Source organism: Spinacia oleracea, chromosome 4 (genome assembly GCF_020520425.1).
Source record: "Spinacia oleracea cultivar Varoflay chromosome 4, BTI_SOV_V1, whole genome shotgun sequence".
NCBI classification, from domain to species: Eukaryota; Viridiplantae; Streptophyta; class Magnoliopsida; order Caryophyllales; family Amaranthaceae; genus Spinacia; species Spinacia oleracea.
This window is the reverse complement of record NC_079490.1, coordinates 165938928-166052378: the sequence shown is the minus strand read 5'-3', so window position 1 is coordinate 166052378 and position 113451 is coordinate 165938928. Positions and strand designations below refer to the sequence as shown.

The 113451-nt window shown below is 37.5% G+C and overlaps 9 protein-coding genes and 2 long non-coding RNA genes across 19 annotated transcripts; 3 read left to right on the top strand and 8 right to left on the bottom strand.

The window, feature by feature from the left end:
- Nucleotides 1–343: 343 nt before the first annotated feature.
- LOC110806236 (uncharacterized) lies at nucleotides 344–1828 on the bottom strand. Its single transcript, XM_056842243.1, has 4 exons — nucleotides 1194–1828; nucleotides 1054–1113; nucleotides 843–968; nucleotides 344–737 (listed from the first exon to the last, which is right to left on the bottom strand). The coding sequence occupies exons 1-4, from the start codon at nucleotides 1201–1203 to the stop codon at nucleotides 622–624; spliced, it is 312 nt and encodes a 103-aa protein (XP_056698221.1). The 5' UTR covers nucleotides 1204–1828; the 3' UTR covers nucleotides 344–621.
- Nucleotides 1829–23224: 21396 nt separating this feature from the next.
- Nucleotides 23225–48348, top strand: LOC110806245 (uncharacterized). 4 transcript variants are annotated; one of them, XR_008932156.1, is made up of 4 exons: nucleotides 23225–23305; nucleotides 23596–23741; nucleotides 43746–43925; nucleotides 48202–48348. It is a non-coding gene; the product is annotated as an uncharacterized lncRNA (long non-coding RNA). The 4 variants fall into 4 exon arrangements; XR_008932157.1 differs by lacking the exon at nucleotides 48202–48348 and adding an exon at nucleotides 44738–44939; XR_002538252.2 differs by lacking the exon at nucleotides 48202–48348 and adding an exon at nucleotides 44342–44718.
- LOC110806244 (probable LRR receptor-like serine/threonine-protein kinase At3g47570) lies at nucleotides 32873–42024 on the bottom strand. Its single transcript, XM_056842242.1, has 4 exons — nucleotides 39914–42024; nucleotides 34041–34627; nucleotides 33569–33943; nucleotides 32873–33348 (listed from the first exon to the last, which is right to left on the bottom strand). Exons 1-4 carry the CDS (start codon nucleotides 41545–41547, stop codon nucleotides 33335–33337), a joined length of 2610 nt encoding a protein of 869 aa, XP_056698220.1. The 5' UTR covers nucleotides 41548–42024; the 3' UTR covers nucleotides 32873–33334.
- LOC110806242 (LRR receptor-like serine/threonine-protein kinase EFR) lies at nucleotides 44103–48540 on the bottom strand. Of its 2 annotated transcripts, XM_056842241.1 has the most exons (4): nucleotides 48252–48539; nucleotides 45801–46931; nucleotides 44796–45182; nucleotides 44132–44335 (listed from the first exon to the last, which is right to left on the bottom strand). In XM_056842241.1, exons 1-4 carry the CDS (start codon nucleotides 48526–48528, stop codon nucleotides 44322–44324), a joined length of 1809 nt encoding a protein of 602 aa, XP_056698219.1. In that variant the 5' UTR covers nucleotides 48529–48539; the 3' UTR covers nucleotides 44132–44321. The 2 variants fall into 2 exon arrangements, with proteins under 2 accessions (XP_021867577.2, XP_056698219.1); XM_022011885.2 differs by having other exon boundaries at nucleotides 44103–44335; nucleotides 45801–48540.
- Nucleotides 48541–51427: 2887 nt separating this feature from the next.
- Nucleotides 51428–59895, bottom strand: LOC110806252 (protein TIC 62, chloroplastic). Of its 2 annotated transcripts, none has more exons than XM_056842240.1 (17): nucleotides 59627–59893; nucleotides 58784–58901; nucleotides 58617–58689; nucleotides 58268–58316; nucleotides 57953–58129; nucleotides 57240–57321; nucleotides 57055–57127; nucleotides 56863–56973; nucleotides 56483–56635; nucleotides 55549–55653; nucleotides 55315–55451; nucleotides 55037–55222; nucleotides 54789–54962; nucleotides 54154–54354; nucleotides 53518–53715; nucleotides 52523–52720; nucleotides 51428–51739 (listed from the first exon to the last, which is right to left on the bottom strand). In XM_056842240.1, the coding sequence occupies exons 1-17, from the start codon at nucleotides 59838–59840 to the stop codon at nucleotides 51685–51687; spliced, it is 2304 nt and encodes a 767-aa protein (XP_056698218.1). In that variant the 5' UTR covers nucleotides 59841–59893; the 3' UTR covers nucleotides 51428–51684. The 2 variants fall into 2 exon arrangements, 1 of the variants encoding a protein (XP_056698218.1); XR_008932155.1 differs by lacking the exon at nucleotides 51428–51739 and adding an exon at nucleotides 52857–52943 and having other exon boundaries at nucleotides 52582–52720; nucleotides 59627–59895.
- A 1824-nt stretch (nucleotides 59896–61719) lies between these two features.
- Nucleotides 61720–66118, top strand: LOC110806255 (4-hydroxy-3-methylbut-2-enyl diphosphate reductase, chloroplastic). The gene is made up of 10 exons (XM_022011896.2): nucleotides 61720–62108; nucleotides 62646–62842; nucleotides 63707–63886; nucleotides 63995–64126; nucleotides 64222–64296; nucleotides 64400–64505; nucleotides 64589–64683; nucleotides 65029–65214; nucleotides 65537–65623; nucleotides 65920–66118. Exons 1-10 carry the CDS (start codon nucleotides 61838–61840, stop codon nucleotides 65995–65997), a joined length of 1407 nt encoding a protein of 468 aa, XP_021867588.2. The 5' UTR covers nucleotides 61720–61837; the 3' UTR covers nucleotides 65998–66118.
- Nucleotides 66119–68350: 2232 nt separating this feature from the next.
- LOC110806253 (cytochrome c biogenesis protein CCS1, chloroplastic) lies at nucleotides 68351–74016 on the bottom strand. Its single transcript, XM_022011895.2, has 8 exons — nucleotides 73467–74016; nucleotides 72437–72656; nucleotides 72239–72350; nucleotides 71369–71641; nucleotides 70506–70771; nucleotides 70083–70239; nucleotides 69903–69986; nucleotides 68351–68890 (listed from the first exon to the last, which is right to left on the bottom strand). The coding sequence occupies exons 1-8, from the start codon at nucleotides 73867–73869 to the stop codon at nucleotides 68735–68737; spliced, it is 1671 nt and encodes a 556-aa protein (XP_021867587.1). The 5' UTR covers nucleotides 73870–74016; the 3' UTR covers nucleotides 68351–68734.
- A 1861-nt stretch (nucleotides 74017–75877) lies between these two features.
- On the bottom strand, nucleotides 75878–77093 carry LOC130471893 (uncharacterized). Its single transcript, XR_008932154.1, has 2 exons — nucleotides 76521–77093; nucleotides 75878–76200 (listed from the first exon to the last, which is right to left on the bottom strand). It is a non-coding gene; the product is annotated as an uncharacterized lncRNA (long non-coding RNA).
- Nucleotides 77094–77421: 328 nt separating this feature from the next.
- Nucleotides 77422–88895, bottom strand: LOC110806240 (uncharacterized). Its single transcript, XM_022011881.2, has 22 exons — nucleotides 88644–88895; nucleotides 88180–88514; nucleotides 87195–87298; nucleotides 86959–87027; nucleotides 86774–86834; nucleotides 86340–86479; nucleotides 85026–85215; nucleotides 84647–84708; nucleotides 84430–84518; nucleotides 83158–83230; nucleotides 82902–82961; nucleotides 82526–82672; nucleotides 82399–82437; nucleotides 82242–82279; nucleotides 81513–81599; nucleotides 80882–81047; nucleotides 80474–80551; nucleotides 79839–79975; nucleotides 79685–79758; nucleotides 79188–79257; nucleotides 78625–78690; nucleotides 77422–77857 (listed from the first exon to the last, which is right to left on the bottom strand). Exons 1-22 carry the CDS (start codon nucleotides 88701–88703, stop codon nucleotides 77723–77725), a joined length of 2280 nt encoding a protein of 759 aa, XP_021867573.1. The 5' UTR covers nucleotides 88704–88895; the 3' UTR covers nucleotides 77422–77722.
- A 4119-nt stretch (nucleotides 88896–93014) lies between these two features.
- On the top strand, nucleotides 93015–96803 carry LOC110806248 (probable 1-acyl-sn-glycerol-3-phosphate acyltransferase 5). 3 transcript variants are annotated; one of them, XM_022011887.2, is made up of 4 exons: nucleotides 93015–93337; nucleotides 94362–95154; nucleotides 95652–95782; nucleotides 96219–96803. In XM_022011887.2, exons 2-4 carry the CDS (start codon nucleotides 94583–94585, stop codon nucleotides 96671–96673), a joined length of 1158 nt encoding a protein of 385 aa, XP_021867579.2. In that variant the 5' UTR covers nucleotides 93015–93337; nucleotides 94362–94582; the 3' UTR covers nucleotides 96674–96803. The 3 variants fall into 3 exon arrangements, with proteins under 3 accessions (XP_021867579.2, XP_021867581.2, XP_021867580.2); XM_022011889.2 differs by lacking the exon at nucleotides 93015–93337 and adding an exon at nucleotides 93364–93544; XM_022011888.2 differs by lacking the exon at nucleotides 93015–93337 and adding an exon at nucleotides 93882–94035.
- A 1950-nt stretch (nucleotides 96804–98753) lies between these two features.
- LOC110806250 (UPF0496 protein At4g34320) lies at nucleotides 98754–103398 on the bottom strand. 2 transcript variants are annotated; one of them, XM_056842237.1, is made up of 2 exons: nucleotides 103247–103398; nucleotides 98754–100080 (listed from the first exon to the last, which is right to left on the bottom strand). In XM_056842237.1, the coding sequence occupies exon 2, from the start codon at nucleotides 100046–100048 to the stop codon at nucleotides 98936–98938; it is 1113 nt and encodes a 370-aa protein (XP_056698215.1). In that variant the 5' UTR covers nucleotides 100049–100080; nucleotides 103247–103398; the 3' UTR covers nucleotides 98754–98935. The 2 variants fall into 2 exon arrangements, with proteins under 2 accessions (XP_056698215.1, XP_021867582.2); XM_022011890.2 differs by lacking the exon at nucleotides 103247–103398 and adding an exon at nucleotides 100174–100616.
- Between the last annotated feature and the right edge of the window lie 10053 nt (nucleotides 103399–113451).

Below are 113451 nucleotides of genomic sequence, written 5' to 3'. Positions count from 1 at the left end.
TTGATCCTAAAGGTAAAAAACTTTGAACATATTGGAGAAGCTTTAAACATGATAGGGAAATTTTTTGAACATAATTGATAAAAACTTTGAACATGAGGAAAAACTATGAATAATTGTATGAGATAAACACAGAAAAAACTTTTTCTCATTATAATTGTATGAGATAAACTTTCAAATTCTGAATGTATATTAAGCCATACACAATTGAACAAATAACTTTAAGAAAAAGAACATTTATAGTACATGCATAATGCAGTTAGATTTTTGAAGTCTATAACATATTGAAAATATAAGTATAGACTTAAGATCATTTACCTTGCCATGAATGCAGAAAATTCTTCACTAGCCTTGTCAGACTTTGCCTCAACTATGTCTACTTCACCGCTAGGAAGACCATATATCTTTTTCACGTCCTCAAATTCTATCAGAATTTTCTCATTCTTTGGCAGATAAAGATATTGGTTGTTTTCCTCAAAGTTGTTACACAGCCATGTAACAAATTGTTGGGATGAAGTAGGTAGCTGAAAATCTAGCAATGCTCCTAGACCAATATTCCGAACGGCCTCCTTCTTCTGTTCATTCATCATGGAAATGAAAGTGATGAATTTTTCATGTCCTCCTCTAACTCCAGTTTTTTCTTCCTCTTCTTCTTCTACTTTCTCCTTGTAAATAGCGATTGTTTTCTTTGCTTTCTTTCTTGCAGGAACTTCTTTGGTAATCATCGCCAAAGGGGAAGCCTGCCGTTCCACAATTAAAGCTGATTAACAAAACCAAAAATTAATGCAGGAATAATAAGAATAAAAATAAATTACATAGATTCATTCAAGTATTTTTATTTTTACCGTTTTCTGAATTGTGAATATCATCATTTTCATTCTCTTCCTTCACTTCACAATCCTCATCAGTTATTTTCCTCTTTCTTTTCTTTTCAGCAGGTAGGTTTTCTTTTGGTGTTGTTCTTTTTGATGCTGGAAAAGGAACACATATAAGTAAGTTTTAATAACAATCCTAGAATTTTTAATCTTATGGAAAACAAATAAATTTTAGTCTTACCTATTTTTTGTCTTTGTTTTTCGAACATAAGCAACCTATCCTTCACCGGTACTGTTTGCTCTGTTAGAGAAGAACATAGAATTAAGAAGTTTTGATAAATATGTAATACAATGTTTAACATTTTATTATACTAAGTATACCTTTTTTCATCTTTTTTTGTTCTTTCACTTCTTCTTCTTCCCATTCTCCGTCTTCCTCATCTTCCTCATCTTCTTCCTCTTCTTCCTCATTTTTCTCTTCCTCCTCTCATTCCTCCTCTTCGTTATCTCCCTCTAATTCCTCTTCTTCTTGAACCTCTTCTTCTTGTTCCTTTCTTTTTTTCAAACTATCTTTCATTTTCCTTTTCCCTTGAACTATGACTTTTGCAAGTCCTTTGAATAGAACAAAATAGTAAAATTGTTTGAACATATGACCAAAAAACTTTGAATAATTGTAAATTTTAACATATGTCCAAAAAATTTGAACATATGATAAAAAACTTGGAACATAATGCAGAAAACTTTGAACTTAATATAGAAAAATTTTGAACATGATGGAGAAAAACTTTGTACATATAACCAAAAACTTTGAATAACTGTATGAGATAAAAACAGAAAGAATTTTTATCCAAACAAACATAACATTTTATGATAACCAAATGAACATTCCATGAAAAAACTTTGAACAATGTTAAATGTAAAACCTGTTTTCTGTTCATCTCTCACTTCTTCAGTATCATTTTTCTTGTTTCTTTTCATTGCAGTCCTAAGAGGAAGAATTCTTCCTTTAACAGATGCTTTTTTCTCAACTCCTGTAAAAAAGATTACAATGTATTTAATATATTAACATTTTATCAAATACCTTAGATTATTGTTTAACATTTTTTTTTGTATATATATTTACCTTTTTGCTTTTTTGTTTTTATGATCTCAACATCCACAGGCTCATCCTCATCTTCTTTCTCAACCCCTTTCCTTTTCTTTGGAGTATTTGTTACTTTGGAAGTAACTTCAGAAACATCTACATTAATAACAAATACTAAGTACAACTTACATAATAATATATTTGAACATTGATTGAAATAAGATTGAACAATGTAAATAGTTACCTTTGCCATCAAATTCTTCTTTGCTAACTATTTCAGCACAAACATTTTCTTGCACTTTCACCATTGATCTTGTACTTCTTCTCGGATTGTATGAATCTGATATGTTGTGCAACTTATTTTGTAGTGCTTCATCAATAGTTATATTTTGAATGGTCTTCTTCTTGTTAGCTGTTGTCTTCCTTCCTTTTTTTGTGCCATTACCACCATTGGTTGGATCTTCACTCTCTGAAGCATTTACATTTTCAACCACCTTGGCAATTGCTTTTGTGGCATCATCATCTTCTTTTTTCTTTCTCTCAGCTTCTTTTTTCATTCTCTCATCTTCTTTCTGCTCAGCTTCTCTTTGGGCTTCTGCAGCAGCTGCAGATGCCTTTTCCTCAGCCTGTCTTTTGGCTTCTGCTTCAGCTGCAGATGCCTTTTCCTCAGCCAATCTTCGGGCTTCTGCATCAGCTGCAGATGCCTTTTCCTCAGCCACTCTTTTGGCTTCTGCATCAGCTGCAGATGCCTTTTCCTCAGCCACTCTTTTGGCTTCCTTCTCAGCTGCAGATGCCTTTTCCTCAGCGATTTTTTTGGCTTCTACATCAGCTGCAGGTGCCCTTTTCTCAGCTTCTATTTGTGCTGCTACGGCAGGTGTAGCTATCCTTTCCTCAGCTTCTTTGATGGCCTTTGCAGCAGCTGCAGCTACCATTTCTGCAGCCTTTTTTTTGTTGTTCTGCTTTATGCTCTTTGCTAAAAGTTGTTTCACTAACATGTTGCCCCTGATAAACAAAGTACAAAAAAATTCAATAAATTAAACCAAAAAAGTGTGATCATATATATGAAAACGTATGAACAATATCATTTAAATATAAACTTACAAATAAACAATAAAGAAAGAGCTGTTCAATAATAAAGAATAAACCATAAAAAATAAAGAACAAACAATTCCAAATGAATGAACAAACAATGAAACAATTATGAACAAATATGCAGAAGAAAATGAATTGTAAAAAAAAAAGCAAAATTGTACCTATTTTTTGTAGCAATCTTTTTTTGTACCAAAGATTTTGAAGGATCTTCTTGATCTACTTCACTGTTATTTGAATAATATATTGTTAATATACATGCTATTTTATATAAAATTAAGAACGATTCAACTAAATTGAAAATTCATATTATTTTTTACCTTGATGTTTTTTGAACTTCAGGCTGGGATTTTGATGAAGTTTTCTCATCTCCTTCACTGTAATTTGAATAGTAAGGTGTAAACGTACAAGTCATTTTATATAAAATTAATAAAAAATTATTCAAAAAGGTAAAAAATGGACATTATATTATACCTCAATGGTTTTTGAACTTCTGTCTCAGAAGTTGTAGATGCCTTCCCATCTCCTTCACTGTATTTTTTATTAATATGATGTTAATGGACACATTATATTATATAATATTAAAAACCATTCAAATTTAATAAAAAATTGATATTATCTTATACCTTAATACTTTCTGAACCTCTGGCTGGGATTCAGTTGGTCTTCGCTTAAATTTGAGTATTAACCTTTTTGGTTGTTCTCTAGATTTTATAAATGTATAACTAATGAGTGTCCAGAGCAAAATACAGTTTGAAGAAATGAATATTTTATGAAAACAAAATGAACATTTAACATTAAAACAGTTATCATGAGTTTTAATATTAAAAAGGACTGAAGAAATGAACAAAAGTTCAAACATTGAAATTATGAATATAGGAGTTGAAATAATTGAACATTTCTAAACCAAACTTAGTATATCAGAGTAAACGAACATTTTATAAAAAGGAATTGAATATTTTACCAAAATGAATTGAACATTTTTCGTAGATGAGTGTAGATTTAAAATTTTACGATAGAAAAATTGAATATTAGTACAAAGAACATTTCCATTATGAATATAATACTAGAAATAATTCATAGTATATTCCAAAACAAAACTCAGTAACAAAATATATTCCAGAAAAAATTGAACATTTTATAAAAAGAAAATGAATATTTAATCAAAATATATTGAACATTTTATAAAAAGAAAATGAATATTTTATCAAAATATATTGAACATTTTGCAGACAGACAATTATCATGAGTTCTGGACTTAGTTTTTTGGACATAGGAATGAACAAATGTTCAAATCATTTTAATTATATATATAACATTCGAAATAATTCAGTATTCCTAAAGAAAACTCAGTAGACCAAAAAGGATATCCAGTTTGGAATATATGAACATTTTTCAAAAAGATATTGAATATTCTGCTATAATCAATTAAACATTTTTCATAAGATAGTTATCATGAGTTCTCGACTTAATTTATTTTACAGAGGAATGAACAAAACTCAGTAGACCAAAATGAATATCTAGCTTAAACAATATGAACATTTTACACATAAAATGAACATCTAACATAAGGATAGAAAAACTCAACAAAAGTTCATCACATTTACATTATTATAATAATATTTGAAATAATTGACATTCCCAATCCAAATTTTAATCATCAATAAGATTATTCTTAAATCTCTATGAATATGAACAATGTATCATTATTTTGTATTTGTATTGTATCAAATGTCTAAAACGGCACATTCGTAAATTAAATAGAAATAGATATAAAAACATAAAAATTACTTACTGGACTGTGTCTATTTGCTTTTCAGTTTCAATTTCATTCTCAATTTCGTATTGTCCAGTTCTGTGACCAAAAAACCAATAGTTAGGGTTTGGTAAAATCATTACGCAACGAAAATGAACATTAAATTAAAAATGATTGAACATTAACATAAAATTGATTGAACATATGTAAATTAAAATGAATTTTATCTACGAAAACTTAAAATAACTTACTCCGTCATGTCTGATTGCTTTTCAGTGCCGATTTTTGGCTCTTCACTAGATCTTCCAGTACTATAGCAAAAAAATCAGAAGTTAGGGTTTGTTAACATCATAAACCAAAAAAATTGACCATTATAATGAAAAATACTGAAAATAACTAAATTAAACAGATATTTAAGTAATAAAACAGTTGCATGTACGAAATCTGAAATTAAATTACATACGTTTCTTTTTTTTCTTTCGGCATCTTCGTTTTTCTGAAATAGAACGAAAATAAGCAAAATTAGATTTCATATTTAGTTCGAAAATAAAATCGAAACATCAGAATCATTTCTAATTACTTACTTTTTTCTTTTCGTTGGATTTTGTAGCTTGTTCATGTCAATTTCATCTCGAACATCCATTTTTCTCCTTTTTTTCACCAAAAAGAAGGCACATATTTCTTCTCTTGATATTTTCTGCAAATTCAGCTTTATTAATGAAGATTAGTAGCGGTTTGAAGAGAGAGAAAGTAAACTGAGGTGGTTGCATGAAGTTTAATGGCGGTTTTAGGAGAGAGAAAGCAATCGACGTAGATGAGTGGGCGGAGGAGAGAGAAAAATTTTTGCGTGCTGAGAATTTGAACGGTTTTCAAAATGATTTTCTTCTTTTTTTATTGTATTTATAGGCGATTCCTGCGCGAAATTATTACCCTCACGTGCCATTTTTTTAAAAAAAAATTATCTACCCCGCGCGTGGGATTCACGCGCCTAACAATGGCAGGGGTACAGCCAACTTGGCTGTACCTGGGTATTTTACGAAAAACGACGCTGCGCGTCGTTTTGGGCAGGGGTACAACCATCTTGGCTGTACATGGGTATAGCAATTAGGGGTATGTATATCTAGGGTTCCAGTATGTTTAGAAAACTATAGTTGTGTTAGTTTAGGAATATAATAGAATCCTTAAACATACTAGAGTTATGTTATAGTTTCCTATATAAACTAATGATGTAACCGATTATGATTAAGTCTAAGCTATATTATTGCCAATCAATATTATTCCTCTGTAGTTTAACATGGTATCAGAGCTATCCATAATTTTGGATTGATCCTGTATTTCCGCAAAAAGTTTCCAGCCGGTAGGTATTAGTTAAAACCCACCGCCCGTATTTGTTAACCTCTCCAGCATTTTTCATTGATTAGGATCTAGGTGGTGTTTTGTTTTCTTTGGTCATGGCTTCAGTAATTTTCTGTTCATAACACCAATGTATAGGATCAGAATTTTGTAGAAGCGTGTTGTATTATTGGTGAAGTACTGGTTTCTCCCCTCTCTCCTACTCTATACCTCCAAGATCATACCTGTTTCTGCGAAGAAAATGCTAAGTGTGAAAATAGGGGAAGCCTCTTCAACCAGGCTGTCGTTTTCCTCCAATCGGTTGTGGTTTGTCCTACAAAAACGGCAAACGTAAACTGGCTTGGGGCGGTTCCCGAGAAAACCCTCTCCGACGCTCAAGTCAGTTCTTGTAGAGAGAGAAAGTAGTGAGAGAGTCAGTGTGGGAATAATTGCATACCTGAGTAATGATTAGGTGAAGCATATTTATAGTAATGCCGGATGGCATTATTAGTAAATATAGGCAAGTGTAGGGGTATGGACTCTTGGACCTGTAGGGGGCTGAGATATGGACCCCTAACTTCTGGTCTGAGCCCATCAAGAGGTTTGTGTTTGAGGGTATTTCAGTAATTCCCCTATGAGGGTATTTTGGTAATTTTGTGTAGAAAGTGGGTCCCACAGGGGGCCCGAACAATACCCAAAAAAACCCCAAAAAGAATACTTTGCGTTGGGGCAAGCCTGGGCTGTCGCTTTCTCCTTGCGGGTCTTTGCGTACTGGGCTTTTGCTTTAAAGCAGCAGGTGCGCGGGCCCCGAGAGATGTGGCTGTTGTTTTTCGTGTGCCTTGGGCGCAACAAAGGCGTGCCTCACACTCGACAAATGACAGCCGTATGCGCGCTAAGCTCACATGGGTTGGCTTGGCTGACGATTTCCGCGGGTGAGGATCACGGATTGGCGTGGCTGCCATTTTCCCGGTCAAGGCGAGCGGTTTGGTTCTTGGTGACGCGCTCGCATCCCGTTTCGGGCGTGGCTGCTCTTGCCAAGGCCGTATGGCTGTTACTTTTGGTGCGTTGGGGCGTGCGCGCCCAGCTCACATGAGGCGGGCTTAACTCATCGTTGGCGGTTGTTTTTTAGTTGTTGTTGCGTGATGATGTTGCGTGATGACGGGGCGGGCTTAACTCACACGCCAAGCTCATGAGTGTCATTTGAACGGTCCGAGCCCCATGTTTGGCGGGCGTGTGTCGCGTAAGGCGTGGCTGTTGATTTGGGTGAGTCAAGCCCCAACAACTTAGGATTTTCACTAAGTATGGAAGCGTCTTCGTGTTCATGACCTTTCGGGCGTTGGTTGTTGTTTATTCACCCAAGGGAGGTGCCTATGGGCAGTTGTGGCCTTCGTCGTGCGATGTGTGCCGAGAGTGGGCATGGCTAGGCCCAACACCCATGTGGGCTTGGCTGTTGTGTTGCCTTCGGCTGCAGGTAGAGCGTTGGGGATTGGCGAGATGCGGGCGAGTTAGGCAGAGCGTGGCTGCTCTTCGTTTTTTCAAGGAGCGGGCGTGGCTGCTTTCGTGGGAGCGTGCAAGGTGGGGAACCCAGAAGTCACCATGGCTGCTCTCGTGGCCCCACGCGTGGCTTGGTTGTTGCTTTCGGTGGTGTGCGCGATCGTGAGGGAGCCCGTTATGGCTGGCACGCGGATGAGGCCACCGCGTGGCTTGGCTGTTGTTTTCAGTGGGGTGCCCGACCGTGAGTGAGCTTGTCATGGCTTTTGTTTTTGCTCGGTGCGCTAGCCACTTCCCGACTTGGCCCAAGCCTTAAGGAACTTAGATTTTTCTAAATAAGGGGCCTCAACATGTACTGTGCATCTGGGCAAGAGGTGCCGACTTGTGGATGAGCGGGTATGGTCGAGCGTGAGTGGCGTCGTTGCGCACGAGAGCGTGCCAAGCCCCATTTCTTGCCTGGCGTGGCTGCTCCTTTATCGGCGTGGCTGCTCCTTTTTTTTTTTTGCGTAGGAAAGGCTGAACATGGCGTGGCTGCTCCTTTCTCCGGGCGTGGCTGCTGCTGTCTTTTTTTTTTTTTTTTTTTTGCGTAGGGAAGGCTGAACATGGCGTGGCTGCTCCTTTCTCCGGGCGTGGCTGCTTTTTTTTTTTTTTTTTTTTGGCGAAGGCTGGCGGAGGAAGGGCATGCCAGGCCTGGCTGTTACTTTCTCGGCGTGGCTGCTCCTTTTTTTTTTTTCGCCGTATGTACGTGGGTAGGATGATGGCTGATGCTTTCTCTTGGCGTGGCTGTTGTTTTGTCGCCCGATGTCGGGTGCGGTGCGTGAGAGAGAGTCGCACATGATGGTGCCATGGCTTCTACTTTCCGCACATGATGGTGTCAAGGCTTCTAGTTATGGTACCATGGCTTCTCTTTGCCGCACATGATGGTGTCGTGGCTTTTACTTATGGTGCCATGGCTTCTACTTGCCGCACATGATGGTGCCAAGGCTTCTACTTATGGTGCAATGGCTTCTCCTTGCCGCACATGATGGTGTCGTGGCTTTTACTCGCCGCACATGATGGTGCCATGGCTTCTACTTATGGTGTCATGGCTTCTCCTTGCCGCACATGATGGTGCCAAGGCTTCTACTTATGGTGTCATGGCTTCTCCTTGCCGCACATGATGGTGTCATGGCTTCTACTTATGGTTCCATGGCTTCTACTTGCCGCACATGATGGTGCCAAGGCCTCTACTTATGGTGCCATGGCTTCTCCTTGCCGCACATGATGGTGTCGTGGCTTTTACTCGCCGCACATGATTGTGCCATGGCTTCTGCTTCTACTTGTTATACACATGACGGTGCCATGGCTTCTACTTATGGTGCCATGGCTTCTACTTATGGTGCCATGGCTTCTACTTTCCGCACATGACTTAGATAAATTTTGATAAGTATGGGAATGGGTTGTTGTTCTCCAAAGGAGCTAATGAGCCCCATGCTTGGACGAACGACGATGCGCCATTCTTGAAAATGACTTAGATTATTTTGCTAAGTATGAGAATGGGCTTCTGTTCTCCAAAGGGACTAATGAGCTCCATGTTTGGGCGAACGAAGATGCACCATTCTTGAAAATGACTTAGATTATTTTGCTAAGTATGAAGATGGGCTGATGTTCTCCAAAGGGACTAATGAGCCCCATGCTTGGGCGAACGATGATGCGCCATTCTTGAAAATGACTTAGATAAATTTTGCTAAGTATGGGAATGGGCTGTTGTTCTCCAAAGGAGCTAATGAGCCCCATGTTTGGGCGAACGACGATGCGCCATTATTGAAAATGACTTAGATATTTTTGCTAAGTATGGGAATGGGTTGTTGTTCTCCAAAGGGACTAATGAGCCCCATGCTTGGGCGAACGATGATGCACCATTCTTGAAAATGACTTTAATTATTTTGCTAAGTATGGGAATGGGTTGTTGTTCTCCAAAGGGTCTAATGAGCCCCATGCTTGGGCGAACGATGATGTGCCATTCTTGAAAATGACTTAGATTATTTCACTAAGTATGAGTTCATGTGCTTGAACTTGGCTTGTCTTTTCCTTTTGACGTGTGCTGCGCTTGCATGGACAACGTTTGGCTTCTACTTACAACATTCTAGAAACGAAATTTGCTAAGTAATATTACTGGTCGAGCTCTTTACTATTGCCATGAAGATATAAAGCTTTGTTTACAATGATGGGATGTTATTTAGCCTATGGCGGGCTTACATGTATCTTACCCCCACTTTCATCATTGAAAACTATGGCTGTGAGCTATAAAACTAAGTACTTTTGAGGAAGGGAGAAATTCTTAGGAGATTGAACATAAAACCTTCTAAGGTTGTCGGCGTTCCATGGGCGAGGGAGGGGCTTCTGGCTTGGCTTTCTTGGCCAGTGGATGGGGGGTACTTGTCCCTCTCTTTAGGCTGTTAACATAGCATCACCTGCCCACTTGTTGATCCCCAAAGATTTTTTCCACGGAGCCATCTTCCAACTCAAACTGCATGAGAAGTTGGTACACAGAGATTGCGGCTTTTATTTTGCTTAGTAGAGGTCGGCCTAAGATGATGTTGTATGGTAGGGAGATGTCCATGACAAGAAAGTCTACCAACAACCGTCTTCCCTTGTTTTTAGGACCCAATCTTACAGGTAGCTTGATGGTGCCTTGAGGATGGACGGCTTGACCTCCAAATCCAGTGAGTGGCTGGGAGATGGTTTTCAAATCATCTTTGGAATACTTGAGCCCTTCTAGACACTTTAGAGTAATGATGTCGGCGGATGATCCACTATCCACTAACACTCGCCCTACCGTTGAGTTAGCGACTTTCATCTCGATGATCAGCGGATCGTCATGGGACTCTTGAATTGGATGGCTAGTGTTCCCACCAAATGTCATCACCGGGGCTATTTGAGAAGCCGATGCCACTTTTAGGACTTGATGTTCCAGTGCCCATAAGCTATCCTTCGCCTTGCTCACAGACCCTCCTGTTGCCAAGCCTCCGGCTATCACTCCAATGTAGTCTCCTGTATCATCACTAAGGGACTCCTTTTCTTTGGCTTTTGCTTTTGGGGGAGGATTCTTCCTTAAGTAATTATTCAGCTTGCCCTTGTCAGCCAAGTGATCCAGTGCTTTTTTCAGCTCCTTACAGTTCTTTGTGGTGTGCCCGCACTCGTGGTGAAACTCACACCAAAGTGACTTGTCTCGCTTTGCTTCGGGCATACGGATTGCAGGCGGCTTAGGGAGGATGTATTTTCCTTTGAGATCAAGGTAAATCTCCCGCCCATTGCGGTTGTACCTCGGATCCTCACCATGGTCATCAACCATTACCGACTTTTTGAGGGAGGGCTGAGTTTGGTCGTGGCTGCCGCTAGGTCTTGGCTTTTGTTTTTGCCTTGTTCCACTCTCACCACCCCAATTGATCTTACAAATATATGTGGCTTGAATGTGCATTTGGGCCTTCTCCATTGCTTCCTCGAGGTTGGACACCCCGGACTTGACCAATTCAAACTTGAAGTCATCTGGTTGAAGACCTGCCAAGAGGGCTGCGAACTTGGTTTCGTCCTTGAGATTGTGTATCTTTAGGACTTCTTCATTGAATCTTTTAATATAATTGCGAAGGGTCTCCGTCTCTCCCTGTCTGACTGCCATTAAGTTGACACTTGTCCTTTGTGAAGGAAATAATGCCCTTGGTCCAAGTATGCATTCTATGTTAAGTCTAATAAATGCGGTTCAGTATTAATTAACAAGTTAATAATTCAGTGAGATCAAGTGAGCTGAATGCCTAGCTAGAGGCCGCTTCAGTTCAAGTGGAATTAATGATATTAATCCACAGCTTACTCTTGACTGAACCCGTAGGGTCACACAAATAGTACGTAAACGGATCAAGTATTTAATGGCATTAAATACTCCATCTATGGATATTCGGAATCGACGGATCTTGGTTTCAGTGGGAGCTGAGATCGTCACAGGCAAGAAATGAATACTCCGGAAACGATGATATTGCCGGAAACGGAAATATGGATCGTATCGGAAATATAAATATTATCCAAGTCGTAGATGTTGCCGGAAACGGAAACATGGTACGTATCGGAAAATATTATCGGAAATGGAAATATTGCCGAAATCGGAAATATTGCCGGAAACGGAAATATTGTCAGAAACGGAAATATTATCGGAATCGGAAAATAATTCCGGAAACGGAAATATTAAATATTTGTTCAAAACGGAAATTAATTCCGGAATCGGAAATATTAAATGTTGTTCGTATCGGAAATGAATTCCGGAATCGGGAATTTAATCGGAAGCGTATCGTACGAATTAGCATCGGACGAGGCCCGCTAGACGAAGGCCCAGCACGAAGCCAGGCCATCGCCCAGCAAGCCGCACGCAACGCACGCCTCGACCAGGCCCAGCGCAAGGCCAGGCCCAGCCAAGGGCGCGCGCGCGCACGCAGCACCGCACATGGGCTGTGCGCTTGTCGTGGGCCGCAAGGCCTGCGCGGGTGCACGGCTTGTGCGATGCGTATGCCGGAAATCCTAATTCTATTGGGATTCGTGCGGAGATTAAAATCCTAATCTTATTAGAATTGCTTTGTTATTTAGAGTCCTAATAAAGTTCTAATTAACAAATCCACATCCTAGTAGGATTACAATTCCTTTTCCATACCTCTATAAATAAGGGCCTAGGGGTCATTATTTATACATAAGTTTTCAAGTATTCAAAACTAGGATTTTTAAGCAGAAAAATCAGCCATAACTCTTGCCCATTTAGCCGAAAATAATAGTACCTTAAGGGCGATTCTAGTTGGTCAATCTTAAGGCGGATCCGGACGTACTGTGGACTATCTACGGAGGGACGACACTTGGAGTCCTAAAGACTTGTTCTTGTTCGGTTCGGGCGCAGCTAGGGAAGGCACGCAACAAAGAGTATGCATCTAAATTATGCTATATGATTATGTGTAAATAATATGTATTCCTGGCTTAATGGTTTTTTCCGCATGATTTATGAATTGTCATATGTATCATAACCTAACAGTGGTATCAGAGCCTCTTATTATTTTCATAATCTAAATTGCATGAACATGGTTAAATATTACAAATTTGCAAGAATTAAAAGGGGTGATTAATTTTCGTAATTGTTAATTAATTGCAAATTGCGTTTATTTAATTATACGTACGCAGTTTTTCGGCATTTTCTTCGTTACTCATCCAAATCGAGTGATTTTTGTGTCAATTCCGCATGTAAAAGGCAAAATTTCGAAGGTTTTAGTTTTTCGAATGCAAAATTTCGTAAATTTAAGATGTTAAATTAAATATTTGCGATTCTTGTTGATAAATCTTGAATTTTTTATTGACCTACTGTATATGTTTAACAAGTTTGAATGCCTAGCCTTGTTAATTATGCAATCTAATTTGTAATTATGATTAATTTGTTGAAAATTAGAATAATTTAGAATTAATTTGATTTTCATAATTAATTATAATTTAATTAGAACCCTATGATTAAAAACCACCATAAAAGTTGTAAATTTATGATAAATTTTAAATTTTTATGACCTAGGCTTGAATCCATGATAATCGGAAATCAATTGAATAATAAATTTTCGATTTTTCGCCCTAAAATTGTGAAATTAATATTATTTTATTAATTTGTCATTAATTTTAAATATAAATTTTAAATTTTATGCGATTCGTTCATATAACTTGCACGCACAAAGCAATGGACGCTTCGTGTTACCCTTAAGGGGTGTTGTATAGTGCGGGCATGCGACGACGAGCAAGGGAGCTCGTCGCCCGTGCGGCACGAATGCAATGAGCAGGGGCATGGTGCACGAGCACAAGGCAGCAGCCCTGCCTTGTGTCGTGGGCCACGAGCTATGGATGAATGGGCATGGGCGAAGGCAAGGCATGGCAGTCGCGTGTGGGCAGCAAGCGAGCTGCGCCACAACACGCACTGCCTCGCGCAAGCGCGCGCAGCCTCGCGCGCAGCGAGCGCAAGCTCGCGTGCCACGAGCGCTGCGCCCAGCGCTGATCGCGCGCAGCGCGCAATTGCTCGCGCACAGCGAGCGATGGCTCGCGTGCATCAAGCGCTGGAGCGCGCGCTGCAAGCGCTGGCGAGCGCGCACAGCGAGCGATGGCTCGCGTGCGTCGAGCGCTGGCGCGCGCGCAGCGAGCACCACTTGTGCGATGGCTTGCGATGGGAAGATGCAGCAGCTATGCGACGAGCGCATGGGCTGCGCGCACATGGCCAGCGATGGCTGTGTGCGTGTGGCCCATGGGCGTGCGATGCGTAGGGTGTTTGCGTTGCGATTAGATCGTTTTGAATGTTTAATTTGAAATTTTCAGTTTACGTAATTTTAATTAATTTTAAAATTAATAATTTAAATTATTTTCTTGGATTTTAATTTTGAATATTGTAATTATAATAAATTTTATTTATTCTAATTATTTTACTAAAATTAAAATCATGAATTAATTTAAATACGACTGAAATTAAATTAAACTTTTTGGATTCAATTATAAATTTATATGAGCTTTAAATTTTAATTAAATTTGTATGTTTCCGGTTAGACTAGAAATACATTTTTATGTTTAAAATTAGTAAAGCATATGAATTTATTGGTTTAAGTGGGAGCCCTTTTAGTCATAAACTCTTGATTAGGTCTACAAATCCTTAAGGTTAAAACAACTTGATTAGAATTAATAAGGACTGAATAATTGGTAGATTATTGGTGCCCTTGATTAATTGCTGCAAATGTTTACGTGATGCATAATGTGTTTTAACTAACCAGCTATGTGGGCCATTCATGATAATGAATGGGTGAATGGTATATATATTGTATATGTACTGTTTTGCAGGTTATGAAGTGACTAGTATGGCCCAAATAGGATAGAAAATATGGTCTGCGTACCATTAATTTGAATGTAATTGGTCTAAAGTACCAAAGTTGTTTTTCAAATTCAAATATGGTCTGCGTACCATCAAATAGTTGTAATTAGTTTTAATTATAGCTTATCCTATTTGAAGAAAATGGTGCCTCCCACGGAGATTTTCAAGACGGACTTTGAAGTCAAAGCTTCAAGATGAAGTCGGGCCATACTAGATCACATTTATCTTATGCATGCTTTAAGTTATTTATTGCTTTAAATATGTCTTAATTATGCATGTGGCTTGATTATGTTGCATGATTAAGGATTTTAGTTCACTTAAAATCTAACCAACATAGTAAGAGCCTTAAGTTCCAAACCTAAAAATTGAGTTAAAAGGTGCCATGCCAAAATATACACTTGCTTGGATATCCTTTACATCAATCTAGTAATAGTTTTCGCTCAGCGAGGTGTTACTTATTGGTCCTAAAGGGGCAAGGTACACAAATAATTGTGAGTACATGTTAGTTTTGGTGAAACTCAACGATATAAGTAAGGAGTCCTTTTATGTCGTGGCAAAATCGATAGGTTTACCTAATAAGTTCTTAGACGTACCTATCAACCAAGAATAGTTTCTAGACTATTAGCAAAAGGCTTTTTGCTTACCTAAGATGTTTTAGGATTAAGTCGACAAACTGTGCTTAGTTCTTCAGTGATTTTAGGATCTTGGAATCATTTTATTCACACCTGCCGGAACACATAACTTGAATAAAATGCTTAATAAACATTGAATTATGCATGTATGCTAGAATTGAAGTTTATTAAGAGAAACTGTGAATGGTTATTTATTTGTTTATTCTTTTCAATTGTAGTTTTTAATATGGCAAACAACAATTCATTCAACATTCGATCAATTCTCGAAAAGGAGAAGTTGAACGGGAAAAACTTCCTTGACTGGCAAAGGAACTTGCAAATAGTTCTTATGCAGGAAGAAAAGGAGTATGTCCTAGATGAGGCGATGCCCGAAGCCGCAGGCGACGGGGTCACTCAGGCAGCCCTCAATCGTTGGATTGATGCCAACAAGGATGTGAAATGTCTAATGCTCGCCACCATGAGTGCGGATCTGCAGAAAACGTTCATCAACTCAGATGCTTTCACAATCATCAGTGAGTTGAAGAACATGTTCCAAGATCTGGCTCGAGTCGAAAGATTCGAGAATCATAGGCAAATTCTTGAGACCAAGCTTAAGAAAGGCGAGCCCGTAAGTCCACATGTTCTCAAAATGATTGGACTCATTGAGAATATGAGTCGGCTGGATCAGCAATTTTCTCAGGAAATGGCTATAGACACCATCCTCCATTCTCTTCATAGCGGGTATGATCAGTTCAAACTGAACTACAGTATGAATAGTCTGGACAAAACGCTCACTGAGCTTCACGGTATGCTGAAGACCGCTGAAAAGACGCTCAAAAGTGATAAGCAAGATGTGCTTATGGTGCGTGGGGGCAAGTTCAAGAAATCTGGAAAGAAGAGGAATGCTAAGAAAGGTGGCGACAAGGCCAGCCCAACTAAGCAAACTGGCGCCAAATCTGTAAAGAGGAAGGTCAGTCAACCCACTTCTGAATCCGAATGCTTCTACTGCAAGAAGAAGGGGCATTGGAAGAGAGATTGCTTGAAGCTAAAGGAAGATCAGAAGAACGGAACAGTCGTTCCATCTTCAGGTATTTTCGTTATAGACTGTATACTTGCTAATTCAACTTCTTGGGTATTAGATACAGGTTGTGGCTCACACTTATGTTCCAATCCACAGGGACTAAGAAGAAGTAGAAAGTTAAGCAAGGGTGAAGTCGACCTACGAGTGGGAAATGGAGCACGGATTGCTGCATTAGCTGTAGGAACTTACTTTTTGTCGTTGCCCTCCGGGCTAGTTTTGGAACTGGAAGATTGTTTCCATGTTCCAAGTCTTACTAAAAACATCATTTCAGTTTCTTGCCTAGATGCTAAGGGATTTTCCTTTTTAATAAAAGACAATAGTTGTTCGTTTTATTTTAAAGAGATGTTTTATGGATCTGCTAGATTAGTCAATGGACTTTATTTATTAGATCACGACAAACAAGTATATAACATAAATACCAAAAAGGCCAAAAAGAATGATTCAGATCTCACCTATCTGTGGCATTGTCGATTAGGCCATATAAACTTGAAACGCTTAGAAAGACTTCAAAAGGAAGGAATTCTAGAACCATTTGACTTAGAGGATTATGGTAAATGCGAATCATGTTTACTTGGCAAAATGACAAAGCAACCTTTCTCTAAAGTTGGAGAAAGAGCAAATGAACTATTGGGTTTAATCCATACAGATGTATGTGGACCAATGAGTACAAATGCTAGAGGTGGTTTCAGCTACTTTATCACTTTCACTGATGACTTCAGTAGATATGGTTATGTCTACCTAATGAAGCATAAGTCTGAATCCTTTGACAAATTCAAGGAATTTCAGAGTGAAGTAGAGAATCAATTAGGCAAGAAGATAAAGGCACTGCGGTCTGATAGAGGCGGTGAATATCTGAGCTATGAATTTGATGACCATCTGAAAGAATGTGGAATTCTATCAGAATTGACTCCTCCTGGAACACCACAATGGAACGGTGTGTCGGAACGGAGGAACAGAACCTTGCTAGACATGGTCAGGTCAATGATGGGTCAGGCCGAACTTCCATTAGAATTTTGGGGACATGCACTAAATACAGCTGCACTCACTATAAATAGAGCTCCATCTAAAGCTGTCGAAAAGACTCCATACGAGTTATGGTTTGGAAAGCCTCCAAATGTGTCTTTTCTTAAGATTTGGGGATGTGAAGTATACGTCAAACGATTAATTTCAGACAAACTTCATCCAAAATCTGACAAATGTATCCTTGTGGGCTATCCAAAGGAAACAAAGGGGTATTACTTCTACAATACATCTGAGAACAAGGTATTTGTTGCTCGAGATGGTGTCTTTTTGGAGAAAGATCACATTTCCAAAATGACAAGTGGGAGAAAAGTAGACCTCGAAGAAATTCGAGTCGAACAACAAACTCTAGAGAATGCTCAAGATGACATTCAGGATGAAACTCAGAGATCTTTAGAATAATCTGGTGAGAATCATGGTCAATCTAGAAATGTTACCCCGCGTAGATCGCAAAGATATAGATCTCAACCGGAAAGGTACTTAGGTATTTTGACGAACGAGAGCTATGACGTTCTATTACTTGAAAGTGATGAACCTGCGACTTACAAACAAGCTATGACGAGCCCTAGCTCCAAGCAGTGGCAAGAAGCCATGCAATCTGAATTAGACTCCATGTCTGAAAACCAAGTATGGGATTTGGTCGATTTGCCAGATGGCTACCAAGCCATTGGAAGCAAATGGGTTTTCAAACTGAAAAAGGACAAGGATGGGAAACTTGAAGTTTTCAAAGCTAGATTGGTTGCAAAAGGTTACAGGCAAGTCCACGGTGTGGATTATGATGAAACCTTTTCACCAGTTGCAATGCTAAAGTCTATTCGGATAATGTTAGCAATCGCTGCATATTACGATTACGAAATATGGCAGATGGATGTCAAAACTGCTTTCTTAAACAGCGTTTTAACAGAAACTGTGTTTATGACACAGCCTGAAGGTTTTGAGGATCCAAAGAATGCTAAAAAGGTATGCAAGCTAAAGAAGTCAATCTACGGATTGAAGCAGGCATCCAGGAGCTGGAATATACGTTTTGATGAAGCAGTCAGTGACTTTGGTTTCATCAAGAACGCAGACGAATCTTGTGTATACAAGAAGGTCAGTGGGAGCAAAATTGCTTTCCTAGTATTATATGTCGACGACAAATTACTTATCGGAAATGACATTCCTATGTTGAACTCTGTCAAGATTTCGCTTGGGAAATGTTTTTCGATGAAGGATCTAGGAGAAGCACAGTACATATTGGGCATCAAGATTTACAGAGATAGATCTAAAAGGATGATTGGACTTAGTCAAAGCACTTATATCAATAAGGTGCTTGATAGGTTCAAGATGGCGGACTCCAAGCGAGGCTACCTACCCATGTCTCATGGAATGACTCTAAGCAAGACTCAGTGCCCAAAAACACTTGATGAGCGTAGACGAATGAATGGGATTCCATATGCATCATTGATTGGTTCAATAATGTATGCTATGATATGTACACGTCCGGATGTTGCGTATGCACTCAGTGCTACGAGCAGATACCAGTCAGACCCAGGAGAGGCGCATTGGACTGCTGCCAAGAACATTCTGAAGTACCTGAAAAGGCACAAAGATGACTTCCTGGTCTATGGTGGAGATGATGAATTAATTGTTAAAGGCTATACGGACGCAAGTTTCCAAACAGACAAAGATGATTTCAGATCACAGTCTGGGTTTGTCTTCTGCCTCAACGGAGGAGCAGTAAGCTGGAAAAGTGCTAAGCAAAGCACCATTGAGGATTCTACAACTGAAGCGGAGTACATTGCTGCACATGAAGCAGCAAAGGAAGCTATATGGCTAAGGAATTTCATAGGTGAACTTGGTGTAGTCCCCTCCATTAAAGGACCAATTGCCCTGTATTGTGATAATAACGGAGCTATTACACAGGCAAAGGAGCCTAGACACCACCAGAGAGTCAAGCATGTACTTCGTAGATTTCACCTTCTACGAGAGTTCGTTGAAAGAAAAGAAGTCGAGATAAGAAAAATTGGTACTGATGACAACATATCAGATCCATTAACTAAACCTCTGCCGCAGGCGAAGCACAACTCGCACACTGCAGCTATGGGAATCAAGCATATTGGAGAATGGCTTTGATGTCTCTGTTTAATGTTTTAAAGTTTTAGAGTTTAAATCTTTGTAAAACATTATTGGTTAATCATTCACAATAAATGAAAAGAATTCATTTTTCCATTTAATTTGTGGTTTATTAAATGATGAGTCCCTTCAATTTGACGATATATTCAAGATAGACTGTCAGGACCAGTCCTGTGACTAAGAAATGTCTATCAAGTGAACTTGAATGTCAAAGGTTGAAAATGGTCCCTAGTTGGAGTTTTCTATAAAATTGGACGCATAGAAAACGTTAGACGATTAGAATGCAAGATGACCAGTAGTTCTGTTTCTTGAACTATGTGGACATGGCAATGTCATAATCATTTGCATAGATACTTACTTTGGGAAGACTAGTATCGGACAAGACCTATGAAACTTTACTGTAAGAGATGAAAATCTGTCATAAGTAAATTTCATTAAAATTATTAGACACTAAATCCTCAATACCTGAGTGATTTGAGATTACTTGTTTGAGAACTGGTTGCTTTGACGTTGACCAACCGTCGCACCGTAAAAGGAGGCTATAAAGGCAACGCTCAGGTAATCACCTATCAAACGAAGTCTAATCTCAAGATCGCAAGATTGGGATTGTCCTCCCATAAATCGGGATGAGATGCTTAAAAGTTGTACAAGGCCACTCGGAGAGCTAGAAACTGTTAAATGCATGGCCGTGCTCGGATGAATCATAGGCTATGATTATCTGTCTATTTGATCAGTTGAACTCTGAAACCGAGAAACACCTCTGGACATAATAAGGATGACAACTCTTACCTTATGCTCAAGAGCAAGCATCGAGCGACAAAGGAATTAGGAAATGCACACTTGTCCCTAAGGACAAGTGGGAGACTGAAGGAAATAATGCCCTTGGTCCAAGTATGCATTCTATGTTAAGTCTAATAAATGCGGTTCAGTATTAATTAACAAGTTAATAATTCAGTGAGATCAAGTGAGCTGAATGCCTAGCTAGAGGCCGCTTCAGTTCAAGTGGAATTAATGATATTAATCCACAGCTTACTCTTGACTGAACCCGTAGGGTCACACAAATAGTACGTAAACGGATCAAGTATTTAATGGCATTAAATACTCCATCTATGGATATTCGGAATCGACGGATCTTGGTTTCAGTGGGAGCTGAGATCGTCACAGGCAAGAAATGAATACTCCGGAAACGATGATATTGCCGGAAACGGAAATATGGATCGTATCGGAAATATAAATATTATCCAAGTCGTAGATGTTGCCGGAAACGAAAACATGGTACGTATCGGAAAATATTATCGGAAATGGAAATATTGCCGGAAACGGAAATATTGTCAGAAACGGAAATATTATCGGAATCGGAAAATAATTCCGGAAACGGAAATATTAAATATTTGTTCGAAACGGAAATTAATTCCGGAATCGGAAATATTAAATGTTGTTCGTATCGGAAATGAATTCCGGAATCGGGAATTTAATCGGAAGCGTATCGTACGAATTAGCATCGGACGAGGCCCGCTAGACGAAGGCCCAGCACGAAGCCAGGCCATCGCCCAGCAAGCCGCACGCAACGCACGCCTCGACCAGGCCCAGCGCAAGGCCAGGCCCAGCCAAGGGCGCGCGCGCGCACGCAGCACCGCACATGGGCTGTGCGCTTGTCGTGGGCCGCAAGGCCTGCGCGGGTGCACGGCTTGTGCGATGCGTATGCCGGAAATCCTAATTCTATTGGGATTCGTGCGGAGATTAAAATCCTAATCTTATTAGAATTTCTTTGTTATTTAGAGTCCTAATAAAGTTCTAATTAACAAATCCACATCCTAGTAGGATTACTATTCCTTTTCCATACCTCTATAAATAAGGGCCTAGGGGTCATTATTTATACATAAGTTTTCAAGTATTCAAAACTAGGATTTTTAAGCAGAAAAATCAGCCATAACTCTTGCCCATTTAGCCGAAAATAATAGTACCTTAAGGGCGATTCTAGTTGGTCAATCTTAAGGCGGATCCGGACGTACTGTGGACTATCTACGGAGGGACGACACTTGGAGTCCTAAAGACTTGTTCTTGTTCGGTTCGGGCGCAGCTAGGGAAGGCACGCAACAAAGAGTATGCATCTAAATTATGCTATATGATTATGTGTAAATAATATGTATTCCTGGCTTAATGGTTTTTTCCGCATGATTTATGAATTGTCATATGTATCATAACTAATACTTTGGTGCCTCCGACCCGCCGCGAATTGGCTGATGAAAACCTTTTCAAGCTCACTGTAGCTCTTGATGCTTCCCTTTGGTACGTGCTTGTTGAACCATATAAGGGAAAGACCCTTCAAGGTGGTTGGAAAGTACCTGCACCAAGTAGCTCCGCATCCAGTCTGAACGTTCATTTGAGCCGCATAGGCGGCCATGTGTTCTTCTGGATCCGTAGTTCCATCGAAAGGCTCGATGGTAGGGACCTTCACTTTGTCTCGGCGGGGGGTGTTCATTATTTCTTGGGAGAAGGGAGTGAGAGCCTCTTGCAATGACGAGGTATGTCTGTGCCTATCAGTTCTTGGTGGAGGGGAGTCCCATCTTCCTCTTGGGAAGGTATGCCTACCTCTACTCTTTGGGAGAGGTGAGTATGTTCGCTCACGGCGTGGAGGGATCCTTCCTATTCTTGAGGGTGAGCGATGCCTTGGGCGATGAGAAGATGAATGAGCCCCTGGCTGTTGATCGAGGGGTGAAACCCTTGTCCTGTGGGAACGGCCTCTAGCCCGGCTAGAGGGTGAGTGGCATCTCCTTATAGGAGAAGGTGAGTGCCTCCTGAGAGATGTCCTTCGAGAGCTGACCTCGATCGGTCTGACTTGTCTTGAAGGAGTGGGGTGGTCTCGTGCGGAGGCCGTAGTCTTAGCACTAGAGGGGGATAGACCTCGGGTGATCCTATCATTCTTGATGGCTTATCTGGCTTGTTCGAGGCGCCTTCTGTGCAAGAGGTCTCGAGCATCAAGGTCTCCTCTGTGCATTTGTCGATCTTCAATTACCCGGCGTGCATCTTGGCTGGCCCTTGATTGGCGAGGGCGAGGTTGTGCCCCACCCCTGTCACCTAGCCTGTCCTTCACACTTCGGGGCTGTGCCCTGTGGATGGTATGAGATGTTGTGCTCACCTTTGAGCTGGTAGGGTGGTTTGGATGTTTCCTTGAAGGTCCTTCTCCCATTCCTTGGAGGTTGTGGATAGCCTCATTGACTTGAGCAGCCAAATACTCTAGATCCTTTCGGGTGACCAAGTTATCAGGGTGACCCTCGACATGGGGCTGTTGATTCTCATGGTCCTGATCACCATCTTGATCATCTCCGTTCCTCGAAGTAGGCATCAACACGTAATTGGGATGGGACTCTGATCGATGAGAGGAGGAGTGTTGCCTGGTTCGTCGAGTGTTAACCATGGCTTGTAGTTGACTTCCCCACAGACGGCGCCAACTGTTTCTGCGAAGAAAATGCTAAGTGTGAAAATAGGGGAAGCCTCTTCAACCAGGCTGTCGTTTTCCTCCAATCGGTTGTGGTTTATCCTACAAAAACGGCAAACGTAAGCTGGCTCGGGGGGGTTCCCGAGAAAACTCTTTCCTACGCTCAAGTCAGTTCTTGTAGAGAGAGAAAGTAGTGAGAGAGTCAGTGTGGGAATAATTGCATACCTGAGTAATGATTAGGTGAAGCATATTTATAGTAATGTCGGATGGTATTATTAGTAAATATAGGCAAGTGTAGGGGTATGGACTCTTGGGCCTGTAGGGGGCTGAGATATGGACCCCTAACTTCTGGTCTGAGCCCATCAAGAGGTTTGTGTTTGAGGGTATTTCAGTAATTCCCCTATGAGGGTATTTTGGTAATTTTGTGTAGAAAGTGGGTCCCACAGGGGGCCCGAACAATACCCAAAAAAACCCCAAAAAGAATACTCGACTCTTTAAGATTAGGATTTTGCACAATGTTTCCGAGAAGTTGACGGGAAGCTCTTCTCTAGCAGTTTAGCACGCACATTGATCGATTTAGGTATTGATTTTTGTTGCTCAGTTTTGTCAATTGATCGTTTTTTTGAATAGGAAGTTTTATCCGGTGACCTTGTATTTCACTATATTGAAGATTGGATACTGGAATTTGATCAATTACACGAAATTTATAATTTGCGTTCAATTTCATTGGAATTGTGCCGGAGATTCTGGAGTAAATAATTATTTAGCTGTTCCGATTATAAAACAAAAACAGATTAGCAAATTTGGGGGAAAAAAATTGAAACAGAGGAACTTCTGAACTGTATTTAACTAAGCCTGATATTATAACAGGAGTTTATCAGCAATACTATCAGGATTCAGGATTCACGATTCAGGAGTTCAGGACTGTTCCTGAGAACCTGTAACTATGTTCGGAAAAGCTTGTTCGCGATCAAGGGTAGCTTGGCAGTTGTGTCGCGCTACTAAAGTGACGGAAGGTTAGTTTTCTTGGCTGTAGCTTTTAGCACACTTAGTGTCAAATTAAGGTATGCCAACCACTTTATATCACTACTTACTGTGCTTTCATGTCCTGTTTCTGCAATTGATTACAGTATTCTGTCTTAATTAATTAATTAAGATGTGACAGTTTATTGTGTGTTAATCTGTTTGTGTGATGACGAACTCTTGCAATTTCTCATTTTAGCATTCTTATTGTGTAACATTCTTCATGTTGAGTAGTGAGGTTTTGATGATTATAAACAAATGATGAATATCTAATTAACATGTGTGCTAAGATGTGCATAGGAAGAACAAGCTATGATTAAACCAAGAGACAAGGGACATGAGCAATGATAAGCTATTGTTGACGAGAGCGGAGATGGCTACGTTATACATGTTGTTTATATGTAAATTAGCATTTACATTGGTAAACTTCATGTGGTAAGTAAAGTGACAAAGGAGGAACGAAATGATACTTTATATGGTCCAGCAGGAACAACAAGAAAGAGATCAGAAACAGTTTAACAGAGTTCCTAGTTGTCTGACTGTTCCTGTTCCCAATCACCTGTACGAGATACGCATGCGTGCATCAATAGAGTTTAGGAGTGCATATAGTTCTTTCATATTTGCATCCTAATATGTTCGTTATATGCATGTGTAATTAAGAGTCCATATTGGGATAAGTTGTTTATTAGACTTAGGACTTTGCATTAGTTTAGGTCTCTTATAATATCCTATCATAAGTACATATAGTTGTGTGTGATTAGGACTCTTCATATAGTTATATATGCATTAGGAGTCTTCTAGGAATGCATATCATAGCTGGTCTCATTTATCATATATTATGGTGCATTGTAAACGATGTAGGAGTCTAAGAGTTTTAGTTTGCATAAGCATGTTAGGAAAGATTAAATGTTTAAATTTTAAGCTTTTATAATTAGTATTATGCATAATATAGGACTGTCTAGATTCAATGTATTTAGGTGTTTGAGTCACATAATACTTGCCGTAAATATTAAGTTCATATTAGGATAGGAATAGTATTTATCCACTAGTATATTATATTCCATATTATCCTATGTGTATTTTAGTTAAGCAAATATTATAATATATGATTTATGCATATTTATCATACTTGACTCAATATCTAACGTGGTTTATTATGCATGCAAATAAATGATAAATGACGTGTGTAGGTAAGACTTTGAAGAAGACCCAAAGACTTACAGGAAGAACGAGGATTCAAGAGTTAGAGAATCCAAGAGAAGAGGAACTTGGACTCGAGGAGAATTAAGAGTACAAGTACAGAGAAAGAGAAGAGAAGAAAATCTAGTAGCATTAGTGTGCTTAATAGATTTGTTTTAGAAACTGAAAGTTCGGAGCTGGTGGAACAACGTACGTGGAACAGTGTCAATGACGAGGGTACTGGTCCTAGTCTGCACGTAGTATATAGGATTGCATGAGTATAGTATTTAGATCACGTTACCTTAGAGTTTGTGTCCTAATAGAAGTCTAAACATAATAATACTAAGTCATGTACTAAGGATTTTTAGTATAGTTAGGATTATGTGTTTGATAGTAATTAGGATTGCATTAGTTAATGGTTAAATAATGTTTATCTTATTTAAGAGTCATGATAAGAAAGGAGTGTCGTTTAGATAGAGTTTTCATTAATATATCTACTGCATAAAGAGTTATTATTCGATCATATGTTTGTTAGAGTCTTAGGATAAAAGTCTATCATGATAGAGTTCTATTAGGTCTAGGATTCCTAAATAAAAGATAAACATAAAATATATCTTCTAGGGTTAATAGATAACATGCATCACTATATATACTGCATTCATAAGTCTAGGAAAATTGTCTGACTTAGTGGTGTTACGTGCTTAAGTTAAATCTACATTATAACCCACGTCAGTACCGTCAGTTCCTGTTCCACATACGTAGTTCCTGCTCCAGCAGAATTCCAGATTCTTTGTTATTCTATCTTTTATACTTGAGAGTTGGGAAGGGGTTTGAGTGAACCTTGTAATTAAGAGAATCAGCTTGAGTCGAGCTGAACAGTTGAGAGAGAAGATCTCTAGAGAGATCATTGAGAAGGAACGGTTGAGGGGCTGTTCATAAGGGAGTTGAGTTTAGGGAACTGTGATTTTCCTAATTAGTAAAAGGGTTTAAGTCCCTACGGGGCCGTGGTTTTTCCTCTCTATTAGGGTAGAGAGGTTTCCACGCTAAAATCTCTCTTGCAATCTCTTAATGTTTTTAATTCCGCGAAAAAGTAGATCCAACATCTACAAACACTAATTCACCCCCCCTCTTGTGTTGTTCATCTAAACTAACAATTGGTATCAGAGCTGGTGCTCTATATTTTACAGGTAATTCTGATGAGTGATCCGGGAAAAGATGAACAATGTTATGAAAGAAATAGTTCCCACAATTCTGATGTTCCTGATGGACGAAAAGGAGGATAGCACGTATTTGATGATGATGATTAACACATAGATTGAAGAAAAATAATTAGAGGTAAATTTTCAATCTTTATGATATTATTTATGTTCGCTCTTAATTGTTAAATATTATGAACATCATACGTTATATATTGGCCATATGTGTGTTCATTCCGTAACGCAGAAATAGAAATCAACGATTGATTGTGAGCAACCTTGAATTAACCATGTTCATTTACAAGTTTTCAATAGGGCTTTGCTTTAAATTTAAAATAGTTCTTGCGGTTTTGAAGAGGAACAAAGTGGTCTTGTTTGTTGCACAATTCCAGCAAAATTAAAATTTTCTACTAGTCTTGTCGATATTAAAAATATTTCTATTTTTCCAAAAGGTTTGAAATAAAATTTTATTATCTTGAATCTGAAAAGTTTGATTTTTAAATAGATTTTAAAAATTGCAAAGAATTTGTTTCATAAATATTTTACCAGGAACATGTGTGCAACAAGACTTGTTAAAAGCAATATTGATTTGAGATATCAAAAATTGTTTTCGCAAATTGTCGAAAAGGTCATGTAACTTGAATTGAACCACGTGACCATGAACACCAAAATTATTGAGATGGAACTGAGATTCGTTGTTCCTTGTGTTGTTTTCGGTAAAACAATTTTTGGTTCCAAAAGAGTTTTGAAATCTGTGTTTAAAAATTATTGAACTTCTTCATAATGCAAATAAAAAGGAAAAATCAGATTTTCAAAATAAAATTTTCAAAATCTGAATTTACCAGGAACAACCTATATATCGTTTATGGAACAAGTCATATCAATTTCAAAACAGGTTTTACGAATCAAAATAAGTTTCTTATTGGTGAAGTGTTGAACACATGTAGGTAGCTTATATGGAAATTTCCGACTTTAAGTTTTCAATTGACTTTGATGGAACTCAGACATGTTCCTACAACTGTTTCTAGTAAAGATGACCTTATCTATTTTTAGAATTTGAAATCCGACTTTAACTGTTTTAAATACAATTTTTATGTGTCTTCAATGGAAGAGAAGGTTTTCAAATCATTTCAAAAAATTATCAATCTTCATCTCACTAGAAACAGTACAAGGAACAAATCTGGAGGAACTGATTGTTCCTACTTATGGGAACTGAATTATTTAGGCACTGTTATTTTAATATTCTCAAATAGTATGCCTAAAGTCAAGAAGGTTATGCATTATGAACTATTTACTTATTCAGTACCATATGAATGCATAATTAATCTTGTTAGTATTAGTAGTATAGTAGAACATGTTAAAAAAAAAGGGGGGGCACATATGACTACTCCTATTAACAAGAAGGGACTCAAGCAAATTTGGGTACCCAAGACCAAGAACTGATCTATTTTGCAGGCCATATGTGAGAAAAGACAATATAAAACTCATGACAAAAATGTTATTCATGCACATATTTGAAGACATATAAGTGAGTCTCACGAAAAGCCTTTAAAAGAGATTCTAGAAGAGAAGTTGTGTTACATGTTTATATCATCATGCAAGAGATCTATAACGAAGAAATGGACAGCAAACAAATCACACAAAAAGGAAAGGAAAGATGGTGTATCCCTTAAGGTCCGTTGAAATATTAGGAACAGACGCAGTAGGAACTGGATAAGGAAACAGCAAAAAGTCAAATCCAGTTCCTCCACAACAAGTCAGTTCCCTGTAATCAAGATGGATGAAAACAACGAACAAGCTCATATGGATCAAATTGAAGTTTCCAAGACTATGATAAGGAGAATGAATTATGAGTGATATTAAGAAGGGAGCTTAATCAAAATCCTTATTTACTTTGTGTGAATTACTTTGTTTCCTTTATTTCTTATATTATTAACTTCACTTTGTGTTTGGTTAGTTGTGCAAATTAACGATAAGGTTTTGAAGGAAAAGAAATTGAAGCGTTAAAATATGTTCCACGTATCAAGGGAACAGAGACCAAGATTTGGCGGAACGACTGAAGTACTTAAGAATACAGGAATGAAAACCAACGTATCCATGAGAAGGCTTTGACGCTGACGCACAAGTTCCTGGTCCAACTCATGAGGAACTCAATTTCAGAAATATAACAGAAGTTCGGGAACAACTCTCTTAGTGAATGGACAACAAGGAACATCAACAAGGTGTACTGTTGTAAGTACAAAAGAGACTATCAAAAGGGAGTATTCACGTCTAGAATTTTCTGTATATTTATGCTTTAATATATATTTATTTCTTGAAGACTAACCTACTAACCTTATAATTGCACAAAAGATTACATTTGGGTTTTGATTTTAGATTACATCATTGTGAGCGAAAACAAAGATGCTTTACTGGTTAATAAAGACTCCAAACAAATGCAACTTATTCCTCAGATCTATGCGAGACAACCCAAGATGAAGACGCACGGTCAAGAATAAAGACCAAAGGAAAGAGAACGAGTTCCTGCTCAGATGAAAGAGGAACAGGGAACAGGGAGCAGTTGAGACGAACCATTCAGCATCACTTAGAGCGTTCCAGCAAAGAAGAAAAGAACGCGAACAAGATCTCAACAATTAAAAGGTGTCACAAGGAGCAACCGGAGTACATGTGAAACTAACACTTAATGAAACTCGTAAGCAAGCCATAAATGATCAAACCATATCCAATGTTTTCAAGCAAGTTTGGACCATGTGAGGTATAACACTCTTACTCATATTAATGATGTGTCAAATTGCATGAATATCGCACCATTTATTTTAAGTAACTTTCTAAATGCTATTTCATGTGAATAAATGCTTTTGATGCTATCACCAAGTAGTAAAGGAACAAGACTTGTTGAAACTAACATGAGCATAAAGTACTCTTTTCCCAAATGAACTTTTCGTTTAGGGCCCTTGTACACTTTTCAATTGAAGTAAATCATGCACGCCTATAAGTCAATGTGTCACACTCAATTCTCATGTTTTAAAAGACATATTCACTTGCCCAAAATTATTAGAGGACTCGTTGAGAAATTTGGATGTTGTCCCAATACAAAATTCCTAAGTTGCCAAAGGAACAATGAAAGAAACGTTGAAGGAACAAGGCAGTAGTGTTCCTGAAATATTGCACTTCTTTTTAAATCTTTTAGAGGGAACAAACTTTCAATACCAATATCATTCCCCAAGTCAGGTTTGTGTTTTCGTGATTGGGTTAAGCCTACCCAGGCCGAGCCATTAGCATAATTCTACAATCTTATGATTGTGGGTGTGTGCTAAGTTCAATCATACTCTACAATCCTGATCTTGTCTTTCTCCATATCATCTTTCAATAATTTTGAATGTTCTTTCCTTATCTCATATCATATGTGTACTCTACCACTTCACATTCTCACTACCCTTGAACTCCAAAAATATATTCTTCTTTCCTATGGTTCGACGATGCATGAAGAGTAATAATTATGAATATGTTTTGAGAGGGAAGTCAAAGATGAAGTAGAAGCAGCGGGTTATTATTTATCAATAAAAGCTTTGAAGGAAAATCACCGTATGATGTACGTATCACATAGAAATTTACTAGGTATCATATGGAACTTCACTTCTACAAGGTTCCGCATGAAAGAAGATGGTAAGGAACTCGGGGGGAATAAGGTAGGGAACATTGAACATGATTTTGATATTCAATGGTGGAACTTATATTTAATGGTAAGTCCTTTCTATATTATTATATGATCTTATACTCTAAGAAAGCTCAAAATTTTGTAATAACGCCTTTGTTTCAAAAAAAAAATCAAAAAAAAAAATCAAAAAAAAAAAAAATCAAAAAATTGAAGCAAAGGTGATCAATTCTTGTACTTTATTATTTTCTCCTAGAATTCAATTATTATGAAGAATATCAATGAGTTACAGAAATTTAAACTCATACACTCATTGAGCAGTAAAGGAACAGACGGTTCTAGGACCAGGAACAGGAAAAGGAAGCAACACTAATGTTAGTTCCTGTTCCACTAAACTTGGTAAGTTGAACAGCCACTGCAGGCACTGATTTCAGCAGTCAGTCCACGTTTCACTATGATGTCAGTTCCTTATGGAATATTGGTGATATATGGGAACTTGGTACGATAAGGTGCTACATACAAAGAGATGGAGGTGTGTTGGATTTGGTTTCATATTCATTAAAAAGCTCTAATGATTGTTGAGGAACTCATTTAAAAGAAGAAACCACAAACACATCATCTACCCTTGGTTCCCTCTACTCGATTATTCACCAAGCTTTTCTTCACACCATTTCTACTTAATTCTCGCCCTTGGCAATTAACAATGAAACCATTTTCTTCTAACCTTTTTTTGATATTATTTGTCAAGTTACTTCATTGCTTCTAACATTGGGTCTTTGGATTGTGAATTGGAATTATGTAGCAACAACATCCTTAGTTCAAAATTGGAAACTCGAGGACTTTTGTGACAAACAAGTGTCTAACCTATCAGGTGGTGTGTGTGACATATAAACTCAGGATGTGTATGGTTAACCTAAAAAGATTGTGTGCAAAGTAACCCTTTTCGATAATGCCAAAAGGGGGAAGAGTATGTATGATGCTTATTGTTTGATATAATACAATCTAAATCCTTATCTATATGGTGTTTATTAGTATTGCTCTTACTATGTCATTATACTTGTTTATAAGTTGTTGGTTTACAAAATTAAGGGGGAATAAGTGTAATCGATTTATTGCTTAAATTGTGATAAGCATCATTAGTTTGTCATCATCAAAAAGGGGGAAATTGTTGAGTAGTGAGGTTTTGATGATTATAAACAAATGATGATTATCTAATTAACATGTGTGCTAAGATGTGCATAGGAAGAACAAGCTATGATTAAACCAAGAGACAAGGGATATGAGCAATGATAAGCTATTGTTGACGAGAGCGGAGATGGCTACGTTATACATGTTGTTTATATGTAAATTAGCATTTACATTGGTAAACTTCATGTGGTAAGTAAAGTGACAAAGGAGGAACGAAATGATACTTTATATGGTCCAGCAGGAACAACAAGAAAGAGATCAGAAACAGTTTAACAGAGTTCCTAGTTGTCTGACTGTTCCTGTTCCCAATCACCTGTACGAGATACGCATGCGTGCATCAATAGAGTTTAGGAGTGCATATAGTTCTTTCATATTTGCATCCTAATATGTTCGTTATATGCATGTGTAATTAAGAGTCCATATTGGGATAAGTTGTTTATTAGACTTAGGACTTTGCATTAGTTTAGGTCTCTTATAATATCCTATCATAAGTACATATAGTTGTGTGTGATTAGGACTCTTCATATAGTTATATATGCATTAGGAGTCTTCTAGTAATGCATATCATAGTTGGTCTCATTTATCATATATTATGGCGCATTGTAGACGATGTAGGAGTCTAAGAGTTTTAGTTTGCATAAGCATGTTAGGAAAGATTAAATGTTTAGAGTTTAAGCTTTTATAATTAGTATTATGCATAATATAGGACTGTCTAGATTCAATGTATTTAGGTGTTTGAGTCACATAATACTTGCCGTAAATATTAAGTTCATATTAGGATAGGAATAGTATTTATCCACTAGTATATTATATTCCATATTATCCTATGTGTATTTTAGTTAAGCAAATATTATAATATATGATTTATGCATATTTATCATACTTGACTCAATATCTAACGTGGTTTATTATGCATGCAAATAAATGATAAATGACGTGTGTAGGTAAGACTTTGAAGAAGACCCAAAGACTTACAGGAAGAACGAGGATTCAAGAGTTAGTGAATCCAAGAGAAGAGGAACTTGGACTCGAGGAGAATTAAGAGTACAAGTACAGAGAAAGAGAAGAGAAGAAAATCTAGTAGCATTAGTGTGCTTAATAGATTTGTTTTAGAAACTGAAAGTTCGGAGCTGGTGGAACAACGTACGTGGAACAGTGTCAATGACGAGGGTACTGGTCCTAGTCTGCACGTAGTATATAGGATTGCATGAGTATAGTATTTAGATCACGTTACCTTAGAGTTTGTGTCCTAATAGAAGTCTAAACATAATAATACTAAGTCATGTACTAAGGAGTTTTAGTATAGTTAGGATTATGTGTTTGATAGTAATTAGGATTGCATTAGTTAATGGTTAAATAATGTTTATCTTATTTAAGAGTCATGATAGGAAAGGAGTGTCGTTTAGATAGAGTTTTCATTAATATATCTACTGCATAAAGAGTTATTATTCGATCATATGTTTGTTAGAGTCTTAGGATAAAAGTCTATCATGATAGAGTTCTATTAGGTCTAGGATTCCTAAATAAAAGATAAACATAAAATATATCTTCTAGGGTTAATAGATAACATGCATCACTATATATACTGCATTCATAAGTCTAGGAAAATTGTCTGACTTAGTGGTGTTACGTGCTTAAGTTAAATCTACATTATAACCCACGTCAGTACCGTTAGTTCCTGTTCCACATACGTAGTTCCTGCTCCAGCAGAATTCCAGATTCTATTTGTTATTCTATCTTTTATACTTGAGAGTTGGGAAGGGGTTTGAGTGAACCTTGTAATTGAGAGAATCAGCTTGAGTCGAGCTGAAGAGTTGAGATAGAAGATCTCTAGAGAGATCATTGAGAAGGAACGGTTGAGGGACTGTTCATAAGGGAGTTGAGTTTAGGGAACTGTGATTTTCCTAATTAGTAAAAGGGTTTAAGTCCCTACGGGGCCGTGGTTTTTCCTCTCTATTAGGGTAGAGAGGTTTCCACGCTAAAATCTCTCTTGCAATCTCTTAATGTTTTTAATTCCGCGAAAAAGTAGATCCAACATCTACAAACACTAATTCACCCCCTCTCTTGTGTTGTTCATCTAAACTAACACTTCAACATTCTAATTGTGATGACGAACTCTTGATCTCCTATGACTATTCATGTTAGCTGACCCCAAATCATGTTGGGACTAAGGCTTTGTTGTTGTTGTTGTTGTTGTTGTTGTTGTTGTAGCATTCTAATTGTGTAACATTCTTCAACATTCTATTATAAGCGACAAAGTATTGAACTGCTAGATATGTAATACACCGAAGGGCTTATACTCCGTTAAATTTATCAAAAAAGCAGAAAAAAAAAAGGCTTAATAAAACATAAATGGCCTTAACAATGATCAACCTTGTGTGCCTGCAACCACAACAATAGAAAATTCTGGATTAAGATCCTGTTTAAGTGATTACACTTTCTGTTAAGATACTTGTGTTCCGACTCAGAAGTAAAGCAAACAAAATCCATTAGTATAAAAATTACCAAACTAAAATGTCAATGTTGTTGCACAAGTTATCCTGCAGTTTCTCATTATATCATCAATTTGACATTGGTGAAAATTAAAGAATCAAAACTTTACCTGTATGAATTCTCCTTCTTTGTTGTAAACGAGTGCCAAGGAACTTGTTTCTGATTGATGATAGCTTTGCAGCAACATCACTCATGTCCAACCTTTCTCTTGGAACCTCAGTTGTGCAGGAAACTGCTATTTCAAGTATAGAGGTCAGTAACATCAGGTTGTTGTCTGCCTCCTCACTTTCTATGTCTTGAACAAGGACATGATCTAGAATCTCAATCACGCGTTTAGGTAGAGCTTCTTTCACAAAGTAATGAAGGCTTATTCCTCCATTGAACATACCATCAGTAGGCCTCTTTCCTGTGAAAATCTCCAGTAGAAGGATTCCGAAACTGTAGACATCACCATAGGTAGACACCTCATTTCCCACACCATATTCTGCATGTTGTGCCTCTTATGTTAAACTTATTATGAAATTAACATGGAATTTATACAATATAGTTTTGGAGATAGATATGAAACATTAGTTGGTTACCTGGAGGAGCATAACCGATTGTACCTCTCACTCCAACCGAGCTAGACTGATTGGAGTTGGGGTCGTTATTGATGACTTTCAAGAGGAACTTGGCTAGGCCAAAGTCACCCACATGTGCAACCATTTCATCATCAAGAAGAATATTGCTCGGCTTGAGGTCACAATGAACTATGGAGGCACCGCAATGGTAGTGTAGATAATCCAACGCAAATGCAACATCAACTGCTATATCAATTCTTTGGAAAAGATTTAAGTGCCTTGACATATTATTGACTTCCTCTACCCGAATAATGAGTGAATCTTCTGGATGCAACCAATCCTGCAAACTCCCGTTTGCCATGTACTCATAAACTAAAGCCTTGAAATCTCTGCCTTGATAATCCACACTTGAGCAAGCTGTTACAACTTTCAGAAGATTTCGGTGACGGATGCTACGAAGGACTCCACATTCAGCCATAAAACTCTTGGTAGCACCATGATTTTGAAGTTTAAACACCTTGATGGCAACAGTAGATTCATCCTCATCAAGTATCCCCTTGTACACAACACCAAATTTACCACTGCCAACCAAACATTCAGAGGAAAACCTGACAAAATATGAAAGAATATGAACTGAGATTGAGAGGAAACGAAGAAGAGAGAGAAGCAATGTGTTTCTTGTTATTGCAAATCTTGTTAACTGATTATTACAGCAAAGCAGAATATAAATAGTAATGAAAGCTTCTAGATTATTCTATAAGTTGTTATAACTAACTCCTAAAAACTAGGAGAGGAGAATAACAGAATGTGTGCATGGAAGCAGCATCACATCATGTAACGTGAACTTTATGAAGCAAAGAAATAAAAGCTAAAGCTATAACTAACATCCCCCCTCAAGATTGAGCATCACAAGCTCCAATCTTGGACAATAATGTCTGAAATTGTGTAGAAGAGAGAGGTTTAGTAAAGATGTCTGCCAATTGCTGCTGTGTAGGTAAGTAAGATAGGTGAAGTAATCCTTCCAACACTTTATCTCTAGTAAAGTGACAATCGATTTCTATATGCTTTGTTCTTTCATGGAACACTGGATTTCTGGCTATGTGCAAAGCTGATTGATTATCACAATGCAATGTTACTGGCTTTAGATTGTGCACTCCCAAATCTTCCAATAAGCTTACAAGCCAAGTAACTTCAGAAGCTGCTGCTGCCATTGCCCTATATTCTGCTTCTGCAGAAGACTTAGAAATTGTGCCTTGCTTTTTAGACTTCCAAGAAACTGGTGAGCCACCAAGTAATAGAATATACCCTGTGATAGACCTTCTAGAATCTGGGCAAGATGCCCAATCTGAATCAGAAAAAGCTTGTAAACTGATGGTATCAGCTGCCTTTAACAATATCCCTTGTCCTGCTGTGTGAGCTAGATACCTTAGAGTATGATGAAGTGCCATAACATGAGGTTCTCTTGGACTGTGCAGAAACTGACTCAGTGTTTGAACTGCATAGGACAGATCAGGTCTGGTGTGAGTTAGGAAATTCAACTTCCCAATTAGTGACCTGTACTTCTCAATATCAGAGTAAAGTGCACCATCTGTGTTGGATAATTTAATGTTGACAGGCAATGGAGTGATTGATCTCTTTGAAGTGTCAAAACCACAATTGTCAATCAAATCTTTAGTGAACTTCTTCTGACTCAAAATGATACCTTCTGAAGTGTATCCAACTTCCAAACCAAGAAAGTAGTGAAGTTGCCCTAGATCCTTGATACTGAATTCTGAATGTAAGTAAGCTTTCAAGTCATGAAGTTTAGCAGTGTCTGTTCCTGTGAGAATAACATCATCTACATACACAGCTGCTATATTAATGTGACCATCTTGCTTGTTGATAAACAAACTGTAATCATGTTTAGATTGAAGAAAGCCCTGTGTTTCCAAAGCATGCATCAACTTCTCATGCCACTGTCTTGAAGCTTGCTTCAAACCATAGATAGATTTGATTAATCTGCATACTTTCTTGGTAGGATTAGGGATGCCTTCTGGAACTTGCATATATACTTCCTCTTTTAGATCACCATGCAAAAATGCATTGTTCACATCTAGCTGAAACAATGGCCAATTCTTACTGGCAGCAACAGCAATTAAGCACCTTATAGTACTCATTTTGACTACTGGGCTGAATGTCTCTTCATAGTCAATGCCATATCTCTGATTGAAGCCTTTGGCCACTAGTCTGGCTTTCCATCTTTCTAGAGCTCCTGTTGATTTCAGTTTGACTTTAAAGACCCACTTGCATCCTATTGCCTTCTTTCCTTGAGGTAGTTCCACCAACTCCCAAGTATAGTTTCTGTCTAGTGCCTCCAGTTCTTTCTTCATTGCTTCAACCCACAAAGGTTGTTGAGCAGCTTCTGTATATGTTGCAGGTTCTGTAATGTCACATGATTGAGACAAAAAGGCTTGAAACTCATCAGGGAAAGTCACATAAGATACTAGATTGCACCAGTGTTTTGTGATTGGCATGAGATCATCTTTATCAGTGTATGCTGAGAAACATTCATATGCATCTAAATACCCTGGTTTTTTGTGTGATCTGCTTGACTGTCTTGTTGGGAGAATGGATGGTGCAACATGAACATGTTCAGAATGAGAAATGGTTTCAGAATGGGATTGAGGAGAGTTAGGAGTGGAATTGGGATTAGTCTGTAAAGGAGAAGAAGAAATGGAATCTGAGGGTGAAGAATGTGATGGAGAAAGAATTGTATTTGTGAGGTCAGGTGAGAAGTTTGTGTTTGTATGATCAGATGTTTCCAAGGTGTGAGGTGGGAATGTGGTTGCAAGAGTGGAGAAATCTGGTGTATCAAAAACATCAGAGGAAAGAAGAGTTGGTAGATAAATGGCACTAGTGTATGGAGTAAGGGAAGAGTTGTGTTTGTGGTAAAGATGAAATGGGAAATGTTTTTCATGGAAATGAACATCTCTGGATACAAAGAACTTGTGTGTATCAATTTCCAGCACTTTGTATCCTTTTTGAGTGGTTGAATACCCCAAAAACACACAAGGTGTGGCTCTGTTGTCCATTTTTGATCTACCAACCTTTGTAGTAGACACATAGCAGAGACAACCAAAAGTTCTCAAGTGTTTAAGACTTGGAGTCTGTTTGTACATTCTGGAATATGGTGATTCAAAGCCTATTGATTGAAGTGGCATTCTGTTAATCAAATAGGCTGCACAAAGAACACATTCACCCCAAAACTTCTGTGGAACTTTGGACTGAACATACAATGCCCTAGCTGTTTCTAACAGATGTTTATGTTTCCTTTCCACAACTCCATTTTGCTGAGGTGTATGACTACAGCTGGTTTGAATTAAGATTCCAAGTTTCAAATATAATTTCTTCATATCACCTTCACACAATTCCTTAGCATTATCAGATCTAACACACTTAACCATGACACCAAACTGAGTTTGTACCATATGTAAGAAATTTTCAATGATAGCAACACAGTCACTTTTGTGTTTCAGAAAATGTATCCAAGTAAACCTGGTGTAATCATCCACTATAGTCAAAAACTGATTGCAACCAGATGGAGTGTTTACAGAATGAGGTCCCCACACATCCAAATGTATCAAATCAAAAGGACTAACAGACTTAATCTCACTGTGAGGAAAACTAAGTCTAGTTTGTTTTGCTGCAGGGCATACTTGACAGATAGTGTTTTGCATACAATCACCAATTTCATAGCTAGGATCTATGTACTTCAATTTATTGAAAGGTAAATGCCCTAGCCTTAGATGCCAGAGTTTTGCATTATCCACTGTAGATGAACAAGCTACACTACAGTTGTGTGTCTGCACGGAATGAGCTCCTTCCACCCTAGATTCTGCCAAATTGTATAGACCAGATTGCACCTCACCAAGAGGAATCAGCTTCCCTTGCTGACAGTAAACAAAACATCTGTTGTGAGTAAAATGAATTTCACAACCCAAGTCCTGACAGAGTTTATGTACAGATATCAAGTTATACTTGAATTCTGGTACATGCAGCACATTGGTCAGTGTTATATCTCCATTTATCATCACTGAACCAACATTTTTAACAACAACTTTACTCCCATCCGGTAATGTAATAAAGGTGTTAGACTTGTCAATAGGCTTATAGTCAGCAAATTGAGATAAATCATGACAAAAATGGTCAGAAGCACCACTATCTAGGAGCCACCTAGTATTAGAATGAGATAACAGACAGAGATTACCTGCCATCATGGCTAGGTTAGGAGTTGTAGCAGCAGCAGTATTGTTTTGTTGTTTGGCCAAAAGATCCATCAACTATTGGTATTGCTCCACAGTGATTGTTGGATTAACTTCACTGTGATGTCCAAGTAAGACATTCTCACCAGAATTATCTTCATGTAATAGTGCAGCTACTTTGTTTTCTTTGAAATTCTTGAAACCAGGTGGATATCCATGAAGCTTAAAGCATCTGTCCACACTGTGCCCTTGTGTTTGACAATGAGTGCAAAAGTAGTTAGATCCAGGTCTTCCATATCTGTTAGTAACTCCTGTCTTCTGATAACCAGAATGAAAGTCAGATTGCTGAGTTTTGTAAGTTTTGCTGTTGTTGTTCCAATGTTCTCCACTGAATCTTCTTTTCTCAGCTGCAAAAGCTAATGTTTCTGCTTGAGTGCTAGCTTGTGATACTTCTTTGTGTCTCTCCTCTTGAGCAAAAAGTCTGTATGCCTCTGAGACTTTAGGTAATGTTGGCATCATCAACACATTACCCCTAATTGTAGCAAACTGCTCATTTAACTTCATCATAAACTGCATCACCATTTTTTCTTGCTGCCTCTGAAAGAATTTCCTAGTAACATTACAGGTACAGTTATTGCATGTGCAATAAGGCATAGGATGTGCTTCTTCAATTGCATCCCAAACAGATTTAACTTCAGTGAAAAATTCAGATACAGATTTGTTTCCTTGTGTTATTTCAGCTAACTTTTGTTCAAGAGAATAAATCTGAGCCAGAGATGTGAATCCAAATCTATCCTCTAAATCAATCCAGATGTCTCTAGCAGATTTCAGAAACATGACACTCTTAGCAACCACCTCATTCAGATTGCCTAAGATCAAAGAACATACCAGGTCGTTGCATCTCTCCTAAGCTTTGTACTCAATTGTACCAGAATCAGGTTTCATAATGCTGCCATCAACAAATCCAATCTTATTCTTTGCTGACAAAGCCAATATCATCGATCTCTTCCAGCTGGTGAAACCTTCTGCACCATTGAACTTGAAGGAAACAAGCTGAACTGAGTTTGCATCAGAAGGATGTATGTAATATATGCTAGAAGGATCTTGATTTGGTGGAAGATTAACATTGTTTCTGTGTGAATTAGCAGAATCCTCATTTCCAGAAGGCATTGTCAAAAATTGTTTGAAAAGATGTTGAAATCAAACAAGTATTCAGATATAAGAAGCAAAAGAATCGAAGAACAAACTCGATTTTTCAGAGAAATCGCCAGAAATTGCAGTAAAAACAGAAGGAATCAGACAGAATCAGGAAGAAGAATTTGCGGAATTTGAGAAAAATGAGCCAAGGATCTTTAATCCTGCTCTGATACCATGACAAAATATGAAAGAATATGAACTGAGATTGAGAGGAAACGAAGAAGAGAGAGAAGCAATGTGTTTCTTGTTATTGCAAATCTTGTTAACTGATTATTACAGCAAAGCAGAATATAAATAGTAATGAAAGCTTCTAGATTATTCTATAAGTTGTTATAACTAACTCCTAAAAACTAGGAGAGGAGAATAACAGAATGTGTGCATGGAAGCAGCATCACATCATGTAACGTGAACTTTATGAAGCAAAGAAATAAAAGCTAAAGCTATAACTAACAAAACCCATTCGTGGCTTTAAGAAGTGTTTGGTAAGACAAATTTGGAAAATTTTCTAAATCATCTGAAGCTGTGGGTTTCTTAGTCCTCTCTCTGTGTTTGAAAGTATATAATAACACTAGGACAACCAGTAGCAGTATAACAAGAATTGCAAATGTTAATATTTTCTTCTTGTTCTCTGGTTTTCTTCTCTGGGCGTTGTTGCTTAAACTGCATGAACGCAACTTTAACTCAGGTATGCCTCCGCAAAGCATAGTGTTTCCTCTTATGTAAGCACTGCTTGCATTACTAAAGACTCCATCATCAGGTACTTCACCTTCAAGGTTATTGTTCGATAAATCTAGGCCTTGCAACTTGAAGCTCTGTACAAAATTTGGTATTCTTCCTGATAAATTGTTGTATGATAAATTTAAGTAAAGGAGACCCTTTAATGCCTGCAATGAATCGGGAATGGTGCCTTGGAAATTGTTTCCCCCCATGTGTAAGAACTCTAACGACATACAACCACCAAGAGAGCTTGGTATCTGACCTGATAACAAGTTTCGAGAGAGATCAAGGGCGTCAAGATTGGTCAGTCTCCCAACTTCTTCAGGCAGAGACCCAGTTAGGTGGTTTCCAGATAAATCAAGTCCGATAGTCAAGACAGGTAGATTAAAAAGTTGTGGGGGTATGCTTTTGCTAAGATTGTTGTTGGAAAGATCTAGTCCATTTAACGATATACAGTTTCCAAGAGATGAGGGTATTTGACCTTCTAATCTATTTTTTGAAAGCAGTAAAGTAGACATCTTAGTTAAGTTTCCAATCGAGGTTGGGATGACCCCTGATAATTGGTTTCCATGTAGAAATAAGTAGTTGAGGTTTTGGAGCTTCCCTATGCCTCGAGGAATGACACCAGAAAGTACATTGTTTCTAGCATGAATAAGTTGCAGTGTTGCTACATTTTCAATGCAAACTGGAATTTCTCCAGCTATGTTGTTATTGCTTAGTGACAAATGGACGAGAGAAGAAAAATTGCAGATAGTTTTAGGGAAGACTCCTTTGAAGTTATTATGACATATCTGAAGGAATCGCAAATTGGTGGCGTTAGCCAAGGAAGAAACAAATTTCAGATCTCCAACTTGGTCATACCCAAGGGAGTTATCGTAAAGGGAAAGGCGAGTAAGCCTTGTTAACTTGTGCAAAGAAGGAACTTGTCCTTGAAGATTGTTCTCACTCAACTGAAGAATTTGTAGGTTTGAAGAATTGGATATTGAAGCTGGAATGTGTCCCATGAACCTATTACAAGCTACAGAGAAAAATCGAAGTTGTGGAAGTGTGTTGCCTAAATCCCAAGGGAGGTTTCCTTCCAAATCATTCACTCCTAAATCTAAACCTGTTAGTAAAGAGAGGTTAAAGATTAAGGGTGGGACTACTCCAGATAACTTATTGCCAAATAAATCCAATTTGTTAATATGACTCAGTTTCCCCAAACTATCAGGAATGCTTCCTACCAATCTGTTTTTACTTAAGAAGAGTATAGACAAAGATGATAAGTTCCCAATAGATGATGGAATATTACCCGTCAAGTTGTTCCCTCCTATATCAAGATATTGCAAATACGCGAGAGAACCAAGCATGGGTGGAATTTCTCCCACCAGCATGTTATTATCAAGACTTATATGAATAAGACTATAACAAGTTGATATATTTGACGGAATTTCCCCTGTAATGGAATTATCATACAGGTCTAGAGTTTGTAACCTGTGCAAATGATTGATTTGAAGAGGAATTGTGCCACCAAAACTGTTATTTTGAAGGTGTAAGTCCCTGAGGAAGCTCAAATTACCAAGATGAGGGGAGATTATACCTGTCAGTTTTGAGGAATGCAAGTTAATACTCGTCACTCTCTTGTGCCTGCGGCCACAAGTAACACCGTACCACTCGCAAAAGTAGCACAAAGCTTATGGAGATAAGGCCCATATTTCTGTGAGAAGTTGTGGGAAATAGGTGTTTAATTGAACTTTGCAGAGCTTCCCTGACTTGAGAACCTTTTTATAACTGTCTGCATATGGAAAAGGTTGTGGTGAAAATAGACATGGTTAGGGAAATTTGATAAGGTGTGTGCTTTTTTCTTTTTTTTTTTCTCTATAGACAAAATAATTGGGTTTGCATTTAGATTACCCCCTCTAGCTAGGTCCTGATTACTAAAGTGAGAACGACCTTGGCAAAAATAATTCGCCAGCCTTTCTAAAATACGTGTAAATACAAGTGTCTTTTACAAATTGTTTCATCTAACTTCGTACAGTTTCTAAACTACGTCCTTAAAATATCTAAATATGTGTAAATTTTACTCTCTTCGTTCCAATTTAATCGTCGTACTCATTTTTTCATAAGGTTTTATACAATAAGCTGTTGTAGTAGCGTTATCTATTACGAAATATGAAGTACATTTTGATAAATTTTGGGCCTAACCCTGCTTAACAATATGACAAGTAATATTATTCCTCATTATTATTGCGAACAATAGAATTATGTTGTGAGTACGTCTGTCATGTTGCACTTGATTTAAGGAACATGGGACCATCTAGCAGTAATGACTAATGAGTAATGACTTATATGTTCATACGAGTAGTTCATAGAACTATACAATTCCTTGGAATATAGTGAAAGCTCTTAGTACTCAAAACATGTGAATTTTATTCCTAGGGGAGTTTTTCACGTTTAAATGCAAAATTTTGGAGGATATATGGATTGCGGACTAAACTGTTGACTTTTAATTTTGTTCACATATGGCATACTCCTTGCACATAACAATCTATGTTAACAATATTTACTTAATCTCTCTTCATTTACTCAAATCATACGAAATCCAGTATTCCTGAAAGGAGTTAAATTGGGACTGAAAAATAAGTTTCAAAGAATCAGGCCTAATTATTGTTTACTGGAATTTAATGAATCACACAAATTTTATAATTGATTGGAATTTGATTATGGAGATTCTGGAGTTTGAAGTTTTGATTTGTTCAATTATGAAAAAAAAAAAAAAAAAAAATAATAATAATAATAATAATAATAATAATAATAATAATAATAATAATAATAATAATAATAATAATAATAATAATAATAATAATAATAATAATAATAATAATAATAATAATAATAATAATAATAATAATAATAATAATAATAATAATAATAATAATAATAATAATATAATAATAATAATAATAATAATAATAATAATAATAATAATAATAATAATATAATAATAATAATAATAATAATAATATAATAATAATAATAATAATAATAATAATAATAATAATAATAATAATAATAATAATAATAATAATAATAATAATAATAATATAATAATAATAATAATAATAATATAATAATAATAATATAATAATAATAATAATAATAATAATAATAATAATAATAATAATAATAATAATAATAATAATAATAATAATAATATAATAATAATAATAATAATAATAATAATAATAATAATAATAATAATAATAATAATAATAATAATAATAATAATAATAATAATATAATATAATAATAATAATAATAATAATAATATAATAATAATAATAATAATAATAATAATAATAATAATAATAATAATAATAATAATATAATAATAATAATAATAATAATAATAATAATAATAATAATAATAATAATAATAATAATAATAATAATAATAATAATAATAATAATAATAATAATAATAAAATAATAATAAAAGAATAGGAAGTTAGCAAGAATAGCAACTTTGGCTGAAATTGAAACAGAGGAAATTCTGAAGTGTATTTAACTGAGGACTTTGATATTCTAGCAGGAATTAATCAGTAGTAGTACTAGCTACCAGGACTGTTCCTGAGAATGTATTCATTGAGTTCGGAAAAAGCTTGTTCCGGTCAAGGCTAGTTTGGCAGTTTTGTGGCATTCGTTCAAATAGTTCCGAGTATCTGTTGAACAAGAATAGATCATTACTAAAATGATGAACGACCAACTTAAGGTTAGTTTTCTTGGCTGTAGCTTTAATCACAGTTAATATCTAGTCCTGTAATCCTGTTTCTGCTCTATTTTGTTGTTCATTTCACAAAATATTAGATGTTTTGCTTGTTCCGATTATACTCTTTCTTTAATGTTTCGATTGGAAATGTCGATGGTTTCATTGAGTTGTTTGTTTTAGTTTGATGCATTGCTTATATTATCAGAAATTCAGACATAAATGAGATGTGAACATTCAGGAAAAAACATGATATAACTAATATATACTATAAATTACACTAGTAAAAACTTAAATGGCTTTCTGAAATCCATAACTAGAGCATATAGGCACATCTTATTCTTCATCCCACTACATCACGAGTTAATCGATCATAAGATAATAAACTTGGTCAAACATCGATCACCTTCGTGTACCTGCAGTTGGAGAAAGGAAAGAAATGTTAGATGCAACCAGATATATAACAACAGCTCTAATAAAAGTGCAGATATGAAACACCAAGTAACAACTGTCAGAAATAATCTGCAGCTTGGTATGACAGAGCTCCGCCCAGTCAATCTCCATCATTGGGAGTGAAATATATTAAGGGGTATTTTTGTAAATAAATTGTCAAAATATACAATCTATATATCTAAATATACAATCTTTTTTTATATTAAAATTATTTTCTTTTATTTTTATTTTTTAAAGTATCAAATATATTGTACATCGCAATTTTTAGATTGTTTTTTTCATTATAATTACGAGAATGCCACTTATATGCCAATCAAGGGGATTGTTTTGAAATTTCTCGGTCTGACATCAATCAATATTGGTAGGAAAAAGAAAACAACTTAACCAATAATGCTGTTAGAGAATGAAGCAGTGAATTATTACCAGCTTGAATTCTTCTACGTTGCTGTAAACGAGTTCCAAGGAGCTTTTGTCTAATTGACGATAGCTTACCAGCAACACCACTCATGTCCAACCTCTCTTGCGGAATCTCAGATGAGCATGAAACAGCGATTTCAAGTATGGAAATCAATGACTCCACCATCATCATCTTGCTTTTTTCAGCTTCCACTTCACCTATGTCTTCTAGAAGAACACGATCTATAATCTCTGTCACTTGTTGAGGTAGAGAATTTTCCACAAACCTATGTAGGCTTAGATCTCCGTTGAACATGTCATTTGTAGGCCTCTTTCCTGTAAACATTTCTAGTAGAAGAATCCCAAAACTATAGACATCTCCCCAAGTAGACACTTCGTTTCCCAAACCATATTCTGCATTAATGTTGTGAATCATAAGTTCTTATTAAAGTGTCGAACAAGAATATTTTTGGGGATGCAATTAAGAGGGAGTATTTTCGGATATTAGATATGTGCTTGCAAATACATATCATAGCAAAAGACAAAATAGGAAATAGGACAAAAAAGAAATTAAATGGTACTTTTTTTTTACAGAATTGTACTTTTTTTTTTTTTACAGAATGATACTTCCTATTTTGTCTTTTAGCTGATATGTGTGTTGCCACACATATCTGATATGCGAAAAAACAACCTCTGTAATTAATGACACAAGTTAGGAGGAAGTAAAAACCAATCTAAGATATGTATTGCCAAATACATATCTGCCAACAATAAGACAAAATAGGAAAATGACATACACTAAAGGACAAAACACAACAATCAAAATGGTGTTTTTATGTGGAAAATGGCGTTTGTATGTGAAAAATGACGCTTGTATGTGTAAGTTTTTTTTTTTGAAATGGTGTTTTTTTTTTATAAAAAAAGGCGTTTTCATGTCCCTGAAATAAGGGTGAAATGACTGGCTTGCCCTTGGATATGTATTTGTTGGCACATATCTGATATTGGCCTCGCTGTTCTCCACAAGTTATTTACCTGGAGGAGCGTAGCCGATTGTTCCTCTGACTCCAATAGAGCTGGACTGATTAGCATGAGAGTTGAGGATGTCTTGTAGGAGAAACTTGGCTAGTCCAAAGTCACTGACATGTGCAACCATTTCATCATCAAGGAGAACATTGCTTGGCTTGAGGTCACAATGAACAATGGAATCACCACAATGGTGGTGAAGATAATCCAAAGCTATTGCTACATCAACTGCTATATCAACTCTTTGTCGAAAATTCAACTTTTTTGAGACAATTTCTGTGCCATCAACCGTACTGTTTGTTTCTGATGGATGCAACCAATCTTCCAAACTCCCATTTTCCATGTACTCGTAAATCAAAGCCTTAAAATCTCTTCCTTGATAATCAACACTTGAACAAGCTGTTATCACCTTAACCAGATTTCGATGTCTTATGCTTCGGAGAACCTCACATTCAGCCATAAAACTCCTCAAAGCACCGCGATACTGTAGGTTAAATACCTTGATGGCAACAATTGGTTCATTCTCATCAAGAGTTCCCTGGTATACAACCCCAAATGCACCACTTCCAATCAAATTTTCCGAGGAGAAGTCATTTGTGGCTTTAACAAGGGTTTGGTAAGACAAATTTGGAAAAATTTCCGAAACATCAGTAGCTATAGTTTCCTTATTCGAGTTCCTCTTTCTCTTGCTGAAAATATATAATGAGAAAAGTAAAGCCATTAACAAAATAACTCCACACAACCCAGAAAGAACTGCAACTTGTAATATCTTCTTCTTCTTCTTCTGCACCGCCTTTCTTTTGTGGGTATTGCGGCTTATATTGCAGTGAGGCAACTTTAACTCAGATATTCCTCCGCACATCATATTGTTTCCAGTTATTACAACAATACTTGCATTGCTAAAGACTCCATCAATGGGAACTTCGCCTTGAAGGTTATTGTGTGATAAATCTAGACCTTGTAACTGAAACCTCGCTAAAAATTTTGGGATTTCACCAGATAAATTGTTGTATGACAAATTTAACCAAAGGAGTCCCTTTAATGCCTGCAATGCATTAGGAATGATGCCATGGAAACTATTTTCCTGCATGTATAGGAACTCTAACGAGACACAACCACCAAGAGAACTCGGTATCTGACCTGTTAGCATGTTACGCGAAACATCAAAGCCGTCAAGATCATTCAGTTGTCCAACTTCTTCAGGGAGGGATCCGGTTAGGTGGTTTCCAGATAAATTTAGCACCAAGGACAAAGTAGGAAGACTAAAAAGTTGTGACGGTATCCTACCACTAAGATGGTTATTAGAAAGATCTAATCCTATTAACAACCTACAATTTCCAAAAGCTGAAGGTATTTGGCCTTGAAGACTATTACTAGACAGAGCAATAACAGACAACTTTGTTAAGTTTCCAATCGAGGTTGGAATGACTCCGGATAATTGGTTATCGCGTAGATTTAGAAAGTTGAGGTTTTGGAGCTTCCCTATTCCTTGGGGAATGACTCCAGAAAGTGCATTTTGATCAGCAGAAAAATATTGCAAGTTTGCTACTTGTCCAATGCAATTTGGTACCTCTCCAAATATGTTGTTTTCGCTTAATACCATATAAGTAAGTGATGAGAAGTTGCAAATAGTGGTAGGAAAAATTCCTGTGAAATGATTTTGACTTATCTCTAGTGATTGTAAATTTGTGGCATTGATCAAAGAAGAAACAAATTTCAAATCTTGAACTAGCCCATTATTCCCAAGTGAGTTATTATAGAGGCCGAGGCGAGTAAGCCTTACTAACTTGTGCAGAGAAGGAACCTCTCCTTGAAGATTGTTTTTATTCAATTGGACAACTTGAAGATTTGAGGAATTGGAGATTGATGCTGGGATTTCTCCAACGAATCGATTATCGGATATAGAAAACCACTCAAGATTTGGCAAAGTGTTACCTAAATCGAGAGGAAGGTTTCCTACTAAGTCATTATGTCCTAAATCTATGGTTGTTAATAATGAAAGGTTAAAGATTGAGGGTGGTACTATTCCAGAAAACTTATTGTATTGTAATCCTAAAATAGCAAGGTTCTTGAGTTTGCCTACACTAAATGGGATCCTTCCTAACAAGTTGTTTTCACCGACATAGAGCGAAGAAAGTGACGATAAGTTCCCCAAAGATGAAGGAATGTTCCCTGTCAAGTTGTTTGCCGACAGAATAAGAAACTGCAAACGTGACAGGGAACCAAGTATAGGTGGAATTCCTCCGACTAACCTATTTGCGTCAAGGCTTATATCTATCAGTCTATAACAAGTTGATAGATTTGATGGAATTTCTCCTGAAATGGAATTATTATACAACCACAAAATTTGCATCCTCTGTAAACGACTAATTTCCGCCGGTATTGTACCCCCGAAACTATTATTTTGAAGGTACAACACCCTTAAGAAGCTCAAATTACCAAGATGGGGAGATATGGTACCTGAAAGTTGTACGGAATGCAAGTCGAGTGTCGTTACTCTCTCGTGCCTACGACGGTCACAAGTAACCCCGTACCAGTCACAAAAGTGGTTGGTGTTATTCCATGAGTTCATAACACCCAATGGATCGTTTGTTATTTTGGCTTTGATTTCGAGCAATGCTAGCCGGTCTGTGTCGTTGTTCCCGGCTATTGTGAGCCGGGGACGGCTAAGTATATACGTCGCGAAAAGGATCCAGTGTAATAATACTAATAAAGTGTATGGGAATGACATGTTCATTATTTTTGGAGATAATTAGAGCATCTATGTCAATAAGGAGTCTTATATAGTGAAAATTGATCAAAGTTGCGGTAGTAAGTCACTGGAAAACTTTTGACTTTCAGTTTTGTTCACATACATAATTGATACCTTTTGTTCTTTAAACGTTTGTGTTACGTCTACCGGGCTACGTCATACTCCTTGTATAAAAATAATAATTTAAATATGAGGTAGATAAAATTAGGAAGTTTAAGGATGAAAAAAATAGTTTATTTTACACGTAACCTAGGGTCAAGAATGCAGTCATGCAGATGGTCTTTGGCATTTTTGTTATTGTCAAATATTGTGTAATCTCATCTCCTTCTCATTAATAACACACGTATATATATAGTACAACTCATTATCTAAACCCTAGATTACATATTAGGTAACATACCATATGTAGGACTCATATTAGGTAACATACCATATTTAGGACTCTACAGAATATTCACAATATAATATCTCCTATATTCTATCTTAACAGTTATGCATATACATCATACTCGTTGAATTTTTGTATGTGTCATACGTAACACTCCTTCCGTTTCGAAATAATGAGACGGCTTTTTTTAAATGGTTGTTTCAAAATAATAGGGGCAATGTACTTTATTCTAATTTTGGTAGATGACTCATCGTCTCATCCTATTTAGTAAATGTACATTACTCTTTTTCCCACTTAATTTACGTATAAAATTCCATGCAATCTACTTTTATATTTTCTTTTACTCATAACTTTCCACCCAACCTATTGTTTTATTCTTCTTTTCTTAAACTACTCTACTCAACCTAATTTTTTATCATTCTTTTCTCACAACATTCCACTTTTCCCATTTCTTACATTTCAATCATTTATCTTGGTTGTTGTGAAATGCGTAAGTGTACCTATTATTTCGAAACGAATGGAGTACTCTATAACAAACTACCTACGTAGTATAAGACTATAAGAGAATGCTATTACAGAATTACCTTGTACTAGCGCGTAGTACTTCATTGTTTGAAAATTGCTATAAGTCAAAGAAATACTCTGTGAGTCACAATTGTTGAGAGGCCTATACATGGCGGGGTTAGGATTTTTGAGTCGGGGGTGTCAGCATGTTAATAAAATAATTATCAAATCTGTATTTATTTACTTTTTCTAATAAATATAAGGTGTAAACGTTTTTTTACCGTATGAGGTGAAAATCTCATGTACGGTTCTGTAATAGCGATGACAATGGTGATCTTATGATATGCAGTAACCTAATGATCTTATGAGGCGCAGTCTAAATATGGGTTTTGGGGATGGAACAATGATGTGTTATTATTGGTATGATATGCAGTAACCTAATGATTTGAGTTGTGATTAGTGATCGACTAGTGAGCGATGACTTAGATAAGGTGACCGACGACTTGGAAAACGTTCAAGTGGATCTGTGGAACCGATTCCAAGGAACCTTCTCACTGACTCAGTCTGCTCAATCTCAATCATTGAAATATATGTCCACTAATTTAAATGATAAAGTGTGAAGAGGGTACTTAAATTTTCCAATCCTGTCAAAAAAAAAAAAAAAAATCCAGTCAAACTTTTTATATCTTCTACGTACGAAGTATATTTTTTGTGGGAAAAACAACGTTGGCTACCCAATAGATCAACTATGGACCAACAATAGATAAAGATAGTTGTGGACCGGGCCAGGACGAGACCACGCCAGACCCACTCGTTCATCCCCCCTCTAAACATTTCATTAGTAGAATAATAGGCCTCCTTCCAGTAAACAATTCCAATAAAAGGATCCCCAAACTATACACATCGCCGTTAGTAGACACCTCATTTCCTAAACCGTATTCTGCATGCATGTCACATGTGCCTCAAAATGTTATTACCAAGAAAACATGGAATTTAAACTCATGAAACATCTTACTCCCACCGTCCCTTTTTTATTGCTCCATAGAAGAAATTTCATTTTATTAAGAATTAGGTATAAATAATGTATATGGAAAAAGCCAGGTCCGGTTATTGGGGCGGTCCAATCGGAGCTACATCACAGGGCCACAAAATTTTAGGGCCCAAACCTTTTTATTAAACAACAAAAGAACTTTGTTAGGGAGGCAAAAGCAAGGAATCTGGCACCTGAGTTCTAGACTCATCAACCTTCTCCTTTTTGCTTTTCGCTTTATTCTAGTTTTCCTTACTAAAGAAATCACCCTTTTATCAAACATTTTCATTCTTTTATTAAACTAACCCTCATAAAACGTTAATATATTATCAATTTGACACTATTTTGTATAAACAAACAAATTTAATATAATAGATATGTTTTACATTAAATAATTATCCCTAAAAATTTATAGGGGCCCAATATCTATTTAGCACAGGGCCACCAAGTAGCTGGAGACGGCCCTGGGAAAAGTGGTCCCACAAAGAGAGATAAAGAGAGAACAAGTGGGAAAACTTACCATTAAGGGTATGGTGCAATCTCAATGGGACATCCCAAAAACATATTTAATTATTTGATATTAAGTTTATTTGTTGATTTAATTATTTTAATTTGATTCACATTTTACATATCATTTTGTCACTCTAAAATATCAAGATAAATCAACCTCTCGTTTAAAAATGTTATTAAATTAAATAGTTTAATTAACCAATAAGGTTTTGACCTAGTGGTTAAGTCAGAGATTTTAATGTTTTTTTGGTTTTTCAATAAAACTTTCTGCAAATTGCAAATGTAAAAACAATTCTTCAAGCAATCTTCCAATGCTGCTAAAAAAGCATGACCTTTATTTTATTTCGGGTAAGAATTAACAATGACCAAAATGCTGGAATTCAATCACCAGAAAGTTCACCATCCATTGAAATTGAGCACATTGATTTTATACTTACATACCAATATTAGACTCCAGACAGTAGTAAAGCCCAGTTGAAGCTTGAATGTGATACAAAATTTGAACTAAATGAAAAGAGATCCAAACAAGTTTGAAATGCTCTCATGGAAAATATGCACATTGATTCGCTTTAACTTTAATTTGCAATCAATAAGGATACAATTTTGTATGGATTTTAACAATTGCAAAAAAAATATGTGCAGGAAACTTCGAGTTTTCAGTTGCAACTGAGAATTGCAGCCTGGATCGGCAGGACTAACATAAGAGCAGTTAGTGATTCCCTGGTGATGGCATCGGGCTACTTGGTGGCTTCATGTCGTCATACCTTTGTGAGAGGAACAGACAGGATGTGTTAGAAAAGAGCTACAGGTTATACGGAGTACTGTTAGAGTTAAGGCACTGTTATGTTCGACTTATTTCACACAATATAAGTTCAGTTAAGTTCATATAATATAAGTTCAATTAAGTTTGGTAAGTTCAGTTAAGTTCATATAATATTAAGTTCAGTTAAGTTCGGTAAGTTCAGAAAAAAAAAGTTTTTTTTTCAGATTTTTTTTCAGATACTTTCACACACAAATAAGTTTATTTCAGACAGAATAAGTTTTTTCAGATAAAATAAGTTCAGATGAGTTTAGTTAAGTTCAGATAATTACAAAATTAGTTTTGCATTAAGAATTACGGAGTAATTAGCAAATCTTGTATAGCTTTGGTCTTGGGTTGAGCACATTCCTAGGTATAAGAGTTGACATCCTACTGAAAGGCACTCCTTATCTACATAAAGAAAGGAAAACTATTGACATCCTACTTGCTATACGCAGATATGCATAAAGCCATAAACTAACTGTAGGCAATTTACCATTTTAAGCATCAATCTATACTAGAGTCTATAGTTCGTAAATTGTCTTGAATAATTACTAGCCAGTGTGTCATAAGCACGAAAACAATACCCTGAAATGAAGACAGGGAATCTTGCTCCTAGGTTGCATGTTGTGAGTCTGCTAGCCTAATAAACTAGCAATTAACATGGGATAACCTCTTCTCTAATTATAAAAAATAAAAACAAAAACATCTTAAAAGTGAAAAAAGGATTGAATATTGATCAACTCACATAGTATACGGCGAAAGTGGTCTTGGCTTTGGTTGTATGGAAGTCTGCTTATCCTCTGCATCGTGTTCTTCGACAGGTTCAACTACACCAATATTTGATAAACTAGCTGTCTGAGATTCAGCAACAGCCGAGGTTATGGAAGAGGCCAATATAGGAGCTGTTGGTGTTGGTGAAGTAGGGGGCTTCAAATCTTCATACCTGCAAGGTAAATATAGAGATGACTTTTTTTTCCTGATTAGCTTTAAATGCCAGCGAAAACCGAGGGTCCGAAAAACCAACCCTCTAAACAGAGCATTCTTGTCAAATTTGAGTTGGAAAATATTTACACACCTACCTTTTTTACAGACTACCTTTTTTAACACAAACCTAAACAGAAAGACTCCATCATCTGAAGACACATTCTTGCTCATAGAGAAATTATCTGAAAAGTAGTAAGGAGGAAAGTTGGAAATGGAAAAAATATAACATATTGGCTTCTAAAAGACCACCTTTTAGCCAGCCAACAAATAATTATCTCTCTGCGGACGCAAAATTGACACCCAACCACAAATTTACAGCGACTTACATTTCTAACCTGAGTCAACACCTCCTTCACCGCAGAAGCAACAGTTTTACACAAAGGTCTCAAAATTGCAACAACAAATGCCATCAAGAAAATCTCAATTGATTGTGCATTCACAGTTTACTGAGGGGCACTCCTTAATTATTTACGTGAAGAAAGGATAAATGTTGAGATCCTAGTCACTATATACAGGTACGCATTAACTGTAGGCAATTTACTAAATAAAGCATCCATATTCGAGTCTATAGTGAATTGTCTTGAATAATTACTAGATATAGTGAGTTATAAGCAGGTAAACAAGACAATATCCTGAAATGGAGACAGGGAAACCTGTTCCTGGGTTGTATGTTGTGAGTCTGCTAGCCTGACAAACTAGCAACATGGGAAAACCACTTCTCTAATGGAAAAAAAGAGTGAATATTGATCAACTCACATAGCATACGGCGAAAGTGGTCTTGGCTTTGGCTGTATGGAAGTCTGCTTATCCTCTGCATCGTGTTCTTCGACAGGTTCAACTGCACCATTATTTGACAAACTAGCCGTCTGAGATTCAGCAACAGCCGAGGTTATGGAAGTGGCCAATATAGGAGCTGTTGGTGTTGGTGAAGTAGGGGGCTTCAAATCCTCATACCTGCAAGGTAAATAGAGATGACTTCTTTTTTCTATTAGCATTAACTGCCAAATGCTTTGTAAAGATCAAAGCCAATTACTAACTAGCTAAGTGGCATGAAGAACGTTTATATCACTTGACAGAAAAAGAAAGAAAAAAGTAGAGGTATGTACACAAATATCAGCATTATGCTAAAATTTTCATGATAGAATGCAAGTTGCAGATAATTAAAACACGGTTTTGCAGAAGACTCTACAAAAGTTGGCCAAGCTTTATGGAATTTCAGCTACGAATTCCCAGCATTCATATTAGTTGAATAGTTGGAGACAGGGCATCCTGCTCCTAGGTTGTGTGTCTGCTACCCTAATAAACTAGCAACATCGGAAAACCTCTTCTATAATGGGAAAAAGAAAAAGCACATATCAAAGTGAAAAAAAGATTGAATATTGATCAACTCACATAGTATACGGCGAAAGTGGTCTCGGCTTTGGCTGTAATGAAGTCTGCTCGTCCTCTGCGTCGTTTTCTTGTACAGGTTCAACTGCACCATTATTGGACAAACTAGCCGTCTGAGATTCAGCACCAGCCGAGGTCATGGAATTGGTCAATGAACTAGGAGCTGCAGGTGTTGGTGAAGTAGGGGGCTTCAAATCTTCATAACTGCGAGGAAAAGAGAAATGCCTTATTTTGTTTGTTAGTTAAATGTCAAATGCTGAGTGTAAAGATCAAAGCCAACTACTAACTAGCTAACTGACATGAAGAAATTTTTTAAGTAAGAACTAAGAAGGCGTTGCAAAGACGTAGGAAAATGAAGACAAACTACAATGGACAGATTGGGCACCATTGAAATTTTCATTTTTTACTGAAGCAGTTAGGAAAGTAGATCATATGCAGGGGAAAGATGCATGCACATGAACTCAAAAGAGTAGTCCCCTCATTATTCCATGAATATTCATGCTTCTTGTCACCTATGAGAATCTTGTTTCTTCACATGCTATTAAATTATACTACAAAGTACAAAAACACTAATACCAGTCAATCACAAAACTTCACCACCCACAAAATATATATCAATACGTGATGTACAAACTTACGCAGCGTATGGTGAGTGGTAAAAAATCAATTCCTGCTGAACATCTTCTGCCAAGGCTCCATTCCCTTCGATATTCTGTGGTACACCATCCACAGTTTTTGAGGTCTCCAAAGATACACGAGAATTACCAGGAGGAGACGGGCTTGGAGAGCTGGGAGGTTTCAGATCCTCATAACTGTTTGAAAAAAACAAAAAAGTTAAGGGTGTTTTTGCTAGCATAAGCCAAATACAATGGGTGTTATAACTTACGCTGTATAAGGAGAAAGAGGCTGCGTTTTCTGCAATTCCACGGTAGCTGTGTCAGCAGTATCAGCCTCTGTTTCTGGAATACTGGTTGATGTATCTGTAGAAACAGGTCCAGTTTGCTTTCCTTGATCACTAGGGAAACTAGGAGTTGTTGGGCATGGAGAAGAAGGTGGCTTTAAGTCATCATACCTGAAATTAATCATTGACGGAGTCATCATCAGAAGGGTGTTAGATGATTAACTTAAGCCATAAACTGTGTCTGGATGATAGCATAAGCTTACATAGTAAATGGAGACAAAGGCCTGGACTGCATGCTTCCATCTACAACTGATTCCTTCGCAATTACATCAGTTGGTATCTCGGTGGTGAAACTTTTGGAAGATTCAGCTTCAAGCGGCTTAGTTGTAGGATCCTGTTCCTGAAAATGAAAACTATTGGTGAGAAGATGATTGGCCAAAACTACCTATATTAGATAGGAATATAGGATTGTAGGAGCAGAAATGTGAAGGGCTTGCCTCTAATTTTTCTTTTGGGAGTTCCTCCTCTTTAAGAATGCTTGTTGCCTCAGTTACCGTGCTCGTTTCTGGTGAGGCTCCAGATGTCTTAGGAGCTTCTGGTATCTGATTATGCAAGATAATTTCTTATCACAGTCATTCCTAGATAAGAGTAATTCCCCCATCCCAAAGTAAATAGAGGATGTAGTAGAGAGAATCTAAGGGGTAATGACCTACAAACAAAACAAGCGAAAAAACGCCATTTTTTTCCCTTTGAATTACTAAAACTTTGGAAAACAAAATGTGTCAATTGAAAATCCGTCTTATTGAATCCCACAACTCCCAGGCCTCCCACCCTCCCACTAAATGGTATTGGGACCTGACTCCTCAATGTTGGAAAATTCAACATATGGCTGAATTTTAGCAATAGAATAGACCCCCTACTCAATGTAATCAAACCAATCCAAGAGAACGAAGATGCTAGCTCATGAAATTCACTAGAATAGTTTTACGCGTATGCCACTAATTTATTCGCTCACGAAATCTTATTATCAGCTAAGAAGAGAGCTTGTTTACTAAATCATCCATACAACTACAAATACTCCTAGAAAACAAATGCTACTAGTATATTTCTTGATCAATGTCAATTGAAGGTCAAAAGAACTGCAAGCCTAAACCAAACTAAAAGAACTACTGTTAGGTTTGCATGTTCTGAGACAATCAGAATCACAACTTTTCTCTAGCTTTATGAATTTTCTAATTTCAATTTATTTAAATTTTGAGCCAATATAGAAAATCAAAATTTTACTTAAAACTTCCTCAAACTGCACTGTCATGGGTTCCTTTCACAGCTGAAGTGAAACTAAGTGAAGTTCTGAACAGAGAATCAACGGATGAGTTGTTAAGGATACTCATTCCAGATTTCTTTTTCTTTACTTGAGAGAGGGGTGGTTACCTCTGGTTTCTGCAAGACTTCCCTTTTAGATGGGATCTTCACAAGGAGCTCAGCCATAGGAGTTAATGGTGCAGTTGTTTCAGCAACTACTTCCACTATTTTGCAGTAAGAAAGGCTCCGGTTTTGTGCCATGGATGCCAAGAGTTCTGCCACCTGCAATTAACTGATAAAGATTCATTATCAAGGAAAGACGAAGTTTAGGACATTCACTAACAAAAATCTTCAGAAACATCTTCCATAAGTTAACAAGTCAAAGCAACAAGTGCAGTTAAATTGCCTAAAATATCTAACAAGATTAGGACAACGTTAGACACTTAGACCAAAAATCCCCTTTGATGAATGAGGGATACATCACATAGCAAGGAGTACAATTAGTATACCTGCAGATTTGAGACTTGGCCCCCAAACAAAGTGTCCTCCTGTGCAAGGGTCAGGTTATGAGTTTCCTTGTAACTATCAGTAGGCCTTTCCATACCTCCCGGCCTCACTATCTGTATAAAGTTATGTACATTCATTAGATAATGAATGATAAAGGAAGAACAGAACTCCTAATCTTGTACAGTAGCACTGACTGTGTAGGGTAGACCACTAGCTATTAGCGCTTCTTCTGCTTTCCTCTTCCAGCAAAGCACTCCCCAAAACAAACTAGAGAAGGAAGAAGAGAGTAACTTCCGAGATCAATACATGGTAAAACACTTTTCTCTTATTTAGCTCAAATCTTTGTAAAATTCAGAAAGTACACAACTTATCTTCTTACTTTAATATGGCTGCAGGGAATCCAACCTTGTTCGTACCCAATGAAGTAAGCAGAATAAAATGGTCAACTTTTGCAACAGTTGCTGCATGTCAGATAGTCAAGAACTATCATGAGGTGTTATCAATGGAAAAATCCTCTAAGAAATGCATTTCTTCAAACTCAAACAGAACAATAATAACATCAGCCTAACTCTTAAGAGGCTCCTACCAATGGGAGGGTAAGGGTGTCAGATATAAACAGTTTAAACCCTGCAATATTCCCATTGATCCTGATCTAACAACCATCTACTACTTCATAGAAAGAAAGAAGAGCAGATAGTTTAATAATTCATTTTAATATAGCCCATTTTGATGCAAAGACAAAGGATAATGAATCTTTTTGCTTCACTATAAGAGAACAATCCTTTATTTTTTTGTGTGAAGGGAATAAGAGAACAATCCTTTGATAACTCTGTCTAGCAAATTGTTGGTTCTTTAATTGCCTGACGTGTAGGTTTCAGTTTACAGGGGTAATTGATCAATGCAATATGGAATGATTCAAGTGTATACTTGACAGTTGACACTATCATTGGGATTGAGTACCATAAATATGTAAGTTCCACATGTATGACTCTACATTTTACAAATTTATTTGAAACAAGAGGTTCCACATGAGAATCTCACAAATACGAGCAATGCCAAAACCAAAGTTTATTAAATTAACTGCTGACTTGCCTGCATCGATGAGGTTTTTGGTAGCCATAAAATCAATACGATAGGGTCCAGTCACGTCAAAAATTTCCTTCTCACTGGCACCGATGCAACAGATGACCACTGAAGCTCTACCTAGTGCGGGAGCAATCTGACCAGGCTTTTCTAGATCACATTCCACGATTTCAAGCATCTCTATAGCTGGGCTAAACACCAAAAGTAGTCTGTTATTAGTTTATTACTGCAGGCTTGATTCTTAACTTAAGTAGAACAATGTCTGCAGTTAAGCTAGTGGTCTCAGTTAAACACCAAAATGCTGTTCTGTTGCATTTCACTTACGTTTACGTCTACTTGTAGCATCTGTGTCCACCTTCAACTGCTTAACACTCTGCCAAATATCACAACGGAGGGCATTGCAGAGTTAAGACACTTCGTTTGGAGGACAATATGTAAATATTTATCAAGAAAATCTCCTATGATTTGATTATACATCTCAAAAGAGTTTGACAAGTTTTTTTCCAGTACATTCCCCACTCTGCATTCCCAACCCCAGACAGAATTTGTGTGAGGCTGGAAAAACATGTAGCTGTATTCTTGTATCTGTATTATTGTACCTGTAGTAGTATCACTTAAGAAGAAAATCATTCACTGATCAAAATAGTATTCCTTGTGGAAGAGGATAACATACTTGTACCAGACTTTCTGCTCGCTGTGCACTCCTGACTCCGGCTTTTACTCGGTATCCTAGTTTCAAGAGTTCCCTGAAGAAAATCATATACTCTTTAGAAATTCAAACCACGAGATCAACTTCAAAGAAAATTTTCTACACTGAGTTCTATGATTAAGACTTCTGACCTTACAGTTCGAGAGCCAACTTTACCAGTTGCACCAGCAACAAATACAACATCTTCATCTTTGGAATCAAGACTCTCCGTAGTTGCCTCAACTGTCGAAGAGCTGAATCTCGTAGCACCTAGCAAAAATATTTGGTTTATTTTATGACAAAAAGACAACTTTAGAGTTTAGACTACTGAATATCCAAAATGGAACCCATTTTACATATGTCCCTTAACTTTTGAAGACCTAAATCTAGTGGCACCTTTTGAATTGTGATAATACATTCGCACATTTAACTACTAGTATGACAAAAGACTGGCACTAGAATACTTGATCTCTCCAAAAGTTTAATAAGTTAGCATCAAAAGTCAAAACAGGTAATTTCAGGTATAAATTCTTAACCACATTGTATCTTTCTACCAGCATCCCTTACCATTGACACTACCCCAACATTCTAATCAGGCTCTCCCACCAGGAACGGAGCTAAAAGGACGAGTTCCAAATGTACACAACCTTATCCCTAAGTTCATATTAACAGTTTCCCTTACAGTATTTTCCTAGCAAATTTCATACTTAAACTCATGTTCATCACCCATTCCCTTTGTTTTCCTCTTCCTTTCCCTCTTCCTTCGAGAAATTTCTACACAAATTAATCATCTATAATCAAACACACATTTCTCATCTTAATCAAAGCACTTAATTTGAATTGCAAATGCATAATGGTTATTCAATGCGCTCCACCCAAAAAAAATCAATCAAACAAACCCAGAAATAAAAGTTACAAAGAACTGAACTTCATGATAATTAGGAGGAATCCACATTTCAATTTGAAGTGAAAAAAGGCAAGAAAACTGTTCATACCAGTTGACAATTGAGCTTTAATGTGTAATTTCTGGAATCTAGCACCTGGGTATTTCACAGAACTAGAGAATTTGATGAATTGATCATAAAGATAACACCTTTTAACCAAATTGCTGCGAAATAAGAGAGAAGTAGGTAGATTTGTTAGAGGAGAAGATGAATGTTGAAGTGAACGAAGCTCCATTTGTGAAGAAATTGAAAGAGAATTTTGCATGTTTTCTGGGTTCGCGCTATATCAGTCACAAACACAACTGTAGGTCTGAGTAAAATAATCTTCTTTAATCTTGAAGTTTAAAGACTCATCAAGATATGATTGGGTCCACATTAAACTTAGAATTTGTGATTTTGTGGTTGAGGCTGCCTACTCCAATTTTGTTTGGGCCACTTAACTTAGGGTATCTCTTTTTTATTCCATCTACTCTTCTTGTTGTGTGAATGATTTTGGTGGCTCATGATTCATATGAAACTACAAAATCGTGTGAGTTGATTGTGGTGTTGGTTATATTGATGGTCGTTGTTTTAATTTGGACATGTTCATGTTGATTATAAATTACGAGTTTTAATAAGGATTTCAATTTATTGAAGAGGGCACATTTTCATTTGTTTATCCAAATTATTTCATTTGGAAATAACAACGCAATATAACTTATTTTAGTGGTAAAGAGTTTAATGTTAAAACTTGAGGGTGTGGGTTTAAGCCATTGAAGAGAGGTGTTCGTGATTATGAAGGCTTTTTAATGCTTGCTTCATCTGTTCTTTTTCAGATGACATAATTCTTTATGCATGTTTGCAAATGCACGATTTCAAACATTGATATCTTTAATTATGGAGAAAAATATATAAAAATTTGATATTTAAAAAATATTTATTAAGACGAATCTTATAAGGCCCCACATGGACTATGTTTTTTTCTTAAGTATAAATCACAAAAAGATATCAAAAGAGTTTGTGTGTATAGAGTCAAAAATCACATTGTCATCTAATAAGAAACGTGGAAAAGTATATTAAAGAGTAATAAAGATTTGTAGTCTATGTTATCATTGTTTGAATTTTTCTCTCTCCTAATTTACATACATCGTCCCTTTTTCATGTTTCTGTGGTAAATATTGAATAGGGCATAGTGTTCTTGTAGGATCTTGGGTAGGGTTTGGTAATACTCGTACCCTACCCTGACTTTTGACGATACTCTGCCCTTTCTAGGGTCTTAAAATATACTGACCTTTACGCCTTTACCCACTCTGGTCTAATGGATAGGTTTAAAGTCCAAAATGGATTCACTATCAATTATATTTAAAATCTTAATAGTTACGGAGTATTTTATATACTTATACAATGCGGAAAAAATTTAATGAATAATCAATAACGGATTGAGTCATTTGAACTGGGACCTATCTGGCTTGACTTAGGGGTTGGTTAGGGTTGACCAACCTGGAATGGATCATGGGTTTATTATTTGGTGGTTTAAGGGTTGAAAAATTGGGTTACATGTCTAACCATTGTTTATCTTATTTTGAAAAATGGGTATTTGAACAAGTTCGTGGATCAATTTTCAACCCCCATACAACCTGCCACCAGAGCTAGGGGTGTTAATGAGCTGAGCCGAGGCGGAACCTTTATAGGCTCGACTCGAGCTCGAAACTCGTGAGTACAGGCTCGGCTTAAGTTTATAAAAAATACACATATTAAAAAGAATTGAGCTTGTTCACGAGTTTTCGAGCCGAACCATTGATAGCTCAGGCTTGGTTTATTAAGTTATCGAGCCGAATCCGAGCTAAAGTCGAGCCTGCTCGAGCCGAGCATCGAGTAGTTCACGAGCAAACTCGACTCATTAACACCCTTACCACTTACCAGAGTTGTATTGTGTATTGGATTGAGTGACTTGGGTCCGTGTTGACTTAAACTCATATACGATGATGGATTGACCGATTGATGGTGTAAGCGGATCGTGGGTAACCCGACTCATTAGCCATCAACCGATAAAGACGCTAGAATCCACAATTGGCAACCCATGTGTTTGGTGAGAAATGATTTTCTAATCACACAGCAAATTACAACTTATTTATAAACGGACGACGAAATTAAAATACTCAGTATATTAAACACAGATAAAATTCCCGAAAATCCAAAACTTCATTCATACCCACTGAACTTCCTGTAATCTTACAACTAACGTCTCTCTCTCTCTCCTCTGAGCTTCAATCAGTAGCAAAAATGGCGATTTCTCCTCATCTTAGCCGCATCATCACCTTCACCGAACTCCGATTGCCGGAAACTCACTTCCGCCCAAACTTCCACAGGAAGCCTCACCTCTCCGTCCGATGTGTCGCCGGTGAGTCTCCGACGTCTTCATCATCCTCCGCCGTTGATTCCAAATTTGATGCTAAGAAGTTCCATCACAACTTGACGAGGAGTGAGAATTATAATCGCAAGGGTTTTGGACACAAAGAAGAGACTCTCCAGCTTATGAATAGCGAGTATACTAGTTACGTTTCTGTAATTTCTACTCTCTTATTTGTTCAGTTGGTCGAAATTTCTGTGATTTTTCTTTTTTTTTTACAAATATTTGATTGACCGTTGATTTTATTTTGGGAGGCGATGAAATTACTAGTTAGTTTCCTAATTTTCAGATGATTGGACTGTTGATTGAACTTATCTATATCATCAGTTGATTATAATTTCGAAATAATGTTTTGATGACTGATTTTGATTGTTTTTACCTAGTTTTGTTGAACTTTTAGGCGAGGCCATGTCAATTATTGGCTATAATCGAATTTTGAGAAACTTGGAGCAATTAATTTACTCTGTATGATACACTTGATGTTTTAATTTAGAATTGAGCTCATTTCAATCACTGATTTATAATTTGTGAAATTAGTGATTATTAAGTTCATTTCTGTGTGACTTGGGTAGAATGGTAGATATGGTGGATTTTCATGATTTTTTATGAAAATAAAAAATTCATTTAGTTTGATGCATGAATTACTAACATTTTTTTTCCTCTTATTATTATTTGCATCAGGTGATATAGTGGAGACTTTGAAGAAGAATGGATACGAGTATACTTGGGGCAATGTGACGGTGAAGCTTGCAGAATCCTTTGGATTTTGCTGGGGTGTGGAACGAGCCGTTCAGATTGCATATGAAGCGAGGAAACAGTTTCCCAGTGAGAGAATCTGGATCACTAACGAAATAATTCACAACCCAACTGTTAATAAGGTTTGCAAATTTCTTTCTGATTGATTTCTGTAGGATAATACAGTGGGAGTAGACTAGTAGCATCTTAAGATTTTGGAATGGAATTTGTGATTGATTAGGATCAGGTAAATATCACTCCACCTCCAAAGTTATCTTATGCCGAAAACCTGAGAACCGGGTAAAGTGAGAAATGATGTTGAATTTGCAAGCTGTTATCAAGATGGAGAAGCTTTTACAGAAAGCCAAACCTGTTTTCATGTCAAACCAAGATTTCGTTTCTATTACCTTTGGGGTTAATTGATGTGGCTTGCTTTAAGTGTAGTTGCTTGACTTATATTTTTTCAGATCAATTGATGGGATGAAGGTGTGGAGTTGGAAGATTAACAGTTAGTACCTAGGACCCAGGGAGTCTGTTAATTCTTTTTAAATGTTGAGAGCTGGTCATATAATAAGTTAACTGGTACTTCGTATATCTTTTTTACGTGGGCTGGGCATCAGCTATGCTTGTTAAATTTTGAGGTGTGAAACTTGCAACTTGAGGTTCAAAACCCATCTGCAAAAATTGACCTTGTGGCTCCCTATAACCTGCTTCAATCCCCCCCCCCCCCCCTCCACCCAACCACCCACCAAAAAAGAGAGTACTGCTTTTCTTTTCATTGCATTTTGTTCTATATGTTTTACAACTAAAAGTGCCTCAAAATGAAATGAATTACTACGGAGTACATTAAATAATTAGTCAGTCAGTTTTCTTCGATTGATAGCACCAAATTAACCACACCGCCTACATTAAATGATAGGATAGTAGCCCTTTTCTGTGCATGCTACGTTTACCTGCACAGAAAGCAGTCATCAGTAATTTGAAGTAACAGAAGTCTTTTGTTGCAGCGACTGGAAGAAATGGAAGTGCAGAATATCCCTCTTGAGGAAGGAAAGAAGCAATTTGAGGTTGTTGACAAAGGTGATGTTGTGATTTTACCAGCTTTTGGAGCTGCTGTAGATGAAATGTTGACTTTGAGCGAGAAAAATGTACAAATTGTAGATACAACTTGCCCTTGGGTGAGCAAGGTATGAATTGATGACCGATCTGCTGTTCCACTTGCTTCCCTCAGCGAGTATATGTTTGATAACCTTCACTGTCTCTGATTCTTTTCTATGTTACATAATAATTTTTAGGTGTGGAACGTAGTGGAGAAGCACAAGAAAGGAGATTATACTTCAATTATTCATGGGAAATACGCTCATGAAGAGACTGTTGCTACTTCATCTTTTGCTGGGACATACATAATTGTGAAGAATATGAAAGAGGTAGAATACATGTTAATTTATTCCATATACTTCACTTTTCCATCATAGTAATACTGTACATTGTTTCATATCTTCTATGCTTGTGCTTCATCCAGGCAACTTATGTGTGTGATTATATTCTTGGTGGGCAACTTGATGGATCGAGTTCAACCAGAGAGGCGTTTCTAGAGGTAAATCTTCTTCCACTGAACATGATCGTAAATATCTTGGGCTTAAGGGACATCCTTCTGGTCTCTTTTACCCCCTTACTAATGGTAGTTTTTTTTCTTGCAGAAATTTAAATATGCTGTTTCCGATGGGTTTGATCCAGACAGAGACCTTATAAAAACTGGAATAGCAAACCAAACTACAATGCTTAAGGGAGAAACAGAAGAAATCGGTTTGTTGCACTTAGCAGAATAGTTTTACTTGTTTTCTTGCAAGACTAACAATTTAATGACTTTCTTGTCTCCAATTTTGTAGGAAAGCTTGTTGAGAGAACCATGATGCGGAAGTATGGAGTTGAGAACTTAAACAACCACTTCTTGAGTTTCAACACAATTTGCGATGCTACTCAAGTACTTCCACATCTCTTGTAACCTCTATTCTAGATGAGTAATTCAGTAGCCATTGTTTTACTAATCTGCTTAATTTCCACCAGCTTCCTAAATGACTGTTAGCCAATGGAAATCCTGCTCAATGCAGGGTTCATAGGCTGTAAACCCCAGGTCGAAGAAGTAAACAGAGGCCTTTTTGTAATTAGTCAAGTTCCTTCTGTTACAACTTTAGCATCCAAACAAGCATCGTTTCAACCCCAATTATAAGATAGTGTCACCACGCAGTACATTGCCGTGTGCTACCTAAGTTGATGAAAGATTCTTATGAAATTCATAGTGTGGCTTACTTACTCTTTCTTTCTCCAGGAGCGACAAGATGCAATGTATAAGCTGGTGGAAGAAAAAGTTGATCTTATGCTGGTGGTCGGAGGCTGGAACTCCAGCAACACCTCTCATTTGCAAGAAATAGTCGAGGAGCGTGGGATCCCTTCATATTGGATTGACAGTGAAGAAAGAATAGGCCCTGGAAACAAAATTAGCTACAAGTTGAACGTAAGTATAGAATACAGAAATCTTACTGCTACGTTATACTTCCTCTGTTTCAAAACAAATTGCAACATTTTGACTAACACGTTTGCCAAGATACAACTTTGACCATAATTATCTCTAATTATCTTGTTCTAAAAGAATCATAAAACTAAAAGTGTATGAATAGTTGCAAAACTAAAAGTTGGTATTTGCTTTTAATAGATTAGTAAAATATATGGTCAAAGTTGGTATATGAATAGTCGCAAAACTAAAAAGTGTAGCATTTTTTTTGAAACGGAGGAAGTATTATCTCAATGTTGTTACTCACCATATCATTTGTCCTCAGCATGGGGAGCTAGTTGAGAAAGAAAATTGGCTACCAGAAGGTCCAATCACTATCGGAATAACTTCTGGTGCTTCTACCCCAGATAAGGTACGCACCAAAAACGTTATTTTGGTTTGTGACATCCCAAACCTTTACTCTATCTCTTTGCTTTAATACTGCTAGAGTGCTAGCCTGCTAGGCTAGAAACTCATGTGCAACGATTATGATATTATGCAGCACATATAGGTGTTCGACTGTTAAGCTGCAAATAGAGATAAACGGGCTTCTGCGCCTAGTTGTTTAATGTTCAGGCCTTCAGGGTCATGTTAATGACAAATCATAGGTGCTTTTATACATAAATTTTCAGTAATTCAGTGATTGACCCTTGTTATTTCTTTTTCTAGGTTGTGGAAGATGTCTTGGTCAAAGTTTTTGACCTTAAACGGGAAGAAGCACTGCTTCATGAAGCTGTGGCTGCTTGAGATTGTAAGTTAGTATTGTATTGTATAAATTATAATTATTAGTTCAAAGGGATGTATCTGTGACATAACTGATTCTGTGTAGCTATAGTTGATTCAATGAACGGAACGGTGAATTTACTTAGCAGGTTGCCTAGTTCTCAAGTTGCCTGCAATCTTATTTTGAAGCAAAGTTGGTTTACAACCTCCCTTAGTTTGATTTACATACAGTTGTGTAAAGTTGAAATAAATGAAAAAACAGTTGGTTTGTCAAAAAGGTTAAACAACAATCAATTACCATTGCATTATACCCGAGGCTAGTGTGACTGTGTGAGCTTGATGAATGACGAAACTAGGGCCATTAAAAACTGGCCAGATTCAACCGATTTCTGACAAAAATCGAAGTGATCCCAAAAAAGAAATTCACACATTTTTCCGCATAAGCGCAATGACCTCATACAACTACGTTATTCGATTATACCCGATTCGTAACTGACAGATGACCCGATTTAACACCCTAGACAAAACCCCTGAATGAGAAAGCCAACAACGAGAAACCGGTCCAAACTCGTAATCTTTGCATGTAAATTCGTAGCATGTTAATCTGTCCACCGCCAACTGGTTGTCCACAAAGCGTCTCCAGAGCAATCCCCATCCAAGCTACTAGTACAAATTTAACAACAAAAAATAAAATTTAAAATTTGTTAACTTAATGTTCTACTTGTAATTAAGTAAAATTTGAGTTCAAATCCAGACCTGTTCGTGATCCGATCTTGAATAACTATAATCTTTGAATAGATCTTGCTTTCCACACTGTAAAACGTCTCTCGTGTATAACTTAACGAAACTAAAATAAATAAATACTTCCTTCGTTTAGTTGGCATAGCTTGACGTTTGACACAATTTATATGCTTCGTAATCTAATTTGACTATCAATTGTGATTTATATTTAAGTAAAATTAATGTGGGTCTTGTTATAATCGTTTCATTGTATAGATTTATAATATCAACTTTTTTTAAAAAATCCAAATTATTGTCAAATGGAGTCTCGGAAAAGTTTCATGTTTTTGGTCCAAAATAGAGGGGCAAGTATTGGTACTCCATAATCCATACATCAAAGTGTCAAAGATCTGACATGGGTAATTTGGTGGAGTTCCAGCAACATGGATCTGGATACAAGGAAACGGGGCTCATACTTCAGAGGTACAGAGTTAGTCAAAAGGGAGAGCAAATAAGAGCATCAATTATAGCTCCCTCTTAGCCCCCTCTTAAGGAGAGAGAATCTCTAAGAGTTAGCTCTTAAAAAAAATAGGGTAACTCTTAGCTACCTCTTATTTAGAGGTTGATTGGGACATCCTCTAAATAAGAGGTAGCTCTTAGAAATAAGAGGGGGTGTATTTTGGTATTTTTTTGTATTAAAATTAAAATTTAAAATATAAAAAAATTATATAAGAGGTAGTATTTAAGAGGTAGTCTATTTCTTGATGTTTTTGGTAGCTAACTCTTGTTAAGAGGTGGTGATGAGGTGTATAAGGAGAGAGATTAAGAGGGGGCAAATTAAGAGTTAGTCTACAATTGATGCTCTAAGAGCATCAATACTAGATAACTCTTAGCCCCCTCTTAAGGAGAGAGAAAATCTAAGAGCTAACTCTTAGCAAATAAGATGTAACTCTTAGCTCCCTCTTATTTAGAGATTGATTATGACATCCTCTAAATAAGAGGTAGCTCTTAGAAAATAAGAGGGGGTGAGGTGGAATATTGTGGGGGTATTGTGCTTATTTTTGATATTTTTGCATTAAAAATAAAATAAAAAAATAGGAAAAAGTTACATAAGAGATAGTGTATAAGAGTTAGTTATTTCTTGGGTTTTTTTGATAGTTAACTCTTATTAGGAGTGGTGATGAGGTGGATGAAGAGAGAGACTAAGAGAGAGCAAATAAGAGATAACACTACAATTGATGCTCTAACCAACTACTCCCTCCGTCCCAAAATTATAGTCCTGTTTTCCAAATCGAACGCCACAAAATTATAGTCCTGTTTCTAATTTTGGCTATTAAGGTCCCAACATTTCGATGTACTATATTAATTAAAAATACATTGAAAATCCCACTCATTCACTATATTCCACTTTTCTATGTTCTATTTTCTCTTTTCCATGTACTTTATTCCTCTTTTCCATGCAATTCAATCATCATTTGTACTTTATTCCACTTTTTCATGTACTATATTCCGTTTTTCTTAAAATCCGTGTTTTTGGTCAAACGGGATTATAAATATGGGACGGAGGGAGTACTCTGTAATAGAGTGGTAGACTGACAGGATTAGCAAAATAGCTAAGACCTGGTCATGCAGATAAGAGAAATTACACCACAAAAGATGATGAATAAGTGTATAACATTGAATAATAGTAATTCTACCCTTTCGTATATATTAGTTCGTTCAATTATACAGATAACTATAAATACATTAACATATATTAGGGGGGATAGACCTAGTATCAAAACTTGAGATACTTTCCTGCTCAAGCTGAAGAAAATACTTCCCAAGAATGACAGCAACTATATAAAGAATTGAGAACACATATATTCATCAATGAGAATTGAGAACACATATATTTTGACAAGTTGTATCAATGTCAGATTGCAGAAGCACTCTTACTGGTATACTGTGAATCATGTCGAGCTATGATTTTCTCTTCCCCCATGAAATTTACCTCCTCATGTACCATTGAAGTTTCCGTTTACTTCATTCGAAGTGCAAGTTACACACTCATGCTTTCAGATGGTTTGTTTTGAGTTTTATCTACTAGTTCTGGAACTCGATCAAGCAAGTAGTTCATTTCATCTGGGAATTCACCCTTCGCACGGTTTGTCTTTCCCCCAATCACCACTGTTGTTCCGTCTTGTAAAGCCCATATCTTAAGAATAGTTTGCAAGAAAGGAAAATATGTGCATGTATCAGCAACATTCAAATAATTAAGAAAGTTCTTCAAAAACAAAAAAAAACTATGCCTAGCAGAAACAATAGAAAGAGTAAACCATATATTATATACTACGCCTAGAATATATATGAAAGTCACTGCAAGCCTACTCATAAGATCATCCCTCGGCTTCCCAATGAGAAAACAGATATACTGTGTTCCCTATAACTAACTATACAGTGAAATAGATATATTTATCGTATACTACTAAGCATCAATGTTAGGGGTACAAACTTTTATATAAGACGGTCTTACAAAAAAGACCGCCTTTGTATCATATAAGTTAAGCACTGGAACTAATTAGTTAAGCACTGAAACCAATTAGTTAAGCAATAGAACCAATTAGTTAAGCAATTAAAGCGGTTTTTTCGGAAAGGCGGTCTTACACAATAGTTGCCGTATTAGGGGAGGGGCACTTTAGGCCTTTAGGAAGCATCTTTATAATTATAAGTAAGTTGTTAGCAGCTTAAAGAAGAATATAGTTAGGTACTTGGGGTAGAATCTCTGTAAATAAAGGAAATCAGAGGGAGGGAAAGCATGCTGAATATTATTGAGCTTATTGTTAGTTTGTTTTACATTTTGGGAGAAAACAAGTCTCTTGAATGCTTGTAACTATCAATCTATTGTTCTGTTTCCAGAATATTAATCACAGTTATCATCTTCTTTCTTCAATTCTTCCACAGATTATTCTCCATCTACGTTAGTTCGTAGCATAGACCCTAAAATAATGATGAAAAAGAATCCACCTATCTCTTTCAGGGTTTTGTGTCTTGCTGATCAACATAATGGTCAGGAAGTTTATACATTTTACGAGTACCTATCATACCTTTGATACTAGCAGTGGTACGATTATCCATACGAAGTTAGGCTAAAATAGTATCAATATATCTGAATTTCAATTGCATAACAAATCCTTGAAGCGTGATAATCAACAACTCAGAAAAATCACCTGTGCATGAGATAAATAGCTGATGCATGTTGTGAGCATTAGAGCGCCAAATCCAGCATATACAACGGGCACTCCAGGGTCAGTCTGAAAAGATATGCGGATTAGCTAAGGGGGAGCTAAATGAGGTTATAAAAATCGAAAGGAGTTCCCGACAAATCTGGAATATCTCCTAAAACTTACCTTTAATTCAAGGCCCGTACTTCCTATGGCATCTAGAATTTCAATCTTTATGCCATCAATGTCAATTGGAAGTTTTGAGTTTGGCCGTCGAACCCCTACAAATTTTCCTTCTAGATCATACAAGACAATTGATTGTAGATCACGAGCAAGCATTGATCTGCACAAGCAAATAATATGAAACTTTTCTACCAATAAATGTAGGGATATGATTTGGCATGGGTTTGCATTTTATATACCAGAAAAAACAATTATTCCAGAACAGAGTTATTCTTTGTAAATTGTAAGAAGTACCACAAGCACAAAGGAACCAGAAGCTAAAATACCACATTTTCAAACATTAAACTGACCTCGTACTTGTTACAGAAAAAGCAGATATGGTTTAAGTTTAAATAACTTTCTAACGAAATAGCCAAAAGTACTCACATTCCCTTGACATTCTGAGAACCATCATTTCCAACAGGCAGAAAACTTCCATAAAGTTTTTTATCACCATTCAGCTTCAAACGAGCCACAGCCAAATTAAAAGGTCCTTCATCATCCTTCAGAATCTGCAAAGCAGATAAGCCCCAATCTGTTTGATAGATGGTAATTCCTCCATACCTCAAAGGGTCATTCACGCTTATTGTTTTTCTCAACACCTCTTTCCCATTAAGATCGTATAGAGAGAGATCGGTCCGAAATTGTGATACCTGTATGAGCACCAGGAATGAAGTATCAATGTATCATATAACCTCCAATAGACCACCATACAAAACAAGCATGGTGGGCAAGTGTCTCATTGTCAATAATGTAAACTAGTTATCCGTCAAATCTAAGAGACCTTAAGGCTCTGTTTGGTACTATTTTGATGTGGTGTAAAGCGTTTTCAGTGAAAAAAGATTTTCCACGGAAAATATTTTCCAAGGGAAAACAGTAAAACACAATTCCAAACTAGTTTTCCTTTGTTTGGTTACTTAAAAGAAAATTAGTGGAGTAGGAAAATGGGTGAAGATTGAGGGGAAGAAGGAAGAGGAGGAAAGGTGGAAAAGTGTTTTCCCTTCATTTCAAATGTAAAAGGTTATTCCACCTTTAAAGGAGTTATGAAAAATTGTTTCTCATCCCTTGTCAAACCAAACACCGTAAAATGATTGAAAAGGGGAAAATCGTTTTCCATAAAAACGTTTTACACCCGTACCAAACGAAGCCTAAAGCATTGACAATTTCCATGAATATGTGAGAATACCGTGCAGCTAAGACAACTTTCTATTGAAGAAAAGATTTGAGATGAGATCAAAAGGCTTACCAACCTCTCCGCTCTCAAAATACTCCATAGAGAATCTATTAACGTGGACTTCAGTATTAAAAGCTTCGGTAGGATTCGAGAGGAATCCGCTTGGATTGAGCACATCACCCACAACAAAATTTAGTCCTTGAGGAACATTAACGGAACCTCTGAAACTTCCCGTTGCACTGAGAGTTGCTCCGGCCATTATCAGTATCATAGCTAGGTGAACTCCAATTGGGGCAAACCGGCCAGCTAGACCCTTGAAAGCATACAAATATGGTCCTTTTAAGAATACCTACAGAAACCATATTCACAAACCTTATAAGAACAGGATCTAAAGTAACTGATCATTACCAATCTTGATGGGTAGTCAAGTGACTCCAGTTTTAGAAATTGCTCCTTTATTTGGACTGGGAATTCAGAAATTTGTTTTATAACAACCATGAAATCACATCTTGCTTGCATATTGAATAGGACAAATTTGTTCAAATATAAACCAATTTTGACGGTCCGTTTGGTAGCCGGTAATAAATGGTGGGAATAGAAATAAATATAAGTGTTATTTGACAAGAAAAACAACATCATAATGTCCATGGTAATGAAACTTATCTCAAGCATGGTGTTTTTCTTCATAAATTTACATTCCCACCCAATACTACTCCCCAAAATGGTAGTGGATGGTAATGGAAATTTATGAAGAGAAAAGAGATAATTTTGAGTGAACTTTCATTACCATGGGAAAGAATGTTGATTTTCCTTACAAATTTACATATAAATTCATCCCCATTGACACCATTTATGTCCAGCTACCAAACGGGCCGTTAACTCATTTAATAAACATGTATGCTAGCCAAACCTCAAAAGTTTATCTGTCAAAACTGCACTACTGTACCTCATATCCAGCCCCCATAAGAACAACACCCAAATCTTGAACTGAAGCTCTGGGCAGTTTTTCTGAAAATTCCTGCTTGTAAACAGCTTCTGGCGACTTTAAAAAATTCCATCTGTTGGAATAATACACACATGTAATAGTATGCCTAAGCTGCTATGGAACAACTGTAAAATTCATAGCATAAAATTCAAATTGGACCTTCGTGCGACCTTAACCAAGGGAATCTGTGTAGTGTAAGTACAGGCCATTAGAGATGCTGCCAAGAGTGCCAATGTTCCCAGGAAGATTGGCGATGAGAACATGTGGTCGAACCCGAGAGTTAGAACCCACTTCCAAGTGAAAAATCCAAATACAGGATGATCTTCTGGGTATCTTTGAGCATAAAAATCGGGAGACTCGCCTTGATCAATTAAAGTACCTGCAGCATTGATTCAAATACATAATAAAAATATGAGGATATAAAACAACTTAGGCTTGTTCTTTTTTGGCTTAACTGCAGTTTCCGGACTTATTTCGCAGTTCAGACTACAAACATCAATCAAGTGCATCTATACAAAAAAAAGTAAACGAACTCAACAATCAGTGACCTATACAGCTCATTTGCCAAATTGGTAAACCACAAGATCACAATAAATTTCATTATACTTCCATTTTCTATTAAAGTACATCAGACTCGCAAAAGCTAAATTGCATTACATCTTATGTGATCCTCCTCTCAGCCAAAGTTTTATCATCAATCAATCAATCAATCAACGTTTTTTTCCAATTCCACCATTGAATACTTGATAATACACAGAAACCCAGAATCTGCTGTAGTTCTTTAACATAATTTTCAACCTACATAATATTGCTGATACAAAACTAAATACTAGGCAAGTACAATTGCAAAAATACCCAAACAAACAATAGCAGAAAACATATAGTAACAAAAAAAAACTAGCAATCAGAATTTTAAATTCAATAAACAATCAATTTCAACTTAACCCAACAAATCCCACATTAAATACACCAAATTAAGAAACAACCCAATAAACTATACTTATATAGAGAATTGGTTTAGTCTCAGGGGTGGTACCCAGACCAGTGATCAAATCCAGCAATCTAATTTTCCAACTCAATAAACAATCAATTTCAATTTGACTAACCCAACAATTCCACATTAAACCCACCACATAAAAAAAACAAAACAAATAAGCAGACACAATAAAAGAGAGAAAATGAGCAATACCAATAGCCATAAGACCAGCAATGGCAAACATTTCTCCAATAGCAAGTGGCAAATTTGACAAAACACCCAAAACCTTTTGAGAGGTTCTCTTCAACAACCTATTCACGGCGGAAGTTGGCTTTTTCGGCGGCGGAGAAACTTCCCTTCGGCCGCTTTCCTTCTCCTTCTCCCCCTCCTTCAAAGATGGAGCTCCCTCAGAAATCACAATTTTCTGAGAAATGGGTTTCTTGCTATTATCTTGTGGAACTTTGATTTTGCAACAAACCCTGAAAAACATAATCTTTTTCTCATTTCTTAAATTGGGGATATGGGGTTGATTAAAATGGTGAAAATTGTGGAACTTTAAGGTATTGGGTCGATGAAAATTAATGGATTTTGTGAGAATTGATGATGAAATCTTCATCTTCACTGTGTGTGTTTTTCTTTTCAGCAAGTGAAATTAACGGCAATTTTATTTGTTTTGTTTTTTTGGTTATTAAAAGAGGTGTATAAACCGTTATCTACTTATCCATATTTGTTTCCCGCAAAAATCATTACACGTTTCTCTTTCCATTTTCTCTTTTTTATTTTTTTATTATTTTTTTTAGAGGAAAGCAGAGCTAGTGTATTAACCAAGGTGTACGGGATACTCCCGTGGTCCAATTTAAGTACAAGAATAATACACTCTCCATAAAATAGGCCAAAAGTGTAAATGGGCCAAGACCAATCGGTAGAAGGTACACCCGGTTGCACGTAGTTCTACGTACAACCAGTTCATTTTATATTTTTAACCCCTCAAAAGCATATTTTTATAGTTTAAAATTACATATTTACAAATTTAAATCACTTTTTACCGTTTTAAAGCACATTGTTACAGATGAAAAGCAAAGTTTGCAAGTAAAAGGAAATGAAAAATATATAAGTATGTGCTTTTAAATCGTTAATGTGCTTTTTAAGTATGTAATTGTGCTTTTAAGCCGTAAAAATATGTGCTTTTAACCCGGTTGCACGTAGAACTACATACAACCGGGTGTACCTTATAATTTGTGGGCCAAGACCCAAGTCCATGACCTAACATTATATAAACCCCTATAAATACTCATTTATGGGGAAGGTAAAGGGTTCTTCTCACTCTCACTCTCACTCTCACTCTCACTCCCTTTTATCTCTCTATACAATATATCAGTACTATTATTGGGTGTCGGAGACCCCGATCCGAGAACCTTCCCCGGGTTTGAGGTTCATCCTGCAGGAACGTATCTCCATGCTCAATATCTGAAGGCCCTACCACAAGGTCCAAACATCCAAGAGAAGGTCCAATAACTTACCCATGGGAGTAAGTTATGTACTAAGAGTATGTAGCAATCTACCATCATTAGTGTGTGAACAGAAATGAGAAATATTACTTGTGAATTGATCCAGCCCCTGATAAATATTTTCTCCGTTCCGCAATAGATACATCGTTTCTCATTTGGACACTATTCATTAACTAACTTTACAATTATTCCTTCACATTATATAAAAACAAACATAATCAAGTTGGATCTTGTTAAATTAGTATCAATGTGAGGATTCCAAATATCACTTTTTTATACTCCCTCCGTCCCGGAATACTCGCAACTTTTGACTGGACACGATTCTCAATACACAACTTTGACCATCAATATCTTTAACTACTCCGTACATATTATAAAAACTGATTAAAAACTTATAAAATATTAATATTTTGAAAATAATGTATTAAGATGAAGCCAACAATATATTACGAAGTATATATACTAACATTTGTTTTCATATAGCTGAATAGGGATGTCAGTGGGGCGGGTTTCGTGGGAGACCCGCCCCGCATCCGCCCCAAGTAGGCAGGGATGGAGGTAGGTTTGCGGGTGATGGGGCGGGGATGGGTATAAAAATCGTACTCGTCATGGGTGATGGGGCGGGGATGGGTATAAAAATCGTACTCGTCATGGGTGATGGGGCGGGTGTGGATTTTGTGTTGAACCCGCCCCATCCCCATCCGCCCCGCCCCATACCCACTCGCCCCGCTTCATACCCACCATGGGTGATGGGGTGATTGTGGATTTATTTGCACGTCTAGGTGATAATATTAATTTAGGTGAGATTTTTAAGTTTTTTGTTTGGATTTTTTGTTGTGAAGGGTATTTTTTTCGATTATATATGTTACTTTAGTCATAAGGTATTATTTCTAAAGTTAACTCTCATTACTCAGTATATATGACAAATGTTTGCTAAATAAGAAAAATTAGGCGGGTATTGGTGCGGGTATGAGTTAAGCACAAAGTTGGGGCCTCAACTTTTGAGTTTTTCACCCTTTAGGACCTACATCTTTTTTTTTCACCCTTTAGGACCTCTAACCAACTTTCCGGCAAGTTAACTCAAGGTAAACTCACCGTTAACCCACAACATGAATATAAAAATAAAAAATAAAAACATTTAAATGCATTTAAATAATTTCAGAACATTAAATGAAGGTAAAATCTCTCAAATTACACACAATATGACTGTTAAGGCTGGCTTGCTATAAAACTCTTCCTGTTACCATGTTTTTTATCAAACGGCAACACCAAATTGAAAAAAGTGTTCATCATCAAACACCTTAAAAAAATTTATAGTATTCACATCTGAAAGCATTCCAGTAATTTTGTCATCAACCAAAACCTTCATCTCATTTGTAATCAGGTGCATCAAGCAAGTTTTACAGCAATAATCAAGCATTTCCGCAACCATTTTACATCTGCAAAGAAAATAAATGACCCATTAATCAATGTTGTTTTGCCATTGTAATCGAAGGGTAAAAAATAGGATTTTAAGAACCATTGAACATAACCATTGAATACAAGCGAAAATTAAAATCAAACGCACAAGTAGAGAAATTAGTGAGAGGATCAAATCGGGTTATTTCGAGTTTAAATTGGACTTAGATCAATGCAAATATCAATTATTTACTTCAAACTGAAACATGATCTCAATTCAATTCAACCAAAAATATTCTCCCAATTTCAACCAACAAAACAAAAATCCAGAAAATAAGATGATAAGGACAGTGCAATATACCTAAGTAATGGCGGAAGAAGGGGCGTAAATCTGAAAGAGGACGGACATTGCCAAAGTTAAGCGCCGGAGGTTCAACGGCAATACCTTCAAAGAGACAATGCCTCGACGGAGAAGACCGAATTACAATTCAGAGTATTAGAATTTAGAAGGGTAAATGTGAAAGGTAAACCTTCGCATTGTTTAAGCGGAACAAATCATATGATGCCAAGTGTACTTTAACTAAGGAGACTAACCTTATAACCAAAGGGGACTAAACTTTCACACAATTGGGTTAATTTTGGCCGGAAATTGTATTATAGGTCCTTAACGGTGAAAAAAAAAGCTTCGGGTCCCAAACGGTGAAAAAATCAAAAGGTGAGACCCCAAATGTGTACTTAACTCGTGCGGGTATGGGGTGGGGATAAGAAAGGGATGGATACCCAGTTGGGTGATGGGGCAGGAATGAATTTTAGTTTATACCCATTGGGGCGGAGATGAGGATGAATTTTATTCCCGCCATGGGTGATGTGGCAGGGATGGAGATGAAAATTTTAGGTGGGGATGAGAATGGAGAGACCATATCCGCATCCGCCCCGCCCCATTGACATCCCTAAGCTGAAATAACATTGGGCTATTCTTTACCGGTTTTAAGATTCAACTTAGTGGGCCTAATCTTAATAAACTCATTTTTCTTAAAAAGAATGAAAATAAAGTGAAGAAAACATATCCTAATCCTACACTTGCAATTTTCATACAAGTACAAAATTATGCCAGCATAAAGCTAATATAATTTTTATGGGTTGCATAAACCATAAAATGCTAAAACATGCGTACAATAGTCAATAGGGGTCCTTTAGGTATTCCGGAGGAAGATAATTGGGGCAACAGATCATTCCCTTGCTTTGCTGGAAAAAGATCGCAAGGCCCCAGATCATAATATTTTATTGTTTTTGAAAGAACCCAGATCATAATATTATTGGTCTAGGAAAAAATCATTCATGTAACATTTTAACGTAAAAAACACTGCAACAAGAAATCACAGTGGCCGTTATACAAATATAAAACCCCAAAAAATAGAGGTTACAATACTTATACAACTATACAAATCAGGAGATCACTATGATTCACTTTCATGCGTTGGTTTGGTAGTATCTTCCCTCAAGAATCGAGACCTAAAGTTAAAAAGGCGACATGATGCGTGGTTTTCATCTAAATAACCTGATCTACCTTTGCTTCGCTAGTGCTTCAATATCAGACCCGACTTCAGCAACTTTTGTATCCTTGGAAGATTTTGCAGCTTTTGCAATGCCCTCAACATCAAAATCCAACGCTATTTGTTTCATAGAACCGTCAAGCATCTGCATCAAAATTCAATGCTATCAACAATGTACTGTATACTCGAAAGATGGGAAGGGGAGCGAACCAGCAAATCAAAATAAGTTATAACAGCATACACCAAAACGGCAAAACGTAATGCTAGACACGACAGCCACTGAATTCAGCAGCCAAAATGAATGCTTTCAAAAAGTCGCATAATTAATGCATAGGCACTGCCATACAGAATGTTAGTCTGAAACATCTTTATTGTATCACTCTTACTATTGCCACTAATTATACACAAACAACCCAACTCAAAGGAACTCATCAGAGCCCATATCCATCAACAGAAATATATTTGAACCGAGAAAGCACAAAAGAGACAACATATAACCTGTGAACAAGCCAGAATTATCTACACAAAAATTATTGGCGGGAAGAACGTTATTGGTGCGTGTACTAATAAGCCAATATATGACTATTAAGAGACAAAAGACTCCCAAATATTGCAAACAACAAACATTTCGCAAACTTGTAAAATGAGTGTACTACATGCATAAAGGTTTGGCAAGTAATGCGATTGGAAGAAAGCAAAATAAGAGATTTCAATACAATTATTCTGAAAAATTAAGCTGAAAAAGAGACCACATAAACATCCAAAAGACTTGCACATAAAAAAACTACAGGACATTATCCCTCCAGAAGCTCTACAGAGCTGGCAATAGTTAACGATTAAAAAACAACCTCTTAATATATAAATACCCCACCGGCACTCCAAAAACACGTACACACACAAAAAAGAACATACCAGTGATCCAATAGCAACCAGAGCACGAAACTTTGAATCCAGATCCAAATTTTCTGCTTCAGCAACCTGTAAACAGCGAAAAACCACTTTAAAGCAACACTTCTATATCGGCATACATCAACAACTTGCATGATCAGTTTATTAGCACAACAAATACTCCTCGATTCAAAATTTACTTTAAAGGTTAAGCACGCGGACTCTGGCTATTATGTTGGTACTTGGTAGTCAAAATTGACAAGTAATAGTGCGTTGGTATTTTTCTTCCGGAAGCAATTTCCAATTCAAAAGGCAGCAGACAAAAAATTGTGGAAAAAGAAAATTAGTCAAGTGAAGGGTGAAACAGAACAAGTAAATTAGTCTATCCTAATTGGTGGGAATTCCTTTATCCTTCAAAAAATAATTCACAAAAGATTAGCTTCACTCTGGCCAGAGCACCACAGTACTGAGAGTTAGGTTGTTCAAGCCTTGTGTCCCTCCATTACTGTTATAATTATACTGTTTTACTCATGAACACAAAAGCAACTTGATACATAGGGCTGCTGAAAGGAACCAAAGGATTCTACCTCAAGAGCAGCTGATAAAACTTGTGATTGCCCTTCTTCATCTTTCTTTTCAATCAACAGCACAGCAAAACTGTAAAAGTGACAATTACAAAGGTTAGACAACATGATTTTATTGTTCCAGTCACACAGAAACCCTGAAATTACAATGATCTATAAATATAATGCATGAACACTAAACAAATTCTGACTTCAAGCTGTCTCAAGAACCCAATTTCTAATACTTGAACTAGCTATAAGCAGAACAGCAAAATGAACTTTGATGCAAGTCAATCTACAACTAAAATCGATCAAATGGAAGTGGGAACAGAAATGAACAGGATACTCTAATCCATTAAATAACAAATTATGGAAAAGTATCATTATCCACACTTAGATGCTTGGGGAGGTCCCCCGTCAACAGCTCAAGCACGGGGAGAGAGAAAAAGAGAGAACTAAGGTGGAAGAATATGTGAAAATAAGGAGTAATAGTGTAATACAAAAAGATGGAAAATACTTACTTGAGAATTAATGTGGAATAAGCAAGTTGTACATTCTTATTAGATGTGTAACAACCAGAAAATGCATCAAGTATCTGCAAGACCGGGCAATAACAGAAGAATGTCAACCAACGTCACCATCAAATGTGCCGTTTGGAGAATGGAAGAGACAAACCTCACTACGATGAAATTGAAGCCACTGATGGAAACCAGTGTTCTTAAATAGATTGTTTAATGCACGAAGACCAGTTAAAATATTCGCCGGAATCACTGGACTCATCGTAACTTTCTTGATCAACTCCATTAGTGCATCTGGACAGACCAATATATACACAGTAAGCATTCACTTACATTTCTGCTACAAAGTGAAGGGTGAAAACACTGACAAAATGAAAAGTCGAGGTAAGGGAGAACTGGAAAGGAAAGGGCATCAATTATCTTTATACATCAGTAAGCTATATAGACACATATGAACTAGGTTCTGCGTAGCTGCCTGCCGCATAGAGCTTTTAATTACTGGCTCAAGAAATCACCAAGAGAAAGAATGAATAATTTATTTTCTATTCCAAAAACCGTACAGCTTGGATACTGAGTTCTGAGCAATTTTTTAAAAAATGTACTGCTGGGAAAAAAAGTTGTGTCAATGATTTTTATCTTGCTGAATATTGTGCTCATGGCACTTTCACGTGAATATCACTCCTTGGTGTCCCATTGAGTCATTAACTCCTATAATGATATACTCTATGTCTATATCTCAGAGTATAAATAATAAATAAAACCAAAGTAATTAAGGAAAGAAGTTGGAAGTACCATTTCCATTGTTTATAAGTTTGAGCAATTTAGAAGCTCCATCAGGGTGCAAAATCATCATTCGCAGGATGTCAATAACTGCAAATAATGGAAACAAAGATGAGAAGACACAGATCCCATAACCAGAAAATGGCATACGTTTAGTGTGAAATTCATAAGGATAATACGCTGCAGAACTGAGTTCGAGTTTAGAATGACAACTAGCATATGCATTACAGAGTTCATGTTTAGAAGGACAACCAGCATATATGAGCATGCAGTTTCAAGATTCTGCAATAATGACAGAAAATCATGTACAAAAACAAAATTAATGCTCACAGCTGAAAGATGATAAAGAACAATCCAGAGTACTGTTGAGCAGCAAAATATAGATAATGAAGAAGATGACACATCTTTCAGCAAACAGACCTGGAAAAATCATGGATAATGGCCATGAGTTCAGCAATTTTAACAGCAACTCAATGTCTACATCTGCAAAATTGCTACTGTGATAACGTGATGTATCTTTCAAAATCTTTAACACAGCACCAATTCTAGACGTTTCCACTTCTGTACATGACAGCTGGGTCTGGTCCTTCAAATGGGAACAGGAACAAATCATTCAGAATATGTATTACGAAGCCAAATTCAAATAAGTAAGCAAAATAGAACCACAATGAAACCAAAACAAGTCACAACAATGCTACAAGTTTTAGCCGATTATCAATCTGTCAACAAATTAATATTACAACCATCATGTATAAGTTTCCTCATTAGTTCTCACTAATCCATAAGAGATACTCTGCAATATACTCGTGTTGGATCTTGTTCGATTTTTCAATGTATATTTCTGTGATACTAACAATGTATATTATATTTGTTCGGAAATGGGTACATTAACGGTTTAAGACGTGTCTTAAAGACTGTATAAGTCGAATGGTTCAATCTTTTAGGGACGAAGAGAGTATATGTTGCCTAGAAAGCATAAAATGTCAACCATAATAAATATAAAGGCAGATATGGCACCAGAATAAGTAAGGAAGATATGTGAAACACCTACCTTGTCTGCGAGAAGAGCATTGTTAAATTCAGACATCTTTTTCAGAATCCCGTCAAATTGGGCCACGTCAAACACTAAGACTCCTTTCTGCAAAAAGAACATTTAAGAATATTAATCCTCTGTAAGGGTTCAGGAACTCTCAAATGTTAAAACAGACTCTTGGATTTCCAAAGACATGCACTTTTGACCAGCATTGTTAGCAAAAGAAGAAATTCTAAAAGGGTTGTCATTCTGCAGATTGTTCAGCAATTTAGTAGTAGAATATGTGTACTCAACAAACTTTTTAGCTTCAAATTAGCACCATATTCAAGAATTGCTGGAGTACTAGTTCCAGTTTTTCCTCAAGAGAAATTGATAAATCCCATGACCAGACTATCTGATACATCCTACTGCTGAGTGCTAACTCGCCAAAACAACATTGACACTTCCCAATATAAGGATCTTGATGAAAAACTACTAATATGAGTAATGAAGATAATATTTAAAATTTGAGACGTTATTATCAACATGGAAATCCGAGATACAATCAATATATCCATCCATGAGTGGACAATAATGCATATCTACAAAATTTATTCCTTGATTGATTTTGCATGACCAATGGATGGCAGAAAGGGAAAAGTTTTCTTAATCTGCATTATAAGTTTTCCTTTCTTTTCCTAGGAAATGAATCTGGCATCAGATTGCTCAAAAACACCATAAATGTCAAAAAGAATAGCATAAGCATACCTTGGGGATATGCTTGAAAGTAGGTTTAGTAGAAATAGCTGTCAATTGAAGGCAAAGTTTACGTCAGTAAGCCTAAAAACTAATAATTCAGGACCTTAAGCTCTAAAACTTGTCATGATTATCAACTGCAAATCAAATTTACAACAGAAGCGCATACCAGGTTTAGAAGACGTATCCCCAGGTATATAGGCATTGGCTGTAACACACCACAAAGTAAATATATTATATAAAGTGATATTAAGATTGCTACTGTTCAAGCAAAAAGAAAAAGATATTCAACTTACATCCAGTGTAAGGATCGCGGAATGATGGATCAAAAGAAAATGCCTTTTGACCAGTGTTCTCTAGAATGAAATCAACAACTTGCTGGCGATAAGAAATTGGAAGATTCTCCTTAAGAAGCCACTTATCAGCAGTGTCAAATGGATTATCTACAGGAAAATCAACAGATGTCATTGAAACGTAAAATCATGGTGAAGCAGGGAATCATAAAAAAAAACAAAATCTGACAAAGAATTGAAACATGTGACTGCATACTCTGATACTCTAACAAGATACTTACGGCTACAAGCCTACAACAATGCCACTGACAGATAAAAGAAACATGACGTCTAGACTAACCATCAAAGAAGCTTCGATATCCAAAAACTAAAAAGATACCTGATCGATTATAAGGCAGCTTACGAATAGGCTCCCCGTCTCCAATATCAACATCAAACACTAGACACAAAATATACACAAAAATGAGAAGGTAAACAAACAAATGCAAATTAGATAACACGCAGCATAAGAAGTTCAACAGCTCATTTCGCCAACACTTGTCAACAAATCTTAGATGAATATCAAAACAGCAGATGGTAATTAGTCCAGCATTCAACATAGCTACGGTTTTATTTTCCAACCAAAAGCTACTCACCATGATCATACTCCTTTCCATCAAGTACAGGGCGCTTAAGGCCATCCCCGGGTCCATCAACAACCTCACCAATCTGAGAAGAAACTTCATACATGTTAGCAACAAAAGAATGGACAAGCAAAGAGAACAACAACAACAACAACAACAACAAAGCCTTAGTCCCAAAAAAATTTGGGGTCGGCTAACATGAAGGACAAGCAAAGAGAAATAACAAAATAATCCTCTACGTATATATGTTCATTGAGGAAAATGATACGGAATTGGTGATAAACGTTTGATATCCAACAGCATAACCACTAGCAAAATTACACATGGTACACAACAACATAATGATAATGGCCACAGAATTGATCTCCATCAAAGTCAAAAGCTAAAACAACAAAATCTAATAGCAGGTTTTTGGGCCTTAAAAGTTAAATAGCTCAGCAAGAACGGCATTCACATCGGTAATTCTCAGAAGTAGAACTGAGTCAGAGAGCCAACAAGACTATCATTAGCACCCAAATAGACAGAAACCAAGACTTCTACAAAGGTATTATCACCAACTAGACAACCAACAAGGCACAGAAAGCCCCAAGAGACTAAAAGGCTAATACTAATGACAAGATGAACGAACAATAGCTTACAGTGCATTTGGCATATCAATGTGGGATTTCAACTATTATTTTTTTTAAATCTATAATCGTGTTTAGATATGGGTTTAATGTAATTATCTGGCAGACAACAATAAACTTCTTAAAATGAAATCTGACAAGCAAATTTTGATTTTTATCACACAAAAGCTGGAAACTGAAAACCCAGTGGTATCGAATGAGACCATAGGAATTTACAGTTCCAAACTTGCACCCCACCACCAAGTTCATAGACTCTACAAATTACATGACCATAAAAAACGGGAATTCACAACAACAAACAGATCTAAAACGAATTATAACCAGAACTAATATGATAACCCTCCGTATTTTATTAGGGGGTTACATTTCTATTTTTGGCAAGTTTTTTACCCACTCCCAAATTATTTAATATATCTTACTTTTCTATGGGGACACCACTCCACTACAATAAACTCCCTCTCTACTTTGATTAAAATACTTTTCCCACCATCTTTTTCTATTTGTTTATTACTCCCCTCCCCCACTTGCTTTATTATTTATATTACATTCAACTCTCATTTCTTAATCTTGTGGCAGTCAACATGTAACTCCTAAAAAAATACGGAGGGAGTATAAAGAAAGAAAGAAAAGTATCAAACAGGGGCACAGTTTACAATACTTTATCCCACTTGTACTCTTTCATGTTCCAAGAATATGCAACACCGTTGTCTCCTTCCCTGACAACCTTTGTTTGTCCGTCACTTGTACCTGGAAAATGGGAGAATAAATAAGATATGTCCAAATTCAAACCAAAATCAAAATAGCAAGAATCATACTGATGATGTGGCAAAGTGCAAGCACTGCCAATTTTATATAAGAACTACAAGCATCCAAACCTGGAGCTTGTAAAGAATCCAATCCGGGTAATTCTTCTAATTTCAAGCCTCCAACTCTCTTTCTGACACCAACAAGAATAACTTTGAATTAGTCCTGATGGGGAGATGGTGATTCTTCAGTATAACATATAGAATACATATAATCATGATTTCACAAAAACAAACCATTCTCTGAATGGACGGGGAAAAAAAAAAAAAAATATATTAGCCTACTGCATAATGCTGTCATTTTCATGTACAAAGATCTGTTTCCAGGGTTTTCCAAATATCGCACTGACGGGCATAAGCATCAAAGGCGTGGATATCAATTTATTATTATTATACAAGCTAAGAAAGTGTCCTAGAATTACAAGGTATATTGAAATGTAGGCTCATATACCTACTGATCTTGTAACTAGAAAGTTGTGACAAATATGAATCGCGCTCCATAGGATCTGCTATTCTATCTGCATGTGTTGTCCAGATGCGCACTACTCCATCTGAACATGCTGTAACAAGATCCCCATTTTCCAAGAACTTGACATCCCAAACACATCCAGGATGCTCAATACTTTGAACACATACACCATCTGCACAAGGATGTTTTTTTCTTCATAAATTGATGACAAAAAAGCATAGATGTATCCAAAATTGTTTCAGAAAATGCTAGTTACGGCGTATCAGGTGCAGAGCAGGCGAGACAGCATGATGCAGCAGCGCGAAATATTCAAAGGTCATCATTGAGAAATTGATTATTTTCAATAATGAAAGAGCTAGTGCATAAACCAAATGTCACAATAAAAAATGAACAGTTAATCTACAAAACATTAGTCATTCAATTCCTATAATAATAAACAAAACCTCCACCACGAATATACAAATCAGAAAGCAAGCAAAACTAAGACAAATTATCAATCCAGAAGTAGCAATTACATTGATTACGTAACATTCGAGAACATTCTTACGGAGTTACAGGATGAGATAAGGATGCCTCTAACCCATCCTGCACAGAACCCTGGGCCGGATGAGATAAGTACGTCCTTAACCCAGCCTACACGGAGCCCTGTGTTAAGGAAAGTTCCAAATGGAAACGAGGAAACACAGTGCCAATGATCCACATCAAAACTTTTCCCTAAATTGTGAATTAACTAATTAAGTGCATGGCATCTATACCACTACCCAACTAGCTAAAGGTGCACGAACCAAGAACTCTATGAGCTCCTGCCTTTAGCCAATTGGAAAACAATGTGACAAAACTTTGTCTAATGAACAAGTTTATATCCAACCACACAAAAGATGATGCCAAAATAAGATCTCAAATGTTGGTTTGAATATAAAGACTGACTCTTTTCCATCTAGTTCACCAATATCTCCATCACACAAAAAACTAAAAATGGTCCACCCTTCCTCTTTAGGATGTCCTACTAAAATTGTCTACTTACTTAACGTGATCAAAAGTGAGTCAGTTACCCACATAATTCAGTCTACACCACACAATTCAAGAGTGATACTTTATATTCAATATGTAGTTCATAAAAAAGAAGCATGTATTTGATCAAGAAAGTATATTCAATATGTCCTTAAAGCCAGAGAGATGATCCAAGAGCTGTAACTGCTAGATATAAATAGCAAGGGAAGAACAAGGCATAAATCTACTTCCAGAAATATAAAATGGCTTTATGAAGTGAACCACAGTAAGAGAGAGTAAACCGACCTTTCCATATCTTTGTCGAGCAATCTTCACTGCCACTAGCAATATGACCAGAGACATGTGAATCAACAGAATATACGATTGATGTGTGACCAACCATCTCCATCAGAACTTGACCCGTCAAGGCCCAGAGTCGCACAGAGCTAAAAAGAATATAATAATCCACCATTAAATGGGAACCACCCAACCAACATAACTCTTGGTTTATTATAGAAAATTGAAGGGTAGAAAAGGCTGGTAAAGAGCTAGGGAAGTACAAAAGATCAAATGGATAAACATTTATCCAGTAGAATGAAGCTTTGACGTAGGACATGCTTCAGTTGTCTAATACAATATTAGGATAGAACAGTAACTTGTAGTCTATTACATGAATACATTCAACTGATACAAGTAGAAATAAGCACGAGAAAGAGGAACAAGCAAAGAAACCTTCTTACCCATCATGGGAAGCAGAGAGTACTCCTAAATCTGACATAGCAGCCAGACCTCGTACAGTATCTGTAAAGTTCATGGAAATCATAAGTACAGGAATGATAACAGCTGAGAAGTGATAATCTCTTTTTTTCTGATAATCAAGCCGATAAGTTTCATGTGGAATGGTGTATAACAATTAACAACTAACCACTATGTCCAATAAACGTGTGTACACATGTTTTTCCCTTCCACAGTTTAAGGGTTGTGTCACTGGATCCTGGAGTTTCACAGACAAGAAAATGAAAGTTAGACAAAAAGCTCATGACATTTGTGGCAATCTATTGCTGATCATGCGCAGCACACACACATGCGGCAATCTATTGCTGATCATTGGAAAGTACCATTGCATTTAGATAAATGCCACACACACAAACACAAACACACCTGTGGCCAGCTCGCCTGAGGGTAGCTTCATAACAGCTTGTACTGGAGCATTATGAGCCTCCCAGGACTCCACAGCCTTCCCATTTCTCCATCGTTTTAAAGTGCTAGAAAATGTGGCAGAAAGAAGAACATAAGTAAGAAATTTGGATTGCTAAATACTGTCACCACAACTTTTATATTTTTTGGCAGATGACCAGACTGTTACAAATACAAATTGCTATACGGTATATTAAAACCGTGATATGTTTCACACTTCTCCCATACCTACTTGTCTAGTGATATCAGTTCAAGAGGAAAACCAACAACTTGGTTACAAGTACAAAAATGGACCAGAAACGATACCCATGCACCCTTAACTATACTCACTTCTTTGTTAGCATGTTGTAACTCCCATCTAAAAAGGACCTGTGGCTACCTAACAACACAGCATAATATTGTCATACTAATCCCCAAGATCAACTACTCCCACCACCCCAATATAATAGGAAACATTTGACTTTCTTAATCAGCCCATACAACGTTTGATTTTTATTGTTCACTGCTACCAGCAAGAAAAACACATACTAAAAAGATCTTCCTGTTAATGTATTCCTAGGAAACCACATCCTCAAAAAGATCCTCTTATTAATGTACTTATGTATTCCTAGGAAACCACATACTAAAAAAGATATTCCTACTAAGATAAACCTAGAGAGAGTGTTCTTTACAACTTTAAATCACAAATCAATACTTCATATATTACTTCGAAGAGTAAACACTCCACAGTTATTGACCAGGACACTGCTGATTATTTTTAATAGAATTTCACTCTTCCTGTCCACTGCTTAATGCAGCACTAACCAGAACAATCGAAAATCTAACAGCATAACAAACATTTTGAACAATCTAAATACTAACAACATTACAAAGACTAAGAACAATCAAAATTGCTAGTATAAACATTATCAACACAACGTTCAAAAACAGAAGCATAGATATAATATACCAATCCACGGATGAAGTGATAATATCGCGATCATCCAAAGCAATTCCGGTGACCTGCATTTGATGACCCCTCAAAACATGGACTCTCTCGCCACTCTTTACGTCCCACACCATCACCAAAGTATCCATCCCACCGGACACAATCCCACCTTCAGGAAACTCATCATTCGGAGAAATCCACGCAAGCGGGCCGACAAAACTAGTGTGTCCAACCATAATCTTCGGCGACTCCCGCACTCTATACTTGTTCGCCGGATCAACCGACCAAAATCTGACAGTTCTGTCCCTGGACGACGTCACAATTCCCGCATTGTCGCAAACACAAATTCCCCTAACCTAGAATTCAATCGCAATCATATTAACATCCCGCGTCAATTAGGGTTTTCATTTCCGATCATTGCAGTTGGGAATTATCAAATTTAAGCAACAGAAATTGGAAATAAAGTGAGAAAGGGATGAACTTACGTCGTCTTCGTGACCTCGAAGTTCGGTGCTAAGTTGAAACTCTTGGAAATCGATCTCCATGGAAATTGAGTTTTTCTTTCACTGAGAAAATGCTGCTAGCCTGCTAGTAATAGTAGAATGTGTTTGGAGAGAGGATTTTAAGATGTGATTAAATTGAGAAATGGCGACTAAAATTATGTGGGAAGTTTAGGAGACTTGAGCAGGGAGAAACGTAAAGAAGTTCTCTATGGAACATGAACCGGAACATGAACCGGTGTACACAAACAACGTAGCCCATTACTTGTTTTAGTTTCTTTTGGTTTTAGGCAAACCGACCACAAATGCGATGTAAATTACGATTTCAAAGGGATTCGAATATGAGAATCGTGTGTATAAACCCTCAGTCTTCTATTAGGCCAACAAGTCATTAGCGTAATCTATTACGGACTATTTGTTTTTTAGATGCTATACTCCATTATTGGTTGACAGCTAGGGAGCGTAATCTATTACGGACTATTTGTTTTTTTACAAACTTTTATATAAGGCGGTCTTACACAAAAGACCACATTGATGTCCTATAAGTTAAGCAATTAAATCAATTAGTTAAACACTTGAACTAATTAGTTAAGCACTGAAACAAATTAGTTAGACAATGAAAATAATTAGTTAAGCACTAGAACTAATTAGTTAACCAATAGAACCAATTAGTTAAACAATCAAAGTGGTCTTTCCGGTAAGGCGGTTTTATACAAAAGTTGCCGTTGTTTTTTAGATGCTATACTCCATTATTTGTTGACAGCTAGGGAAATAGCCTTTTAGCACGAGAGTTGTATGGATGTAATCTTTGAAAATGATTTAGGTGGACCGTGAACTCATTATGAAAGCATAGTGATGTGTAATACTTCGTATTTCATAAGGAGGTGTGTCAAAATCAATCGATGAGTGTATCAAAATCAATTTTCGCAATCTTAATCTAATTTTGTGTTGATTAGTTAGACCGGTATAAAAAACGGTGGCGCCATGTATTTTTGTAAAAAAAATGTATTTCATATAAGATATAATTTTTTGTTTTTTTACAGGCTCGTTTTGTTATAATTAGAGAAATACAAATATGTCTATTTAAACTATTTAAACAAAGGGTATACAATGTATAATGTTATTCATTTGTGTTTGGGCTTATGGTTATCGATATTATTAAATTTTAGGGGGGTAACTAGTGTTATTGGCCCGGGCGGTGCTATGGTTATTTATACGATTTTTGAAATTATTTTAAAAAAATCACTGATATATATTGTAAATTTCATTATACTGGGGAGTATAAGGTTTTTTGATTGAGTGAGTAAGTTCCAAAAAAAAAAAGGAGTTTTCCTTCATTTTTTTCTTATATTATTTAAGAACTAAGATTGTTTTACGAATTTTTTTAGTAATTTACTTGATTTGTATAAAATTTGATTTTTTATATTTCACTTATACGATACGGAGTACCATATAAGAAATTTCTTAAATTACAAATTGTACCTTGAGTTATAAACCTTTTTAGGGACAAAACATATATAATAGGCTAGCCGGCCAAAAAGTAAAATGTTTATTCCCTATTGGTTGTTTTCACATAAGTAACCCCATGGGATTAAAATTTAAATCTAAAATAGCAACCCCACATGAAATTTAAAATTTTAGACCAATCACAACCAAGGGTTTCATACCCTTAGGATATATATATGTAGCCTTTTCGATTTTCTATTACCTATTTTTAACAATTTCATGTATTATTTGAATAACTTCAAAAAAAAAACTTATAAAGTATAATTTTATTATTATTAATGGTTACTCTATGTTAACATTGATAGCGCTTTTTTTAAAAAAAAAAACATAAATTGATGAATTGGAGTGATGGTTAAAACTTTAAATCAATGAAAGTAAGGTCATGAGTTCGAGCATTGATACCAACATTTTTTTTGGGTGAGTTAGCATATGTACAATGTGTGTCATACCATGTCCTTTTCCAAGTAATAGTGAAACATGGAGAAATGTCATGCATGTCTTGAAGATTTAATAATATATACTCCGTAAATATATACATGTCCAATTGTCCACTTTGCAGCTCATTTCAATTTTACTTTGTAGGACTGTTGATAAATTTTAATTAAGAGATTGTTGATGATTTACTTTTGTTGTGTTTCTTTGTAAGAAAGATTGAAAGACGAATCTTAAATTCTTTCGTAAAAAATAGTGGAAGACGAATTCAAATTTTCTCTTATCTAATGGATAAACCAAATTAACCAATAAATAGAATAAAAACAAAAAGAATGTAAAATAAAAACTAGCTAGCTTATCAAGAAAGCCAAAACTAAGTTCCTCGATGATTTTTTTTTAACATGGAAAGCAAATTGATTCTAGGATAACGAAGTTCTACTTACTTGCGCCAAAAAACCTTGCCAAAAGAAATAAGGGCCCAATAATGAAAAGGAGTAAAACCCTTCACAATAACGACGAAGCAAACCAAAAATCAAGCTTCTTGAGGAAGCAGTTTCATTGAAATTTGATTTGAGCGTAAGACGACGAGATAAAGACAGAGAGGCTAAATAAGACAAATGGAAAATGATAAGAACACATTTGAAGATCCCCCTATTCGTGTATAGTTTTCATCTTACAAACGAGTGTAAATATTACATTTTATGTACATAGTTATATGCTAAAATCTAACTTAATGTGCTGGTTCTCAATTTAATAGGTAAAATGTTGAAAGTGAATAATTGATTTTTTTTTTTTTTATAACATGGTAAGGGAATGAATAACGAGGGTGATAGATCCCTAATTCTCATTTTAACATCAAATACACTAACAAAAATATAAGTTACAAGCTACAGTAGGTCACTAATTTCTACTCCCTCCGTCCCTTTTTGTTCTTTACATTTTGTATTATGCGTGCTTAACGACTAACAATATGGATTGAGATTCTTTCTGTTTTTATTTAAACAATGCAAATTACATTTATTTATAATGTTTTCACTTTTACCCAAAATCTGACGATGGGAAAATGTGAAAATTTTAATGCATCAATGGAAAAGTGTGAGAAATTAAATGACTCAATGAATTTCATTGGTTAAAATTATTATTTGGCACAAATTTTGACATAATATTAAGACACTAATGTGATAATATAAAAGGAAAGGTTCTCGATGTAAAGAATAAAATGGGACACTCTAAACGGAGTACTTAAAAAACAAAAGGGGGTGGAGGGAGTAGAACCTATAACATTTCAATTTTAAATCAGTTTATATAGAGAAATCGAGGAACAATTTCTACATTCGAAACGTATTCAATATAAAGCTAGCTTTTATGGAGTGAGGTCATTCTTTTAGTAGATTTTTGGTAATTTTTTCTCTTCTATAATCATTAAGTAAGAAAATTTGTAGTTTTTCTTTTAATATATAAAACTAGTATTTTGGCCCGGGCGATGCCCCATATTATAATGTGAATAATAATTAATTATTATATTCTTTAACAAAATTATGTTTGAATTATTTTTACAAGATAATAATTCTATATTATATTAATATTCATTTTGCAAAGATAACATGTAAAGCGTTATAGCTTAAATGGTTAATGATCTAGTGTTGGAATTGAAGGTCGCGAGTTCGAATCTTATGCAACCCATGGTTTTCATGAAATGCCTTTTAATATATACGAAGTAGTATAGATATTGACCATTTGCACCAACTACAATAAATAAAATATATGTTGCACCAATCAAAAATTACTATGAAATTTTTTTCAGTCTAATAGGGGTCTTAAACGTCTTGACAAAACAATTTCTGGTTTCGATCGTACAACCAGTTGTACGCCCTTGTGTAATACGGAGTATGGACAATCTCCCTCAACAATTTCGAATGTGTGCTTCACAATCCATACACCGTACTACTTTCACATATGGCTAATAATTCACGCTCCACATTATCTTAAGTATATTTTTTTCATTCGAATTTTACTGTCACCAACTATATACTTTTTTTTATTAAACTATACGGAGTACTTTTATTAAACTATACGGAGTACGAGTACTTTTATATTTATTTTTTTAATAGATAAGAAGAAGGGTCTGAACCAGCAACTACCACAGATTCACCAGTTCAGCTACGCAGGTCTTCGTTTGAGTCACTTCCAAGCATTTTGTAGCTGATGGGGCTCGATCCTGTGATCTCCAAGTCACAAGGTGAGTACGAGTACTTGATTAAACAAAATTAGTAAAATTACTACTCATAACATCACATAATTTGCGTATTTTAAGCCCATTTTTCTATTCTAAAAATAGAACATCCTCAGTCCCTTACAAATTATCCATATCCCATTTTTATAGCAAACCTTTAAAGGGAGGGAGAGAGTAGAAGTACAAATAATTCCAGCACTCATCTCGAGTGTCGAGCTTCTCTCAATTTCCCGCACTCTCATTTCTTGTACAGAATGATGTCTCCTCGTCCATCAAGTACTGTTTGACAGCCATAGTTCTTCTGCCCATAGCCCACATTTTTCACTCTCATTTCCCCCTCAATTTTTATAGCCCATACTATGCGAATTGCCCTAATGTATGCTAATTAATTTCACCTTTAACACAGTATTTTCCCCATTTTATGTCCACTACTTTTTTTCTCCTTACTTTTGTTTCAACCCACTCATTTTTCCTGCCTGGAAAACCCATCAACTTGAAGCAATCGGAGGTTAGATTCATGATATTTTCTGGGCAATTCGAGTTTATTATTACCTAATTTTCATGGGTTTTAATGTTTTGTTTTTCTTTCATTGAATTTAATACTATTTTTCTCTGTTTTTCTCTGTTTATTATCTGTCAAAATTTTCTAAACCCTGGACTACACTGTGACAAGTGACAACCCAGATTGGGGAATTATAATTTTGTGTGTGATAAGGTATAATCTTGGAATTTGGAAGCAGAAATTTTGATGACATTGCTAAATATTTAGTGCATTTTTATTTGTAATCTTTGCTGCTTGCTTTGCCATAGTGAATTGTGTTGATCTTGGTAGAATAAAAGGAATTGGGCTGTAGTTGGGATTTTAAGCGCATGCCGTTTGTTGATGGGGATTTAACCATTATTACAAGTGATTTTGAAGAATGTGGTCATTTTCACTTTCTAGAGTAGTGTAGTGTAAGAATGGTTAATAATCCTAACCAACCATTTTAGAGTGTTGTGGTTTTAAGCAAATGTTGGTTACTTAAAGGAGGATTAGAAGTTTGTTTCAGTATATGATAGTATCGTCGAGGAAGATGATATGAACTTGAAAAGGCAGATGAAAGGCATAAATGAAGGATGGTGATTGAGATGTGAATTCATTTTGGCTAGTTTGGCTTTGTACATTTGAAGGTTCTGATTTCTGTTGTGTGTGAACCATGTTTGGAGGTTTGTCTTTGGTTCTTTAGCTTATATACAACAATATCAGTTCTTGTAACAATTTTCTTTATAGTAACTTACTAACTTCAATGTGCAATGTCTTGGCTTCAAACACTATCTCATTGAATGCTAGGAAATACAGTCCTTGATTCCTATTCTTAATAATGCCTGCCTTCCATCCTCTTACTCACTCTTTTTATATTTTCCACTGTTATTTTTGATTTCACTTTGCCTTATCTATAGCTTTCTTCTGCTAGCAGAACAATTTGATTTGATTTCTGGTAATAACAAAAGGAACTTATATCGTTATATATGCATTCGTTGATTTATTCCAGGCTATCTACTTGTGATTTTGTGACTGCTTCTTCTATCTCGAACCATTCTTCATTTCCAAAGGCATCCCTGGAATTGGGATAGTAAATTGATCTCGACCTCTTGGATTGGACCAAAGAAGGTAGCATTTACCGCGTTCATTTGACAGCTTGAGTGATCCTTGGATGTCAGGGTAGAAAGGAAAGCACCTTGCTGACAAGTTCTAGTGGGTGATAGTGAAAAAATGGAAGTGAATAAACCTCTTTCTTTGGATGCCAACATGAAGAATCGTTCTTTAACACCATTCAGGTTTTTGAGAGGCGTGATATGTTTGCTGGTGCTAGTCTCAACCGCCTTCATGATGCTGGTGTATTTTGGTTTTGTGAGTGCAGTTATAGTACGGTTATTCAGCATACACTACAGCAGAAAGTTAACTTCTGCAGTCTTTGCTTCTTGGCTTGCTTTGTGGCCTTTCCTATTTGAAAAAATCAATAAGACTAAAGTGGTCTTCTCTGGAGAGACTGTTCCTGACAAGGAGCGTATTTTGTTACTTGCTAACCACAGAACTGAGGTTGACTGGATGTACATATGGGACCTGGCATTGAGAAAGGGTAGTCTGGGTTATATCAAGTATGTTCTCAAGAGCAGCTTAATGAACCTACCTATATTTGGATGGGCATTTCACATATTAGAATTCATTCCCGTGCATAGAAAGTGGGAGATTGATGAACCGATCATGCATCATATGCTTTCAACTCTGAAGGATCCCCAAGATCCCCTTTGGCTTGCTATTTTTCCAGAAGGCACAGATTTCACGTATGCCATTACTTCTTTATTATGATGATTAGATGAACATATGTTTTCATTGTTTAATCCAAAGTTGACAAGTTTTCTTTTATTGGTTATTTTAACTAAGATAACTGTAATAGCTTCATCCTACCTGTGATAATTGCATGATTTATGTATCCCTTGTACTAGGATGATGAGGGTTTTGCATCAAATGGATTCTGCTGAAATATTATTGTAGATAAACATGAGAATATGCAAGATCATGATCTGAAATGTTTACTAATTTTAGTAAAAATAATGCCTTGTCCTGTTTAAATTCAGAATGGGTGGGGGCAGGGGAATTTCAGTTGATTATAATTGTGACTCTATGAGTATGCTATTCGACTATTGCTGAAGGTCTTGCAGAATACATGATTTAGGAATATTCAAGATTTTCCATGCTTTTCTTCTTGTAATATCCTATTTGAGAATGATCATTATCTAATGATTTACCAAGTTCATCCATGATCTGTGTTCTGATACAGTGAACGGAAGTGCATTAGAAGTCAAAAGTATGCAGCTGATCATGGTTTACCCATCCTCAAAAATGTTCTGCTTCCAAAAACGAAGGGCTTCTTCGCCTGCATGGAAGAGTTAAGGGACTCTCTTGATGCAGGTTTACACTTCTTTGCTTTCTATGGAGTTTAATATTTCTATGAACCGTTATGGCTTCGTTTGGTAGGGTGTAAAACGTTTTCATGGAAAACGATTTTCCCCTTTACAATCATTTTACGTTGTTTGGTTTAGCAAGAGACGGAAAACCATTTTCCATATCTCCCTCAAAAGTGGAATTTTTTTTTTCATTTGAAATGAAGGGAAATCACTTTTCCCCCTTTCCTCCTTACCTCCCTCTCCCTTCTTCCCCTCAGCCTTCACCATCTTCTCCCATTTTCTTTTAAAGAACCAAACAAAAGAAAACTAGTTTGGAATTGTGTTTTCCCTTGGAAAATGTTTTCCATGGAAAATCATTTTACATTGAAAATGTTTTACACCAAACCAAACGGAGCCTATATGTATTTTTTTTTTTACCTGAGAATTTGTTTTTGCTGCAGTTTATGATGTTACCATCGGGTACAAGCCTCGCTGCCCTTTTTTCTTGGACAATGTGTTTGGAGTAAACCCATCTGAAGTTCATATTCACATTAGACGTATACCAATCAGCAACATTCCCGACTCTGAGGAGGAGATGGGCACTTGGTTGATGAACACATTTTGTCTAAAGGACAAACTTCTCTCTGAATTTCACTCCACAGACCATTTCCCTAACGAAGGAACAGAGAATGAACTCCGGATGATGAAGTACCTGGTGAAAGTTGTTGCTGCCTTGACTTTAACAAGCATCTGTACATTCCTCACCCTTTTCTCTTTCATCTGGTTTAAGATATACGTACTTCTAGTATGCCTTTATTTAGTATATGCAGCAAAGTTTAACTATCGACCTTCACCTATATTTTGCTTTCCAAAACAATGGCTTAAGCAAAACAATGTTAAGCAATCACTTGATTAGCGCCTTAATTAGTAACTTCTACATGCTCTATCTATGTGACTTAATTATGTTCAACATTGTAATTAGATTCTGTACTCTGTATGTCATTTGGATGATACCTGTTTGTCATTCTACATTTCTACCATTGTTTCATGCTTGCCTCCTGATTAGTTTGTACTTATTGTAAGTTTCTATATATCTGTCACTTCTGTATTTTGCTAGTACTCCCTCCGTCCCTTAATACTCAACCCGGTTTGACTTTTTGCACTATTCACATAATTCACTTTGACCCTATTTTATTTCTAGTATATGAAAACAAATGTTAGTATATAATATGTTGTTGGCTTCATCTTAATAAAGAAATTGGTGGTCAAAGTTGTGCATTGTCAAGCGTGACCGGTCAAAACAGGTCGAGTATTAAGGGACGGAGGGAGTATTCCATCATTTGAGATTAACAAGCTCTTAATTTTTCTTGAGATGTTAGTTTTGCAATTTGTTGCTGCTGCTGCCAATGTGAAAATAATTGGTTTAGACACGGCGCTTCAATTACACTTCGAAATTTAACGACATTCTAAACTAGATAATTAGTCGAACTTGTAAGTCTTATCTAATAATCTCTTATTGATACTGGAAGACTTTATGATGTCATATACTTTTACTTGCAGCATAATGCACATAAATTTATATTGCATCAGCCTGACCACATTGTTTGTCCTTTAAGATAACTTCTGTTACTTATCCACAATAACCACACAAAGGCATAACAAATTGTAAATAATGTTTAGTCTCCTCTAATTGCAGAAGTTTGCCTATGTCACTCTTAACTCAGCCTGTTTTAGCAGTGAGATTTAGCTGATAACACTTCATTAACGACATTTGTATGCTTTCGTTTAGGTTAATGTCTCTGTTTAGTATGATATATAAACTCTTTCATTTCCCTCAAACACCAGCTTTAGATTGTAGGATACTCTAAAACGTTAGAACTAGTGGGACATGAAGTCATGATAACCCCATCTCAAAGATACGCGATTCCAAAAATACCCTTTCTTCTTAAGCCATTTAGGCTATTGTTTCCTTAATTAAGATAATAAGATCAACATCATTTTTGTTCTAGAAAGGTAGGAACTAGGAAGCACATGGTTAGGTAACTGTTCTTGAGAAAGCAACATATAACCTATCCAAAGCCATCCTAACTTGATATACTCTGCATCATGTTTGCCATTTCTTCTTGTTTAACTCTTCACGAAATGAAGCTTCTAGATTGGTCTATTCATAAGTCTCTTGCTTGTCAAGAATGTGTTTACGAATTACAAGCGTATGTTATGCCACATTATTTGTCAATGATATACGAAGCAATCATTACAACCTTTTTCAGACGAAGTTTTGGGGTTGGAACTGGTTCGAACCTTGTCTATATCAATGCGTCCGTGATTCTTTCTATGCCATAAACATTGGACCATTTTCTACCTCATACAATTTATCTTTTTTTTATTTATGGGATCATAGAATTTATCTTTACTTTTAGGCTTTAGGACTATTTCTTATACCACAAGAAACTTTTTGACTATTTCTCTGGTGGTCCTCAAAGCAGGATTCTTTAGGTCTTTTCTTTTGATCTTCTTTGAATATTGGTCAGTAACTTTAGAATAATCTTATGATGGATTAGCCAGCTGAAACCAGTGTTCAAAAGGCTGGTAAAAAATGTTAAAAAACGACATGCAATGAGTTTTTTCAATATGCTAATCTTATGTTAATATCAGAAATTCATAATAACATTTCACTCTTATCATTGTTGCCCTACTCCGATTCATACCACGCCGGTCAAGAGGTTTTACAATGATATGTCTATAGGGATGCAATTATGCAAACTTGTTTAGTTGGTAAAGTCTTGGTAGGTGACACCTAAGACTTGAGATTAAATCTCGTCTGCATCATTGTCTTTTGTAGCTCTCTCAAAACCAAAAAAGTTAATATGACTAATCTATGTCAATATCGACATCGGTTGCCCTAGTTCCTTTTGGATTATGTCTATTAGGAAGTTTCTCGTTACCCGAAAACAAAAACAAAAATGAAATGCATCAGAATAAGTAAAGAAAAAAAATTGAACTACTAAAATGAAGAATATCTTTATTTAGTGAATAATATGTGCATCAAAGGAATCTAAATCCCAGGTTTTGGAATAATAATTCAATTTTAGGCATTACAAATAATGTAATTAAAATTCAAAGTGTCTAACACAAACAACATAACAATGGATGAAATTATGAAGTTAGTCTTTCTTTTTCAGTTGTTAGGATGCTTGATGATCCTCTGCAGGACAACAGTCCTTGCTCTTCTGATATCCCTACTGCAGATATCAGCTTGAACACCCAAATCTTCGACATTCTTCGTAAAAACAGCCATCTTCTTTTTTATCTCTTCAATCCCAATCTTAACAGCATCTTCAGTGATGGCGAAATCAGCAGTTTTTAGGAGCGATTCAAGCTCGATTTCCAGTTTATCTATCAACACCCTGATGTTATCCAAGTCCTTGATAGCAATATATGTCCCTACCTGCATACTACTAATGACCTCCTTTTGTCCCTTCAATGCATTCTCATAGTTCTTCCAAAGGGAATCAATCCATTTCCCCACGGACCCCACAGGGATCGCTGTTGCAGCTGCTACAGCCGCTGCAACTGGCGGGGCCATGGTGGCAGCCGCCACCACGGAGCAGATCAGAACTGCGGCGAAGGTGGCGACAAATATGATGTTAGACACCTTCTTCCAAGCATGAACATATTTCAACTTCTTATCCAGTTTACTCTTCCTAAGTTGCAACTTCTCAAGCATTGAGACTTGCTGTTTATATACAGATTGAAATATCTGGAAAAACTCCTCTGTAAAAGGGTCACCAGCAGCCTTGAAATTCTTCAGTTCTTCCAAAGTTTTCGAGTACCTCGTTTCCCCCGCACCACCCTCGTCCTCAAACTGCTGCATAGCCACCATTATAAGCAACTGGCTATCTTTAACCCTTTTAAGGCATTTCTCTAATGCAGCACAGAAATCAAGGGTTTGTAAACTGTTCTCAAAGTATTCCTCCACAAGTTCAAACAATTCTGGTGTTTTCCATATATCTTGCTTGCACTCTAAGATGACCTTCACAACTTCCTGGTTCATCTCCAGCAAGCATTCAGTGACTTCCTTCATCGAACCGAACGAAAGAGACCGGACTTCGACACCGACTGCTAAGCTGTTGATCACATGACTGGTTTTAGCATGGAGGTTTGTGTCAAAGGACTGCAAATCTCTATCAGTTTTACAGGCTGCTTCATAAGATGTTAGCTCAGTTGTGTACTGGAAGTTACTGATTTCTGTTGAACTTTCAGCTGCTTTCTTGCTCATATGTCCTCCCATAACTTCAGATATCAAGTCCTAAATTAATCACACTGCAAGAAAAAACCCAAAAATCAACACACGAATTACTGGAAAAGAGAAAATTTCGCTTAAATTTGTCTGCAAATCTTCAGAGTAATATCTACCTATTGGTAAACCATGAAACAGAGCCGAACCCAGAAATGCAGTGTTTTAATGATTTCTTTTGAAAAGAGTTAGAAATTTGAGGAAAAAAGAAAAATCTAAACCCAGTTCAGATTCAGAACAGAAGAACAAAACCCAGATGGGAAGAATCCTAGAAATCTCAGAATAAAATGAGATATTTTTTGTTATTATATACTGCACAAAAGAACAGAGGAGATTAGAAGAAGAAGAAGAGACAAAGAAACCAGATTTTTGTTAAGATATTTTTTGTTTTAGAGAGATTAGAAAATGGATGGGTTAGGCTTTAGAGAAAGAAAAACGACGTAAATGTGGAGAGAGAAAGAAGATTGAAGAAGCTTGAAGAGAATTGAAACCGTTAATGAGCAAGAAATGGAGAGAAAATTAGAGAATGGCTTGCACGCATGAGGAAGAAGAGAGGGTTAGGAAAGGAAATGTGGCTACTAAGTATAAAAAAGAAAGATGGTAAACGCGGGAAAGCAACGTTTTCTCTCTCTTCTTTCTATCTCCTTTTTCTAAGTTTTTTAACGCGCAAAAAGAAATGGAAACTGTCATCACCCTGATGTTATTGACTTATTGTTTGCAGTTAATTAGGGTATTACAGTGACCGTGAGACGGCCTTACCCGGTGGCCGGCCTCGTGGTCACCTCTAATTCAGAAACTTTTGTGTAAGACCGTTAAACAGTTAGACCATATTTTATGTACTTACTAAACTAGTGTAAACCATAACTAAAAGTAATAAAATCATAACTAATTTAATAATAAAAAAGTTTAGGTATAAAGACAAATATTTAAATTTATGAGACGAATAGTTATTATTTTTGAACAAACTTATTATTAACTAAAACTCATAAAATCTTAACTAATTGATCTCATCGTTTAACTAATCAGTTTTATTGCTTAATGAATTGATTTCGTTCCTTAATTAACTAATTGAATTTCAGACTTAATTAATTGGTTTCAGTGGTTGACTAATTAGTTATAGTGCATAATTAATTGGTTCTCATACATAAAAGTGGTGTATCCATTAGGCCGTCTTTCCTAAAAGTTTGTACCTCTAATTTCGGAAAGTCCTGTCTTTCATATTATATGCACGTTTTAAATAAAAATGGCTCTGACTGGAATTACTAATACCTCGTAAAAAAAGCCATTTTTTTTTAAGTAATAATAATATGAATGTAGAAATACGGAGTAACTACTTAGGATCTAAGTTGGATTTCTCATGATGGAGTACCATTTTTTAAAGAAATTTACCCTAAATGGGAAAGTTATATGAGTGATACTTATTTTTAGGCATGACATCCTTTCGTACTCTTCTAAATTATGGAGATCTCTGCAGTAATACAGCTAATTTAAGCAATTTCTTGGTAACAAGGCAAAGTTACTTTCGTACTAGTTTGCAGTAACAATTAATCTTTATGATTAATACGGATTCGTATGTATCAATTAATCTTTATGATAATCGAACATCTAAAAAATTACAGTGGAAATATGCGGGGAAAAAAGTTACATATTGAGGATGATTGGTCAAATATTAATCTATATTTATATTTTTACTGTATTGTAATTTATTAACACCTATTAGCCGTGAGGTCGTCTAAAGTCTTAAACACAAAATATACTCCATGTAGAATTGAAACCTGATTCTCATATTTCATATTTTCATATAGTCATATTCATGAAAATGATAGCCTGTAAAAGACACAACATGGTCACGTGAATGCAATTTGGTGAGTTTATGAGCAGCGTCAGAACTCAGAACTTGCATTATGCATGGGACCGTGAATGATTTATTGATTTCCGAATCTTCATATAGAAGAATTGCGGTACCACTGATATCTTGGTCTAGTGGTTAAGACTAAGGGCATGTATACAATAGGTCTCAACTTTGACTCCCCCGTCTCCATTTGTAATTTATATTGGCCTTGTGCCTCATTCGCACCCAAAAAAATATAGAAGAATTGTGGCAAGGCCTGCCTAGTTCAATTCATCTAAACAATTGTTATTTGCGGTTTTATATAACCTTTTCAATTTGATTTTCTAACCTTTTTTGGAAATTAATTTTGAATTTTGAAATTTAATTTCAAATTTCAGCCAATGCATAGTTCACATTCCAATTCATGCATGCAAGTATGACACAAACTAGCTACCATATATCATTCGTACGTTCAACATCAAGATCAGATGATTGTACTTTGTACACTATAAATTTCCAATCACCTTATAACATAACATGCTAATACGATCATTAAAATTAAATATTGTTATAACAGATACAAGAAGACAATTAAGATCACAAATAAAGAACCCAAAAATTTAACGTACGTACTGATTCATTAACAAAATAATATGTTACCTGAATGTCAAAAAAAAAAAAAAAAAATGTTAGCTACATCCACCTACAGACATATAAGGAATATATATAGGCAAGCTAGGAAAACTTTATTGATCTTGAGGACTTTACAGAATATAACTAGGTTAAAACCTAAAGATCGATTTTATATACTATTCTCTGCTCTTTGGTTTATGCGTGTACGTATGTAGTATGAGACAAACTAGCTACCATATCATTCGTTCAACATCGAGATAAGATGATTGCTCTTTTTACATCGTGCATATTTACACTCTGCATACAACTCGGTTATGACCTAAAGAGATCCAATCCTCGTGTTAGCCGGGTTGTTCACTGACGGATACAAGACATATTCTACTAAGTTTATTTATTTATTTATTTATTTAAAAAAAAAAAAAAAAAACTCGACGAAGTACTTTGGCGTCTTTAATATAGTTGCGTCGAGTTTCTAAAGTACGTTAACATAAATAGGCCGGCAACTAGCAGTGTAGGGCGCAGAAATATGAATATAGTTTGAAGTTCATTATACAATAATGTAACATTCAAAATCTCAAAACCGGAAATTAGAAAACAGGCCAGTAGAAACATATATAAACCCTGTTTCGAGTAAATCAAGTTTAATTTAGTGAGTAATGACCAACATATATAATTGAACAATAAATACAAATTAAATTGAAAATGAAAATGAAAATGAGGAAATTAACCTGGTCTGTTTTTGATGTATTTTTGCTCAAATGGAGATGTTGCTTGTCCTCCTGCATCAAAAGATAAAAAGCAATTCGATCGAAAACAAAGAAAGCTTAGAATATTTAAGTGATAGGTTTGTGAAGTCACGCATACAGCTTGATTTCGCACTTATGTAGTTTATGAAATTATGAAACAGAAACCAGATACTTAGGACCCAAGTCATACTTTTTATCCATTTCGATCTTCCCCTCCTTTTCGCCCTTTTTTAACAATAAATATAACTATAACTACATATTAGTGTGTTCACTAAGTTTTACTGTTAATTTGTTCTAACACTTTTACTTTTTTCGGTCAATATATATTATAGTATATGTTCCGGTGTTGTAAAGATGGAAACAATGGGCTTCGAATGAAGGCCCTTTTGTATGTGTTGAAGATCTTGCTTGTTTGAATGAGTAGAGTCCGAATTCACCTGCACAAGAGCAAAGTCACTAGCCTCGGGGGTGTTTCCGAGGAAAGCCCCTCCGATGCCTAAGTAAGAACGATGCTCGGATTCTAGAGAGAAGTTCTCTAGAAGAGTAGTCTTAAGGCGATAAATTGGACGTACCTTGAGGTGTGAGCCTTGGCAGCCTATTTATAGTGTTTGCATAATAAATGCCCATAGGTCATTTATTGCTTTTGGGCCTTGGGCCTTGATGGATGGCTGACTAGCCATTGGTAGGTTTGATGCTGTTTGTTTAGAGCCATTGGGCTTTGGACTTAGTGGCCCAATTGAGAATCAATTGGGAGCCCAAACAACATGCCCCCCAGACCCGGTCCATTTAGAATTAAATGGGTGGGTTTCCAGCTGTCAGAAGTCCGAAAGTTCCCTCTCTTTTTTGAAAAGGGATGATTTGCATTGATGACAAGTGTTGGGAGTTGTATTGTGTCGTGGAGATCGTGGGTTGAGGAAGTTGATGCGCCCCTTTTCTTTTCTATAAATACGGGGTGCTTTGCTCTTTTCGAACTTTTTACTCCTTCTTTCAAACCCATTCTCTCTCTAAATTCTGGCGATCGCAGTGCAATTTGTTTCTTCAGATCTACGAAATTCGGCCAACTTTAGACTTCGGGAACTTGTGTTGTTCGTTTTATCGGCGAATTCCGCTTCGGAAAAAGGTAATTTGTTTCTGAATTCTCCTTTTTTCTTCGTTTTTCCTTCTACCCCTCAATCTCAACCCTAGACCGAGAATTCGCGGCCATGGCAAAGAATAGGGGCAAGAGCAAGTTCGTCGTTGGCTCCTCTAGTGAGAGGGAGAACGTGCCTTCGGGAAGGTTACCGAAAACTTCGAGGGGTCGGCCTTCGGAGAGGCCGGTGGAGAGGCGTTCGATTGGTTGGGATGCTTCCAAAGATGATGTTGTTGGCGGGTCTAACGTGTCTGAACGCGCAACTTCTGGTAAGAAAGCTGGTTCTTCGGGTGTGCGCCGCTCTTACCCTGAGTTTCCAGTTCATTGGACTGAAGCTGATCCGCAGGGCAAGTATGCCCCGATTCTGCACGAGACCACTAAGATCGATGGTCCTTTGGAAAAATCGGTCAGTGGTGACTGGTTGGTGGAGGCGAAGCTGGGGAACTACCATCGGAGGGCCGAAGAGTTATACGGAATCCAGCACGCCTTGGGGTACTGGTGCGAGCTTCCCGACCAGGAGCGTCCTCGGGTGACTCATCCGCCGAGGGGGTTCATCTCTGTGTATATCATTTGGAGAACGGTCTCCATTTTCCTTTGGATCCCTTCATTTCCGAGCTCCTGGTGTCGTACAACATCAGTTTGGCCCAGCTTACCCCCAAATCTATGAGGCACATCATCGGATTTAGATGGGTGTGCGATTTTATTAACTTTCCATGTTCTGTTGCCGTGTTTCGGGATCTGCATGATCTGTCTTTCAACCACGCTTCCAAGGGGGATGGGTATGGTTGGTGGACTATCATCAACAAAAGATCCCGAAGGAAGGGGGAGCCGAACTATATTACGGCCTACCCTTACCTCAGCTCTGATCATAATTGGAAGACGGAGTGGTTGTTCGTTCGTGTGCCGACAGATCCGAAGCATCCACATTTTTACCGCCCTCCGAAGTGGTTTGTGACTCCTGATCCTGATATGCGAAGCGTGGCTGCTCCGGATCGGAACCATCACCACTACGTGGATCTCCTCCAGTGGTTTTTGGCTCGGGAGGACAACTACAAACTGCCGTCCAACTGGCTCCTGAACCTCAACTATATCTTGCGGGAGGACATTCTTGCTGTTGCCGGTCTCAGCAGGATTTTTGACAGGGGTAGGTGTCTTTCGGCTGGGACCGTGCTTTAGTAAGTTTGTCCTCCTCCTTTTTGTCTCGTTTTATTGACTTTGTTTTGTGCTTTGTTTCTGCAGAGTACGGCTTTAGCTGCGTTGATCCTGTGGTCTTGGGCATTTCCTTGGATCTGAAGACCATTTACGACTCGGCTCCTGATTACAAGTTCGGAAAAGAGAATCCTCGTAATCCTCGCTTGAAGGATTACGTACTGTCTCCGTCGGGTGTCGCTCGGATATCTGAAGTTCGAGCCGATCCGTGGGATTCTGCCTCTTCTCCCGAAGCTGTTCCAGTGAAGGTCGTGCTCCCTGATTTGAGGACAACCTCGGATCCGGTGAGTGTTTCTATATCTCGAAGTCTTTTGTTTCTCTTTCTTTCTGGTTGGCCGTCGGCTAACGTCTTGGTCCTGGACCATCTTTTTAGGGTCCTGGGACTGACGCTGTGCCGCGTGCCGTTCCTTCGGTTTCATCTCCGGCTCGGATAGATATCTCTTTATCTAGGAACCGGGTACTTCACGGTTTTTTCTTTATTCCTTCCTTTGTCTTCTTTTACATTTATTGACCCTTGGTCTCCTCTGTTTAGGATCAGCGCAAAAGGAAGGGTAGCACTCTTTTGAGGCCTTCCGCGCATCCGAAGAAAGCGAAGGCTTCTCAGTCCTCGGAGAAGGTATTTGTTCTGACTTGGAGCTTTTTGTAGTCCGTTCTCTCTTTTTCCGAAACTGACTTTTGAGCGTTTGCCCTGTAGGAAGCGGTTTCGGAAGTCATGCCTCCTCCCAAAAATCTCCTTCACTTCATGCCCTTGCCAGGGCAGAAGTTGAAGAGTGTGGTGGTTGCGGAACCGCCGCCCGTGGACCAACCGTTGGCTGAGGAAGATACCATCCCCTCTCCGCTGAAGCCGTCTGCTGCTTTAGGGATCGAAATCCAGGATATAACCAAGGTGATGGAGGCGATTGAAGCCGACCTTGTTCCTGGCTCGGATGTCCCTATTGTGGCTGAGCAGAAGGAGGAATCTGCTGACGTTTCTCTCGAAAGGGAGAAAAGTCCAGATAAGGAGATGGTGGATCTCACCGAAGCTCACATAGAGGTTCCCGAAGCTGAGAAGGGGGTCCCTTCTGCTGAGGAGGAGCAACCCGAGCAGGGTCTGACGAGGAAGAGGCGCCACTCGACCTTGGGCTCTACTTCGACCTCGGCCCTGGATAGACTGATCCACGCTGACCCTTGCTCGGATGTTCCGCTGAAACGGATCCCCGAGGAGGTAAGGGAGGCGATGGCTCGCTATGCTAGAGCTCCGGTTTTGGGGGAGAACCCCATGGCTCACGTGGGATCTTTGGTGGGTCCCGAAGCTGCACGGGAGAATCTTCTTCGGGCCAACCCGCAGTGGAGGGTTCCTGGAGCTGAGGAGAGGAACCCAGCTATGATGGCCCAATATTATCTGAATGAGGTAAGTGTTGGAAATTCTGTTTTGAGTTCCGTTTTTGGTTTGTTGTTTTCTTCTTTCCTCATCTTTTCTCATCTTTTCTTCTTTCCCAGGCTGTTTTCTGGTCCTCGTTCGCTTCCGAGTGTAGCTCGGTTGAGGAGAGACAACTGAGGAGATATCAGGAGGCTTATGCTCGTGATATCCCTATCTTGGACCAGAAGGCTGGGCAGCTCTTCGCCGAGCTGGTGGAGGTCAAGCAACTGTACCTTCAGTACAGTCGTGAGGCTAGGGAGTCGGCTGAGCGGATCGCGGCCGAAGTTGGGAAGCTCATTTTCCAAGTCGAGGAGGATGCTGAAAAGATAGCTTCCTTCGACAAGGAGAGGAAAGAAATGGCCGCCAAGTTTGCGAGCGAACTTGAAGAAAAAGACAGTCTTCTCAAGGAGATGACGTCTAAATTTGAGGCGGCCATTAAGCAGAGACAGGAAGCGGAGGCGAGGCTTCAGTAGTTTGTCAAGCATCGGGAGATTATTCAGAATCAAGCTGACAAGGTGCCCGTTCTCCAGCTGAAGATCCGAGAGAAGGATGCGGCCATTCGGAAGTTGGAGCAAGAGAGAGTTGACCTCTACACTGCTGATCAGTGTAGAGAGCAATACTGGAATGGCATCCTGGGTGCTCGGCGCATGTTTGCGAAGCACATGCCTCATTTCCCTTGGAATGAGAAGGTTCCGCTCTGGATGAGGGCCCAGGATCACTTGGAGGAGTGCCAGGCCGATCGAGACGAAGCTGAAGCTGAACGTCAAGCTGCTCTTGCAGAGGCTCGGGCCCAGAAGGCGTCTTCCGAAGGTGACACTACTGCTGGGGGTTCTTCGAAGGATGCTCCCCTAGGGGCTGCTCCTGAGACCCCCAAGAGTTAGGGATTCGGGCAGTCGTCTTCTTCAGAGTCGGTCGGTTCCAGTTGAGGACTTCCGAACATGTGCTTGCCTTTCCCCCCTTTTGCCTCGGCGCTGCGTTGTACTCATTTCTTTTTGTTTTCTTTAGTACTTCGGTAGGCCGGTATTGTCTGTTGATGGCTGCCGATTTTAACTGTTTCATTTTGTTTTCAATTTTTGAGGTTTTCAATGTACTTGTACTCCCCCCAAATATTGAATAAAAAATGAATGTTTGTTACTTGGCTGCTTCTTTTCAACTTTGTACTTTCGCAATTTTAGGTCTTTGAATCCGTAGATTTTTCGAGCTCCTCTTTCTGCAGACTTGCTAAAAACCTTTTGATCTTGCGAGCCCTTTAAATCCGTAGATCTGTTGAGAGACTTTTTAACTTTGCGAGTTCTTCAAATCCGTAGATCTGCTAAGAGGCTCTTTAGTTTTGCGAGTTCTTCAAATCCGTAGATCTGCTAAGAGACTCTTTAATTTTGCGAGTTCTTCAAATCCGTAGATCTGCTAAGAGACTCTTTAGTTTTGCGAGTTCTTCAAATCCGTAGATCTGCTAAGAGACTCTTTAGTTTCCAGACTCTTCAAATCCGTCGATCTGCTCAGAGGTCTGGATTGTTCTTCCGATCTCTTGTGGTTCGGAAACCTGGGCAAGAGATCGCTAGTCTGCCTCTTAGTTATGCCTTCGGCGATCCGTGGATCTGAGCCGGAGTTTTATAACTTGATTCGAGCGACTGTTTGTGGCGAACAAGTTTTATTTGGTTATCGCGAATCCGAGGATTCTGGACGATTCCCTGAAGTGTATGATTTGGTCATTTCTTGCATTTTATCAAGGAATGGGCAAAGTCAACCTGTTTTTAGTCTCGGATTGATCAGATCCGAGGCTGCACATATATATATAAGGGGACAATAAATATAGAGATAAGTTTAATGAAACACATGGTGCCAATGGCTTTCCTCTTCTCATTAAACAACTTACTTGGTTTACAGACAGAGATCATACAAAATATTTCTTGAGAACATCGGTATTCCAATGGTTCTTCAGAATTGTTCCATCTAACTGTTTCAGCATAAACGTGCCTGGCCTTTTTTCGGAATGGATGATGTATGGTCCTTCCCAAGTGGCTGAGAGTTTGCCATGGATCCGTCCTTTCTGAACCGAGGCGGCGTTTCTGAGCACTAGATCACCGACTTTTAGGGGTCTGGCGTTGACTCTTCGGTTATAATGCTTGTTGACCCTCTGCAAATAGGCTGCGTTGAGCGTCCTTGCATCGTTCCGAGCTTCGTCCAGTAGATCGAGAGCTTCAGACAGAAGTTGGTTGTTGCTTTCTCCTTGGAGCCCATCATACCTGTTGTATGCCTGGATCCTCAGGCTTTCTGTTCCGATTTCCACAGGGATTACAGCTTCGGATCCATATACAAGGTGGAACGGTGTTTGCCCGGTAGCTTCTTTCTCGGTGGTCCGAAGGGACCATAGCGTTCCGGGTAGCTCTTCTAACCACTTGTTTTTGTCATCCTCGACTCTTTTCTTGAGTGCATTGAGGATGAGTTTGTTAGCAGCTTCGGCTTGTCCGTTGCTTTGTGGGTGACAGACTGCCGAGTAAGCTAGGTGTATGCCGAACTGTTTGCACCACTTTTGCAACGGGGTGTTGTCGAACTGTTTCCCGTGGTCGAAGACCATCAGTCTTGGTATGCCGAACCTTGTGATGATGTTCTGCCATATGAACTTGCGGACCTGAGGTTCGGTGATGGAGGAGACAGCTTCGGCTTCGATCCATTTGCTAAAATAGTCGACTCCTACAATCAACCACTTCTTCTGGTTCGTCGCTGAGGGGAAGGGACCAATGATGTCTAACCCCCACTGTGCGAATGGTAAGGGATACAGTGTTGATTGTAGGGTTTGAGCTGGTTGATGGATGGCTGGTGCGAACTTTTGGCATTTCTCGCATTTCCTTGCCATCTGCTTTGCCTCGGAAACCATAGTGGGCCACCAGTACCCAGCCCGAAGGGCTTTATGTGCCAATGTCCTGCCTCCGATGTGGTTTCCGCATATCCCGAGGTGGATTTCCCTTAGGATGTAGTCAGCGTCTGTTGGACCCACACATTTTAGCAGCGGAGCGGAGAATGATTTCCTCATGAGCTCTCCTTCAGCGCTGATGATGAACCACTTGTTGAATCTTTTCAGTTTTCTTGCCTGCAGCTTATCCTCGGGAAGTTCTCCCCTTTCTTTGTATGCAACTACTGCGTCCATCCAGCTGGGTTCGGTACGTAAGCTGCATACTGTGGTGGGTAGCAAGTCAATGCTTCTCTCTTGGTGAACTTCCACGTGGACCGACCTGTTTAGGTCGATGAGTGTTGAGCTTGCGAGTTTTGACAGTGCATCTGCTTGCGTGTTTTGTCCTCGGGGAATGAGAATGACTTCAAAGGATCTTAACTTTGACGTTAAGGACTTAATTTTTGCTAAGTAAGCTGTCATGCTGGGCCATTTGGCCTCATACTCCCCTCGGATCTGGTTGGCTACAAGCTGGGAGTCAGTTTTGAGGCGAACATGCTCGGCTTCCAGGGATAAGCAAAGTTCTATCCCTGCGATTGCGGCCTCATACTCGGCCTCGTTGTTAGTTGCTTTGAAGCCGAACTTCAATGCATACTCTATGCTTTTCCCCGTCGGGGGAATTAGTACAACTCCTGCTCCTGAGCCGTTTACTGTGGAAGATCCGTCAGTGAAGACCTCCCAAGTGCTTTTCGTGCCATCCAGCATTTCTTGGTATGAGCATTCGGCCAAGAAGTCGGCCAACGCTTGTGCTTTGATTGCTGTCCTCGGCTGATATTTGATGCCGAACTCTGATAGTTCGAAGGCCCAGGCAGCCAATCTTCCTGACCTCTCTATTTTTTCGAGTACTTTCTCGAGCGGTTGGTCAGTTAGCACTGTGATCTGGTGGGAGTCGAAGTATGGCCTCAGTTTTCGTGCAGCTACCACTACTGCATATGCGACTTTCTCGATGAGCGGGTACCGGGTTTCGGCCCCTGTGAGTGTTCGGCTGGTGAAGTAGATTGGCTGTTGCTTCTTTTCTTCTTCTCGAAGAAGCACTGCGCTGACGGTTCCAGGGCTAACTGCGACATATAGGTACAGGGTTTCCCCCTCCTTTGGTCTGGCCAGTGTCGGCAGTTGAGCTAGGTGGGCTTTGAGTTGCTGAAAAGCTTCTTTTTGCTCCTGTTCCCATATCAGTTCGGGATCCACTTTCCTCGGGACCCCCTTTTTCTTGACTGGTTCTGCTTCTCCCCCGGGGAGGTTCTTTGGTTTCAGTGCTTTGAAGAAGGGGGCTCCCTTGTCCGAGGCTTTTGATATGAACCTTGTCAGTGCGGCTAACCTGCCGGTTAGCCTCTGCACATCTCTCTTGGTCTTCGGCTCGGGTAAATCCAATGCCGCTTGGACTTTGTCTGGGTTCGCATCAATTCCTCTTTCGCTCACCATGAATCCGAGGAACTTCCCTGACTTCACCCCGAAGACGCACTTTTTTGGGTTCAGCTTCATGCTGTATTTCCGCAGATTTCCGAAGGTCTCTGCCAAATCTTTGACATGGTCTTCCTCCTTGATGCTTTTTACGATGGAGTCATCCACATAGACCTCCACATTTCTCCCTTTCTGGTCGGCGAAGACGTGATCAACTAGCCTCTGGTAGGTGGCTCCGGCATTTTTCAAGCCGAAAGGCATCATTTTGTAGTTGAACACTCCTGCGCTTGTGATGAACGCTGTCTTTGCCCTGTCATCGGGGTGCATGAATACTTGGTGGTAGCCTGAAAAGGCATCCATGAAGCTGAGCAGTGCATGGCCGCTGGTGGAGTCAACCAATTGATCTATCCTTGGCAGGGGGTAGCAGTCTTTGGGGCAGGCTCGGTTCAGATCTGTGAAATCTACGCACATTCGCCATGAGCCGTTCGCTTTTTTGACCATCACCACGTTGGCCAGCCACTTCGGATACATGCATGGTTCGATGAATCCGGCCTCTTGCAACTTTTTTACCTCCTCGGCGATGGCTTTGTTTTTCTCCGAGGAGTAATTTCTCTTTTTTTGCTTTATTGGCCGAGCTTCAGCGTTGACATCCAGCTTGTGACAAATCAGCTTCGGATTTATCCCTGGCATATCTGCTGCTGACCATGCAAAGATGTCTTTGTGATCCCTGAGTAGTCGGATCAAATCGATTCGGAGCCCCGAGCTTAGGCCCTTGCCTATTCGGACGCTCCTGTCTGAATCCTCTTCGAGGAAGATATCCTCCATTTCTTGATCCGGTTCGGGAGATAGGGTTTCGGGGCGGGCATCAACTTCTGCGGGAGACAAGCTGCTCGTGCTTGCTCTTCTCCTTTTTGCCTCGCTTTCCTCTCTCGTAGCTCCTTTTTCTTCCTCGGGGCCGTCCCCTAGTTTGGGCTTTCGGACAGCAGTGTGGCAGGTTCTTCTCGCCACTTCTTGATCACCTCTGATTCGTTCGGCGAATCCTGCATCCGAGACGTATATCATCAGCTGATGGTATGTGGAGGGGACTGCTTGCATCTTGTGGATCATGGTTCTTCCCATGATTACGTTGTATACGGAATCGCAATCCATCACCAAAAATTCGTCCCGAAGGGTTTTTGCTGCTTGGCCTTCACCCACCGTGACTGGCAGGGTGATCTTTCCTCGGGGGATAGTTGCGGATCCGTTGAATCCGATTAGAGGATAACTGACTTTCGTCAGTGCTTCCTCTAATTCTTCGAGAATCAGCTGTTCGAAGCAGTTTCTGAAGATGATATTGACGGCACTTCCTCCGTCGACTAACACCCGATGTACGTTGTGGTTATTGAGGTCCATGGAAATGACTAGGGGATCGTCATGTTTGTACTGGACTCCGAAACAATCATCAGCAGTGAAGGTCATGTTCGGGGGGTGTGGCTGGTTGTCTCCCACCGCGCTGAAGTTGACCCGATGGGAGAGGGCTCTTAGGTGCTTCTTGCTGGCCTGGCCAGACTTCTGCCCCCCGAACACCACCAGGATGTCGTTTTTCTTGTGTCCGGTTGCTTCGTAGACCCTCTTCTGGGGTTGCTCATGTTGTTTGCCACTGGCGGCCTTTTCTTTTTCCTCCCTCCGGTCTAACAAGTACTGTTTCAGGTAGCCTCGACGAACGAGGTCCTCAATATTGTCTTTCAGCGAGTTGCATTCTTCGGTGTGGTGACCGAAGTCATCGTGAAACTCGCACCACTTGTTCTTGTTTCTCCGAGCTGGGTTGGACTTGAGCTTCCCCGGTAGTTTCCACTTTTCATCATTTCTGTTGAGGCTAAAGATCTCTTTTCGGGGCAGAGCTAGTGGAGTGTAGTTAGTGTATTTGGGTTGAAGCTCACCCCTTCTCCCGTCTTTCTTCGGGCTCATCTCTCTAGCTCCTACTTTCTCCTTCCCCTTCCTTGAGCTGCCCTCGGGCTTGCTCTGGGTATTCTTTGTGTCTCTCGGATCCGATGATCCCTTCAATCTTGCGGCGGCCTTGTTGAACTCTTCGGTTCTGATGAACGCATCGGCCATTTGGAGCACGT

Bases quoted from the DNA above. Each gene is read 5' to 3' on its own strand.
- LOC110806242 (XM_022011885.2), bottom strand. From the start codon at position 48,528: ATGAACATGTCATTCCCATACACTTTATTAGTATTATTACACTGGATC. The intron at 45,183-45,800 runs GTAAATAACTTG...ACATTAATGCAG, and splicing joins AATCGGCTACGCTCCTCCAG to AATATGGTTTGGGAAACGAA.
- LOC110806244 (XM_056842242.1), bottom strand. From the start codon at position 41,547: ATGCTGGTGGGAGAAATTCCACCCATGCTTGGTTCTCTCGCGTATTTG. The intron at 34,628-39,913 runs GTTTTGTTAGTT...ATATTTTGTCAG, and splicing joins CTTCTTAAAGCCACGAATGG to GTTTTCCTCTGAATGTTTGG. The intron at 33,944-34,040 runs GTAACCAACTAA...CACAACATGCAG, and splicing joins AATCGGTTATGCTCCTCCAG to AATATGGTGTGGGAAATGAG.
- LOC110806236 (XM_056842243.1), bottom strand. The intron at 969-1,053 runs GTAAGACTAAAA...TTCCTTTTCCAG, and splicing joins AAAACAAAGACAAAAAATAG to CATCAAAAAGAACAACACCA. The intron at 738-842 runs GTAAAAATAAAA...GTGGAACGGCAG, and splicing joins TATTCACAATTCAGAAAACG to GCTTCCCCTTTGGCGATGAT.
- LOC110806252 (XM_056842240.1), bottom strand. From the start codon at position 59,840: ATGCAAAATTCTCTTTCAATTTCTTCACAAATGGAGCTTCGTTCACTT. The intron at 58,130-58,267 runs GTAAGTGAAATG...TGTTTAGCCCAG, and splicing joins TGCTACAAGTAGACGTAAAC to CTATAGAGATGCTTGAAATC. The intron at 57,128-57,239 runs GTAAGAAGATAA...TTCCTTCTCTAG, and splicing joins TTCCCTGCAGCCATATTAAA to TTTGTTTTGGGGAGTGCTTT.
- LOC110806248 (XM_022011887.2), top strand. From the start codon at position 94,583: ATGGAAGTGAATAAACCTCTTTCTTTGGATGCCAACATGAAGAATCGT. The intron at 95,155-95,651 runs GTATGCCATTAC...GTTCTGATACAG, and splicing joins CCAGAAGGCACAGATTTCAC to TGAACGGAAGTGCATTAGAA. The intron at 95,783-96,218 runs GTTTACACTTCT...TTTTTGCTGCAG, and splicing joins AAGGGACTCTCTTGATGCAG to TTTATGATGTTACCATCGGG.
- LOC110806250 (XM_056842237.1), bottom strand. From the start codon at position 100,048: ATGGGAGGACATATGAGCAAGAAAGCAGCTGAAAGTTCAACAGAAATC.
- LOC110806240 (XM_022011881.2), bottom strand. From the start codon at position 88,703: ATGGAGATCGATTTCCAAGAGTTTCAACTTAGCACCGAACTTCGAGGT. The intron at 82,280-82,398 runs GTATGCGCTTCT...TTCAATTGACAG, and splicing joins GGATACGTCTTCTAAACCTG to CTATTTCTACTAAACCTACT. The intron at 80,552-80,881 runs GTCTGTTTGCTG...CATTATTTGCAG, and splicing joins ATTATCCATGATTTTTCCAG to TTATTGACATCCTGCGAATG.
- LOC110806253 (XM_022011895.2), bottom strand. From the start codon at position 73,869: ATGAAGATTTCATCATCAATTCTCACAAAATCCATTAATTTTCATCGA. The intron at 71,642-72,238 runs GTACAGTAGTGC...TGGTTTCTGTAG, and splicing joins TTATGGGGGCTGGATATGAG to GTATTCTTAAAAGGACCATA. The intron at 69,987-70,082 runs GTAAGTTTTAGG...ATATCTTTTCAG, and splicing joins GTACGGGCCTTGAATTAAAG to ACTGACCCTGGAGTGCCCGT.
- LOC110806255 (XM_022011896.2), top strand. From the start codon at position 61,838: ATGGCGATTTCTCCTCATCTTAGCCGCATCATCACCTTCACCGAACTC. The intron at 64,127-64,221 runs GTAGAATACATG...TGCTTCATCCAG, and splicing joins TTGTGAAGAATATGAAAGAG to GCAACTTATGTGTGTGATTA. The intron at 64,506-64,588 runs GTTTGTTGCACT...CCAATTTTGTAG, and splicing joins GGGAGAAACAGAAGAAATCG to GAAAGCTTGTTGAGAGAACC.